At 44.6% G+C, this 123,883-nt stretch overlaps 1 protein-coding gene and 1 pseudogene across 2 annotated transcripts; one reads left to right on the forward strand and one right to left on the reverse strand.

The window, feature by feature from the left end:
- The first annotated feature begins 26,844 nt into the window (after positions 1 to 26,844).
- On the forward strand, positions 26,845 to 26,961 carry LOC122929885 (annotated as a pseudogene).
- Positions 26,962 to 46,099: 19,138 nt separating this feature from the next.
- Positions 46,100 to 119,321, reverse strand: CSNK1G1 (casein kinase 1 gamma 1). Of its 2 annotated transcripts, XM_044279533.1 has the most exons (13): positions 119,004 to 119,321; positions 97,477 to 97,867; positions 92,176 to 92,216; positions 87,632 to 87,701; positions 84,235 to 84,386; positions 80,660 to 80,894; positions 74,646 to 74,731; positions 71,866 to 71,950; positions 70,363 to 70,511; positions 64,092 to 64,199; positions 58,345 to 58,455; positions 54,863 to 54,969; positions 46,100 to 48,105 (listed from the first exon to the last, which is right to left on the reverse strand). In XM_044279533.1, the coding sequence occupies exons 2-13, from the start codon at positions 97,655 to 97,657 to the stop codon at positions 48,048 to 48,050; spliced, it is 1,383 nt and encodes a 460-aa protein (XP_044135468.1). In that variant the 5' UTR covers positions 97,658 to 97,867; positions 119,004 to 119,321; the 3' UTR covers positions 46,100 to 48,047. The 2 variants fall into 2 exon arrangements, with proteins under 2 accessions (XP_044135468.1, XP_044135467.1); XM_044279532.1 differs by lacking the exon at positions 58,345 to 58,455 and having other exon boundaries at positions 119,004 to 119,319.
- Between the last annotated feature and the right edge of the window lie 4,562 nt (positions 119,322 to 123,883).

Below are 123,883 nucleotides of genomic sequence, written 5' to 3' on the forward strand. Positions count from 1 at the left end.
GTACCTGCAGGGATGTCGTCAATTGATGCGACGCTGGCGCAGCTCCGGGCAGCAGCGGAGAGTAGGGCTCAGGAGTGGCTGCAGGCTTCAGTGGCAGGCCTGCTGCCAGGGTCGGGGGATCCGGTCTCTACGGATGCACCCATTAGCCGGCCGCGGAGTACCAGGCCTCCGGCGTGCATTAGTTCGGAGGAGACCCCGAGGGTCCGGCGCGGGGTTAGGAGCCCCTCCGGCACGCACCACAGGTAGGAGCACTGGTATCAGGCGGTCGCGTGCCAGGAGGAGTCCTGGGTGGGGGAGGCGCAATGTCACCTCACCTGATTCAGCCGGCGGGGATGCAGGAACAGGTTCAGAAGGTGGATCAGGATGGACTCATCTTGCCTGGTGGGACAGAGATGCCCAGGTTCCTTCCACGAGTCAGTGGGGTCAAGATGGTGGCCCTGTGCTTCCTTCGGTGATCGGGCGCCATGTGGCTGGTTTAGAGTCGTCTCCAGCTTGTGCAATGTTGGCCTCTAGTGACGGAGCTGCAGAAGTGCAGGCTCCTGAGTTTCATTCAGTGATCGGGCAGCGTGTAGCTGGCTCAGAGTCGGCTCCAGCTTGTACAATGGCGGCCTCTAGTGGCTGAGCTCAAGCAGCAACAGCAGCAAGTGGTGGCACAGGCTGTCCTGAAGACCGGATGACAGCCAGAGGAGAGATCAGCGCCGGTCAAATTCCGTTACCGCCTGTTCCGGCTGGTGGAATCACAGCGTCCACGCAGCCAGGTGAGATACACGGGGAATCCTCATTAGCAGTTGCTTGTCGCGAACTATCCTGACCGATGTTTGTCCTTCACTACCCCTCAGTAAGTCACACCGATCGATAGCACACCAATACCAGTCCTTTAAAGGACTTTTGTGGCTCTATTTGCTAGTGTCTGGTGTCCCTAACAGTCTGTCCCTGCTCCACACAGCAACTCCCTACACTGGCAAAAGACTGAAAATAAAATGGCGACCAGATCGGGTTTATTTATAAGGTAAGGGGGTATGTCCATGTGCTGAGATGTCTCAATTGGCTGTCCTCTACCACCTGATGGATGTGTCATGGGACAAAGTTCTTAACAATGTAAAAGAATATGGCACCAGCGGACATCGCCATATGTTCGCCCATTCGGCGAACCGCAAACGAGCAAAGTTTGCCGCAAAACGACCGCCGGAAGAACCACAAGGCCATCTCTACTGTATAACACCACTCATATGGTTACTGTATATAACACCACACATATGGCTAATGTATATAACACCTTTCATTTGGTTAGTGTATAACACAACTATGGTTACTGTATATAACACCGCTCATATGGTTACTGTATTTAAAACCACACATATGGTTACATTCTATAGCACCACTTATATGTTTACTGTATATCATAGCACTCATGTGGTCACTATATATAGCACCACTCACATGGTTACTGTATATAACACCGCTCATATGGTTACTGTATATAACACCACTCATATGGTTACTGTATATAACACCACTCATATGGTTACTGTATATAACACCACTCATATGGTTACTGTATAACACCTCTGATATGGTTTCTGTATATACCGGTAACACCACTTATATGGTTACTGTCTATACCACCACTCATATGGTTACTGTATATACCGGTAACACCACTTATATGGTTACTGTCTATAACACCGCTCATATGGTTACTGTATATAACACCGCTCATATGGTTACTGTATATAACACCACTCATATGGTTACTGTATATAACACCACTCATATGGTTACTGTATATAACACCACTCATATGGTTACTGTATAACACCTCTGATATGGTTTCTGTATATACCGGTAACACCACTTATATGGTTACTGTCTATACCACCACTCATATGGTTACTGTATAACACAGCTTCTATGGTTATTGCATATAACACCGCTCATATGTTTACTGTAAATAACACCACTCATATGGTTACTGTATATAACACCACTCCTATGGTTACTGTATATAACACCACTCATATGGTTACCATGCAGTAGATATATATATATATACACACACACACACACTCACCTAAAGAACTATTAGGAACACCTGTTCTATTTCTCATTAATGCGATTATCTAGTCTACCAATCACATGGCAGTTGCTTCAATGCATGTAGGGTTGTGGTCCTGGTCAAGACAATCTCCTGAACTCCAAACTGAATGTCAGAATGGGAAAGAAAGGTGGGCTACAACAGCAGAAGACCCCACCGGGTACCACTCATCTCCACTACAAATAGGAAAAAGAAGCTACAATTTGCACGAGCTCACCAAAATTGGACTGTTGAAGACTGGAAAAATGTTGCCTGGTCTGATGAGTCTCGATTTCTGTTGAGACATTCAAATGGTAGAGTCCGAATTTGGCGTAAACAGAATGAGAACATGTATCCAGCATGCCTTGTTACCACTGTGCAGGCTGCTGGTGGTGGTGTGATGGTGTGGGGGATGTTTTCTGGGCACACTTTAGGCCCCTTAATGCCAATTGGCCATTGTTTAAATACCACGGGCTACCTGAGCATTGTTTCTGACCATGTCCATCCCTTCATGACCACCATCTACCCATCCTCTGATGGCTACTTCCAGCAGGATAATGCACCATGTCACAAAGCTCGAATCATTTCAAATTGGTTTCTTGAACATGACAATGAGTTCACTAAAATGGCCCCCACAGTCACTAGATCTCAACCCAATAGAGCATCTTTGGGATGTGGTGGAACGGGAGCTTCGTGCCCTGGATGTGCATCCCTCAAATCTCCATCAACTGCAAGATGCTATCCTATCAATATGGGCCAACATTTCTAAAGAATGCTATCAGCACCTTGTTGAATCAATGCCACGTAGAATTATGGCAGTTCTGAAGGCAAAAGGGGGTCCAACACTGTATTAGTATGGTGTTCCTAATAATTCTTTAGGTGAGTGTATATATATATATATATATATATATATATATATACACACACACACTGTGTATTTATATACATGTGTGTGTGTGTGTGTATATCTGTATATTTGTGTATATGCTGTATATGTGTGTATTCCATAGGCCATTAAGCCCTTCTCTTACAATAGCTTTTTCAGATAGCATTACCTGTAATGTAAATTCTTCACTATGGAGAAGTATTACAATTCTGCAGTAACTTTTGAATATGCTACTTATGTATGTTCCATGTATTTTTTTCTCAATTTGACCATGGGGTTTATATTTTGCATTGCAAATACAATATCCCACATGTAGTATTTCCAATAGTTTTCAATATTTTATATAAATGTATGTAAAAGGTATGGAACTTTCCATTCCATTCCTCCCCTCTTGGTAGTAGTGGACTACTCCTACTTCCTGCCAGGAGGGGGAGCTCTAGGTGTTCTATGGAGAGTGAGTATGGCAAGCCTGGAGTGAAGGAGCACATCCATCTGCTCCAGCTCCAAGGGCCTTTGGGACTAGATATACAACTCGTCTGTTAGAACTACTACTCTAGGGAGACTGCATGGTCCCAGGCCACCAGATGATCTACGAGCTATAGCATACCAAGTAAGAAAAGTGATCAGGACTACATCTATACAGACTACACTGCAGGTGAGGGGATAACAAGTTAAGACACCTATCACCACAGTGCAGGACAGGCACACTCAAAAGCCTTCATATCATGGGTGGACACTTATAGCTACAAGAACCAGCTTATTGCTGTTAGCTAAGGGGAATCAGTAGAGAGAGAAGGACTTCTCTAGAGTGTTATTGTCCGCCATCTTGCCTGCCACCATACATCATCATCTGGGGATAGAGACATTGCACTTTGTACAGATGACAGCTGGATGTACTGTAACTCATCCTTTGCACTTAAGAAAAACTTTTGTTACTCTTCTAAGTCTGCCTGATCCTTTAACATCACCTTTTCACAGCACCGAACCCCAGGGAGTGATGGTCTAAGGGAGTACACCGTGACACCTCATCTCATCAGGGCCACTACCACTCACATCCTCTGCACTGGTTTCTCAAGGGCTCGCTGCTCAAAGAGTAAAATCCAAGGCTGATCTGAAGCAAAATGCTGTAACAAATAGGCCTTTTTCTCTCCAGAAATGTATTTTCTGAAATAGACATTTTGGCAGCAGAGAGGCTAGGTACACCCCTGATCGGGACAGAAGCGAATGGAACGCTTTCACCCTCAGAATCCTGATGTTTTGTATCTTTACATTTATACCAGTTTTCATCCTGCAATGTAAAGGGGCAATAAAAAGACAAGATTATATTATCATTCTCCTCCATTATCTTAAGGTCTTTTTACTAGGGACGACAGGGCAGCAGTTTTTTGCGAAATAGGCGTTCCTTCCTAACAATCTGCTGTTCGCTGTTGGAGGAGACCTCTGCAGCTATCTCCTCCATTGAATGGGGAGGTCCAGCACTGATACTTTAGTGCTGCCCTAACTGTTTTACAGGCTAGGACAGCGCTAAATCCCGCTCATTAGTGCCGGTGATGTCACCGGCAACACTGCTAGGCAGAAGCCTCCGCCTAGCAGTGTTAAAAATGTAAACATGGAGAGCCCGGGATGTCACCGCATCTCCCAAAAAAAAAAAAAAAAAAAAGCCTTTGCCTTGTGCGATTCAGTGCAGGGCAAAGGAGAGCTTTGGAGCATAAGATGCTCAGGTCAGAGAGGCTGCCTAGGTGAAAATGGAGATATGTCCGGGTTCAGCTCTGAATCCGGACAACCCCTTTAACCATATCTGTATTTTAATGTTATTTATGAAAAAAAGTTTAAATGTTATTTATGGAGTGGTGGACATGTTTTCTTGGCATAAATAAAAATTTGTATTGAACAGCTTCAGTGTTGGAGCTTGCCAGAGATCCCAGCTCTCCTTGCCAGTCTTCCCCCACCACTAATTAACATGTTTTGGTGGCAGGGAGACAGAGAGCCAGGAGGTCATTAAAGGGGTTATCCCATGACTACAGTAAAAAAAAAAAATATATATATATATATATATATATATATATATATATATATATATCAGACATCATATATGTCGGAGGTAATAATTCTATTAAGAATTATTAATTATGGTCATAAAAATAATTAACCATAAAAAATAAAATGTATTAAATTTGTCATAAATTCTTAAAATCATGACCTGGTGAATTGTAGACAACCTAATTAATACTATTCACATCTGAGTCCGACTATTTCCTCAGATAATAAGTTCTTTTGACGTGAGATGACGTTAATGATAAAATGTAGTTCTGCATTATACAATAATACACAGGTATTATAAAAATATGCAGGTTTATTGGTTCTAAGATTATAAACATATATAAGTGGATAAACACAATGATACATGCAAATGAATATATAGCGTTAATGTAAAGCTTTTCAAGCTTAGCAATACATGTGAGTGGAAATAACTTGTCACATTATAACCAAGCTATTATTAGGTTAGGATATCAAATAGGAACATAATTTATATATTACTCTGTTCAGAGAAAGCCTCATGATATCAGGATGGGCATGTCTAATCCTAGACATCAATATGGAATGCTAAATACATTCCACCCCCCTCTAACCAACTACACATCACATGACTTCAGGCATGGGCAAATCCATTCAAGGATATAACTTAGAAGAAATAACTGTATCCTTCCGCCCCATCCTGGACTATTTTCACACATATAACTTTGGTAAGACTATTAAGACAAATAACAGGGATCTAGGATCTTTCCTAGACCATATCTTAAATGGGAAGGACTTGAAACAAGTCTTTCCTGTGGGAATCCATCACTTAGCTTGGCGAAGAATGTTCTATCAATATATATCCAGAAAATGGACGGCACTCCTGTAGACTGAAATAGTGATTCCTTATTCAACCATCCGGTGCAACGTTTTGGCTCTACAATGAGCCTTTTTCAAGCAGAGATACAATGTGAGTAAAGACAAATTTATAAGTGAATCAATCAATGTGCAGGTAATAAAGCCACACCCCACATGGTGGGTGTATTCACAAAAAATGTCAATGACAGAATGACAAGTGATAATAAGAAAAATAATAAACACAGTGGAACTACAAGTGATAAGGCAAAGGACAAAAGTGTACACGTCCCATACTTGCATACTTCATATAAATATAAGGACAGACCCATCGATCGGACACAAAGGACTAATCGATGCGTGCGTCCAGTGCACATATAGCAAACAGGGGGCAGGGCTGGGAGACAATCGTATGGACATACCAGACACCAGCTAGAGGCATATTCCATGTAGCTGTTCAGCGTTGTGTACGCACCAGTACGCAGGCGCAGCGCTACACCAATCAGGGACCAGTAACAGGAGGATGTCCAGCGTCATCGGAACTTGCCAGTGCAAATGTAAAATATATCCAAAACTCCATACATATTCTAAAATCTATATACATTCGGAACAATTGTATCCGAATGTAGACATAAATAATTTGTCATGGAACTATTCATTGCGAATAAAGATAAACTAAATATTTTTCACATCAACAGTGTTCCTACATATTTGATCTGTACCACAAATCCATAAAGGTTATACCAATATTGAAATTGCTAAAAACTCCTTTGACATAACAAAAGTTTTTACTTATATAAAAATCTATAAATTTATTTAAAAAAAAGGGAATAAGAACAATATACCATGGATGACTCAAAATTACTGGATAAAATAATATTATAATTTTTAACATTTTTATTTCATATTTTACTTAGTTCCAATTCCTATACGGGACCCTCTATCCGGAATACGTGAGTGCCTTGAAGGCCCACTACCGAGGGGGAAGCCCGCCGAACTGAGTACCCGCTCAGCGGAGGTCACCCTCGGCAGGAGGCCCCCATCTGACCCTACAAAAAGCCAAATAGCTCGTACTCCGCATTCAGGCCTCCCGGAATCATGGTCTCCATTTCGAAAATTCTCTGTGTCTCCATCCTAGACATCTTGCTAATGTGATTACCTCCTCTCCAACTTCTGGGTACCTTGTCTATAGCAGCAAATTTTAAGCCGGATGGGGTACTGTTGTGGGCAAGTTTAAAATGTCTTGACAATGAATGGGTTTCTACCCCTTTTTTTTATATTTGCCCGCATCTAATAAATCCGATCAAATTAATCCATTTCTGTATAGATGGTTCTTTTGACCTGTCTTCCCTAACAGGTGGTGCTATTTTATTACCCAGGTTGGGTGCCTTTGTAAAAACGATTAAAGGTTTGGGGGGAATAATTGTCCCCACCACCTTATCCTTTTTAATTATATCCCAATGCTTGTATACAAAGTTTTTCACTTTCTTGTGGTCGCTGCTATATGGTAGGATCATTTTTAGCTGGTTTTCCTTTTTAACTTTTTCTTTATCCACTGTTTCCTTTTCTGCGAAAAATTCTGCTCTCTCCATATTCCTCACTTTAGTCAGAGCTGACTCTAAAATTTCTTCAGGGTATTCCTTATTTAAAAATTGTTGCTTCATTTTCGCTGCTTCCAGTTCAAATTGCTCCGCTGTTGTACAATTGCACTTCAACCTACGAAATTGGCCCTTAGGATTATTTAAAAGCCAACTTGGTAGGTGATAGCTGTTAAAAAAAAATATAACTATTGTGTGATGTTGGCTTTATGTATGTACAGGTCTTTATTATCCCGTTTTCAACATAAATTTTCAAATCTAAAAACTCCAAACTTTCACTACTATTGGTACCTGAAAATTTGAGGTTAAAACTGTTATCATTAATAGAATTTAAAAATACGTCGAGTTGCTCAGGTCCTGATCGCCAAATAAAAAACACATCATCAATGTATCTCTGCCAGAGCACCAGGTCTGTCCCCAGTTTGGGGGCCACGATCTGCTCCTCCCACTCGGCCATGAATAGATTAGCATAACTGGGGGCGAACCTGGTGCCCATGGCAGTACCCCGAGTCTGTAGGTAAAAGACACTGTTAAAATAAAAATAATTGTGCGTTAAAATAAAATCAATACCTTCAGTTAAAAATTCTATTTGTTGAAATGTCAGTCTATTTTCCTGTATTAATTGTTTTTTAACGGCTTCCTTTCCCTGTCCATGATCTATGACCGTATACAGGGATTGGACATCTAATGTGCCCATTATCCAGTGTTCCTCGAACTGTATGTTTTCTATTCTTTTTATGATTTGTGTTGTATCCTTTACATACAAAGGTATTTTTTTAACTTTAATTTGGAGTAAAGAATCAATGTACTGGGAACGGTTCGCCGTTAATGAGTCAATGCCTGAAACTATAGGGCGTCCTGGCGGATTATTTTTATCCTTGTGTATTTTGGGGATGCAATAAAAAACTGGTATCCTTGGGTATTTATTTAAAATAAAATCATATTCATCATCATTTAAAATTCCAGTGTCTTTCTTTTCCAGTTATGCTAATCTATTCATGGCCAAGTGGGAGGAGCAGATCATGGCCCCCAAACTGGGGACGGCCCTGGTGCTCTGTCAGAGATACATTGATGATGTGTTTTTTTATTTGGCGATCAGGACCCGAGCAACTCAACGTATTTTTAAATTCTATTAATGATAACAGTTTTAACCTCAAAATTTTCAGGTACCAATAGTAGTGAAAGTTTGAAGTTTTTAGATTTGAAAAATTATGTCGAAAACGGGATAATAAAGACCTGTACATGCATAAAGCCAACATCACGCAATAGCTATATATTTTATTTAACAGCTATCACCTACCAAGTTGGCTTTTAAATAATCCTCAGGGCCAATTTCGTAGGTTGAAGCGCAATTGTACAACAGCGGAGCAATTTGAACTGGAAGCAGCGAAAATGAAGCAACAATTTTTAAATAAGGAATACCCTGAAGAAATTTTAGAGTCAGCTCTGACTAAAGTGAGGAATATGGAGAGAGCAGAATTTTTCACAGAAAAGGAAACAGTGGATAAAGAAAAAGTTAAAAAGGAAAACCAGCTAAAAATGATCCTACCATATAGCAGCGACCACAAGAAAGTTAAAAACATTGTATACAAGCATTGGGATATAATTAAAAAGGATAAGGTGGTGGGGACAATTATTCCCCCCAAACCTTTAATCGTTTTTACAAAGGCACCCAACCTGGGTAATAAAATAGCACCACCTGTTAGGGAAGACAGGTCAAAAGAACCATCTATACAGAAATTGATTAATTTGATCGGATTTATTAGATGCGGGCAATGCTGTAATTGTAAAGTAACCTCTTTTATTAAACACACTAAGGAGGTTATTTCAACAATCAATGGGTTCAGACATAGTATAAAGGAACTACTAACCTGCCATTCAGAGAATGTGGTCTATATTATAGAGTGTCCGTGCAAATTGCAATATATAGGCAGGACTAAAAGAACCCTTAGAAAACGGGTTGCAGAACACGTAGCAAATATAAAAAAAGGGGTAGAAACCCATTCATTGTCAAGACATTTAAAAATTGCCCACAACAGTAACCCATCCGGCTTAAAATTTGCTGCTATAGACAAGGTACCCAGAAGTTGGAGAGGAGGTAATCACATTAGCAAGATGTCTAGGATGGAGACACAGAGAATTTTCGAAATGGAGACCATGATTCCGGGAGGCCTGAATGCGGAGTACGAGCTATTTGGCTTTTTGTAGGGTCAGATGGGGGCCTCCTGCCGAGGGTGACCTCCGCCGAGCGGGTACTCGGTTCGGCGGGCTTCCCCCTTGGCAGTGGGCCTTCAAGGCACTCACGCATTCCGGATAGAGGGTCCCGCATAGGAATTGAAACTAAAGTAAAATATGAAATACATTTTGTTTAAATTCGAATCCGATTTTATCCAGTAATTTTGAGTTATCCATAGTATATTGTTCTTATTCCCTTTTTATAAATTTATAGATTTTTATATAAGTAAAAACTTTTGTTATGTCAAAGGAGTTTTTAGCAATTTCAATATTGGTATAACCTTTATGGATTTGTGGTACAGATCAAATATGTAGGAACACTGTTGATGTGAAAAATATTTAGTTTATCTTTATTCGCAATGAATAGTTCCATGACAAATTATTTATGTCTACATTCGGATACAATTGTTCCGAATGTATATAGATTTTAGAATATGTATGGAGTTTTGGATATATTTTACATTTTTATATATACTATCTTCCAAACTGTTTGACCCTAGAATGTTTGTGTTAAATTCTTGAAACTTTTAGTCTAAGATATAACCGCCCCGAAAAGATCAAGACAGTAATTAGCATTAGAAAGCGCACATATATCGCAGCAATTTAAACTGCGGTTTATAAAGTAAGGATAAAATCCCAGATTAAATTAAAATTGTATGGACAGTCACAGAGTGGAGGAATCAGCAAAGAAGGAATTATTATGCTGGAGATTTGATATATGAGAAGGGGCAAAATGACACATATACGTGGAAAATAAAAAATTGAGAGTATTTCCGGGTTGATGACCCATGCCGGGTTTTAACTCTAGCCTCTTCACCATATAAAAGAGCTCTATGGGGGGGGGGGGGGGGTCTGATAACCACTGAAGAAGGGGATACTCCAACCCCGAAACGCGTCTGGTCAGACCCTCATCTCTCTAAAAGGTAGTGCACTACGTAAAGGACTAAGACCGGTGCCGAACATTTGCTAAAAGGTCCGCGTGGAAGGCATCATCACATCGGGTCCGAAGCCAAAGCGGCGGACTCACGTGCGCAGATCCACGACGCGGCAAACAAAATCCTGCTGGAGTGAAAAGGAAAATTCCATTGAACACTGCAGGACGGCCGGGGTCGCACCAAGCGGGTAAGACCGTTCCGACACTGAGGTCGGTGTGCCCAAGTCTATTATACAGTAACTGTTAGCGGGTCGTCGCTGTATATTAGTTTGTTTCTGCATCGAACATCATCACTGTGTGCGCCATCAAGGTGGTACAAAGTTGCCTATTAGCAATACGAACTTAGTTACATTGCTTTCTGTTTTGCTGCTGAAACAGTGCTGCTATTCCTATTCCTATTCCTAAAAGGACATTGTTTCCAATAATTGCGGTTGATAATTTCTGCTATTGGGATTGAGCTACCCAAGTCTATTTGAGCTGCTGCGCATCCAGCATTTGTAATAATACATTTGCTGCTATTTAGGATTACTAGTGATTTTAGTGCATTTAGAACGATTGCACCGTTATATTAATTTATTACTTATAAATTTACTCACATTGTATCTCTGCTTGAAAAAGGCTCATTCTAGAAACGTTGCACCGGATGGTTGAATAAAGGAATCACTATTTCAGTCTACAGGAGTGCCGTCCATTTTCTGGATACATTGGTGGGGTAGGAAGTCGATTCCCCAGGAACGTGCACCCATTTTTCCTGATTATAGCCAGTGCCGCCATTTTTTCATTATATATATAAATATATATATATATATATCTATATATATATATATATATAAACAATCATTTAATGCTTTGCTAGATTAGGAGTCTTGATTCTTCTGCAGGTAGAATGAAGTCTCACAATATCCTAAGACTACATCTCAATATGGAGATGATCGATTAATTAATGTATTTATTTATTCGCCAATCTAGATGGTATCATTTCACCCACACTATCAAATTAGTCTTAATAAAATAAAATATCATTTTCTGTGTCTCTTACCAAGTCCTAGTAGAAATCTCACTTCTCCTAGGAAAGCTGGGTGGTCCATCATAGCGCATCTCACCATGGCTTTCATCTTGATAGACCCCTCTAGAGAGCTCAACTTCCTCCTTTCTGTGTGTGTTTTCTCCCTGTGTATGGTTTATGATCACAAACTTATCAGTTAGACACACCTTCCTAGTTTGGAACTTTCCAATCATAGTCGGATGGGCGTGACCATTGATAAAAAATGTGACATCATAACGTTACCCAGAATGCACTTTTGCTACTGTTGCAATGTCACCTACTGATACCTAGGTGGCACTGCTGTATAAGCTATTTGCATCATAGTATAAAGGGTTAACTTATGTAAGTCTGAATAAAACGTATTCTATACATTTGACCTTAGAAGCTTTAATTCAAAGCTATAGGGATTAATTCTGACACTTTTAGCAATTAGAGACAGACCTCTAGGCGTCTCTGAATGTTTCTCACACTGTTTATTTATTTGTCATAAATAACTTGAATGGCCTTGTTTTCTTACAGAGATATCAGTACCTCCTGTCATACCAAAGATTTGAATAATTGTTACAAAACACACATCTTCACAGACACTCTTTTAGAGACGAATATTCTCCTAATGAGAAATATATATAATATACTGGATACATGTCTTCATAACATATAACAATATAATATAAAGTAATATATATACAGTACAGACCAAAAGTTTGGACACACCTTCTCATTCAAAGAGTTTTCTTTATTTTCATGACTATGAAAATTGGAGATTCACACTGAAGGCATCAAAACTATGAATTAACACATGTGGAATTATATACATAACAAAAAAGTGTGAAACAACTGAAAATGTCATATTCTAGGTTCTTCAAAGTAGCCACCTTTTGCTTTGATTACTGCTTTGCACACTCTTGGCATTCTCTTGATGAGCTTCAAGAGGTAGTCACCTGAAATGGTCTTCCAACATTCTTGAAGGAGTTCCCAGAGATGTTTTAGCACTTGTTGGCCCTTTTGCATTTACTCTGCGGTCCAGCTCACCCCAAACCATCTCGATTGGGTTCAGGTCCGGTGACTGTGGAGGCCAGGTCATCTGGCGCAGCACCCCATCACTCTCCTTCATGGTCAAATAGCCCTTACACAGCCTGGAGGTGTGTTTGGGGTCATTGTCCTGTTGAAAAATAAATGATGGTCCAACTAAACGCAAACCGGATACAATAGCATGCCGCTGCAAGATGCTGTGGTAGCCATGCTGGTTCAGTATGCCTTCAATTTTGAATAAATCCCCAACAGTGTCACCAGCAAAGCACCCCCACACCATCACACCTCCTCCTTCATGCTTCACGGTGGGAACCAGGCATGTAGAGTCCATCCGTTCACCTTTTCTGCGTCGCACAAAGACACGGTGGTTGGAACCAAAGATCTCAAATTTGGACTCATCAGACCAAAGCACATATTTCCACTGGTCTAATGTTCATTCCTTGTGTTCTTTAGCCCAAACAAGTCTCTTCTGCTTGTTGCCTGTCCTTAGCAGTGGTTTCCTAGCAGATATTCTACCATGAAGGCCTGATTCACACAGTCTCCTCTTAACAGTTGTTCTAGAGATGTGTCTGCTGCTAGAACTCTGTGTGGCATTGACCTGGTCTCTAATCTGAGCTGCTGTTAACCTGCGATTTCTGAGGCTGGTGACTCGGATGAATTTATCCTCTGCAGCAGAGGTGTTTCTTGGTCTTCCTTTCCTGGGGCGGTCCACATGTGAGCCAGTTTCTTTGTAGCGCTTGATGGTTTTTGTGACTGCACTTGGGGACACTTTCAAAGTTTTCCCAATTTTTCGGACTGACTAACCTTCATTTCTTAAAGTAATGATGGCCACTTGTTTTTCTTTACTTAGCTGCTTTTTCTTGCCATAATACAAATTCTAACAGTCTATTCAGTAGGACTATCAGCTGTGTATCCACCTGACTTCTCCACAACGCAACGGATGGTCCCAACCCCATTTATAGGCAAGAAATCCCACTTATTAAACCTGTGAAGTGAAAACTATTTCAGGTGACTACCTCTTGAAGCTCATCAAGAGAATGCCAAGAGTGTGCAAAGCAGTAATTAAAGCAAAAAGTGGCTACTTTGAAAAACCTAGAATATGACATTTTCAGTTGTTTCACACTTTTTTGCTATGTATATAATTCCAAATGAGTTAATTCATAGTTTTGATGCCTTCAGTGTGAATCTACCATTTTCATAGTCATGAAAATAAAGAAAACTCTTTGAATGAGGTGTGTCCAAACTTTTGGTCTGTACTGAGATTATATATATATATATATATATATATATATGTATATATATGTCCTACTGATTGTCTTATGCTAAGGTCTAAGGCTCATTAAATGTATAGGTAATTATAACCAGCTGCATAGAGCTCATCTTTATCTCCAGTCATAAATGTATAAGTAGACAAGGAGGATTCTTCTCAGACTGGTACATTCATGAGAAGAATAACACTACAAAATTGTAAATATAGTCGAGCATGGCTCTTAAAGGCAATGAACATCCATCTTGACTAGAATGAATTGGATATCAATGCATTTACCTATGAAAAGGCACAACATATAGTCCATGACAGTACCTAGCAAAGCTAGAACCAGCCCTGTACCTCTCATGGATCCAGAGATCTCCCCATTCATTGCTCTGCTAGATTTATATCAAGCTGGCAGCTCAAGGGGGCGTGTCTCAGCTCTCCCTATCACAGCTCAGGAGTCTGCTGATGGATAAAACTGAGCATGTGCGACCTTCTCAGTAAGCAAGTCAAAGAAATAAGAAAAAAACAAACAGAAGGTGGTGCTATACAGATACATTTTATTGACTAACTTAGTGACTATGCAAAATTTTTAAATATATGCAAATACAAAAGCGTTCAGATCCAGGTGGTGGTTCAAAAACTATAGAATATTTTTCATGGGACAACCCCTTTAGTATGAGGACTATTCTGCACTATAGGGCACCATAATGGGTGAATCTAAACAGCAAGTTTGGCAGGGATAGCTGTTGTGCGACCAAAGATCACAGTGTAGCAGGGCTCCCATAGGAATCAATGGAGTTGCAGTGCAGCTCGCACGTTTGCAGCGACAGCGAACTACGAATTGCAAAAAAATCCAACACTGCTGGATTTTTTGCGATTCGTATGTAAAGGTTGCAGCAAACGTGTGAGTCACACTGTAACCCCATTCATTCCTATGGGAGTCCTGCTAAACTGCAATCTTTGGTCGCGCCCAAAATCACCATGTAGACTGCGCTTGGTTCGGGAAACATGGTCCATGTGTCAGTCACATCTCCCAGACCAACCATGGCTCCCCTGAGCCAAACTGACTGCATCATTGTGTTTTATGATAGTCAGTTCCTATCTGATCATGGGTGTATTGTGCTGTACTCACATGACAGATTCCCTTAGCGTACCTGCACACCTTGTAGAATACGCTTTCCTTGTTGTGTACTGCCTTTGGCTGCGTTCACACCAGTGCTAATGATTTCCACTGTTCAGCTCCGTTATAGGAGCAGAATTAAAAGTAAAGCTGTGCCAGATCTATAATGTGGACCCTCCTTTTACCAGACAAAATAGTATGCCAATATTCTAATGGAGCTTCCACCTCTACATTTTGGTGGGGCAGCACTGTATTTTAGTCTCAGTCCTCATCTGACAAGTACACAAAATTCATTTTGGGGGTATATTGGCCTATTTCACTTCAGACTATATGTAACTTGTTCACCAAATATCTAGCAAGTGCAGTCATCTCAGGGACAGGACTCATCTCAGGTTCATTTTCATATGCATCAAATAGTTTTTTTTACACAATAAAAGCACATAGAGCTATGGGGACTGGGTATTTTGGATGTGCTAGTGGCCATCTAGCAACCCATGTCCTCAGCGCTATACCCAAAATCCCGGTGACAGGTTCCCTTTAAAGGGGGTTAGGTTATCCCATCTTAGACAAAGAGGGCATATCGCTAGGATATGCCCCCATTGCCTGATAGGTGCGGGTCCCACCTCTGGGACCCGCACCTACAAGCAGAAGGGAGCGGAGAAACTTGAGCGCACTGCGCAGCCGCCCTCCATTTATTTATATGGAGCCGCTGAAAATAACCTGCGCTAAAACTTTAAGGACCCAAAAGTCCTTCTAAGGACTATTGTGTATGGCAGCAATATCTATTTTTATCCTGTGCTAAATAGCGTACAATAGTTAAGCCGCTGCAGACAGCGACATTAGCTGCGCCACATCTCCAGTGTAAAGTGTGCGCATCCCCAAAAATATTTGTGACATACAGTGTACTTTTTCCATAGATGGTGTCCGCTGCGGACAGTGACAGTAGCTACGCCACATCTCGTGTGTAAAGTGTGCACATCCAAAAAATATCTGACATCCAGTGTACTTTTTCCATAGATGGTGTCAGCTGCGGAAAGGGACATTAGCTGCGCCACATCTCGTGTGTAAAGTGTGCGCATCCCAAAAAATATCTGACATACAGTGTACTTTTTCAATAGACTGTGTCCGCTGCGGACAGTGACATTAGCTGCGCCACATCTGCAATGTAACGTGTGCGCTTAAAAAAATGTATCTGTGACATACAGTGTACTTTTTCCGTAGACTGTCTGCTGCAGACAGTGACATTACCAACGCCACATCTGCAGTGTAACGTGTGCGCTTCTAAAATTTATCTGTGACATACAGTGTACTTTTTTGCGTAGATGCTGTGTACAGTGACATTACTGGTGGTTCCGCTCCTGTATAACAATTCCTCATCCCACATACCTGTGACGTTCCCTGTAATTTTTCATTAGCCGCTGGTGACAGCATTGACATTATCTGCGGGATATCTCCTGTGTGAGGTTTCCACATCCCAAATACCTTTTTAAATTTGTTTGTGCATACACTTCCAAATCCAACCCTACTGTACGTGTGACATACTTTCAATCATATATAACATTTAATATGAAGAAAGTGACGGGGCAGTGACCGTGATGCTGATGTTGCACACAGAGGCCATGGCCCTGGGCGCGTTGAAACTGCCTGCTGCCAGAGCACAAGAAAAACAATCATCCACGATACCTAGCTTCATGCAGTGGCGTAGGGATCGCCATAGCAATGGCTATGGGGCCCTACGCCACTGGGGCCCCACCGCCGACTGAGGATAAAAAAAATAAAAAAATAAATAAAATATAAATCAATCATGTGGGGAGTGGGCCGGGCCCAGGCGTGGCGCTGTGATAGGGGGCGGTCGGACTCTGAGCCGGAGGCAGAGAGGCAGTCTGGGCTGTGGTTCGCCAGAAGTGGAGGAGGCGGAAGCGGCATGTACAAGGAAGCTGCGAGGTGAGCTGCTGGAGTGTGGGTGGCTGGCTGGCTTGGCGGTGCGCGCAGTACGGTACGGCTTCACCGTGTCGGTCGGTTCAAGTGGCTGAGGTGAGGGCTGGCTGGGGAGTGGGACTGTCTGTCCCTGTTGCGATGTGTATCCGACCGAAGCGGCAGGCGGCAGCGTCAGTCAGTGAATGGAGTCAGACGTGGAGTACTGTAACTGGAGACTAGAGTGGACAAGTATTACAGACCCCTCAGATAGGATTAGGTGGCTGTGTCTTTGCCAAAATCCCACTAACCATTACCACAAATGCAGCTGCGCCTGCTAGGCTTGAGCAGATATATGTGTGAATGTGGAAGATGCTGAGATCCGGCTGCACCTCACAGTGAGGTACAGCCGGATCTCAGCATCTTCCCTAATCCATATTCACACATTTACCTGCTCAAGCCTGGCAGGCGCAGCTGCATTATTTAATAGTGTGGTGTGGTAATGGTTAGTGGCATTTTGGCGAAGACACAGCCACCTAGTCCTATCTCAGGGGTCTGTAACACAAGAAGGTGAAAGTACATATCGTGGGGTGTGTATGTGTATTACGCGCTGTAAAACGCTCAACAGGCAAAAACCAATGATTCCCTATGGGCATGGTTCTCACCTGAGCGTTTTATAGCACGTACGAACGCGCTGTAAAACGCCCTACGCCCCAAGAAGTACAGGAGCTTCTTTGGGGTGTATTGTCCCCGACAATGGGAGTTTGCTTGTTTCCTCGCGCGTATGTAAACGCACGATAAAAAAGCGCATACAGAGTACGCTCAGGTGTGACCCCACACTTAGATTCATACATTTCCTACACTGGCACAAATGCGTTGCCAGTGACCAACTGTCTGTGCTCAGTCCTACGCGCAACCATTGCAAGTGCAGGAGGAGCTGCGGATGTGGCGGCGAGGTTCGAGAGGTATGTGGGAGATCCGGATTTTTTTTTTTGCTATGGGGCCCAGTAATTTCTAGCTACGCCTCTGGCTTCATGTCCCAGTTTGCAGGGCGGCGCAGGACACCACTCTTGAAGTCAGACAAGTGCAACCAGGTGGTCGGTTGGATTGCAGCAGATAATGCTGCCAGTCGGTTAAGCACCACCCTGTCTTCCACCAAGTCCAGTCTCAGTAGCCAAGAGTCTGCTCAACCCAATCCTCACCCTGATCATCCTTCCTCCCACCATGGAGAGTTTGGGCAAACAATTGAACCCACACTCTGATATTCTGAGGAGCTCTTTTCAGCGCCATTCCTTGATTTGGCCCTCTCACCAAGCATGCTTGAAGAGGGACAGATCTTGTGTCCTGATTCCCAAACTCTTGAGCATCCACAATCACAAGAAGATGACGGTGGGGAACGGCGATTACTGTTTAATGAGGTGGATGACGATGAGACATAGTTACCAATAAGTCAATGGCAATTACTGTCTCAAGAGGTTGAGGAAGAGGGCGAGACACAGTTGTCAATCGCTAAGGTAGTGGTTAGGTCAACAAGTCAGGAGGATGAGCAGAGTGAGGAAGTGGAAGAGGAGGTGGTGGACGATGAAGTCATTGACCCAACCTGGGAAGGTGGCAAGCCGAGCGAGGACAGCAGTACAGAGGGGAAGGTATCTGCTGCATGGCAACAGGCTGGACGAGGCAGTGGGGTGGCAAAAGGGAAATGGCGGGCCACACCAAACAGGCCCGCAACTCTTCCCCGGAGCACACCCTTGCGGAAATCTCCCTTGCCAAAGGGTATGCTTTCCGCAGTCTGGTACTTTTTTGAGGAAAGTGCGGACGACAAAAGAATTGTAATTTGCAACCTGTGCCGTACAAAAATGAGCAGGGGCCTGAACACTAGCAACCTCACCACCACCAGCATGATCCGCCACATGGCATAAAAGCACCATAAGAGGTGTGCCGAACGCCTGGGTCCATAATCTGTGTCTGCGGGTCACACCACTGCCGCCTCTTCTCCTGTGTTTCGTGCTGGCCAATCCCCTGTCAAAAGGCGCAGGGCCAGATGCCTTCCGCCCTGCACCTGGACCTTCGCAAGCACCATCAGCTAGCACATCCACTGTCGCAGCGCAGCATACAGATGTCCATACCCCAGGCATTTGAACGCAAGCGCAAATACCCAGCCACCCACCCACCCACAGGCCATAGCACTAAATGGCCAGCTTTCCAAATTACTGGCCCTGGAAATCTTGCCATTTAGGCTTGTGGATAGAGTTGAGCGAACACCTGGATGTTCGGGTTCGAGAAGTTCGGCCGAACTTCCCGAAAATGTTCGGGTTCGGGATCCGAACCCGATCCGAACTTCGTCCCGAACCCGAACCCCATTGAAGTCAATGGGGACCCGAACTTTTCGGCACTAAAAAGGCTGTAAAACAGCCCAGGAAAGGGCTAGAGGGCTGCAAAAGGCAGCAACATGTAGGTAAATCCCCTGCAAACAAATGTGGATAGGGAAATGAATTAAAATAAAAATTAAATAAATAAAAATTAACCAAAATCAATTGGAGAGAGGTCCCATAGCAGAGAATCTGGCTTCCCGTCACCCACCACTGGAACAGTCCATTCTCAGATATTTAGGCCCCGGAACCCAGGCAGAGGAGAGAGGTCCCGTAACAGAGAATCTGGCTTCATGTCAGCAGAGAATTAGTCTGCATGTCATAGCAGAGAATGAGGCTTCACGTCAGCCACCACTGCAACAGTCCATTGGCATATATTTAGGCCCAGCACCCAGGCAGAGGAGAGAGGTCCCGTAACAGACAATCTGGCTTCATGTCAGCAGAGAATCAGTCTTCATGTCATAGCAGAGAATCAGGCTTCACGTCACCCACCACTGTAAGAGTCCATTTTCATAAATTTAGGCCCAGCACCCAGGCAGAGGAGAGAGGTCCCGTAACAGAGGATCTGGCTTCATGTCAGCAGAGAATTAGCCTGCATGTCATAGCAGAGAATGAGGCTTCACGTCAGCCACCACTGCAACAGTCCATTGGCATATATTTAGGCCCAGCACACAGGCAGAGGAGAGAGGTCCCGTAACAGACAATCTGGCTTCATGTCAGCAGAGAATCAGTCTGCATGTCATAGCAGAGAATGAGGCTTCACGTCACCCACCACTGCAACAGTCCATTGTCATAAATTTAGGCCCAGCACCCAGGCAGAGGAGAGAGGTCCCGTAACAGACAATCTGGCTTCATGTCAGCAGAGAATTAGTCTGCATGTCATAGCAGAGAATGAGGCTTCACGTCACCCACCACTGTAAGAGTCCATTTTCATAAGTTTAGGCCCAGCACCCAGGCAGAGGAGAGAGGTCCCGTAACAGAGGATCTGGCTTCATGTCAGCAGAGAATCAGTCTTCATGTCATAGCAGAGAATCAGGCTTCACGTCAGCCACCACTGTAAGAGTCCATTTTCATAAGTTTAGGCCCAGCACCCAGGCAGAGGAGAGAGGTCCCGTAACAGACAATCTGGCTTCATGTCAGCAGAGAATTAGTCTGCATGTCATAGCAGAGAATGAGGCTTCACGTCACCCACCACTGCAACAGTCCATTGGCATATATTTAGGCCCAGCACCCAGGCAGAGGAGAGAGGTCCCGTAACAGACAATCTGGCTTCATGTCAGCAGAGAATCAGTCTGCATGTCATAGCAGAGAATGAGGCTTCACGTCAGCCACCACTGCAACAGTCCATTGGCATATATTTAGGCCCAGCACACAGGCAGAGGAGAGAGGTCCCGTAACAGACAATCTGGCTTCATGTCAGCAGAGAATTAATCTGCATGTCATAGCAGAGAATGAGGCTTCACGTCAGCCACCACTGCAACAGTCCATTGGCATATATTTAGGCCCAGCACACAGGCAGAGGAGAGAGGTCCCGTAACAGACAATCTGGCTTCATGTCAGTAGAGAATCAGTCTGCATGTCATAGCAGAGAATCAGGCTTCACGTCACCCACCACTGCAACAGTCCATTTTCATAAGTTTAGGCCAAGCACCCAGGCAGAGGAGAGAGGTCCCGTAACAGACAATCTGGCTTCATGTCAGCAGAGAATTAGTCTGCATGTCATAGCAGAGAATGAGGCTTCACGTCACCCACCACTGCAACAGTCCATTGGCATATATTTAGGCCCAGCACCCAGGCAGAGGAGAGAGGTCCCGTAACAGACAATCTGGCTTCATGTCAGCAGAGAATCAGTCTGCATGTCATAGCAGAGAATGAGGCTTCACGTCAGCCACCACTGCAACAGTCCATTGGCATATATTTAGGCCCAGCACACAGGCAGAGGAGAGAGGTCCCGTAACAGACAATCTGGCTTCATGTCAGCAGAGAATTAATCTGCATGTCATAGCAGAGAATGAGGCTTCACGTCAGCCACCACTGCAACAGTCCATTGGCATATATTTAGGCCCAGCACACAGGCAGAGGAGAGAGGTCCCGTAACAGACAATCTGGCTTCATGTCAGTAGAGAATCAGTCTGCATGTCATAGCAGAGAATCAGGCTTCACGTCACCCACCACTGCAACAGTCCATTTTCATAAGTTTAGGCCAAGCACCCAGGCAGAGGAGAGAGGTCCCGTAACAGACAATCTGGCTTCATGTCAGCAGAGAATTAGTCTGCATGTCATAGCAGAGAATGAGGCTTCACGTCACCCACCACTGCAACAGTCCATTGGCATATATTTAGGCCCAGCACCCAGGCAGAGGAGAGAGGTCCCGTAACAGACAATCTGGCTTCATGTCAGCAGAGAATCAGTCTGCATGTCATAGCAGAGAATGAGGCTTCACGTCAGCCACCACTGCAACAGTCCATTGGCATATATTTAGGCCCAGCACACAGGCAGAGGAGAGAGGTCCCGTAACAGACAATCTGGCTTCATGTCAGTAGAGAATCAGTCTGCATGTCATAGCAGAGAATGAGGCTTCACGTCAGCCACCACTGCAACAGTCCATTGGCATATATTTAGGCCCAGCACACAGGCAGAGGAGAGAGGTCCCGTAACAGACAATCTGGCTTCATGTCAGCAGAGAATTAGTCTGCATGTCATAGCAGAGAATGAGGCTTCACGTCAGCCACCACTGCAACAGTCCATTGGCATATATTTAGGCCCAGCACACAGGCAGAGGAGAGAGGTCCCGTAACAGACAATCTGGCTTCATGTCAGCAGAGAATTAGTCTGCATGTCATAGCAGAGAATGAGGCTTCACGTCAGCCACCACTGCAACAGTCCATTGGCATATATTTAGGCCCAGCACACAGGCAGAGGAGAGAGGTCCCGTAACAGACAATCTGGCTTCATGTCAGTAGAGAATCAGTCTGCATGTCATAGCAGAGAATCAGGCTTCACGTCACCCACCACTGCAACAGTCCATTTTCATAAGTTTAGGCCAAGCACCCAGGCAGAGGAGAGAGGTCCCGTAACAGACAATCTAGCTTCATGTCAGCAGAGAATCAGTCTTCATATCATAGCAGAGAATCAGGCTTCACGTCACCCACCACTGTAAGAGTCCATTTTCATAAATTTAGGCCCAGCACCCAGGCAGAGGAGAGAGGTCCCGTAACAGAGGATCTGGCTTCATGTCAGCAGAGAATCATTCTGCATGTCATAGCAGAGAATCAGGCTTCACGTCACCCAACATTGGAACAGTCCATTGGCATATATTTAGGCCCCGGCACCCAGACAGAGGAGAGGTTCATTCAACTTTGGGTAGCCTCGCAATATAATGGTAAAATGAAAATAAAAATAGGATTGAATGAGGAAGTGCCCTGGAGTCCAATAATATATGGTTAAGGGGAGGTAGTTAATGTCTAATCTGGACAAGGGACGGACAGATCCTGTGGGATCCATGCCTGGTTCATTTTTATGAACGTCAGCTTGTCCACATTGGCTGTAGACAGGCGGCTGCGTTTGTCTGTAATGACGCCCCCTGCCGTGCTGAATACACGTTCAGACAAAACGCTGGCCGCCGGGCAGGCCAGCACCTCCAAGGCATAAAAGGCTAGCTCTGGCCACGTGGACAATTTAGAGACCCAGAAGTTGAATGGGGCCGAACCATCAGTCAGTACGTGGAGGGGTGTGCACATGTACTGTTCCACCATGTTAGTGAAATGTTGCCTCCTGCTAACACGTTGCGTATCAGGTGGTGGTGCAGTTAGCTGTGGCGTGTTGACAAAAGTTTTCCACATCTCTGCCATGCTAACCCTGCCCTCAGAGGAGCTGGCATTGACACAGCTGCCTTGGCGACCTCTTGCTCCTCCTCTGCCTTGGCCTTGGGCTTCCACTTGTTCCCCTGTGACATTTGGGAATGCTCTCAGTAGCGCGTCTACCAACGTGCGCTTGTACTCGCGCATCTTCCTATCACGCTCCAGTGCAGGAAGTAAGGTGGGCACATTGTCTTTGTAGCGTGGATCCAGCAGGGTGGCAACCCAGTAGTCCGCACAGGTTAAAATGTGGGCAACTCTGCTGTCGTTGCGCAGGCACTGCAGCATGTAGTCGCTCATGTGTGCCAGGCTGCCCAGGGGTAAGGACAAGCTGTCCTCTGTGGGAGGCGTATCGTCATCGTCCTGCCTTTCCCCCCAGCCACGCACCAGTGATGGACCCGAGCTGCGTTGGGTGCCACCCCGCTGTGACCATGCTTCATCCTCATCCTCCTCCACCTCCTCCTCCTCGTCCTCCAGTAGTGGGCCCTGGCTGGCCACATTTGTACCTGGCCTCTGCTGTTGCCAAAAACCTCCCTCTGAGTCACTTCGAAGAGACTGGCCTGAAAGTGCTAAAAATGACCCCTCTTCCTCCTCCTCCTCCTGGGCCACCTCCTCTTCCTGGTAAGCACCCGACTGTATAAGGAGGGTGATTAGGGACTGATGGTCCCCCTTCCCCTTTCCCCCTTTGGGCGTTAGGGAGCTGGCCACATTACATTAGTGCTTAAGAAGGTGGTTGTTTAGGGCCATGAAGGGTTAATGCACTGAGGAGCCTTCTTAGACAGGATGTGGGCGGTTCAGGGGATCCTGGAGATACATATACTCCCTCCAGATGCTGGCACTTCCTCTTGCCAGTGGAAGCAGATTGGTATGTACATACCCCTTTGCTCTGTCCACACCAAGAGTCCACAGGTGGTTCTGCCCTTTTGGCTGCTCCCTGGTGAGTTACATGAGGAGGGGAGGGTTAGCTGTGCTCTGTTAGAGCAGCCTGAGCTCTACCCTGCCATCCTCCTCCCCTGTGCCTGCATCTAGGGCTTTGTGGAGCTGCTGCTGCTGCGGTATGCATGCAGCTCCAGCGCTTCAGCGAAGGTCCGGCAGTCTGCTCGTCGTTCTTCCTAACCCCCCCCCCCCACCCCGACTCTTATCATCCCCCAGCTGCCCGGGTGTGCGCTGTGCGGCCCGTTTCTTATGACCCATCCTGGAGATGTCTGTGGCGCTGCGCTGTGGCTCCGCCCCCCCCTCCCAGCTTCTGTTCCATGGCGTTAGGGCTAAGCATGTCGGGCGGGATTGTCGGTCTCCCCGGTACTGTAGGGCAATATGGGTTCCTCACCCCTCCCCCTGCAGCTTTGGACAAGCTCCTTTAGCTCTCATGGCGCTAGCTAGGTCGCTTCGCCTAGCCCCGCCCCCTTCCCCTGCAGCGTTTACCGGGTCCCGTACCGGGCACCGCTGGGCAGGCGAGTTTTTATATGTGGTGCTTGTTGTAGCTCCCCCCAGTCTCCTGTCCAGTATTATTGATTAGCCCCTTGTGCTTGCCATGTCTGATTGTGGTGCACCTGTGCCTATGGGCTTCTGAGGGGTATTCCTACTGTCCCAGCTTTGCGAGCAGAGCCCCTTCCGTACAATGAGACTCTCCGGGTCTTATTTTTAGTCCATTATGGCGAATGCCCCACCCCCCCTTCCCCCCCTTCACGCAGGCGCAGGTGCGTTTTTTGCTTCCCTTAGGTTGCCAGGAGGCATGGTCGTAATGAATTCCGCATGCGCCAGTCCCGTCGCCGTTCCTGGGTTTCCGGGAGAAATGGGCGCTCCAGATCCTCAGGTGGCGCTTACCATCGTCTTTAGGACGGAATGTCAGGCGCATCGGAGGAGTCTGCTGGTTATACAATCACCGTACGAGGCTGTTGCCTGACCGTCACTCCAGGGCTCGGCCTGGTCGCTGCAGCCCGTACCCGCTTCTTTGGAGGTGCCGTCCCTCTCTGTGACTGGTGAGTACTGCGGGGAGGGTGTTTTTTGTGCAGATTTAGAATCACTGGTAGAGACGGTGTCCCTGCTTAATAGCAAAAAAAAACAAAAAAACAAAAAAAAAAACAGAGGCTTTAGGGTGGGTTTACGGAGCCTGTAGGTTACCCACACATATTTTCCTGGTGATTAGGCAATTTAGGTGCAGCCCTGAGCAACGGGTTATCATTAGCATATATGAGGTTTTCTCTGTTTACACGTTAAAAATAAATAAAAAGAACAATTAATAACCAAAATTAATATATTATAGGCATATATATATATATATATAAAAATAAAAATAAAAAATAAAAAATTTAAAATAAAACGTGGTTGAAAAGAATAAAATTATACTTATAATAAATAATTAAACACAGTAATTTTATAGGGGATGGGAGAAAAAAAATAAAAATAATTGGAATATATATATCACAATACATGTAAAAAATTAAGAAAAAAGATTAAAAAAAATAAAAAATAAATAAATAGATAAATAAATAAATGAAATGCAAAGTGATTGAAAAGAATGTGATTATACTAATAATAAATAATTCAACAAAATGATTTTATAGGTGATAAAAAAAAATATGGGAATTTATATATATATTACAATAAATGTTAAAAAATAAAAAAAATAAAAAATAAAAAAATAAAATAAAAAAATAAAGATAAATAAAAAATAAAATAAAACGTGATTGAAAAGAATGAAATGGTACTGATAATAAATAATTTAACAAAGCAATTTTATAGGTGATAAAAAAAAAATTACAATAATTATTGATATATATATATATAAAAAAAAAAAAAAAAAAAAAAAAATTCATATATAAATAAATACACAGGTTTGTTCTATATAGAAATTTATTACGTATGTTGATATCCTCCTGTGTGAGAAGCCTTGCTTCTATCCTGTGTCTTGTTTGTTGGCTGGCCTTTTGTGGATGTTTTTCGGGATAGATCAGTCCCGCCGGGTGTTTTCCCAATTTCCATTTCCGCGCGGAGTGTAGTAGTTTACTTCCCTGCAGTTCATAATTCTGCTTTTATGCAGCAGTCGAATTCGGTTTTTATGGATATTAAAAATAAATAAATAAATAAATAAATAAATATATGTATTTCTATCTAGATATATGTATGATGCACATTGGGAGTATGAGAGCGGTATATTTGGGTGATTTCCGGTGGAAAGTAGTTACTCCATGTTAAGTTCCTGCTTGTGTCAAGTTACTAGTTTAGGGGTAGTGTCATCGCCTCCTGATCAGTGGCCCTGGAGCTCACATCACCTTATCTACCGGGGAAGAGGTATAATAAAAAAAAAAAAACCCTATTTGGGCTTCCAAGAATGATATGACGTTCTTAGTTCATATTTCCGGGGGGAGGCGCGGTAGTAGTAATCCCTCTACATTCGCTCTATTCCTTGGGGTTTGTTGGACACATTTGGGTTTTCTTATTATGTTTGTACTGGTCAACCACTGAATGGTCCTCCTGGTAGGTCTTCACAGGTCAGCATGGTGGTTCTCCAAGCATCTTTCTACATGACTCGTTTCGCTGTACGGTTTGGTCTGGATATCCGAACGGTCTAAGTCATTGAGTTCAGGTCGATTCTGGCTACATGGGTCCGGATCCCACTCTGGGCAGCTGTGATAGAGATGCATCAGTTTCTTTGGGTTGGTTGACGTAAGGGAAGCTTAGCCCCCCCCCTTGACAAGGATGGACTAGGCTGCACAGCCCTCACAACACATGTATGCCACCTACCTTGTGGTATCTCTACCGAAATTTCATAGGCGATTCGGGGATAGTTTGGGGTGTATTAGATTTTTCGGCCCTGCAGTCCCCTTCGGCCTTTTGTTCGGGCTGATTGATAATTTCTCCAGGCTGCTTGTCTTTTCATTGTATATACGTGGCGTAGTCTGCAGCTGTAGGTCTGTGATTTAGCAGCTTGTTTTCCTGAGTGTTCTTGGGTTGGGAATGAATACATAAATGAATGACTGTACATAATGAATAATTACAACAAAAAAAAAAAAAAAAATTTTTTCGGTTGTTATTTCAGTAGGGGTAAGGAATATTAGTACTCTTGAGTTGGGGGTCCGTCATTCATGATGATTCGGTAAAATATTGGGCGGGTACCTCCCCTCCGCCTGGGTTGGTCTGGTAGGTAAGGTTCGTTGATATTCGTTTTAACTTCACTTATGGTGGGCTCTAATTTTTCATTAGGATAGTTTCCTCTTTGATTTTGTGGTGTTCCTTTATAAAAAAAAAAAAAAAAAAAAAAAATCTATATGTCCATATATCTATGTATTAATAATAATGGTATATGTATATAACAGTGTTTTATGAACGATATGTATTTCGGACCTAATTTTATGATCCTCTTTGTGGGTTGAGTTTTGGGCTAATTGTTTTTTCTTTCAGGTCCTGGGTTTTCAGCGTGTTGATGGTGACCTTTCATATATCTCCAGTGCAGCGAGGATCGCATGCCCGGGGAGCAATCCTTGTTTTCGGGAGGTGAAGTCTTTGGACAGGGTTCCAGGAATTCAGGTGGTCACAACTTCTTCCGGAAGTGGTTGATGTAGCTTTGCGCCCGGGGTGCAATTATGCGGCTGCCCCTTGGTTATCCTGGAGCTCAGGACCTTATGTGTCCTGACATTCTAGTTGGGGGCCAGCAATAAAAGTAAAAAAAAAAAAAAGGTTGGTGTCATTTCCTGAGTTGGTTGTTTTGGTCATACGGGGGAAGGGTTGGTTATACTATACGATGGTTTAGTACAATCCTGAAGTACATACAGGCCCCGCTGGAAGTTTTTTTTTGTGGACTTATCTCCACCTCTGCAGGCAGAGAGTTCCTTAGTTAGCTCACTGTTCTTACAGTTAAGAATCCTGCTCTATGTTTGTTTACAAACCTTCTTTCCTCCACATAAGAGGAGGTTTCATGGTTGGTCTTTGTCCTGGGAATATATGGATGGGGGAGTTGTCTTTGGATGGTTCTTTGTTATTATTGGCATAGTTATTAGTCCTCCCCTTTTCTAAAGTGTATAACCCTAATGTTGATCATCTTTCAGGGTCCTGTAGTTCCCCCATTCCAGTTATTACTTTAGTTGCCCTCCTCTGAACCCTCTCCAGCTCTGCTATGTCTGCCTTTGTTCACAAGGGCACAGAACTGTACACAGTCCTCCATGTGTGGGCTAAAGTGGTAGGACTATGTTATCATCACGGGCATCTAGGCCTCCCGTTTGTCATGCGACCCATTATCTTATTGGCTTTGGTTTGTTAAGGGGGAACTGTTGGCATCTTCCGCTTGGATGTTAGTTGGGGCAATTTCTTTTCAGCTGGTTGTAAGGGTTTCAACAGACTTGGCTCTGCTGGGTGGTGGTCGGAGCCCCGTTTGGAGAACGGGTCTCCTTCGTGGCGGCATTTGAGTTCAGCAGAGATATGGTGGTGGCAGATGGCGTACTTGCCCGCTGGGAGTCCAGCGGTTGGCATACCGCTCTGATGATTACGGTTTAACTTGCCCGCTGGGAGTCCGGCGTTTGGCATACCGCTCCGTTATTATGGTTTATTAAGGTTTGCCGCTTTAATAAAGAAGCTGTGGCCGATCACCACCCAGCAATAAAAGTGACACAGTTGTCAGTGTTTTTGTTATGGGTCATGGTTGGGTAAAGGGGCCAGGGGTGAGTAAATGGTGGTCCCCTTCCCCTTCTTCCCTAGATACCAGCAGTCTGGTAAGCACCCGACTGTATAAGGAGGGTGATTAGGGACTGATGGTCCCCCTTCCCCTTTCCCCCTTTGGGCGTTAGGGAGCTGGCCACATTACATTAGTGCTTAAGAAGGTGGTTGTTTAGGGCCATGAAGGGTTAATGCACTGAGGAGCCTTCTTAGACAGGATGTGGGCGGTTCAGGGGATCCTGGAGATACATATACTCCCTCCAGATGCTGGCACTTCCTCTTGCCAGTGGAAGCAGATTGGCCCTCCCTCCCTCCCTTTGTGGTGATCCTTGGGAGACAGATCAGGGTTCGGGGTTATGTTTGGCTATGGAGACTTAGTTATTCTGTTTTGTTTTTGTATTCTTCAGAATCCACGCTGGGAGTCCAGCATTTTGGACATCGCTCCGATGATTACGGCTTTGGAGAAAGACGAAATCAAGTTTATGAAGTCACAGCTGGCGGCATTTGAGTTCAGCAGAGATATGGTGGTGGCAGATGGCGTACTTGCCCGCTGGGAGTCCAGCGGTTGGCATACCGCTCTGATGATTACGGTTTAACTTGCCCGCTGGGAGTCCGGCGTTTGGCATACCGCTCCGTTATTATGGTTTATTAAGGTTTGCCGCTTTAATAAAGAAGCTGTGGCCGATCACCACCCAGCAATAAAAGTGACACAGTTGTCAGTGTTTTTGTTATGGGTCATGGTTGGGTAAAGGGGCCAGGGGTGAGTAAATGGTGGTCCCCTTCCCCTTCTTCCCTAGATACCAGCAGTCATCATCGCCCTAAGTGTTTTCTCAAGGAGACATAGAAGTGGTATTGTAACGCTGATAACGGCGTCATCGCCACTGGCCATGTTGGTGGAGTACTCGAAACAGCGCAACAGGGCACACAGGTCTCGCATGGAGGCCCAGTCATTGGTGGTGAAGTGGTGCTGTTCTGTAGTGCGACTGACCCGTGCGTGCTGCAGCTGAAACTCCACTATGGCCTGCTGCTGCTCGCACAGTCTGTCCAGCATGTGCAAGGTGGAGTTCCACCTGGTGGGCACGTCGCATATGAGGCGGTGAGCGGGAAGGCCGAAGTTACGCTGTAGCGCAGACAGGCGAGCAGCAGCAGGATGTGAACGCCGGAAGCGCGAACAGACAGCCCGCACTTTATGCAGCAGCTCTGACATGTCGGGGTAGTTGTGTATGAACTTCTGCACCACCAAATTCAGCACATGCGCCAAGCAAGGGATGTGCGTCAAATTGGCTAGTCCCAGAGCTGCAACGAGATTTCGCCCATTATCACACACCACCAGGCCGGGCTTGAGGCTCACCGGCAGCAACCACTCGTCGGTCTGTTGTTCTATACCCCGCCACAACTCCTGTGCGGTGTGGGGCCTGTCCCCCAAACATATGAGTTTCAGAATGGCCTGCTGACGTTTACCCCGGGCTGTGCTGAAGTTGGTGGTGAAGGTGTGTGGCTGACTGGATGAGCAGGTGGAAGAAGAGGAGGAGGAAGCCGAGAAGGAGGAGGTGGCAACAGGAGGCAAAGAATGTTGCCCTGCGATCCTTGGCGGCGGAAGGACGTGCGCCAAACAGCTCTCCGCCTGGGGCCCAGCTGCCACTACATTTACCCAGTGAGCAGTTAGGGAGATATAGCGTCCCTGGCCGTGCTTACTGGTCCACGTATCTGTGGTTAGGTGGACCTTGCTACAGATGGCGTTGCGCAGTGCACACTTGATTTTATCGGATACTTGGTTGTGCAGGGAAGGCACGGCTCTCTTGGAGAAGTAGTGCCGGCTGGGAACAACATACTGTGGGACAGCAAGCGACATGAGCTGTTTGAAGCTGTCTGTGTCCACCAGCCTAAATGACAGCATTTCATAGGCCAGTAGTTTAGAAATGCTGGCATTCAGGGCCAGGGATCGAGGGTGGCTAGGTGGGAATTTACGCTTTCTATCAAATGTTTGTGAGATGGAGAGCTGAACGCTGGCGTGTGACATGGTTGAGACGCTTGGTGACGGAGGTGGTGGTGGTGGTGTTGGTGGTACATCCCCTGTTTGCTGGGCGGCAGGTGCCAACGTTCCTCCAGAGGCGGAGGAAGAGGCCGAGGCGGCAGCAGCAGAATAGGCCGAGGCGGCAGCAGCAGAAGAGGTAGCAGGGGGAGCCTGAGTGACTTCCTTGCTTTTAAGGTGTTTACTCCACTGCAGTTCATGCTTTGCATGCAGGTGCCTGGTCATGCAGGTTGTGCTCAGGTTCAGAACGTTAATGCCTCGCTTCAGGCTCTGATGGCACAGCGTGCAAACCACTCGGGTCTTGTCGTCAGCACATTGTTTGAAGAAGTGCCATGCCAGGGAACTCCTTGAAGCTGCCTTTGGGGTGCTCGGTCCCAGATGGCGGCGGTCAGTAGCAGGCGGAGTCTCTTGGCGGCGGGTGTTCTGCTTTTGCCCACTGCTCCCTCTTTTGCTACGCTGTTGGCTCGGTCTCACCACTGCCTCTTCCTCCGAACTGTGAAAGTCAGTGGCACGACCTTCATTCCATGTGGGGTCTAGGACCTCATCGTCCCCTGCATCGTCTTCCACCCAGTCTTGATCCCTGACCTCCTGTTCAGTCTGCACACTGCAGAAAGACGCAGCAGTTGGCACCTGTGTTTCGTCATCATCAGAGACATGCTGAGGTGGTATTCCCATGTCCTCATCATCAGGAAACATAAGTGGTTGTGCGTCAGTGCATTCTATGTCTTTCACCGCTGGGGAAGGGCTAGGTGGATGCCCTTGGGAAACCCTGCCAGCAGAGTCTTCAAACAGCATAAGAGACTGCTGCATAACTTGAGGCTGAGACAGTTTCCCTGGTATGCATGGGGGTGATGTGACAGACTGATGGGGTTGGTTTTCAGGCGCCATCTGTGCGCTTTCTGCAGAAGACTGGGTGGGAGATAATGTGAACGTGCTGGATCCACTGTCGGCCACCCAATTGACTAATGCCTGTACCTGCTCAGGCCTTACCATCCTTAGAACGGCATTGGGCCCCACCATATATCGCTGTAAATTCTGGCGGCTACTGGGACCTGAGGTAGTTGGTACACTAGGACGTGTGGATGTGGCAGAACGGCCACGTCCTCTCCCAGCACCAGAGGGTCCACTAACATCACCACGACCATGTCCACGTCCACGTCCACGTCCGCGTCCCTTACTAGATGTTTTCCTCATTGTTATGGTTCACCACAACAACAAAAATATTATTTGGCCCAATGTATTGTATTCAAATTCAGCGGGATATAAATTTGAGGCCTAGTATTTAGGCGCTGGGTGACCGGTATGGATTTACTAACAGAATTGGACTTGGAAATGCACAGTAGCGTGTGTGTGAAGTTATTCTGAATGACCCTATGTGCACCTTGAATATTATATACCCTTTTAGGGATAGATTTCAAATAGCTCTGATATAGCAGGAACCACTAAATTATGAAATTGCTAAATTGGGAATTGTATTTCAACCCAGAACAAAAATGTGCTTTGACGGACACTAAATAACTTTCCCAGCCACAACAGGACAGCGGTAACGAGAGATTTAGCGGGATATAAATTTGAGGCCTAGTATTTAGGCGCTGGGTGACCGGTATGGATTTACTAACAGAATTAGACTTGGAAATGCACAGTAGCGTGTGTGTGAAGTTATTCTGAATGACCCTATGTGCACCTTGAATATTATATACCCTTTTAGGGATAGATTTCAAATAGCTCTGATATAGCAGAAACCACTAAATTATGAAATTGCTAAATTGGGAATTGTATTTCAACCCTGAACAAAAAATGTGCTTTGACGGACACTAAATAACTTGCCCAGCCACAACAGGACAGCGGTAACGACAGATTTAGCGGGATATAAATTTGAGGCCTAGTATTTAGGCGCTGGGTGACCGGTATGGATTTAGTGACAGAATTAGACTGGGATATGGCCAAAAAATAACCACACTATTGCTGGTTAAATGCACTTGGTGACGGGCGCAGCTTGCCCCTGATGTAGTATATGGCCAAAAAATGAACAGACTATTGCTGGTTAAATGCACTTGGTGACGGGCGCAGCTTGCCCCTGATTTAGTATATGGCCAAAAAATGAACAGACTATTGCTGGTTAAATGCACTTGGTGTCACAGCTTGACCAACCACACTACTGAGGGTTAAATGCACTTGGTGACGGGCGCAGCTTGCCCCTGATTTAGTATATGGCCAAAAAATGAACAGACTATTGCTGGTTAAATGCACTTGGTGTGATAGCTTGACCAACCACACTACTGAGGGTTAAATGCACTTGGTGACGGGCGCAGCTTGCCCCTGATGTAGTATATGGCCAAAAAATGAACAGACTATTGCTGGTTAAATGCACTTGGTGACGGGCGCAGCTTGCCCCTGATTTAGTATATGGCCAAAAAATGAACAGACTATTGCTGGTTAAATGCACTTGGTGTGATAGCTTGACCAACCACACTACTGAGGGTTAAATGCACTTGGTGACGGGCGCAGCTTGCCCCTGATGTAGTATATGGCCAAAAAATGAACAGACTATTGCTGGTTAAATGCACTTGGTGTCACAGCTTGACCAACCACACTACTGAGGGTTAAATGCACTTGGTGACGGGCGCAGCTTGCCCCTGATGTAGTATATGGCCAAAAAATGAACAGACTATTGCTGGTTAAATGCACTTGGTGTGATAGCTTCACCCTGATGTAGGCTTTAGCCAAAAAACAACCACACCATTGAGGGTTAAATGCACTTGGTGACAGGCGCAGCTTGCCCCTGATGTAGTATATGGCCAAAAAATAAACAGACTATTGCTGGTTAAATGCACTTGGTGTGACAGCTTCACCCTGATGTAGGCTTTAGCCAAAAAACAACCACACCATTGAGGGTTAAATGCACTTGGTCGCAGCTTGTGCTGGCGCACCACAAGACACAAAATGGCCGCCGATCACCCCAGAAAAATGTGACTGACAAACGGTCTGGGCAGCCTAAAAACAGTGAGCAATTGAGTATCAGCAGCTCAATGATCCACAGCTGCAGATCGATCAATTAATCAAGTACTTTGGAGGAGTTAATCTGCCTAATCTCGCCCTACTGTCGCAGCCGCAACCTCTCCCTACGCTAATCAGAGCAGAGTGACGGGCGGCGCTATGTGACTCCAGCTTAAATAGAGGCTGGGTCACATGGTGCTCTGGCCAATCACAGCCATGCCAATAGTAGGCATGGCTGAGATGGCCTCTTGGGGCAAGTAGTATGACGCTTGTTGATTGGCTGCTTTGCAGCCTTTCAAAAAGCGCCAAGAAAGCGACGAACACCGAACCCGAACTTTTACGAAAATGTCCGGGTTCGGGTCCGTGTCACGAACCCGAACTATACAGTTCGAGTTCGCTCATCCCTACTTGTGGACACTGAGGCCTTCCGCAGCCTTATGTTGGCGGCTGTCCCACTGTACTCTGTCCCCAGCTGCCACTATTTTTCAAGGTGTGCCGTGCCCGCCTTACACCAACATGTGTCCCGTAACATCACATGTGCCCTGACCAACGCAGTTACTGGGAAGGACCACTTAACCACAGACACATAGACAAGTGCATTCGGCCAAGGACACTACATTTACCTGACACACTGGGTGAATGTTGTGGAGGCCAGGAGCGAGTCGTACCCTGGGATGGCACAGGTGCTACCGACACCAAGGATTGCGGGCCCTACGTCGACCTACGTTAGTGGCTCCAACCCCCACTTCTCCTCCACTTCCACCTCCGAATTATCCGCGTGCAGCACCAGTCAGTCAGACGGTAGCAGTGTAGCACTGCAGTGGGGAAGCAGCAACAGGCTGTTCTGAAGCCGATTTGCTTAGGGGACAAACAGCACACCGCCGTAGAGCTGTAGCAGGGGATAAGAGACCAGACTGAGCTGTGGCTCTCGCCACTCAACCTAGAACCAGGAATGGTTGTGTCTGATAATGGCCGTAACTTGGTGGCGACTTTGGAGCTCGGCAAGCTCACACACATACTATGCCTAGCCCACGTCTTAAACTTAGTGGTTCAGCGGTTTCTCAAAACCTACCCCAATTTACCTGAGCTACTGGTGAAGGTGCACCGCATGTGCACATTTCCGCAAGTCATCGACAGCTTCAGCCAGTCTGTCAACGCTGCAGCAGCGCTTGAAATTGCCAGCTCACCGGCTGTTGTGCGACGTGAGCACGCGCTGTAACTCCACGTTCCACATGTTGGCCAGGCTTTGTGAGCAGCAGAGGGCAGTAGTTGAATACCAACTGCAACATGGTCGTCACCTTTCCAGTCAGCTTCCGCTATTCACAAGCGAGGAGTGGGCATCGATGTCTGACATCTTTGAGGTTTTAAGAAACTTTGTGAAATCAACACAGATGGTGAGCAGCGATAATGTCATTATCAGATTAACCATCTCACTTCTGTGTCTACTCAAACGCTCGCTGCTCACAATCAAGGACGACGCTTTGCATGTGGAAGAGGTGGAAATGGGGGAAGACCGTAAACAGGGTGATAGCCAGACCACCCTCAGTTCGTCTTCTCAGCGCAAATTGGACAATAAAGAGGAGCAGGAGACAGTTGCCTCCGCTAGAGCGGGTGGAACCCATGGAAGTTTAATTCCATCTGTTCAGCGTGGGTGGGCAGACAGAAGAGGAGGAAGAGGATGAGGAGATTGAGAGTGATCCTCCTGATGACAACAGAAAAGTATTGCCTGTTGGTACTCTGGCACACATGGCTGACTTCATGTTAGGCTGCCTTTCCCACGACCCGCGTGTTATACGCATTTTAGACAACACGGATTACTGGTTGTTCACCCTTCTCGACCCCCGCTATGAAGAGAACTCATCGCTCATTCCTCTGGTGGAGAGGACGAGCAAAACTGGAGCAATTTTTCAACAAGGATCTTCTGGTATTGCACTTACATTTCCATCTGACAACGCTGGCGGCAGAGTACGTAGTTCCTTGGCCAACCGAGGAGGGGAGACAAGGGGAACACACAGCAGTTCCAACAAAAGGCAGGACAACACTCTCCAAAGCCTGGGACAGTTTTTATGACACCCCGCCAGCACCCTCACTCTGATGCGCGGCCTAGTGTCACAAGGAGGGAAACATTTTGGAAGATGGTGAAGGAGGACATAGCAGACCGTGTCAGTGTCCTCAATGATCCCTCAGTGCCTTAAAACTACTGGATGTCCAAGCTGGAAACGTGGCACAAACTGGCGCTCTATGCCTTGGAGGTGCTGGCCTAGCCTGCCCTGTCACCAGCATTTTGTCTGAGCGGGTATTTAGTGCTGCTGGTGGCATTATAACAGATAAGCGTATCCGCCTGTCAACGGAAAATGCTGACAGGTTGACTCTTATAAAAATGAACAAGGCCTGGACCACTTCCACCACAAACAAGGGTATATGGTTGAATCTTCCTTTTCTCATCCTTCTCCTATCATATAAACATGCTTATTCGTCGCATATATGCCCCTCGCATATATTTTTTTAGAGGACCAGCTCACCAGCAGGCCTTCACCTACAACATTTTGCAGGGTCAGCTCACCTGAAGGCCCTCACATATAATTTTTTTTAGAGGGTTAGCACACCAGCAGGCCCTCGCATATAATGTTTTACAAGGTCAGCTCACTTGCAGGCCCTCACATATAATTTTTTAGAGGGTCAGCTCACCAGCAGGCCCTTACTATTTAAAGGGAACCTGTCATGTGGATATTTTATTATAATCTAACTAATTATATACAATCATTAACTACTAAAAAGTGCCTTAGATGTATTCACTTACTGGTGTGACAGATGGTTACCTCATAATATACACACAAAGATGCCACATGCTAATGAGCTGATTTACGTCCAGCGTGATGTCATTGAGTCCAGCGTATATTTAATTCAGAGCTATAGCCACTCCCCTGCCCACCTGCTGCTGATTCAAATGGAAAATAACAGTCAGTCAGTCATTCAGCAGCAGGTGGGCGGGGAGAGTCAGGAGCTCATAAATATTCAGGACTCATTATTATGAGCTGGAGCTTTTCAATACAAGATGTTGGCAGATTGACTGGGCAATTAAATAAAGTGACTTCTTTATGTTGCCCCTAGTTAGGACACCAAAAAACTGGTGACAGGTTCCCTTTAAGAGTCTGGTCAACACAATCCTCACCGCCGGGGGTCACGTAATTAGTCTCATTCGTTATTTATTTTATTTTTTTAATACTGTTTATTTCTCTCTTTTGTAACGATATAAAATAAAACAGCCCCCAAGCGTGAAACAATTACATGGAAAAGCACATACACTGATCTCTTAGACGTCCAGCAAATACATTGTTCGAATATAAAGTGCGACTATGGGCAAGACCTATTAATACAGTTGTGTAAATATATAATCCAATGCGCAATCTCCCCAGGTCATATAGACTGTACTGGAATCTAGTTACGACATTCACTCTCTCACTCATTCATTCATCTGAGCAATCCGTTGTCCCACTCAAATTTGTCCTGAAGCCGTACCCTGGCTAAGCACCCACACTCCCCAAATCTTATCGAAACAGTACGGCACACCTCTGGTCGATACGTCCGTTTAAACATCTGGAAATCCTAATTTATAAGTTGTGACCACTTTTCAATTGTCGGGCACTTAGGAGGTTTCCAATTCAACAGAATAGTTTTCCTACCATAAAACATCAATTACGGCAATTTCCTGCCGTATGTAGTGGGAATCGCCTCGGAAACCAGGCCCAACAAGCATAGGTTCGCATTTCCCCAGGAGACCCAATTTTGTGTTATTGAAACGACATAACCCACCCCAGTACGACTGCACAACAGGGCACAGCCATATCATAATGGTAAAAGGACCCTCTTAGTTCCCCGCAGCACGAGCATGAAGGATCAGGTATTTGACACATGTGGTACATGCACACTGGGGTATACTCTATGTATCCACTTGATCTGGATAAGTTGGTCACGGGCACTCATAACCGATGACCGCCATACGATCTTAACTACTCCAGATGAGACACCTCAAAATTAGGGATATCCTCAGTCCAGCGCTCAAACGAATGCTAGAGCAGAGAGTCCTGCATCTTCATAATCTCCTCATAAAAAGAGGAAATTGGTTTACATGGATGCTCTCAAAAGGTGTTTATTGCACCACAGGGGCATATATGAAGACCAAGTCTCCCATTAGGATCCTCAATATGTGTCTCCACAAACAGTGTCCATGCCGCAATTACATTAGTCATGGCTTCAGTGCAGTACAAGGTTCTAGGGGCTCCTTCCTCGTTATATACCATATTTGTCAAAGCCTCATATGAGCCCACTAGCACTGCTTCAAGAACCACCGCTGGGTTTTTGCATCCGCTCTGATCCACCAAGTCGCATACATCAGCTGAGTTGCGATATAATAAACATACATATCTGGCATTCGCAAACCCCCTTGTATATACAGAGCCTTTAGGGTTTTCCTAGCCAATCTAGGGGACTGATGTCTCCATATGAAGGGCGACAGTATTCTATCTAGGGAGTCGAAGTGTGACTTAGGGATTTTAACTGGAACTGTCCTGTAAATATAAAAAGGAGCTTCGGCAGCAGTACCATTTTGACAATATTTATTCTACCCACCAGGGTCAAAGGTAGGTTCTCCCACGCTTCTATTTTACGCATGATGAATTCCATTGTAGGCACCATGTTCAGTTGATAAAACTGCCTAGGGTCCCTATAAATTTTAATTCCCAAATACGGAAAACTTTCCACCACTCTCAAGAGCGACAATGGGGATATCTCTGAACTATCATCCACTAAGCACAAACTAGACTTAGCCCAGTTCACCCGAAGGCCCGACTATCTCCCATATCCATCTACAGTGTCCAGAAGTGCCTCCAGAGAAGGGCCGGCTTCTGCCAAGTACACGAACACATCATCTGCATATAGCGATAATTTTTCTTGTATTCCTGCTATCGTCCATCCCTCTATCAGTAAACTATTATTAATCAGTTGGGTAAGGGGTTCCATAATGAGGGCAAACAACAGTGGCGATAAGGGGCAGCCCTCTCTGGTGCCTCTATGTAGACTAAAAGGTCGGGACAGACAAACATTTACCCTTACTCGGGCCTTGGGGGCCTGGTACATCAACTCGACCCATCTGATAAAATACTGGGGGAAGCGCAAGCAGTGTAGCGTCTCCCAAATAAAATGCCACTCCACAGAATCGAAGGCTTTCTCATTATCGACAGAAGCCAACGCTCGCGACCCTGCATTGTCGTGTCTGACCTGTAAGTTAGTAAACAACCTCCTAAGGTTGATATTAGTTGTCTTGCCCGGCGTGAAGCCAGACTGGTCTGGGTCTATAACCGCTGAGGCATCTGGCCAAAATGTTTTGCTAAAATTTTGGTATCTGCGTTTAGAAGGGAAATCAGTCTATAGGAGCTGCACTGGTCCGGGGGCTTCCCCGATTAGTGAATTACCACGTTAGTCGCCTCCATAAAAGACGTGGCAGCCGATCGGCCTCAAAAGCATATTCAAAGCCGTCCAGACCAGGCGATTTCCCAACAGACATGCTCTCAATTGCCGCCTTAACCTCCCCCACATCCACAGGACCATCCAGATAACGCCCATCCACCCGGGATAGGAGGAGTAAGCGGAATGCTCTGTAAAAAACCTTGCATATCTACAGGTGAGGAGCTGTAAAGGACAGAGTAATACCGGGCAAATTGTTCACAGATCTCTCCCGGTCGAACTACCCGAGACCCATCTACACTGGTAATGTGAGGGACCACAGTTTGAGGCATTTCAGTTCTGGACAAAAACGCCAAAGCTTGCCCGTTCTTGTCCCCATCTGAGAACACCACCTGTCTTTGAAATAGCTTTTTGGTGCTATATTCTGTCAAGTGTAGGTTAAGTCTTCTTTGCGCCTTTTCCCACGCCATACGTTTATCCTCACTAGGAGCCTGGACATACGTTCTTTCTTTATCTACTAGGTCCAGTCTAGCTCTGGTCGTCCCTAAGTCTTTCCTATGTGAGGCTATCGCATGTATGAGCGTACCACGTAGAACCACCTTAAAGGCCTTCCACTCCACTATGGGGTCCGAGGAGCCCTCATTGTTCGCCCAGTAATCTTTTATGCCCTGCTAAGCCGGCCAGGCCACAGGTAAGACCTCCAACCATTTACAGTTGAGCTGGATCAATGGGGCAGATGATAAAGTTGCCACCCTCCCCATGATGTCGTCTAACACTTCTCTCTGGAAGGGAGGAGGAATGTACACACCCACTAGTATATAATCCATGCCACTCACCGCGGCATGTATGATAACAAAACGGCCAGACATATCAAGCTGAACCGAGTGCAATTAAAAAGGAAGAGATTTTGCCACGAGCACCGAGACGCCCCTCGCATGAGTACTATAAACAGCATGATACTTCGATCCCACCCACGGTCTCCTTAGCGCCAGCAGCCTTTGTCCCCTCAGATGTGTCTCCTGCAATATCACCACATCAGGGTTATAGCCCTTCAAGTAGTTAGTTAAAAGACAAGAGTCCTCTTGATTTTATCATTGAGCCCTCTGACATTCCAGGAGACAAACCGACAGGTAGCCATCATGGTGGGGAACTCACTACTGTAACCCAAGAGGACCCCAGATTGCCCAAACTATTCACACCCACTTTCATACCACAAGACATAAAAAACAAACATAGAACATACCAACCAGCCCATAACGTCAGACATAAATCCCCCTCCCTGCCCAGATTGCCCCAACATATCAGAGCTTGGTACCCCGAACTTAAGTTAGTTAACTTCCTTTGGAAATACGGGGGAGACCAACACTAAGTGTCCACAACCCCTTAATTAAACTAAATGGAACCCGGGGTGAACTAGGACATCAAAACCAACTGCAGCCCCTCCCTATAATTCGGCCATCCGTAAAAGCAAATAGGAGTTCTATCATCCTGGGAACCCGCATGCACTCAGCCCCTCCGATCGAGCCAGTCTAATGCTTCTTCTGGAGTGGAGAAGAACTTCACCGACTCTCCGTCCTGGACTCTGAAACAAGCTGGATACAGCATGGCAATGCACTTTAAAAAAATCAGCACTTGGAAAAGCAGCAAGCTATGGTCACAGTGGTTTGCGCTGAAAATAACATTGAAAGTTGATAGGGCAGACATCCGAATGGATCGTCGCCGTCATGGGGACGTGCGATCGGACCCAGGTTATCTAGAGTCACCATAGCGGCAGCAGGCCTATGCCCATAATGTTTTAGATTGTCAGATCAGCAGGCCCTTGCTCCAAATGTTTTTGAGGGTCACCAGCTGGCCATCAATCATAATTTTTCAAGGGTGTATGATGCCCTCCTTTATGTGTAACAAAGGGTGTATTGGAGTGCTGGTTCCTTATAATTTTTGGCAGCCCTTTCACTTAGCGCATAGGCTTTATAAGTGTAGGAGTCCCACAACCTGAACAATTGTACCACAATGGGAATGAGGCCCTCCTTTATGTGATATATAGGTTGCATCAGAGTACCTCTTCCTTGTAATTTTTGGCAGCACTTGCACTTTATATATAAAAGTAAATATACAGGAAAGAATGTTTTGAAACAATTTTTCCTCTTTGGCTTTGTGGGTATTATTGTCAGTCTGTAAAAGTGGCGTACTACTCGGACAACATTGTTCCCAGCAGAGACCTGGAAGTCAAAGATGCATCCAGACATCCAATTTCTGACCTTTTCCCATGAACCCTCCCCCTCTTGAGAGCAGGGGGTGCCTGGTTTAATGCTCAGGTTCTCCCATTGACTTCCATTGTGCTCTTCCATTGTAGAGCACCAGAGCAGCCTGATGTGTTCGGCCCGAGGCCTATGGTGCAGGAACACCACTAGTAATGCCCCTTTCACACGGGCGAGTTTTCCGCGCGGGTGCAATGCGAGAAGTGAACACATTGCACCGAGTCCGGACCCATTCATTTCTATGGGGCTATGCACATGAGCGATGATTTTCACGCATCACTTGTGCGTTGCGTGGAAATCGCAGCAAGCTTTATTTTGTGCGTTTTTCACGCAACGCAGGCCCCATAGAAGTGAATGGGGCTGCGTGAAAACTGCAAAAAAAGTGCGGATGCGGTGCGATTTTCACGCACGGTTGCTAGAAGACGAGCGGGATGGAGACCCGATCATTATTTTCCCATATAACATGATTATAAGGGAAAATAATAGCATTCTTAATGCAGAATGCATAGTACAATAGGGCTGGAGAGGTTTAAAAAAAAAAAATTTAAATAATTTAACTCGCCTTAATCCACTTGTTCGCGCAGCCACCATCTCTTCTGTCTTCATCTGTGAGGAAAAAGACCTTAGATGACGTCACTGCGATCACATGGTCCGTCACATGATCCATCACCATGGTAAAAGATCATGTGATAAACCTTGTGATGAGCGCAGTGACATCAAAAGGTCCTATTCCTCAAAGAAGAAGACAGAAGAGATGCCGGGTGCGCGAACAAGTGGATTAAGGAGAGTTAAAAAAAAAATTTTTAACCCCTCCAGCGCTATTGTACTATGCATTCTGTATTCAGAATGCTATTTTCCCTTATAACCATGTTATAAGGGGAAATAATACAATCTACACAACCTTGAGCCCAAACCTTAACATCTGTGAAGAAGTTCGGGTCTGAGTACCACATTCAGTTTTTTTAACACTTGCGTGCAAAACGCATTGCACCCGCGCGATAAAAAAACGGAACGCAATCGCAGTCAAAACTGACTGCAATTGGGTACCTAGTAGCACGGGTTTGCCGCAACGCATCCGGACCTTATCCCGACACGCTTGTGTGAAAGAGGCTCAATGAACCTTTTAAGTGGCAGGCTTATTAGGATCATAAGGACAACACCAGTTCACATGCTGATCACTGTTGCGGCACAGTTTGATATAGCAACCCTTAAAAAGGGATATTTTTATTTCATCTTTTGCGGCCCCATTGAAATGAATAGACGTGGACCAAAATTACAATCGTGTACACAAGGCCTAGGGCTTCCCCCCCCCCCCCCCCCTTTGCAAATTGTGAAATCCGAACTAACAATCGACATTGCACACTGCATGTCAATGTCTGCATGAGATACCAAATCTTATTCACTTCGCTGGTACTGTATTAGGCCACTTTCACACAGGTTAATTTTTTTAAAAATTTTTAAACCCATGGACATTTTACTTAGCATTCTGTATTAAAGAATGCTATTATTTTCCATTATAACCATGTTATAATGGAAAATAGTAAAATCTACAGAACACCGAACTTCAGTGAAGAAGTCTGGGTTCAGGTCTGGGTAACAACATTCAGTTTTTTATCACGCGTGTGCAAAACGCATTAAAAAAGCTTTAAACTCGCGCGGGGAAAAAAACTGAGCAACGCAATCGCAGACAAAACCGACTGAAATTGCGTGCACAACACACGCGGGTTTCGCACAAGGCACACCCCCCCCCCTCCCCCCCCCCCCAACCCATCCAGACCTCTTCTGCGACGCCCGTGTGAAAGGGGCCTTACTCTGGTTTTTCAGTGCGGAAAAACTGAACCTAATGTGCAATGTGTGCAGGTAGCCAAAGGCAGTTTCTTAGCATTTTTGGTCCCTTGCTGTTTTGTAGAATGCTTGTGATGCGACTTTCCCCATAGTCTTCTCTATAGGGAAAAAAGTTATGGTATAGACTGAGGATATACCATAAACATCTCATGTTGGGGTAACAGTCTGACCTCACCTCTGCTACCACTTCAGAGACAATTTGACATGTTCCAATACAACTGGAGTTATGAAATAAGGGTGTCAAAAAAAAAAAAAAAAAAAAAAAAAAAGTCTTAAAACATGCATTAACAAAATGGTTAGAGTGGCACTTCCATGTGAGGCATTTATAGTATGTCCAAAGGATATAACAAATATCTAAAGTTTGTCATTCCAGAGGAGGAGAACAGGGTGGAGAGATGGCAATGAATGTCCACATGTGATCAACTTATCAATTGTCATGTAATGCCCATAATCATTTAGTGTAACACTTTTCTTAGTATCCTTTTTGTCCTCACCAATACCCAAGCATGTATTTGTGCAGTAGCTTAAAAGAGGTTTTCCTAGAGTTTTTTTTTTAATGATGACCTATCCTAAAGGATGGGTCATCAGTATCTGATTGGTGGGGGGTCCGACACCAGTTTGAGAAGGCACAGGCGCTCACAGCAGTGCCGCAGCCTTCTAGCAGCTCACCAAGCACAGCACCGTTCATTTTATAGTACAATAGGCAATGTGACCGATGAATGTGTCATCACTGGCCTGTGTAAATATGAAGAAGGCTGAGGCATTAATGCTTGCACCGCTGCCTTCTCAAACAGCTAATCAGCGGGGTTGTTGCACCTCCACCTATCAGATACTGGTGACTGATCAAGAGGATAGTTCATCAGTAACAAAACACTCTCGGAAGACCCCTTTAAAAATTGGGAGCAGTAAAGAAAAGTACCGTATTTATCGGCGTATAACACGCACTTTTTCCCCCTGAAAATAGGGGGAAAATGATGTATGCGTGTTATACGCCGATATAATGTTAAGAAGCCATGTTTTTACGTACCGGAGGTATAACATTAAGACGGCGCAGCGCCTGCCGCAGCTCCCTCCTCATGCGCCGCCTGTCCCAGCTCCCTCTGCCATGCGGCGCCTGCCCCAGCTCCCTCTGCCATGCGGCGCCTGCCCCAGCTCACTCTGCCATGCGGCGCCTGCCCCAGCTCACTCTGCCATGCGGCGCCTGCCCCAGCTCACTCTGCCATGCGGCGCCTGCCCCAGCTCACTCTGCCATGCGGCGCCTGCCCCAGCTCACTCTGCCATGCGGCGCCTGCCCCAGCTCACTCTGCCATGCGGCGCCTGCCCCAGCTCACTCTGCCATGCGGCGCCTGCCCCAGCTCACTCTGCCATGCGGCGCCTGCCCCAGCTCACTCTGCCATGCGGCGCCTGCCCCAGCTCACTCTGCCATGCGGCGCCTGCCCCAGCTCACTCTGCCATGCGGCGCCTGCCCCAGCTCACTCTGCCATGCGGCGCCTGCCCCAGCTCACTCTGCCATGCGGCGCCTGCCCCAGCTCACTCTGCCATGCGGCGCCTGCCCCAGCTCACTCTGCCATGCGGCGCCTGCCCCAGCTCACTCTGCCATGCGGCGCCTGCCCCAGCTCACTCTGCCATGCGGCGCCTGCCCCAGCTCACTCTGCCATGCGGCGCCTGCCCCAGCTCACTCTGCCATGCGGCGCCTGCCCCAGCTCACTCTGCCATGCGGCGCCTGCCCCAGCTCACTCTGCCATGCGGCGCCTGCCCCAGCTCACTCTGCCATGCGGCGCCTGCCCCAGCTCACTCTGCCATGCGGCGCCTGCCCCAGCTCACTCTGCCATGCGGCGCCTGCCCCAGCTCACTCTGCCATGCGGCGCCTGCCCCAGCTCACTCTGCCATGCGGCGCCTGCCTGTTCATTCATAAAGTGAGATAAGCAGGCAGGCGGCGCATGAGGAGGGAGCTGGGGCAGGCGGCGCATGAGGAGGGAGCTGGGGCAGGCGGCGCATGAGGAGGGAGCTGGGGCAGGCGGCGCATGAGGAGGGAGCTGGGGCAGGCGGCGCATCAGGAGGGAGCTGAGACAGGCGGCACATGACCGAAGGAGATACAGCGCGTCTACAAGAGATCAGATTGAATGTTTAACAGTTGCGGGGCCCGGTGTATTAGAGTAGAGTCAGTGCACCGGGCCCCGCCATGAGTGTCCCCGCCTCCTCTCTCCACACTGATCCATCTGATGGGGGATCTGTAGATGACACTTATGGGGATCTGTGGATGACATAAGTGTAATCCACAGAGCCCCATAAGTGTCATCCTTTTACATTATTTACCTTATAAGTGGTAATAATATTAATTAAAAAAAAAGTTCTGAGCTACCCTTTTTTTCCTGAAATTTCCCTCTTAAAATGAAGGTGCGTGTTATACGCCGATAAATACGGTAATTTGACCAATGGGGAAACTAAATATGATTTTTTTTTCATTTGCAACATAATGAATTACCACATGCATTAAATATGTCTATAGACAAAATCATTTAGTATTTTTTAAAGTGGTCATTGTAGGTGTACTGCCAACCTAATTAGAGCAATGAAGAAAAAGAAAAAAAAAAAAAACTCCACACTGGCCAACCCATATCCCCCCCCCCCCCAGTTTAGTAACTTCACATATCTCAGCCCGAAACATTTAACAGACAAACATTTATTAAAGTTCTTAAAAGAAACACAAAAAACAGCTTAAAAAAATCCCCCTTTAGCTACAGTGCAATGCAATACTCTAAATTAAATATACCTTTAAAAATACAAAAAAGGAAGAAAAAAACCAAAAAAAACAATTGATCTGTACAATGAAGGGACATCGTTGATGATTCCTGAGGGGAAGGGATTGATCCATCCATGAAACGAAAGTAGGAATAACTTAAGTCCTTGTTTAACGCCAAAAACAAAAAAAAAATTAAAACATCTACACGAGGCATATCCTTGTGGCAATTGTTTTCAGTGTCTGGAAGCTTGAAATGAAGACTGATCTGAATCAAATCAAAGACACTGGATCAGAAGGGAAACCTTAGTTTTGTATACCACCAGGTATCCCGGCCTCATCAGTGCGCGAGAAATAATCACTTCCGGCATTCAAAGGCTGAACTATATAATGCTGGAGTAGCAATTCACAATCTTGAAACTGAAAAAGAATAGGATTCGTTACTGGTTCTTGGTGGAGACCATGGAAATGTGATGCAGAAATCAGAATGGCTTACTTCGGAATGACACCAGACTTGCGCACGGTTGGCTTACTGCAATATTATATATGGCCATTTTGAAGTCTGCTTACTCAATGCATGGATACAAAATTCTAGACTTCATGATTCCAGCAAAGAAAATTCTACAAAATAACATCTGGACTGACAAATAAAACCTTGTCCAAATATAAAAACCTAGAACCAGCCATGATAAAGATAAAATAGTTGTAAAAAAAAAAAAAAAAAAAAAAATCATTTCACAGTTTGTTTGTTTTTTGCAGCCAAACTCAGTGTATGCTATAACAGGGGAACATTGGTTACCCGCCACAGTAATTGAAAACACAAAGTATTGTTTTGTAGGAAAGGTATAGTCTAAAATACCATGCTAAAATGAAACCAAAGGATTCAGATGGTTCCTATTAAAAGTATAACATTGCAAGATGATCTACAGTAAGAATTCAAGCATAGAGAGGTATTCCCATAGTATTTAGTCCATTTATCAGTTCCGATCTGATTTTATTTTTTTATCCCCTGAAGCAGCAACTCTAAATACTTCTCCTCAGTTTAATCAGTTGTGGTCTGCTGTCTACATAAAGCTAAGCAGGGAAACAAGGCTTCATCATTCTAAAACCTGAGCCCAAGCCTCGCTCCGAGGTGAACGTGCAGCAGAGCGAGAGAATGTACACGTCTTATCAATATAAAAAAAAAGGAAAAAAAAAAAAAAAAGGTATATTTAGTTTAAAGCCAGTAGTGCAAGACAGACTCCGTGAGGCATTTACCCATGCAGGAAGCGGGCCATCTACTGTGGAATGCTTTAAATTGTCTATACTTTATTTCTCAGGAGATACAAAAAGGAAGATTAGAAGGGGAACAAAAAAAAAATTAATTTGGGACCAAAAGGTTGGGACCATTTTTTTTTTCTAAATAAAATGTAGTCAAGTTTCTATTCCCTCCAGTCTTAGATACTGGGATGAGGGACTTTTAGGGAGCTGTGAGATGCAACCCCCCTACCATGGCTATTAAGGGAGAAAATGGGTTAGTGGTGGTAAGGACATCTTTCATTCAAGCAACGAGGGAGTGCAGTAACCTATGTAGTTAATACAAATGGATTGGAAGAGTGGTCCCCGGCAGTCCCTGTTCTGAGCCATAGGTACGGCCCTTTGTCTTAGGGCTCTTGGCTCTGAGGGATCGGCATTATTGCACCTCAACTCAGGAACCACTTCTGGGGCGGCCTTCCTTTGCATCCAATGACATTCGGATTTCTGGTGTCCAATTTCCCCCTGAAGATTTACACCACGTGGAACCTACATCCTCACCCCCAATGCCCTAGAGTCATTGACACAGCGACACTGTAGACGCTAATCTGATAGTTTCCTCCCAAGTGGATTATGGAGTTCACTTATGGTGTCTCTGAGAGTGGTTCTTCCTTTTTCTTTTAAAAAAACAGCAGCACCTGCCACAAAAAAAAAAAGAAGAGAAAAGAGAGAGATAGGTCAGTAAATTAGGTTAACTGTCCTGGGCTAAAGATGTTTGCAGTTTCACTGCTGCTTCATGACTGCACTGCGGCAGTGTACAAAAACTACAAAATGCACAGAAAGGTTCTCTGCAAAGGGCCAGACAGCTTTGTAGGAGAAACGTCAGAACTGGACAGGTTTTTAGCAATCACATCACTGCAAAGGTGCTTGTCCCTTGATTTGACTTACAACTCTAAACCAAGAGGTAAGTGGAGGCTGAATATGCACCATGTGGGTGGTTACAGACACTTGAGGAATGACAAGGAGAAAGAAACACTGGTGTGTCGCATGCAGACAATATACAAGGTGATAAGGAGTGGACAACAACTTAGCCAGACAAAGTGGGAATTCGGGTGAAAATTTAGGACCCAAGTGGCTAGGTAAATACTAATAAGGAGAGGAGCAGTTTGCCATCCCTACTGCTACACATTCTTAAAAGATCTGCCTTGGGCCCTACTTGAAGGGGAGAAAATTGGGGAGAGGCGAGATGAAACAGTTTAGTTACTATACAGACTTCCACCCCTCTTCGCATTAAAATAACCCTGCAAAAGAGTGTATATGGAGAAATCGCTCTATGCCAATCCCATTAACCCTCAGACCCCCCTGCTGGGGGCCCACCTGCTGTGACACCCGCCTATCACAAAAACAAGTGTCCTGTGATTGAATGGAGCTGCAGGGGTGCATGTATGCTGCAGATTTATTCAAAGCTTATGGAACTGATGAATATTACCAAGTGCTGTACTGCTTTCTCCATCAGCCCCATAGATTTAGAATGGACTGACAGCGTAAATTCATGACCCCCACTCCATTCAGATGGGTGTCACAGGGCCACTGTTCTAGTGATCAGTCAGGCCCCTCCAGCACTTGGGCAATTATCACCTATCCAACTTTTAAATGTATGGCCGGCCTTAGACATGGGTGCATGTCAGTCGAGCTCTTGCTGAGAAAAACAAGGTTATCTGTGGACTGGCACCCTATAGCTTAGTCATAAGGAAATGTGTATTGCAGAAAGTATAAAGAATGATTTTCAATTTTAAACACACTGCAATATCAGACAAAGGAAAAAAAATATATATATTTAAATATTAAAGGGGTATTCCCACCTGGGCCACTCATGGCATATTGATAGGATAGGCACGGGCTCTCTCCTTTCACCGTTATAGGACTGAGCCGAGCCAAAGTTTAGGTATTTTCGCAAGTCTCAGTGGTAAAGGGAGGGGTGACTGTGCCTGCACAATGTACTCTCCATTCACTGTTATGGGTCTTCTGAAAAGAATTTTAATTTCCTATAGCAGTGAATGGATATTATGTTGCACATGGGCAATGTTCTCTATGTCCACTTTAGGGCCCCGTTCTTGAGATGGGAGAGAGACCCAGAGGTAGGACCTTCAAATATCTCACATTTATGGAATATCCTATGAGTATGCCATAAATGGCCCAGAGAGTACAGCCCCTTTTTAAGGGCTTGTAGGACATTTACAAAACCTGGTCTGCTTTCTTCCCTTTGACCTTTCTCTCTTGCTCAATGGCAAAGTTCAAATTTGAGCTAAATGTTGTTACCTCTAGTTTACATCTTGGGTTTTCCAAGATTTTGACCTTTTTACCTGGACCCCAGAACGTGTGGTACCTAATAAATAAAAAAAATAAAAAAACTTATGATTGCCTGCTCCCCACCGTTGCAGTCTAGTGCCTGGATTCCAATTGGCTATTTTTCTGTTCCCAGCCTGTTTTCTTCCAGGGCATGAATGGGGTCACAAGTAGTGCTGCAGCCAATGACTGATCTCAGTGGGGACTTGTCTCCAAGTTGCATGTGATCCAGCTGCTCATGTGCTGATTGGGGACACATCCCTGTAGAGGCCAGTGGCCAGACGTAAACAGGCCATGGACCGGAAGAAAGGTAAACGGAACCAGGGTTCTGGATTGGAGTGGTAGGAGAGTATGATTTATTAATTAACACAAGTTCTAGGTGCCAGTTAAGAAAAAATAAATAAATAAGGTAAAATCCTGGGATACCCTTTTAAAGAGGACCTGCCACCTGGGGTAAAATTTTCAATTTGCCCACCTTCCCTATCGGCATCGTTCCCTTCATTAATCTGGTATGTTTTTGTATTTTTTTTCTGTGGCCCCCACTCCCTCCTTCCTGTATTATCAGGTTGTTCACTCAATGCTCTGATGCTGTCCGCTCTGACTGGACTGCACAAGAATAATGATGATCACTCCCTCTTAAGCACTGAGTGACAAGGACCTCACCCGTTGGCAAAATATGGCCAGCTCTGCATTTCGGGAGTCAGAACTGTTAGTTCCTATAACTTGCAAAGGGGTGACAGATTAAAAAGGGAGCATCAACGACTGAGAAAGGCAGGCAGATGTAAAACGTTTTATGAGATAACAGATCCTCTTTAACCAACTGACATACGTTTATAATTAAGTTCTTAATCTGGAGAAGAGCTAATGCCATCTACTCAAAGATTATGATTTTTAGGTGCCACAAAAATGCCAGGTCCTGAAACACTACCACAATAGCTGCATATTATTTTTTCCACTGAACCTTGTTAAAACTCAAAACTAATGCCAAGTAAAAATTAAGCCACTACATTTTAGTATAGATTCTGATTGGGTATTACTTCACAACCATTAATCTTAGAAAAATAAAATTAAAATAAAAAAACAAATGAAGGCACCTTTTCAAATGGGGCATTTTGAATATTTTTATATCTACGGCTCTATGTTGTTTCGTTTAGAAAGAATATAGGGAAAAAAAAAAAAAAACGGTGAAGATGTACATTCCCTTAAATCAGTATTACCCAACCCATGCGTCTTCAGCTTCAGTGAAAATGCAATACCCATGATGCCCTGAACACCGTCTCAAGAGAATCTGCCTCCATGACTGTGGACTATTAACTGCAGTACAACATGGGTGGCACTGCCACCGTTCCTCCACTGCCCTCCTCGTGCTCAAAAGTATGAGCTTATTATGGCTGATATAGGTGATCCTCATTTTAATCAGCGATATTAGCTCCATAACAGATTTTACATAGACCTATACAGCTCTTTAGAGTAGATTGCTCAACACTGTACAATTGTCAATATTTTTCTCCAGACATTTTGCCTAAAGACATCGTACTGTTCCATTGGTTCTGTGATTGCCAACCTTTGGCACTCTAGCTGTGGTAAAACTACAACTCCCAAGATGCACACTTGTTTGGCTGTTCTTAGAACGCCACAGAAATGAATGGAGAGTCGTAGTTTTACCACAGCTGGAGTGCCAGAAGTTGGCCTTAACTGCTCTAGTAGGTCCCAAAGTATTTTGGGAAAAGGTGGTTTCAGGTGACCCATGATCCTTTCTGCAGTACCATCCCTGCTTGTCTGTCTAGATAAGTCCTAACTCAGTGGACTTCAAGCATAAAAACTAGTGCAGACAAAAGTACCAGTGCTGAGCAAGGCAACAATAGATGGTCTTCTTTTCTAACTTGTGCTTGCAAATGAAACATGACTAGAACTATGAGCGACATTGACTCCTTTAGGTCAAGCCCATTTCTTCCATCTAACCAACTGTAGTAAAGTTAAAGCAGCACTCCCTCAGCTATTATCTGACCTATTAGAATGCATGATGTAAACTGTAGTGAATGTAAACTTCTTACTAGAGATAGTATTTGTGAGTTATCCCCTCCCTTCTGATCCTCAGCCGTGTCATGTGACCAACCCTCTGATCGCCAACTGACACAGGACAGGAAGTCAGTTTCACTACTGATCCCAATGAGACTATCATGGAGGCTCTAATAGGAATACATAGAGAAACTGACTTCCTATCCACACATAAGAAGCTGTGTTATTTGGAATATCCGATTGCCGGTCACATGACACAGCTGAGAAGCAGAAGGGAGGGGATAACTCACAAATGCAGTCACTGGTAAGAAGATTACATTCACTACAGATTACATAATGTATCTTTTTTACATAATGCATCTTTTTAACAGGTCAGAGAATAAAATCTTTGTGGGAGTGCTACTTTAATACAATTCAATTACTTTTTAATGCAGTTATTATACTGGTGCAGACCTTTTCTGCTATATAGAATTGTGTGCAGATATTGCAGTGTATTATATTATTTTTAGATCACATAATGATTACAGCAAGACTCTTAAAAAAGACTGTACCCTTTCCTCCTTAACCTGTAAAGGAACTTTAAGGGTTTCTATAACCATGGGTTATGTAGTCTATTCTGTAAAGAATTAAAGTGGTTCACAAGCTAATCCCATGGGCCAACTCTTAATGGGGGGAGGGGGGTCCTCTCCATGGTGTGCACTCCTCAGAGAGAGACTCACCACAAGTTGAGCATTTTCACGCAGCTACAGTGTGTTAAAAGACAGAGAGAGAAAGAGAGAAATATTAATACACCCAAGATACACTAGGGAGAGGATGGGGGAATGCAGCCATGCAGACAACATGCCTTGCAGGTCAAAGGAATGAGGATATCACATTAAGATCAAGAGAGGCTATGACTGACATTTGTGGGAATTCTGACCATTCCAAGCAGAGAAGGTGGAGGGAAAGTGCCTCATTTGCACGGGCAGATAATTTGTTCATAATGTGTCGATCGGCACTGGTTTTCTTCCAGTCATCTGCATGTTGAGATTAACGATGATTCATACAAGCGTTCAGTCCCATAAAGGGTTTTTCAGGTCTTTTATACTAATGACCTATCCTCTGGATAGGTCTTTAGTATCTGATCAGTAAGGGGTCCAATGAGCACTGAGGCCTTCTCGCAGCTTACCAAGCACAGCGGCGTACAATGTATAGAAGCATAGCCCCATTCACGTCAATGAGGCTGAGCTGCTTCTAGGCTACGTAACCAATGAACACGTAGTCATTGGCCTAGGAAAAGCTAGCCACTGCCTTCTCAAGCAGTTTATTTATTGGGGGTCTCAGGTGTCGGACCCCCACCAATCAGATACTGATGATCTATCCTGAGGAAGGTTATCGGTATTAAAATCTCGGAAAACCTCTGTCGGCAGCACATCCCATTTACAAGAAGAGATGTGCCGCAAGCAATGATTCCTATGTCCACATACAAGATGTGGTCAGTGACAAACATTTGTTTGCTCAATTGATCATTGGACATGTTTGCACAGGGCAATGATGAGGATCGAATGCAAGTATGAACTATAATTCGACCGGTCATCATCCCATGTGAATGGGCCTTAAAAGGTGTTTTCCAAGTTAAGTAAAAGTGCGCCCACTGCCATGAATTGTGTTACAATAACCAAGTATACTCACCAGTTTAATCCTCTGCTGCCTTCTCCCATCCTCCCAGTCAAATACTGTATACCTGGCTGCAACAGTAATGAGGGGTACGCGGGCACCACTTCTGTCATGTAAACAAAGGCCAGCGGGGAGAAGTGGAGGTAGTAGCAGAGGATTACACTGGTCAGTATACTTTTCTTTTGTTATTTTATCACAACTCCTACAAGCAGGTACATTTTATAATTAACTTGGAAGACCTCTTTAGGGCTTAGCATCAAAGTCAATAGCATGACATTGATAAAATGATATTTAAAAGTAATTTGTAAATCCCTGACTTTAAAACTGAGCTTTATGCAAATGCCAGCAATATCTATGCGACATTCCCAGCAAGTCTCTTGACAAAAAGCACACAAGCATAAGTTTGCTCCTAATACTTTACTGCTGGCAGAACCAAAGCAAAATAAATAATAAAAAAAAGCTTTTAAGAGACACTTAGTTCAAAGTAAACCTGGAAACACTACATGCATTTAGTAAATCTGCATCTTAAATTGAAATCTGCTATATGTTATAAATTATGCATTTTCTAAAATCTAGATGCAAACAATAGCAGAGCTATAGATGTGGAATATTAAGTGGGGCAAACACAGGTATGTGGATGATAAATCTATACTTCCAGTAATCTGTGTGGTCACTATACTTGCCCAGTGCAATATACATCAATATAACGTTCATCTACAAGTAGTCCACAGAAACCAGCAGTCCAATTCTTAAAGCAACCCTCCAGTTCAAGAAAAAAAAAAATCTCATTAACTGGGGAACAAACAGAGCACTATACATTGTGCCCTCCTTTTCATCTTTTCAGCCACAGATCCACTAATACCTGGGCTCTTCTTCTGCCATCCAAGATGGCTGCAATGCTTCTCAGACAATCTGATGCACACTGTTCAGCCTAAGACACTTCCTGTTTGTCCAGCCCTACACTTGGATTGGTCAGTAATGCTCATGTGAGCAGGGCTAGCCAATCCAAGGGCAGCAGGAAGTGTCTTAGGCTACCAAATGTACAGCTTGCAACAGGCAGTCTGAGAAGTGGTAGGGCCATCTCGGATGGCAGAAGTAGTGCCTGGCAACTGGCAGATCTACAGCTAGAAGGAAAAAAGAAGGGATCCTGTTTTTTTTTACCGGAGAGTGGCTTTAACACTCCATGATCTTAAGGGAGAAAAGGTGACAGAATGTAGTGCCCGACAGGGGACAAGTGGTTATGCAATATGCTCTCTGAAGTCTGACCGCATGCAGAAGTGGCTGCAGTTTAGGCGTGATCTTTATTGTAGCGGCGATACTGACATGAAGGCACAATATGAAAGACAAGAAGGTAGATGAGGCACATGGGAAAGGATTAAAGGGGTACACGTGCTGGGGTAGGATTGTAGATGGGACTTAAGCATGGGCACATACTTAGCTTCTTCCACAACCTCCACCTCGGCCTGCGCTGTGATCGGTGCATTGGAGTGACCCCCTGTTTGGTCATCAGCATTCAGCTGCCCATTTGTTGAACTCATCACCTGTAGCAGAAATTTAATTTAGAAAAAAAAATAATACAAGAACAAAACATTAGCAGTAATAATAAAGTGGTATAAAAGTATAAGAACTGCACAAGATACACACATTAGATCTGACCTGTCAGCATCCTCCATTTATAGAGAAGTAACTTACAGCAGATAAGTCTGTGATGGAAAAGCCAGAATTACATCGATTCAATGGGATACTCTGCCTCTGTAAGTGACTAATGTACTTAAATCTTACAGGGAAAACGTCACCAGGTTACAGCTGCCCTCCCTGGGGGTGGGAAGCATAAAGTAGACACAGACACCCTGATTTCAGTGGTGTGTCACATGGTTGTCAATATGGTGTAGTTTATCAGGGTAAGGCTACATGCACACGACCGTATGCGTTTTGCGGTCCGCCCAAAAAAACGGATGACATCCATATGGCATTGTTTTTTTTGTTTTTTCGCAGAGCCATTGTAACAATGCCTAAAAACGGACAAGAATAGGACATGTTCTATTTTTTTGTGGGGCTACGGAACGGACATACTGATGTGGACCCATTAAAATAAATGGGTTCGCATCCTATCCGCAAACCCCCCCCCCCCCCCCAAAAAAAACGGAACGCACAAAATACGTTCGTGTGCATGTAGCCTAAGTGAGAGTCAAGTGTCGTGCACACCAGGAATCACCACAATGAAATACACAAGCTCAGGAGTCCTCTGTAGTCACGAGCTCCTGGCTGCCGCACCACTGCTTTCCTCTTATGCACAGTAATAGGGAGAAAGCTGTCAATCAGCAGCAGGAGCAGCCAGCAGCTCATACATCGAAGGCTCCCTAGCTCACACAGCACTTGAGCTGCATCTGGTAAACTGTGAAATTTTTAAAAATAGAGCATACAGATAAGTGGTATACCTATATTCTGTATAATTATAGTCTGTCAATACTTTATGCTGGCCTCAGGTAGGACATCCAAGCCTGGAGACAAAAGGGGTCATTTATCAAGCTGGTGTAAAGTAGAACTGGCTTAGTTGCCCATAGCAACCAATCAGATGCCACTTTTCATTTTGGACAGCTTCTTTGGAAGCAACTAAGCCAGTTTGATAAATGACCCCCAAAGTCCCTTTACAGACTGTTGGTGCCATGTTTGTTGGTTAAATAACCTTTTCTGGACAATCTGTTTAATCCCATGTTCAGACACTGCAGATTTCACCGTATGAAATACACTGCAAATATCTGCTGTAAATTTGTGTCCTAACACGTATGAAAATGTACTGCATGCCCTAAAACATGCTCCAAATTTTTCCTACACATTAACTAGCACATCTGGCCTTGAAGGGCTATATCCACCACATACAGTGATGGCTAGGATATGTCCTCGCTATTTCATTGGTGGAGATCTGACAGTCAGTATCCCCCCTGATCCCGAGATTAAAAGGCATATTCACACAAAGCAGTTGAAGTGCAGTTAAAATTGTATCAAATTCTCAATGTGGTGTCGGTGTTTGCAGCTTTTTTTTTTATTTATTTTTTATTTTACAGGTGAAACACGTTTATTTAACATGATTTACCAGTTAAAACAACGACAGATTGGGGGATGGGGGGGCAATAAAACAGAATTATGTTTTTATCCACAACTCAACTGCTACATGTGAACACAGACTAAAAAAGTGCAGCAGTGTTGGGTGCCCTTTACTTTTATAGTGCACTTGACTCCAAAATGTGGTCTTAACTGGGCGGCATATATAACAATTATTTGTGTTATGTATATCAGTATGTTAAGGGGTTGTTCATCTTTTCCCAAATGTGTAAATCTTCACCAAACATTAAGCCACACCTACTTTTTACTCTCCTTTTAGAGACTTTTTTATTATTAATATGTTTTTGTTGGGGGGGGGGGGGGGGCGCACACTCCTGGCTAGACCTGCCCGGTTCCCATCTGCTGGGTCACATCTTCTATGCCTGGCTGCCGTGCTTAGGTCCCCTTGCTGTCCACATCCACTTTTACACAGCTGCAGCTAAATTGGTCACACGATACAAGGGGGCCAGGTGACTGCTGCGGCCTGTCATTGGCTGCAGCAGCGCCAAAGAGGATGTGTGGGGCAACAAGGGAAGCAGGACCAAGTGGCAGTGAGCAGATAAGTTTGCCTCCCTTTGCAGGTCTGGCCAGAAGAAGGAGGGGGGGGGGGACACTTAATGTTTTTTGGTGAGGACTTAGGGTACTTTCACACTAGCGTTTTTCTTTTCCGGCGCTGAGTTCCGTCCTAGAGGCTCAAATCCGGAAAAGAACTGATCAGTTTTATCCTAATGCATTCTGAATGGAGAGTCAGTCCTTCAGGATGCATCAGGATGTCTTCTGTTCAGTCTTTTTGACTGATCAGGCTTTTCAGAAAAACGTAGCATGCAGTATTTTTACCTCCGGCCAAAAAGCCTGAACACTTTGACTGAACGCCTGATCAGGCTTTTTTCCCATTGACTTGCATTAACGCCGGATCCGGCCCCGTGTGTTCAGTCAAAACGGATCCGGCTTTTGCATGTTAAACCCGAAAAATGTGAAAAAAAAGTTAAAGTCCATAAATGGCGGATCCGTTTTTTCCAATGCATTTTTCCATTGTAATCGAAAGCCTGATCAGGATTCAAATGTAATCCGTTTTCACACGTTTTTCCGGATCCGGCGGGCAGTTCCGGTGTCGGAATTGAACGCCGGATTAAAACAACGCTAGTGTGAAAGTAGCCTTACACACATTTAGGAAAAGTGAGTTTTCTTAAAATGTTGCAAATGAGGAAAAAAAAAGTCACATCTTTGCTCCACAAAGATGCTTGTAAAAAGAAAAGCTGCTGTCATTTTAGCCAGTGTGTAATTTAAAGTGGTATTCTGGCGAAAATTTTGATTAAAAATGGGATCAGAGCGGGGTAAAATAAACCGTTGGTACTCACCTTACCGATCCTCCCAGCTGCTGTTCGGCCGATGCTCCCCTCCCAGCTTCTCTTCACTTCCTGTTCTCTGGCTTGATGCACCAGAAATGAATGCCCGCGCAGCCAAATTGCTGGCTGATGCGTGGGAAGTGGAGAGGAGCGGGGAGGGAAGCATTGGCCAAACAGCAGCAGTGGGGATCGGTAAGGTGAGTACTGACTATTATTTTACCCCATAACTAAAATTAGGATGCCAGAAAACCCCTTTAATAAAACAGAGATATAAGTTGTGACACATCAAATGGGGCAAAAGATACATCCATTTTCAACCTGGTCATGGGCTAAAATTCGGTCACTTATAAATGTAGCTCAATGTTCTCAAAAAGAACAAGTTAAAATTCCAAGAGGAGACATAAGACAAGATTTAGGTTTTAAAAATGACTGCATTCATGACATCAGTTGTTTATCACGCTCTAATACCTGCACAGATCCCCCATGCCGGTCTGATGCCAGGTGAGGTGCCAGGTAAGCGGGGTGAGCCTGTCGGCTGGCCTGTAACTCCCAAGCTCCTCGGCGGTCTGGCGCGCCCGTCTGCGCAGAGGCGTTAGGAAACATGCGATTGCGAGATGTGGAGGAGAGGGGTATTTGGGGAGGAGATCAGCCAGGCCAAAGCAATGGAAACAGATCACTGTGTTAGTGAAGGTGAGAAGAAAGCCAAGCTGTGGTCGCGTGCTGCAAGCAGAGCAAATTCTCAGCCCTCTCTGTACTGAAAAATGCAAGGGGTCTCAAGTATGGAAACTAGAGAAGACAACAGCAACCAGGTATATGCAGTTTGCCATTTCTCCTGCCAGAGAGGGGTGACAATGCAGTCCAAGCCAAATAAGTTAAAAAAAGCAACTAAATAGGGGGATGCATTTGTTTAACAAATCTCCAAGTCATCAGTCCAAAAGCAATTTTATTAATATATGAGAAGTCACCTGTCAACATCACAACAAATTATTTCCTTAAAGGGGTTATCCAACAGTATAAACACCCCTCACAATGCCCGGGCCCTACCTATGGAAGATACTTACCTTCGGATCCCTGCATGGCAGCCTCATGTCCCTGTCGTGTGGATCAAAACATACGGGACAGGAGGAGGAAGGGGGTACAGCCAATAGCAGGCTGTGACGGTGACCTGGTTCTCTAGCATCCCAGGTGATGTCCATAGCAACCAATCAGATTCATCCTTTCATTTTCCATAAGAGCTGATTGGTTGCTATGAGCAACTAAGCCAGTTCTACTTTACTCCAGTTTTGATAAATATTCCCCCTAGTGTTCCACAAGCTTCGGTATTCAGGTAATTACAGGGAGACATAAAAAGTTATTTGAGGTTATCAATTTGAAGCACGAAGAGGGATTATTCTCTTAATTTTATTAATATGACATTGCAAATGTATAATAAGTATGGTTTAAACATTGTCTAATCTTAGTAGGAGGCATATAGGAAATGCTATAATTTAATCATTTTGACCCTTGCACACTCCCATGGTCTCAGTCGCCAAACAAGACGGTGCCTTTTACTATATTGTACAAGCATGACCACTGCGCCAGGGTGGTCGTAACCATGGAAACGAGCAGTGCATAATGTGATGGAAAAATGAATCTAATCAGCACAGGAGACAATATGGACAATCACATAACATTAGTAAGTACCTTGTATTAACTATCTACATGATACCTGCCATTTGCTCAAGTGACAACCCCTTTAAGCACACAGGATTTAAAAAAAACAAAAAATGAATTTTCATTTGGCCAGGAGATTAAAATAAAAGTAGGCACAATAATGTAAGAACAAGTTGTATGTTACATCATCCATATTATACCATCACTAGAAATGTCACTCAGCTAGGACATTACTGTAAAGCATAAATTAGTAGTAAACGTGAATATACGCGAACAAACAAACCAGCATGAGGAGACTGAAGCTAAGCATGCAGCTCTTTCCTAATTGAAGTCTGTCAGCAGTTTTGACTATACTATCCTGCTGACAGCACTAGGTGGGAGAGCAGGAACAATATACCTTTGGTGGAGCCATTATCCTCATGAGTAGTGTGAATATGCCTTTTTATTCTGCCAGGTCCTGTTCCTGTAAGTCCCAGGAGGTGGAGTTTCACAGAGGTCTCTGTACTGAGCTACTTCATAGCCCCTCCCCTTTGCCAAGTCAAGTGACAGCAGCTGTAGTGGTCTCCTGGTTGGATGCTGTACCTGTCACTCAGAGCAGAGGGGAGGGGGCTGTGAAGCTGCTCAATGCAGAGAGCACTTTACCGCGAGTGAAACGCCACCTCCGGAGTACATTTAAGTTAATTAAGCCACTATAGTGGCGTAAAAAAGTCACAGATCATGGCACCGTATGTGCACCATGATTAGCAACTTTACAAGCTTCTTGCAACTTTTTTGAAGGGACAGGGCTTCACGAGGCCTGCAGTATTTACTATAACTTACGCCAGAAACTGGCATAAGTTACCACCGAAGTCTGCGCCAGCCTGTAGCTGGTGTAGACTTCAGTTTGTGGGGCATGTCACGGCAGAAATGCACTTAATTAGGCGCATCTCACACCAGTGCAGGAAGATCAAGATTGGCGTATAGGAAAGCCAGTCTTCATAAAATTTTTCCCCAAAAGGTATGTTTGTCCTGGTCACCCAGCCCTTACCTTGTGTCATCAGCTGTTAAGCATGGTCAAAACTGCTGACAGACTCCTGTTAATGATCGATAAGGGTTGAGTGTAATGAGATTCTCCAACAAAATATGTTTATAAAAATCTTGTTAACCCTTTCAATACGAGCCACTTTTCATCTTAAATCCCAGGCCGATTTTTTGCAAATCTGACATGCTTCACTTTATGTGGTAATAACTTTGGAAAGCTTATACTTATCCAAGCCATTCTGAGATTGTTTTCTCGTGACACATTGTATTTCATTATAGCAGTAAATTTGAGTCAATATATTTTACCTTTATTTATAAAATAATCCAAAATTTTGAAATTCACAATTTTCTAAATTAGAATTTCTGTACTTTTAAGACAGATAGTAATACCTAATAAAATAGTTAGCAATCAACATTCCTCAAATGTCTGCATTATGTTGGCATAATTTAGTAAATCTTATATTTTTAGGACGTACAAAGGATTCGAACTTTAGAAGCAATTTTTCAAATTTTAACCAAAATTTCCAAAACCATTTTTGTTTAAGCACCAATTTAGTTATAAAGCGATTTTAAGGGGCTCACGTAATGGAAACCACCCAATTTTAGAAACTACACCCCTAAAATTATTCAAAACTGATGTTACAAACTTTGTTAACCCTTGAGGTGTTCCACAAGAATTGAAGGAAAATGGAAGTGAAATTTAAAAAAAAAAATTGGGGAGATTTTTTTTAGGTTAATCATTTTTTTCTTGCAATACAGCAAGAGTTAACAGCAAAATTAACCTCAATAAGCATTACTCCGATTCTGCAGTTGTACGGAATTTGGAAACACTTGACTGTGAAAATAAAAAGTTTTATTTCTTCCAATAAAATGTTGCTTTAGCCCCAAATTTTTCATTTTCACAAGGGGTAACAGGAGAGAAAGCACCTCATTATTTCTTACCCATTTTCTCCTGAATATGGCAACACCCCATATGTGGTGGTAAACTGCTGTGGGGGCACATGGCAGGATTGGAGCGCCATATGGATATTGCAGCGCAGATTTCGATGAATTGGTTTACGGGTGCCATTGGTTTTCATTTTTTGAGTGAAAACTCGGGATGAGGTGACGTTTTTATTGGTACTATTTTGGGGTACATGAGACTTTTGATCGCTTGGTATTACACTTTTTTCAAAAAGTCCGTTTTGGCATAGGTGTTTTTTTTTTTTACAGCATTCACCTGAGGGACCATCTCATGTGATATTTTTATAGAGCAGGTTGTTACGGATGTGGCGATACCCAATGTGTCTTATTTTTTTCTACGCAGTGAAAGCTTTTTTGAACAGAATAAAATCTTGTTTTTGTGTTGCCAATTTCTAAGAGCCATATTTATTGGGCGATTGTCTTAGCGGAGGCTCTTTTCTTGCGGGATGAGATGACTGTTTGATTGGTACCATTTTGGGGTACATGAGACTTTTTGATCGCTTGGTATTTATACTTTTTGTGAGGCAAGGTGTCCAGAAAACAGCTTTTTTGGCACCGTTTTTATTTTTATTGGCGTTCACCTGATGGGGTGGATCATGTGATATTTTTATAGAGCTGGGCGATACCCAATATGTCTACTTTTATTTTTTTCCCTATTTTAAACATTTTTTTTTTTTTACTTTATTTTGGGAAAAGGATGCTTTTTTTTTTACTTGAAACTTTTTTCTTCACTTTATTTTTTTCTTCACTTTATTTTTTGTCCCACTCTGGGACTTCAACTTTTGGGGGTCCCCTGTACAATGCATTACAATACTTCTGCATGGGTGCTGACAGTTGGGTGCACCACCGATCTGATATTGATGACCTAATCCTCAGTTAACCAACTTAACACACATTTTGCTATAATAGAAATTAAATCTTAAATCTAAATGTGGGTTTGAAAAGATCCATGTAATTGCCGCCAAAATTGATGTGCGATACCTAAAACAGGACTAATCACGTGGTGCCCATACCGATTATGAACACTGCAACCTATGAAAAAAGCCTGGAAGTTTGGTAGGTTATATTGAGGGTTTTGAAAACGCCAAAAATACCCTTTGCTTCACTAAAGTCATTGCCTATTCTTAATTCAGTGTAACTATTTGGTCACTAGGTGGCACTATTGTCACACAAACTTCCATTTTTCTCCACCACATCCCTTTGCACATACAAAACCATTAAACTAAAATGGCTACTTCGAGCTTTTTTTTTTTTCTTCCTGGAGTTCATAAAGTGTCTGAAAAGGTTATCCATCCACAAATCTTTGAGCTCTGCATTAAAACCACTTTACTGGTTTACTTTTGTTTGACCTGCAAACATTTAGATTCTGATAAGGTCTGAAACCAGAAAAATAATTATGAGTCAACAGGCTCTGCTGCAAATGGGTAATCTCATCTACTGTGAACAGAGCTTAAATGGCTTCATACTGACAGGGTCCCAAGTTACATACACGGAGAATACCTAGTTTAAAGGGGTTTTCTCATCTCAGACAATGGGGGCATATCGTCAGGATATGCCCCCATGCCTTACAGGTGCGGGTCCCACGCTTGGACCCGCACCTATATCGAGAATGCAGCCGCCCTCTATTCATTTCTATGGGGCCGCCGAAAATAGCTGAGCGCTGGCTCGGCTATTGCCGTCTGCCCCATAGAAAGGAATGCGAGCATGGGCCGCGCATGTGCGGCGCACTCCCATTCACTTCTATGGGAGAGGCAGGTATTAGCGCTTGGTGGTGGACGGACCCCGGGAAATCTGGGGTCCTCCAGCCACAGCGCTTCCCGCTCCGTTCTCGATATAGGTGCAGGTCCCAGCAGTGGGTCCCACACCTATCAGACAATGGGGGCACATCCTAGCGATATGCCCCCATTGTCTAAGATGGGAATACCTCTTTAAATATGTGGAAAGAAATCAAAAGAAAAGTCAAAGGGTGGCTCCCCAAAGCTCCTCCCGACTCAGCTTGACAGGCAGGTTTCTTCCCTGTCTGAGTATAGGAACAGACCTGTCAATCAAGACAAGCAAGCAGGGAGGCTTCCAGATGACTTTTCTTCCAGTGCCTGGGGCTTTTTAAAATAGTGGCTTGTAACAAGACTGTTTTAGGCTGCCCGTGGGGAAAAGTGGTATAGAATTGGAAGCAAACTAATAAAAATCTGCTAGAATGCCCTTTTATCTACTGACACAAAGCCAGCATAACATAAACCAAGAAATATTAATACTTATGTTTCACACCTCTTCATTAAGCAAATTTATATTATATATCACCTTTGGACTGATGCTATTGGAGTTTAGGAAATATAGGAAGGAAAGATGCACTAAACAAAAAAGGGGCAGAATGGTTCTAGTGTTTAATAGAAAGAATACATAAAAGGAAAAATGCTAAACAAATGCAGTTTCCCCATTATGAAAATATAACATTATTTAAAAGGGTTAATGTGTGACAAAGCCGAAAATAACCATGGCCCTAGCTGCAAGCTGATCCTAAAGACAAAAAGGTATATGTGGCTAAAAAAACTAGTGCTTACTCTAAGTGTGAAGGAGCTCACCTGGTTTCTCAGGGGCTGGGTCTGTGACGGCCGCTCCCGATGGGCATGGCTGTCCCTGGTTATCGCAGAGGTTCCGGAATCTACGTGGACGGATCCCACTGGAGTAGGCTGCAGAGAGTTACAAGGATAATTATTAGAATGCATTAAAAGGGGTTATCCCATGACTAATGTACAAAATAAAAAATCTGACAAAATCTAGTACAACCTCTTTCTAACAAAGCTGGAACCAGCCCTGTACCTCACATGGGTCCAGAGATCTATCTGTTCATTGCTCTGCTAGATTTATATCAAGCTGAAAGCTCAAGAGGAGGGTCTTTTCTGCTACAGCTCAGGGGGCGTGTCCATTCTGCTGCAGCTCTCTCCCTATCACAGCTCAGGAGGCAGTTAATAGACGAAACTGAGCATGTGCGGCGATACCAGCGAGCAGGACAAAGAAATAAAGGGAGATACAAACAGCAGGTGGCGCTATACAGATACATTTTATTGAAGGTACTCAGTGGCTATCCTATTTATTTTATTCCATGTAATTCCAAAAGTCCAGGTGCTGGTTTGAAAGCTGCAGAATACTTTTTGTGCTACAACCCCTTTAAAAACAGAAAGTAAATGGAGGGAGTTATTCATGAAGTATAAAGGGGTTGTCCAGGGTGAGAAAAACATGGCTTCTTTATTCAAAAAACAGCACCGCACATCTCCATGGGTTGTGCTTGGTATTGCAGCTAAGCTCCACTGACGTGAGTAGGACTGCACTGTAACACCACACAAAACAGGACAGGTGTGGTGCCATTTTTAGAAGAAAATAACCATCTTTTTCTAGTCCTGGACAATCTCTTTAAATTTACTTAACTACATAGAAACTTTTTTTGCTCAGATTCATAAGGAATAAGAAAAAAAACGGCATTCTTCACCAGATGTTATATTAAGGAGGTATTGTCCCAAAGTTGCAGATCCCAATAATACAGTGACACACAGGCATGGATCTATACATCTTGGCATCATAAGATTTTCTGTGGCATAGTTGAAAAAGTAAGGCATTTCCATCTATTAAAGTCTACTACTTCACAACATCATTGAATCCAGCTTAGTTATGGTACCATAGTAGTCTACAAATCCTGACTCATTCCTGACAGGGGCTATGATATCACCCCTATGCTTTACACTGCAGCTATGCTTGTTCACACTTTATACTAAATTCAAATGCAAACCCAGTGTTAACACTACCCAATGACAAGCCCAGGAAAGTTCCACTATACGGTGTGTTTTTACCACGAAGACACAACAACCTAACTACAAGTAACACCATTCCTAATGAGTAAAAAAAATATATATATATATTAAAGTCATCGCTACACATATACTGCCAAGAAAATTAAGAGGAGCTCCTAGAGTTCCTCCTCGATGCCTCGGGGGCAGATTTACTACTCCTATAGATTGCGTAAGCTTAGGCAGGCTGTCTAGACCGGCTCCACATGGTTAAAGGGAGTCTTTCACCTAAAATGACCATTATACACCACAATCATCATGATATCCATTACATTCCCCATATTATAATCTTACCTTTCATATTGCTGTCCGTCGCCTATTCTCTCCTAAAAACGCTTTTATTCCATATGCTAATTAGGTTCTGAAGGTGCCCAGGGGCGGCGTTTATGCGGCCGGTGCCCAGGCTCCACGGCACTGTTCAAATCAAACCCCTCCCCTTTCACCCCTCTGGCCCGCCCTCGGTTCTTCAGATACCATCCTCCAGTCAATGACAAATCCGGCGCCTGCGCACTCCATTACCCACTAGGGCAGAGGCAGCAGAGCGTTTAATCCGCATGCGCCGGCCCGATCTAGCCGGCGGAAGTAAACTGCCAAAATATCGGGATGTACGGGCCGGCGCATGCGCATTAAACGCTCTGCTGCCTCTGCCCTAGTGGGTAATGGAGTGCGCAGGCGCCGGATTTGTCATTGACTGGAGGATGGTATCTGAAGAACCGAGGGCGGGCCAGAGGGGTGAAAGGGGAGGGGTTTGATTTGAACAGCGCCGTGGAGCCTGGGCACCGGCCGCATAAACGCCGCCCCTGGGCACCCTCAGAACCTAATTAGCATATGGAATAAAAGCGTTTTTAAGAGAGAGTAGGCGACGGACAGCAATATGAAAGGTAAGATTATAATATGGGGAATGTAATGGATATCATGATGTTTGTGGTGTATAATGGTCATTTTAGGTGAAAGACTCTCTTTAATGTTAAATCACAGCCGACAACATCTCCAGACAAAAACAAAACAGAAATACTATATCAGTACCTTTTTTTTTTTATAGGTTCTGGGTTTTAGACTGGGGCTACATGGTGACATCAGCCTCCATGGCACATCACAACATAATGAAAGTGAACGTGTGGCCTGCAAGTGTCCACAAACCACAAGGCAGCAGAAACCCAACAGGTGACACGGTAACTTGTGGGATGCAACCACATTCACTTTCATTATGTTGCAATGTGGTATTGAGATGGGAAGAGTTTTGGACATGTCACAAGCCGCAGCGTAGCCCTAGCCTTAAAGTAAATCTGTCACCAAGAAACTGTTCAACAAGGCACAATGATGAAGATGAACTTTGGAAAATATGACAAAAAACTGATGTCATGCTTTGCGCCACTTTTTTTTTTAAACTGTTTTACACACTTTTTGATGTCGTTACTCCTTTTCTGGCATGGGTTTATGGAAAGGGGTGGGTATGGTCTCATGGACAAGGGGCATAGATTAAAATGTCCCTCTGTGCACCAAAATTCTGGTGTCATTTGTGGAGCAACGCTACACCAATTTATAGGTGGTGAAAACTTGGTCTAGACCAGTGATGGCTAACCCCCGGCACTCCAGCAGTAGTGAAACTACAACTCCCAGCATGCTCCATTCATTTATATGAAATTCTGAGAAACAGCCAAGCAATTGTACATCTTGGGAGTTGTAGTTTTAACACAGATGGAGTGTCACAGGTTAGCCATTACAGGTCTAGAGTCTAAAGATGAACCAGATTTATCAGCCAGCATCAGCACCACTGAGAAATCTGGTGTAGTTTAAGACACTGTCTGGATTTATACTGCCTTACTTTTAGGACTCATTCACACGGCCATAGCAGTTTTTGAGGTCCACAAAACACAGATACCGGCCGTGTGTTTTGAGTTCCGCCTTTGGAGGAAGGAACATCCTGCCATCTTTAGAACTGTCATATCCTTAACTGTAAAACTTACAAGAATAGGACAGGCTTATTTTTCCCCATTGAAGTGAATGGGTCCACATCCGACCCGAAAAAACTGTGGATCGGTCGTGGACCAAAAATGCGTTTGTGTGCATAAGCCTTTAGCCAATGTTAGTGATCCGTTTCCCCGCTGTTTCCTCAGTTAGTGGCAAGAATACCAAAGTTCTGAAACTAGGACAAATCTTTGCCCTAAGGGTACTTTCACACTAGTGTTATTCTTTTCCGGTATTGAAATGCTAGCAAATTTTTCCAGCCAAAATCCAGGAACACTACCGCACTTGCCGGATCCGGCATTAATTTCCATTGAAATGCATTAATGCCGGATCCTGTACCAAGTAGGGGTGCACCGAAATGAAAATTCTGGTCCGAAACCGAAAATTCAGGATGCCCTTGACCGAAGACCGAAACTGCCTTTTTGCCCAAATACTTTTAAAATAAATTTTTTAAGTAAAAAAAAAAAAAGGAAAGTGAATTAAAATATAAAGTTAAAACAGATACATAGATATTATACACACAATGCCACCCAAAGTGGTTATTTAAAAAAAAATGTCACTCTCCCCCCCTCCCTCCCTTGTCACTCTCATTCCCCCCCCTCCCTCCCTTGTCACTCTCATTTCCCCCCCCTCCCTCCCTTGTCACTCTCATTCCCCCCCCTCCCTCCCTTGTCACTCTCATTCCCCCCCCCTCCCTCCCTTGTCACTCTCATTCCCCCCCCCCTCCCTCCCTTGTCACTCTCATTCCCCCCCCCCCTCCCTCCCTTGTCACTCTCATTCCCCCCCCCTCCCTCCTTGTCACTCTCATTCCCCCCCCCTCCCTCCCTTGTCACTCTCATTCCCCCCCCCTCCCTCCCTTGTCACTCTCATTCCCCCCCCTCCCTCCCTTGTCACTCTCATTTCCCCCCCCCCTCCCTTGTCACTCTCATTTCCCCCCCCCCCTCCCTCCCTTGTCACTCTCATTTCCCCCCCCCCTCCCTCCCTTGTCACTCTCATTTCCCCCCCCCCTCCCTCCCTTGTCACTCTCATTTCCCCCCCCCTCCCTCGTCACTCTCATTTCCCCCCCCTCCCTCCCTTGTCACTCATTTCCCCCCCCCTCCCTTGTCACTCTCATTTCCCCCCCCCTCCCTCCCTTGTCACTCATTTCCCCCCCCCCCTCCCTCGTCACTCTCATTTCCCCCCCCCCTCCCTCCCTTGTCACTCTCATTCTACCCTCCCCCTTGTCACTCATTTTACACCCCCCCCTTGTCACTCTCATTTTACACACCCCCTTGTCACTCATTTTACAACCCCCCCTCCCCCTCCCTTGTCACCTCTAGTGTAGCCTGTGTAGCGTGGCCGAGCTCTGTTCGGTCCGCGGTACAGGAGCATTTGTTTCTTGTACCCGGCCGGACTGAAAGGAAGTGCACACTAAGTGAGCACTTCCTGTCAGTCCGGCCGGGTACAGGAAACAAAAGCTCCTGTACCGCGGAACGAACAGAGCTCGGCCACGCTACACTAACAGCAGTAGCACAGAGCAGACACAGCAGGCTGCGCAGCACTGAGCCGGAGATTCTTTAGAGCGGCAAGCGTTTAGGAGGCACAGCATGAGGGGCACCGCCGGCCGCCCGAATTTATATAACCCATATTTTCTGCCGATATGTACCAATATCGGCCGAAATGGATTAGGCCCATTTTCGGCCGCCGGAATTTCGGTGCACCCCTAGTACCAAGTGTTCCGAAAATTACTGCATCGTTAAAGCCGGTTTTACGGTTTGCGCATGCGCAGTGCTTTCTAGATGGGGAAAAAATACCGGTTCAGTTATTCCGGATGATGCTGGAAAGACGGATCCAGTATTTCAATGCAAAAGTCCAACTGATCTGTATTTAAAAAAAAAAAAAAAAAAAAAAAAAAAGATATACGGTATATCAGTTTGCATATGGATTTCCTGGATTCGGCTGGCAGTTCCGGCAATCGAACTGCCTGCCGGATTCTTCCAACGCTAGTGTGGAAGTACCCCAAGTCTGTTGCAGGATTTAACACAAAAATCTATGCTTCAGAATAATTGTGGAACATTATAACCGATTTGTATTCTTAGTGCAAAATGCGACACTATTCATAAACTTGCCCAACAAGTAAATCTTGTAAGGCTAGGTCAGCTGTGTGCAATTCTACCTCTCACTTACCAATCCATAGCTTAATTCTGGAGAGAAAAAAATACCTTTAAAACCATAAGCAAACAAGCAGTTCAATGCACGAATTGCTCCTCCTGCTTCCTCCGCTAGCCCCTTCCTCTCCATCTTGGTTGACAAGGCAAGAGGATTATGAAAAAGCCTGGTTTAACTGTGAATTTCCAAGGCATACATTGCATTTAATGAGGACCCGTCGCCACATAATGCAGTGCAATCTGCAAGCAGCATGTCATAGAGCAGGAGGAGCTGAGCAGATCGATATATAGTTTTGCAGAAAAAAAACGTGACATTTATATCTGTGCTTTTTCTAACTTAAACCAGCTCTCAGTACATGGGGGAGGTGTTATCAATGATAGCATTCCCCTCCCAAAAAAAAAAAAAAATAAAAAATAAAAAAAATCTATTCTTCCCATATTTTTCACTTTATAAGATGCACTTTTTTCCCCCAAAAGTAGGGGTGATATCACAGTACGTCTTATAAAGCGAATACTAGTAAGCGCTTCCATTACGGAAGCGCTCACTAGTATGCAGTTAGTATGGGGAGCGAAGCACTGCAAGTGCTGCTGGTACTCAACGGGTAGTCTTCCCTGGGTCACACTGCACTGCCCTGACCACGTACAGCGCGAGGACGTAGTGCCCGCACTATGACATGAAAGTACAGCGCATGCCGGAGAAGACAAGGAAGCACGACTGCTGCAGAGACCACCGGACCTGGAGAGGAGCGGTAAGTGAATGTTTTTATTTCATCTCTGATCTGAGCACTGATATGGAAGTCTGATCAAGCTGCTCAGCTCCTCCAGCCAGAAGATAGCACTGCAGGTCCTCTTTAAAGACTAGTATAAAGACTAGAGAAATGAGAGCAGCTACTTACAATTGGCCTGCCAACCCAGTCGTAAACATAGTCATAGGTGTATCCTTTCCGTTCAAACAGTTCAGAGAACAGCGTCCGCAAATAATCATAATCTGGCTTCTCAAAGAAATCCAGCCTTCTTACATATCTTAAGTAAGTCGCCATCTCCTCTGAAAAAAATAAAAATAAAAAATTAAAACATGCAATTTATGGAATGGAACAGAACATTGTCAACGGAACCTGAATTTCCATGACCATGGTTATTGGGGCCAATGTCTCTATTACGCATGTTCACAAGGAAGAGTCAGGTAAAACTCATCCAGTGTCCAGGAGCCCAAGCCCGGGACTCTGTTCACATTATGTTATTATCAAGCTAGTTATTATTGGCAGTGCTCCCAATGTTTATACTTAACTCATAGGGGTCAATTACTATCCAGAAACACACCTGTAAAAGGTGTATTTCTGGTGCAGATTGGGGTGCGAAGGTTCTTTGTGCCGCAAACTGCAACTTTTCCCTGCTCAAGCCAGGTCCAAAAAAAGTGGGCGTGGTGTGAGCAGGGAAGGGGACAGGCCGCAGGCCCACCCAATTCAGCACTTTCTAATGTGTAGAAAATGGTCTAAAACGTAAGACAACAAGGAAGCTGTCTTTCACACTAGAGTTTTTGCTAGATCTAGCAGGGTTCAGCAAAAACGCTTCTGTTACTGATAATACAACCGTCTGCATGCGTTATGAACGGATCCGGTTGTATTCTCTTTAACATAGCCAAGACTGATCCGTCATGAACTCCATTAAAAGTCAATGGGTGACAGATCAGTTTTCTATTGTGTCAAAATTAAACAGCTCCGCCCCTATTGACTTGCATTGTGGGTCATGCCGGAAAGAAAACAGCAGCATGCTGCAGTTTGCCCTCAGGTAAGAACAGAACGTAATGCATTTTGGAGTTACGTTTTGTCCTCATTGACAATAAATAGGGACAAAATGGAAGAGTTTTTTTCTAGTATTGAGACCCTATGACGGATCTCAATACCGGAAAATAGAAACACTAGTGTGAAAGTAGCCTTACATTTAGACTTGGCGCAAGATACGTTGAAGTTATGTAGAGGCCAGCGCCTCTTCATAGCTTCCGCGGATCCAATGCCGGTCTTAATAAATGACCCCTATAGTTCCAACACATGCAATGTTTTTTTTGTACTGAGAAGCAGTACATATACGTAAACTGTTGTCATACATTTGCATATAGCGTCCTTTGAACACCATCAGCACATATATTAAAACCATTTGCCGGCATATACTCAAAAATTGGAATTAAAATATTAGATGTGAACGTAACTTTACATTGACATCTGAAAGTTTAATCTTAAAATGTGAAAAGTCGCACACCCAAAGTCACACAAGACACAAAATTTTTGTGGCCAAAAGTTTGAACCAGACACATACTCCGTCTTGCTGTCATTCTTTGCCTGCTCATATTACGTGAGAATGAGGCTTCACTCAGCAGACAGATTAGAGTCAAGCATTCTCACCTGGGAAATTCTCACAGAGGACTTCTACCGGAGTGTTACGTTTCGTGTCCCCAATCTTTTGGTAGCGCTCCTTCAGTGTATCTGCCTGCAGGTTTGGAACAGCAATGTACAAAGAATGAAGCAAATATGAACAAGTATTTTTATACACGCAGTAAGTTGTATCGCCCTCACACAAGGGACCATGAAAAAAAGAAAAATACATTCAATAAAAAATGGAGAAAAACAGAATACTAATAAAATATACTTACAAGTAAGCCTCAATTGAGACAGACAGACAATTGAAAAAACACACAGCAAACTAAAGGCCGATATGGGACAACCCCTATAAAGGGATATTAACATCAACAATTTATGTATCACATATTAACAGAGTATTTTTTTCCCCCCTTTACAAATATCACTATGGGGGAGATTTATCAAAACTAGTTTAAGAGAATCCTGACTTAGTTGCCCATAGCAACCAGATTCAAAATGAGCTCTGAAAAATTTAAGGCACAATCTGATTGGTTGCTATAGGCAACTATGCTAGTTTCCCTTTAGCACAGCAAACAGCCTCGCTTGACTCTCTTAGTCAGACCATCACTGCAACCAGAAATGAAAGAGGGATGGCTGACTCAATTACAACATCCCATGTAAAGCACCTTTATATTAGACTATCAGGAGAACGGAGCTGACCTACTGTCATCCTAATTCTATTAAGGCCTCATGCACACGACCGTTTTTCGGGTCCGCATCCGAGCCGCAGTTTTTGCGGCTCGGGTGCGGACCCATTCACTTCAATGGGGCTGCAAAAGATGCGGATGCACCGTTCCATGGCCTAGCAGAAAAAAATATAGCATGTCCTATTCTTGTCCATTTTGCGGACAAGAATAGGCATATCTACAATGGGCCGCCCGTTCCGTAAATTGCGGAAGGCACACGGGCGGCTTCCGTTTTTTGCAGGCCGCACGGCACGGGCGGTCGTGTGCATGTAGCCTAACAGATATCACATGCCCCTCACAGCCGCAGTAAACTGCCAAGAAACTATCCATACAGGAGCTGACTGCTGAAGTGAGACAATATTTTGAATTTAATTCTAAATGGTATAATACTGCCAAAATGAATATTGAGTGAAAAAAAATAAAAAATTATAATATTTCTGATGAAAACGTTCCATTAAATAACTATTCTTTGCAAAGTGCCGTCATCAGTGATCAGCTCCTAGAATGCTCCATTTACTTATACAAGAGTTAAAAGAACAGCCAAGCAAGTGTGCATGCTGGGAGCTGTAGTTCCACAGCAGCTGGAGTGTTGAACTACATTACGCAAAAAAAAAAAAAAAAAAAGCCAAAATATTCTGCTTTTCTGTCCCACAAACCAGATGACTGCAGTGAATCATTTTTTTAGGCTGCTATGCTACATTTCTAAGAAGACCGGGCACAAGTCCGCCTTTGACTCCATGAATAGAAACTGGAGCATTGCCATAAGCTGACATTTAGACATGTGGAACCTGCCACCATCATAATGTTATCATCCTATTGCACCTGTCCAGTGAGAACACGTTAGAGGTCATCAAGGACGGGAAGAAACGAAGAGCCGATTCTACATTCTCCAGACCAAACCATCGACCGTGATCCTGGAGTTACAATATAGGACCACAAATTTAAGCTATGCCCAAGTGTAGTGGATCCGCTGAAAATTTTCTGCCCAGACTTGAAGGGAGAAAAACCACAGCATATAAATTACAGCAGAAGCTATAAAAAAAATATATATAATAAAAAAAATAAAAAATAAAAATTAAACCGGGACATGAGATTTTACATCTGCAGCAAGTCAATACTTTCTTTGGATTTTACCCCCATTCAACAGAGTGAAAATGCAGCAAGATATGCATATAACCGATGGATTTTGCCGTGGATTTGCTGGGAAATTGATATTTTCCTGGTAGATATGGAGGTGTCCGTACAGCCAATGAAAACAAGTTCTTATCCAGATAGACAAAAGCTGGTCCTCTAGTGCCACCTACTGGATAGCTACCCTATTAGTCAATGTTAAGCCCTTTAAAGGGGTTGTCAAGGATAAGAAAAACATGGCTGCTTTCTTACTAATAGGGCACCACAACTATCCATAGAAGCTGAGCTCCACTGAAGTGAATGGAGCCGAGCTGCTAAACCGGGAACAACCTGCGGTGATTTTTTTTTTTTTGTTGTAAGAAAGTCACCATGATTTTCTTGTCCTGGACAACCCCTTTAGACTTTGGAACAATGACTTGCTATGTTCCCATCTCTGGTGAACATTTCCGGCAGGCTGTTCTGGCACCGCCTGCTGGTGGCGTTCATGGATCCGACACTGTCGGATTCAACAGATCCGGTGGTGATCTAGCCACTTTCAGGCATAATTGCCGGGTTTCGCCATACAATACCGCTGAATGTAGTGTTTTTTGTCCTGGCTGACAGCCAACAATTAGGTTGTGTCATCTCTAACGAAGATGTGAATACAGCCTTAGAAGGAAGAGAGAGAGAAAAAAAAAAGCAAGGATATTTCCCATTAAGTAAGGGCAGATCTCATTTCCTTTTTCCCCTTATGCAACCTGGAGGTCTCCACAAGGAAAAATGTAATTCTTACAGAACCCTTTAAGAGGGGGGGGGGGGGGAGGCACCCTAACAATCCAGACCTGGTGTAACCCGACGGTCACTTACACATAGCCAATGCCATGTTGTATTATGTCAAGAAAATACTTCTACCTACCTGACCGATCGCCAGCACATTTATACAGACATTTCCTGAGGATAACGCCTTACCTTTAGGCCTTGCCATGGAAGGCTCCCTCGTAAGAAATACATGAACATATGTCCCAGTGCCTCCAGGTCATCTCTTCGGCTTTGTTCTTAGTAGATAAAAGAAATGATTGTTACGTGTATATTTCACATATAGCTTATTATTCATGTAACGCACTATACGTAGAATAAAGCCGGGCTCCAGGACTCTATACCATCGTCTTCTTTTAGAACACAAGATCAATGACTCTACCTTACCATAAATTAGGGCATTCAATTGCAGAGTCTTTCCTTTCTACTAAGATGTGATACTTGAGAGCCTTGACCTGTCCTATAGGAATATTCTGTAGTGTCCCAGCTTATACCCATGAATACGGTATACAATAGAGACTCATCTATGGAAATGCAAATGTTTCCATTGAAGTAGTGGAGGTGAGAAGCAGAGCACTGTAATAGCACCGATATAATAACATTTTACACTGTAGTTGCCATAGAAATCATACCATTATGCAATGTTCCTGTCAAACAGCTAGCAACAGAGGATAATAAGAGGTTTGACAATGCAAACTCTATAGCCCACGGCCAATCACAGCCTACTGTAATCAATGGCATCAACCCCATTATTAATCAGCAGTCACTGGCCGGAAAACCAGACAGAACCTATAAACTTACACAGGACTGCAGTTAACCCAATAAGAACGCTCTGCCAGGAAGCTCAGATACATGGTGCTGTCATCACAGCTGAAAACTCCCTTAGTTTTCTCTGTGACATACGCCGATTACCAGTAATTTTCTGCCCCTCCACAGTTTCATATCTTTTTTCATGCAGAAGTATTAAAAGGGTTTTCCAGTTAATATTTATCACTCAGCCCCAGAATAAATGATACAGCTATTCTTTCTGGGGGTCCAAACACTGGGATCACAGGGTCCCTAAGTCCTGGGTGAATGACATGATGGTGTGCAAGTCTGACCACTACTCCAGTACCCGGAAGCCACACACAAGTGATGTTCACTCACACAAGGGCCTCCGATCTCATGACCCCTGGGAGTCTCAGCGGTCCGACCCGCAGCGATCATAGATTTATCATCTATCGGTCATAAATGAGTTTTCAGAACATTTGAGGGTACTTTAACACTTGCGGCAGAGGATTCCGGCAACCCGGACGCAAACTGATGCATTTGTGAGACTGATCCGGACCAGTCTCACAAAAGCATTGCAATAATGAATCCGTCTCTCCGGTGTTATCGGGAAAAACGGATCCGGTATTAATTTTTTATTTTTCATTTTTAAAGGTGTGTGCATGCGCAGACCGGAAAGCTGGATCCGGCACTAATACACGTCAATGTAAATTAATGCCGGCATTCCAGCTAGTGTTCAGCATTTTTGGCGGGAGAGAAAACTGCAGCATTCTGTTGTATTTTCTCAGTCCAAAAAACGTAAGAGGGACTGAACTGATGCATCCTGAATGGAATTCACTATTCAGAATGCATTAGGATAAAACTGAAGCGTTTTTTTCCAGTACTGAGTCCAGAGTACAGAACTCAACACCGGAAAACTTTAAAGGGGTTCTGCACTTTGTTTAAACTGATGATCTATCCTCTGGATAGATATCAGCTTCTGATTGGTGGGGGTCCGACACCCTGGACACCTGCCGATCAGCTGTTTGAGAAGGCAGCGGCGCTCCAGCAGCGCCACAGCCTTCTCACTGTTTACCGCTGGCCCAGTGACGTCATGACTAGTATCAAGTGGCCTGGGGGGGGGCTAAGCTCCATTCAAGTGAACAGAGCTCAGCCCCGCCGAGGCCACTTGATACTAGTCATGACGTCACTGGGCCAGCGGTAAACAGTGAGAATGCCGCGGCGCTGCAGGAGCGCCGCTGCCTTCTCAAACAGCTGATCGGCAGGGGTCCCGGGTGTCAGACCCCCACCGATCAGAAGCTGATGATCTATCCAGAGGATAGATCATCAGTTTAAATAAAGTGCAGAACCCCTTTAGCGCAAGTGTGAAAGTACCCTAAGAAAATATAAAGCATTAGTCACTATGTTATCCCCTCAATGTTACTGACCGGTATTGTAGGACAACCAAACCAAAGTTTCCATCTGATAAAAAAAAAAAAATCTCTCCTAATCATGTGATGATCACACATGCGTTCGATCGGTTAAGAGCTCTGACAGTCATAACATAACTCAGTCCTGCCCTTTATATTTATTGTAAATAAATTAAGGTTTCTATTAAATGACAGCAAGCAGAGATGTTGAAAACAGAATGTAATTAATACAAAAAGTATATTGGAAAATGATTTAAAGGGGTTTTTCGAGATGTGTTTAACTGATGTGATCATCACATGATTAGGATAAGTCCTTAGCATCTGATTGGTGGAGGTCCGACACCGAGGACCCCCACTGATCAGCTGTTTGAGAAGGCACAGGCTTTTCCTAGGTCCCTGGTGTCAGACCCCCACCTATCAGATACTGATGACATCCTTTTAACTTTTCATTATGCAAGGAATTAATGCTTATTTGTTGAACGCACAATACCCCCATGTGTATGAAACTGGGTGGTTTGAGGGCCAGACAAAACTACTTGATGTGGCCATACACCTCCAACAGCCGTCAGCAAACCTGCTGGCAGCTTATCTCCCCTAGACCTCATGCACTCAACCGTATGCATCATTCATGTCTTTTCTTCATCCATATATCCGTTCTGCAGAAAATAGAACAGGTCCTATAATTGGCTGTAAAATGCGGACAACAGACCCATGGTCAATGGGTCCAGATGCAACACTGAAGTAATCCGTATTGTTGCGGATCCGCATTTAGAACCGCAAAAAACATATGGCTTTCTTATTCCCAACCAAATAACTAATACACAGATGATTGGGCAGTCGTTTGAGGAGCCTTGGTCCAACGAGTACGGCCACCTTCCGCTACCGTAAAACACACAAACGTTTGCCAAACAGAACTGGTTATTTCCAAGACAATGCTTTAGCCAATTCTCTGCTAACAAACACTGTCCTACACGTGCTATACTGAAAACGTAGTTAGCTCTAAAACAAGTGGTGTTTATGGTTTTTTTTGGGACAACTACTACAATCATTTTGTCCAATCATAAAACCAGATAGTTAACGCTATGTTCACACTGGTGTTAGAAGAGCTGGCAGCCTGTTCTGATATAATTGGTGGCTGGAGGCCAGAAAAAAAAATAAAAAAATAAAAAAATAAAAAAAAATCGCTTCATGCAGGAAAGCAGCCGGATCACCGCAGGATCCCATTGTAGTCAATGGGGTCCGGCGGTGAACGGCAGTATCTGATACGGTGAAATCAGGTAGCTGGTTCCTCTGCAAGATCAGGCTAGCGGATCTCAGAACGCATGTGAACCTACTCTAATGCCTAAAGGAAGCTTTCAGCTCAATTGTGGTACAGACAATGCCCATAAGAGTAGTCGTCCAGCTAATGTCCACTGATGAATAATGTAGCAGGGTAGTGGATGTCCTTGTGCGAAGGGACCATTATCAAATCCAGCTATCGATCTTCTATGCAGCTTTCTACTCCAGCAGCACAACTACATACAGCTTATTTCTCTTCTCTGAAGCAATAAAAATAAGTGAACTAGCTTGAATTTACTGCAAACTTGTCAATTTGAAAATGCTGTAAAAATAAGTTAATAAAAAGAGGAGAAAGTCAACACATTAAAGTTGCCTCACCATTATAGGTCATCCACAACATGACAAATCTGCTGTTTACATGGTGCTGAAAATAAATCTAGTGAAGCATGACATTTTATTACATGGTATGGCAGCACCTGGTGTTCAAATTGTGTAGCATAGTGAATGTCCATCTACGGTTCACTGAAGAGCAGCAATAAGAATAGCTTTCTGCCCCGTCATCTCTGCAGAGAAGCTGCTGTGGGCAGAGTGACTGAGCATGTGTGACCAGCGGATGGACGTGCACACTGCTATACACTTTGAACTGCAGGTGGTGCCATACTATGTAAATGGCAAGTATAATGGTGGGACAGATTCAGTATAACCTGCTCATTGGGAGCTTAGGAGTCCAGTGGGTGGTCTTCAATGTATTAGTGTGCATACAAAGTCAGCTGTCAATCACAGGGTAATGCTGCCTACATGACTAAGCCCAGCATGCGCAGTGCTTTAAATGAAGAGATTACAGGTTAGGGCACATGCACACGACTGTATGTATTTTGCAGTCCGCAAAAAAAAAAAAAAAAAAAGGAAAAAAGAAAAGGATCCCCAAAAAACATACGGATGACATCAGTGAGCATTCTGTATTTTGTGGAACGGAATGGTTGGCCCGATAGAACAGTACTATTCTTGTACATAATGTGGACATTAGGACATGTTCTATTTTTCTACAGAGCGAACATATAGAAACGGAAGGCACACAGTAACTTCTGTTTTTTTTTTTTCAGTCATTAAAACTTCATTTATATGGGGTATTTCCAACACTACAACATTGGTGGTCTATCCTATGGAGAGTCTATTAATGGTGAACAGTGGAATCTGACCACAAGGAATCCTGACGATCAGAGGAGCATTCACTTGAATGGAGATAGAGTTGCATTACCAGGCACTGCCTAGCTGCTGGGCCTGTGTTAACAATGAATAGGACATGGCCTATGCTAAAGAATAATCCCTCAATATGTGCCCCAGAATCTCCCTTTAATGGAGGGAGAAATCCCTGTATTGAACCGTTTCACGATACAGTTTAAGAACCACTCACCTATCAAGTCATATGATAACCATAGAAGACAACGGAAACCACAACACACATCACCTGCCTTCCCAACCACAGTCCACACTATTTCAGTAAATATGGAGAGCACAGGTCTGAAAACTGGTTCCCAGAAATATATTAAAATACTCCGGCTTTCTCACCATAAAATAGTTATGATACTTTTTCTTAATATGCAAATTAGGCCTTTGGTGTAACGAGGGCATCACACTGCTCTTGTTGCACCCAAGCTCGACTCCTTTCTGTGGCCAGCCCATCCCTCAGTGCTTTGCCACTGCCTGTGCCTGTCAAAGCAGCGAGAAAGGGGCTTGACTACAGAAAGGGGTGGAGCTTGGGTGCACAAAGAGCAATGGCGATTCCCTCATTGCACTAAAAGCCTAATTTACATATTAAGAAACGTTATCATAACTTGGGAATCTATGATGCATGGTTGGACATATGAAGGAAAAAAATAAATATAATAATAATAATAATAATAATAATAATAATAATAATAATTTGCAAGGCTCATATCCTACCCTCAAATCAAGCAGCATAGGACCAGTGATATGTCTAATTAAAGAATTACAGCTGAAAAATAAAATCTTTCCCCGTTTTCATCGCCCTCGCCACTTTTCTAAAAGGGGGTGTGGCAAGGGCAGAGAAGAGGGCAAGGGGGTGTGGCAAGGGCAGAGAAAAACCTGAGTTTTCTGGTGTAAATGAATCCAGAAATCTATGGCAGCTCTTTGCTGTCGTAGATTTCTTCTTAGGCACACAGACTGCAGGAGTATGCACCTAATTTATGATTAGGCCGGGGCCTTCTCAAACAGCTGATCAGTGGGGGTCTTGGGTTGTCATACCCCCACCGATCAGATACTGATGACCTATCCAGGATAGATGATCAGTCCCCCTTTATTGAGGACCTGTCAGGTCCTGACAGGAGTTCAACAGGCTCCATACCTTTGCAGCTAAACGATCGCTGACACCAGTGGCGTTTTTTTTTTTACTTCCAGTTTCTCCTATTTCATAGCTATTGGTGCCATTCATTTTGGCAACCAACAGCACCAAACTTGTCATTGCATTGCTCCCTCAGCCACTGACCCTGGGTGCTGGGGACCACCAACCCGACGATTCACTGGTACTGTGTACCAAATTGAAAAAGCACCAACAGAGGTTGAGCACAAAAACATAAATTGTTGGTGGAGTCAGCAATCTTTAACGGTAAAGGTATGCATACACACATCAGTGAGGACATGACAGGTACTCTTTATTTTCTCCCCTTCATGAAAAACTACAAAAATGCTCACCTTTTCCTAAGTGGGTGTTTATGGACATGTATCTTGCTGTTCCAGTTAAACTCTTGTGTTCCCGATAAGGTATGTGCTTTTTGGTTTCTGGGTCTATATATTCCTTGGCCAGTCCAAAGTCAATAATGTGGATGACATGTTCTCGCTTATTCCCCTGGCGACCAATTAAGAAATTCTCTGGCTTAACGTCTCTGTAAATGAGGTTCTTAGAATGCACATATTCCATCCTTGAGATCTGAAGAAATGAAAAAGAAAATTAAACAAAACCCACACACAAACTATGACTGGTTAGAAGAAGAAAAAAAAAAAAAAGAATTGTCCTAACAAGTCTGCCACTTTCACAAGCTTAGAGGGGTATTCCCATCTGAGACAATGGAGGCATCTCTCGGATATGTGCAGGTCCCACAGCTGGGACCCGCACCTATATTGGGAACGAAGGTGGTGACTGGAGGACCCCCACTACCAAGCACTCTCCCCACAGAATTGAATGGGAGCACACTGCGCTTGCGTGGCCACCAGTCCTATTCATTTCTATGGGCGGAAATGGCTGAGCCAGTGCTTGGATATTTTTGGCAGCCCCATAGAAATGAATGCAGGGCAGCCACACGGTGCGCCCCTCAGGACTTTGCCAGCTGCTTTTACAAGATAGGTGCGGGTCCCAGCCGTGGGACCCACACCTGTCAGACAATGGAGGGCATATCCTAGCGATATGCCCCCATTGTCTGCGATGGGAATACCCCTTCAAAGGGTCACTATTCAAAACACTTGAGGTCATAGAAACCCATCTAAAGTTTAGATTAGTGGGGCCTGAGTGCTCTCGTCTCTGCAAAAAAAAATAAAAAATGAGGCTCCTTAAAATGCTATGGGCCTGTCTCAATGCCATCCTCTGCAGTGAAGTGAGAGCATGCTATGCGCACGTTCCTCTCCCCTTGTTCTAAAGTTCATGGGTGCATCGGCACTCAGAGCCCTAATGATCTAAACTTTTGGTAGGGCTCTATGACATCAAAATTTTATTTTATTTTTTTAAGTAAGTGACGCTAATCCGAATGAAAAAAACAAACAAAAAAACACCTGAGCCAACAAACCTGGCAGACCACAGAGACATGCCAAGCATATTGAGCTTTGTGGAAAAAAGCCAGCAGCTCAGCAGAACCTCCATCAACCCTGTTCCTACACCTTCCAATCAGTGTGGACCACGTCAGAGTGGCAAGTGTAGCACGAGTCTGTGACTGAGGGGATTGGTGCCAATGAATGGCGATAGGCAGACTTAACAGGATACTTGCTGATCCGATACGGACGGCCTGTCCTGGAATACCCCTTTAAATGCAGACACCACTTCACACTGAAGCCCTGGCCTGGGCACTTGAGAGAGCAGAATTTGCAGGACTTCATAGTCACACTACACCTTCGAGAAAAGCTCCACAAAGGGCATTTGTACTGCTCTCCCCAGCACCTAACTGGAGCTGTCAACTAAGATCAAAACTTCCATATGTCTTTTAAAGGTTGATGATGAAAAATATAAAATGAATGCTTAAATAATCTCTATATTTCTTAGGAGGTATGTACGGAATATTACTTTTCCCTTCTCCTTGCTGCCTCAGATATGACCAATTTCTAACAAATGAACAGACTGACTATCTATGAGCCTGCAACAGGAAACCTAGGGGGAGAAACTGAAACATCTCCTGTTTAGCCAACTGCCACCTTCTCATCACATTAGAAATTATAGGGGTAGTCCACTTTTTTATATTGATCAATAGGGAGCTTCGTACAGTATTAGAATGTATTGGCTCTGATTAGCCGAAGTTATTACTTCATGAAGTCTCACGAGACTTTGTGTAATCACTTCGGGAATTAATTTTTACTGTAAAAAAAACTGCTGCGATCTCTTCATACAGATGGCTTGGTGGGGTGATGGCAGCTGGGCCCCCTCCGATCAAATATTTATGACCTACCCTAAGGACAGGACATCAATATAACAAAAGTGGACAACCCCTTTAACAAGATCCTGTTTCTATTGCCAGATATTAGCAGCGATTTCAGACATTACAACAATTTGCATTAGTCATTGCAAACTAAGAAACTTGCATCAGAACTCTTGTTTCCCATTAAAGGGCTTCTGTCAGCCCACTAAACCGTTTTTTTTTTTGGTTTACTTATAATCCCTATAGTGCGATTTCTGCATACATAAGCTAAATAATCATTTCGGTCTAGTAGAATTTGTTAAAAACGTAATTTTAAAATATGCAAATTACCTTGCTACCAGCAAGTAGGGCGGCTACTTGCTGGTAGCAGCCACAACCTCCGATCCTAAAGACACCCCCTCCGCATGTTGATTGACAGGGCCAGTGAACGGGATCGTCCTCTGCTGGCCCTGTTCGAATTCAAAATATCGCACCTGCACCGTACCCGTGTTCAGATGACGTCACATCTACACCCGGCGCAGGCGCATTGAGGATGGAGCGGCCGAGCAGCCGCCTCTCAGTGCGCCTGCGCTGATTGAAGACAGGTTCGGCGCAGGCGCGATATTTTGAATTCAAACAGGGCCAGCAGAGAACGATCTCATTCCCTGTTAATCAACATGCGGAGGGGGAGTCTTTAGGATCGGAGGATGCGGCTGCTACCAGCAAGTAGCCGCCCTACTTGCTGGTAGCAAGGTAATTTGCATATTTTAAAATTACGTTTTTAACAAATTCTACTGGACCGAAATGATAATTTAGCTTATGTATGCAGAAATCGCACTATAGGGATTATAAGTAAACCAAAAAAAAATAAGGTTTAGTGGGCTGACAGAAGCCCTTTAATGGGTTTCTGTCAGCAGAAAAATGGTTATTAACCTGGCTGACATTAGTGACGTCCTAACGTCAGCCGAACATAACTATATTAGTGCCACCTCATTGCGTGCCGCCGTTATGGAGATTTTTTTACTTTTATAATATGCAAATGAGCCTCTAGATGGGGGGGGGGGGCGTTGCTCCTGCTCCTAGAAGCTCCGTTCTCTCACCTCTGGCCACGCCCTGCTACTCTTGAATTGACAGAGTCAGGCAGCGCTGGTCTCCTCTTGCCAGCCATGTCTGCTGTGGAAATCTCGCGCCTGCACCATCCAGTTCAGTATTCGGCGCAACCTTTCCACGGCAGACAGGGTCGCAAGAGGAGACCCGCGCTGCCTGGTCCTGTCACACAAGAGTAAAAGGGCGTGGCCAGAGGTGGAAGAACAAAGCCTCTAGGAGCAGGAGTAACGCCCCCTCATTTGCATATTATACAAGTTATTTTTTTTCTCAATAACGGCGGCATGCAGAGAGGTGGCACTAATATAGTCATGTTCGGCCGACCGACATTAGGACATCAATGTCAGACAGATTAATAACCAGTTTCCTGCTGACAGAAACCCTTAAAGGGCTTGAATTTTTTTATTTAAAAATGGAAAAATATTTAGAGAATACTACTTTAACGCAAAAGCATAAAACAGGAAAAGAAACTGGCAATCCATATGGAAAACAGCATGTAGTCTACAAGAACAAATGATTCTTCTGCAAAGCGGTTTTGGGCAGAGGTAATAGAAAAGGCCTGCTCACCAACTGAATAGCTATCATGAGCACAGTCTTCAAGGTAAAAGTCCTGTCACATAGGTCAAACAAGTCTTCTAAGCTCGGACCCAGAAGCTCCAGTACCATGGCATTGTACTTTCCACAAGGACCAAAGTAGAAAACCTGGGGAAGCCCATCAGCTGGAAAACAAGTAAACGTCAGCCACAGGAAGGAAAAACTAATTACCAGATATACATCCAGTTATTCAAGTATAAACTTACATCATTTTTTTATTCTAGTCAGCAGAATCTCATTTTAGCTGGTTTCACCCTGCACTGTCACCTCTCCCGACCTGTTTCAGTAACTACTTGCATTTTGCACATAAAAGTCCAGCTGGGTGTTACCAGTTGGAAGGGTCTCCTTGCACAGTTTGACACTGATTGGATAATGTCACACCCCCAACTAGTAACACCCAGCGGGACCTTCACAGTACTCTGCTAGTAATTCATTCATAACTTCTAGCAGGATTAAGAAATGAATGGCACAACATAAAGCCATAAGAATAGATGGTCCAGAATCCGGAGAGGTGGCGGGTCCTCTAATTGCCATCACCACAGAAACCATGAGGAATATGTTGGCGCTATATAAAGATTATTATTTGCAATAAATCTTTGTTGCACTCTGTAGGATTTGCTGTAAGTAGGGTTCCAACCTTGTTTTTAGCAATAAATACAACTATAGCATCAGGATTTGAATCTTGATAGTAGAGATTGTTATTTTACATACGGCAATGTTCAAGTGTGTGACGTTTCCTCACGCAGGCCTTCCTCAGATGCTATGCGGCAGTGATGAAGTACAACAAGAAAGGCGCAGTGCACACATAAATATGTGAAGTTTCTCCTAAATACATGTGACTTGACATATTTACCTTGTTCTACTTCATCACAGCGGCATAGTATCTGAGGAAGGCCTGCATGCCGAAACGTCACACACTTGAACATTGCCGTATGTAAAATAATCTCTACCATCAAGAATCAAATCCTGATGCTGCAGTTGTAAAGATTATCATCATCATCATCTCAACCAAAAGGCCTGTAGCAGATCTGACTATGACTTGATGTATGGACAGCGAGCGGAGCTGCAGGTTGAACACTAACACATAAATATCCAAAGTGTCTAGGTGCCTTAAGAATATCGATTAGTAAGTCAATGATAAAGGGGTTGTCCAGGTCAACAATAAAGGGATTGTCTACAAAAACATGGCTGATTTATTCCAAAAACAGCGCCGCACTTGTCCATGGGACGTGTCTGGTATTGCAGCGGAGCTCCATTGAAGACCTGTGGACAGGTGTGGTGCTGAAAGCAGACATCTTTTTCTAATCCTGGACATTAGTTGGCAACCAGTGTCACAACCACAGTACAAGCTAGAAAACTGGTTCAATTTACTAAAAAGGACATCTACACCATAATAAAAAAAAATGCAGAATACATGCCTAATCGTAACTATTTAAAGGATATAGAGGCAGTGTACACTACACTAGTACAGAAGGAAGAATTTGGACCACTGATTTACATGTACTAACTATGCTAGCGTACAGTATACACAGACAAAAGTACAGTACATAGCTATCAGAGAGAGATACCATCGTAAGGCCAGCATTTCCCAAAATTGTTTCTGAACAGCTGAGGAAACATAAGGAGTAAATAGCTATTGCACAGATTTCATCTCAAAATGTATTTCCCTCTTATGAGCTACTACAAAGAATAAGATATAGGTCTTCAGTGGATAAAAGGTCTACAGGGGATAGGTGATCAATATAAGATCGGCAGGGTCCAACTCCCAGAACCCCCCGCTGATCGGCTGTGTAAAGGGCTTCTGGTGCTCATTTCAAGTGAACAGGAAAAAGGTATACCGGTAAATGCACTGCACCGCCGCTATAATGTAAACCGCGTGCAGATAAACAATTTAGAGGACGCAGCGACACACAAGCGCCATAGCCTCTTTAAACAGCTGACCATTTGAGGTCCTGAGTGTGTTTTTTTTTTTATCCCCTTTAAACAGATTCCCTTTTTATTTTGTTTGTTTTTGGTGCGGTAATTTGAAAACCCCTTAAACTCAAAAATGGCTCACAGAGGATGCAGAGAGTGCCGCAAGTAACCACCAATTTCCAAATAAGGCTGGTTTCACACGAGCAAGTGTCACGCTCCGGACTTGCGGTGCAGCACCAGTCCTGAACTTCAAGCACTGCCGGGGTGTCATAGTATTATATTGATTTATGATGCTATGTAACCCTTAGAGGTCTGGAATGTATTGGAAAAAACTGACAAAATGCTGTAGAACTGTAAGGCTTACATTGCATCATAAATCAATATAATTCTAAGCGACCCTGGCAGTGATAGAAGTTCAGGACAGGGGCAGCATTGCGAGTCTGGAGAGTGAAGCTCGCTCCTGTGAAACCAGCCTAAAATTCTGAATAATTTAAAGGGTTTTTTGTCCAAACTATACTAAGGATTTAAGCTTGCATTGTACTAATTTTAAACTAAAAAAAAACTTTTTTTTTTAAATGGTCTTTATAAAAAATATTAAACCTTTTTCTGTACAGGGCAGAGATGCTGTAGTAGCAGGAGCTGAATTATCTCTATACTCCGTCAGCCAGCTGACCTTAAGGCTCCTTATCTCTGAAAATATAAACACTCATAGCTCAGTCCTTATCTTACTGGTAAGAAAGTGGCCTAAAGAGGACCTTTGATCGGTCCAAACATTGTGAACTAAGTATCATGACATACAGCGGAGCCCGGGGATCTCACTGCACTTACTATTATCCCTGGGCGCCGCTCCATTCTCCTGTTATGTCCTCTGGTATGTTCTCACAGCCTGGGAGAAAAAAAAAAAAAAAACCTCCCAGGCTGTGAGCTCTGCGCTGCAATTGGCCAGCGCTACAGCCTAGGAGGAGGAGACGCCCGAGGGACTCCGCCTACTATAACCTACTGAGCTAAGATACCGGGGGGCATAGCGGGAGAACGGAGCGGCGCCCTGGGATAATAGTAAGTGCAGTGAGATCCCTGGGTGCCGCTGTATATGTCAGGATATTGGCGGCACATTTAGGAGGTCCAGATTATTGGGAATGAGCGTTTGCAGGAACTGTCGGTCATGATGATCTGGCCGATTATTGGTGCGTGTAAATCCACCTTTAAATAAGTGTTTATGACCTCTTAGAAAATAAGAGAAGGTTTACTAGATGACCTGCACAAAGTGAAAGTAAAAAGTACGATTCACACAGCTAGAAAGTTAACCCTTTGCGATAGAACGCCTCAACATTTTTAATAAAGACCAATTAATTTTTTTTGTTTTTAGCCCAAAATGAGTAAACGCAATCATAAAAAATTGCCTCCGAAGGTGTACGTAGCCTTTAATTATTGATTTTTTTTATAATTTTTTTTTTACCTGTACTCCCTAGTTGCTTGTAAAACCGATATTCCAGATGAAGCTGAGGAGCACGAGATTTAATTGGTTCCTGGGGGAAGAAGAAAAATAAATAATTAAAAAACATGCTTTACAACCAACACGTTTTAGGACACATGAATCAGTGTGGTTAAACAATTTTCCACATAAGGACCAATTAGAAGTATAGCATCTATAGGCTAACCAACAAGGCAAATCATGCATGCAATAGCAGTGGTCTCCTCTAGCGAGCCAGTGATTGCAGGGAAGCAGCTCGACAATCGACTGCTCTATCTGCCCGTGTAATAGTGCCTTTAGAATAATATATAACTGCAGTAAAGTGATCTGTACAGACCAATAATCTATTATTAGGCTTGGTGGCGAGTGTGAAAACTGCAGGAATTTATGGATTGTGTTTAAATCTTGATATGGACATGGAAAATTTAAAATATCATACATTCTTTAGAAATTTGTTAAACATAAAAATGTGATTTAAACAATAGGTCATTTTTGAAGACATATTCCCTTTAGGTCCATCCGAGCTAGAACAGTGCATGCAGTCAATACACTCTGCACAGAGGCGGACCCCCAACTGCTGTGCAACTCATCAATAGTAAATGGGATTAGGAATCAAGATCAGGTAAACAAAAGCACAGAATTAGGCCTCATGCACACGGCCGTTGTGGGTAAGGCACGGACAGAAACACCACCAAGCACTCCGTAGTGCTTCCATGCCTCCTTTCTGCACCGCAGCTCCAGATTGCGGACACAGTCAAGTGAATGGGTCTGTGATTGTCACATGTTATCTATTCTTTCCTTGTACAAATGACCTCTGCACAGGTCATGTCTAGAAAACTCTCCCATAGAAGTCACTGAGGTCCCTTCCTGAAAGTTGTGCCATGGGGCTGCCATAAAGCAATTTTCTTAATGCTTTCTAAACGCTGTTAAGAACAGCTCAGGTAAGATGGCTGCCCCCATAATCACGTACAGAAAAAAAAAATATTATTATTACTACAATAAAATAGATAAAAATTTGTGACATTTTCTTTACAGTTGAGTAATTTGGTTTTAGACCAATAATCCCCCCCAAAAAAAAAAAAAAAAAAAGAGAAGAGGAGGAAGATACTTACTACGTGGGCATAGTATGCTCCTGGAAGAAGTGCACACTAGTGGCTAGCTTTTCATGTAACCATCTCTGCTTCAAAAGAGCCCTACAATCATGTAGTTCTCACATTGGCCACTAAGGCTACTTTCACACTTGCAGCAGAGTGATCCGGCAAGCAGTTCAGTCGCCGAAACTGCCTGCCGGATCCGGCAAAGCGTATGCCAACTGATGGCATTTTTAAGACTGATCAGCATCCCGATCAGTCTGAAAAATGCATTGCAATACCAGATCACAGTCTTTCTGGTGTCATCCGGAAAAACGGATCCAGCATTTATTTTTTTCATGCGCAGACCGGAAGGACGGATCCGGCAGTCCAGTATTTTGAACGCCGGATCAGGCACTAATACATTCCTATGGCATTCAGGCAAGTCTTCAGTTTTTTTGGCCGGAGATAAAACCATAGCATGCTGCGGTTTTCTCTTTTGCCTGATCAGTCAAAAAGACTGAACTGAAGACATCCTGATGTATCCTGAATGGATTGCTCCCCATTCAGAATGCATGGGGATAAAACTGATCAGTTCTTTTCCAGTATAGAGCCCCTAGGACAGAACTCTAATAGGCTGACACCTCCTTGCCTGTGGAGATCACTTCTCACTGAATACTTTTGATAAATTCTCTCCCAAAATGTTGTATGTGGAGGAGATTGGTTTAGCTCTCACGTGCGCCACAATGTAATTGCACATTTCTGGTGTGGTGTAAAATGTATGGAGCAGGCCTAGCTGCTGAGCCCGCTCTATATGCTAAAACGGGCCCGACTGTGTACAGCTGGGCATCTGACTGCAATGACTAAGATTGGAGATGGCTCTAATCCTGATCACTTAACCCTTCAGATGCAGTGGTCAATAGTGACCATGGCATCTGAGCAGTAAGAGGGAGGTGGCTACCTTTGTCCTCAGACTAGAGCTTCCACGTTGAAATCACAGGACTCCAATCAGTCTAATGGAAGCCTGGGGCCACAGCTAACTGCCTGTTTAGCCTTGCTTGCGGCAGAGCTTAATAGGAAGCCCGTAAAAGTCCCACAGACTTCAAAAAGGTATATTATTGCAGTCTATGGTATATGCAATCAGTGGATTACATGTTTATATTCTCTAAGAGAACTAAAAATTACAGATAATTTATGTTTTATAAAAAAAAAAAAAAACTTTTAAAAAAAATCTAAAATCATCCCCATTTCCGATACAAAAATATTTAAAATAAATAAATAATTTAAAGTAGTAAAACACAACTAAATAAATTTGGTATTGTTGTTAGACCTTATGTAGACATCCATATTTTGCATCTGTCTGATCCACATATTTTTTGGTGGAATACACATGGACCCATTCATTTCTATGGGTGCACAAAGAAAAAAAAATAAAAGAAAAAAAGGTCTGCATCCGTATGTCCATTCCACAAATAGATATCCTATTCTTGTCACAAGAATAATGCTTTCTATTGATGGGAGTGAGAAAAATGCAGATTGTACACGGATCTATTGTGGACTCAAGGTTTGCAGACTGCAATATGAACAGTTGTGTACATAAAGCCTAATTATACTGACCCACAGAATAAGGGAGCATTCACACGAACGTGTTTTTCTTCCGTGTCCGTTCCGCGTCCGTTCCGCAATTTTGACGGACAATGCACGGACCCATTCATTTCTATGGGTCCGTGAAAATTGCGGTATGCCTTTTATTCTCATCCGTGTGCTGTCCGTTCCGTGTGTCCGTTCCGTGTGTTTTAGAACATGTCCTATACTTGGCCGCAAATCGCGGTCCATGGCCCCATAGAAAGTCATTGGGTCCGTGAAAAACGGATAGCACACGGAAATGCATCCGTGTGTCATCCGTTTTTAACGGACCCTTGGACTGAAAACATTCTAGGAAACCCCATTTCATTACCCATCCGTTTTTTTTGCGGACCGTGAATAACGGATGACACACGGAAGCACCACGTCCGTATTATACGGACTTGCGGAACGGAAAAGGAAAGATAACTGAAGACATACGGAACACACGGATCCGTGATTTACGGACCGCAAAACCAACACGGTCGTGTGAATGCTCCCTAAGGTCATCATGTCATATTTTTAGCCAACACTGAGGCAAAAAGAAAACCCGAAAAACATTGGAGTTATTTTTTTTTCAAAGTTAACCCGACAAAGAACTGTTTTCCAATACAAAAAAAATTCAAATATATTTTTTTGCCTTTGCAGTTTGTCCTATATTTCCTTGTAACTATGTTACCATGTTGTATGCTTTTTATTTTTTTTAAACACAAATAAAAATGATCAATTAAAAGCATTTGATTTTGAAACTGATGGTTTTCAAATATAGCAATGGTACAAATCAAATGCAAGTACAAAGCAGAAAACACTGAACAGTGTCCCCCATCCCAATACATGCAAACAGCATCCTCACTATTCCCATGACTATCATCTCCCATCTCCTATTGTGTGCAGTCGAATGCCCCGACACTGGCTAGGGACGCCTACTACCACTGAAGACACTGAAACCCACTGTGTATCCAGCATCCACACCCTCACCAACACCAGAGATGGCAATCCTGGGCTCGTTAACCAGTATTCCCATTGCTTCCAACTGCCGGCAGTATTTAGTGATTCAGCTTAGGACATGCCCCAGTGACCCCACTAAGACAATAGTAATGCCGTCATGTACATTTTTAGGCTGTTTTTTTCACAAAAATATATTATGAAATTTTATAAACCTTAGGCATCACACCAGCCTGACCAGCGAGCACATGTGATTAGCTCAATAGAGCCCCTCTGGTGACAGGTTCCCTGTAAAACGGACAAAAATTATGAAAATTCTAAGGCTCCATTCACACATGCGCAATTCCGTTCCGTATTTTGCGGAACGAAATTGCAGACCCATTAATTTCTATGGGGCCACACAATGTGCAGGCCCCGATCCGGAAATGCGGACCTGTGCTTCATCAATCAGGAACGCACATTGCCGGTGTCCGTGTTTTGTGGATGCAGAAAACACACACGGATGTGTGAATGGACCCTAACACTCGGCTTCTTAGAAGCAAGTTCTAGTGAAGAGTTTTCCTTTAGGATTGGTCATCCCTCACTAGGAAGGTAAGAAAGTATGAAGGTGCTGCATGATAATGGAAGATGCCGTAAGATCAATGTAAGATTTGCTAACACAGGAGTAAACCTGGAGAAAAGTGATATTTATACGGTCTAATCTCTGGAAGAAGCCAGACACAAGGGTGCTGCCCACCTCACAGCATCTAAGTAACCTGTTAACCAGGAAGCCAGCCATAGTTTATACATGTGCTCCACAGCAGGAAAAGGAAGGAAGCAGGGGTTTAGGTCAGGAAACTGAAGACAAACGTAGTCCTGGCAAGAGCACAAACATGACTGCCATATACTCACCAGTTTAATTGCCACATATTCATTTGTGTAAAGATTCTTGCCTGAAGGAGAAGGAACAAAGAATTACACACTTGTAGGACTGTCACCCTGACAATCTTGCTACTTCCCACTCCTTTGACTCTTGCAGATTGTAATTTGCACAAGTACCAAGAAAAATGTTTCAATTTCAGAGAAGTATAAAAAGGAAGGAAATGGAGGGGGGGGAAAAAAATAAACACCACAACACACACCAAACAAATACAAATGTACACAATCTGCTATAATGACACAGAAAAATTAAGGGCTTCTTTGTTGAAGGTCACATGCAGTGGGAATAGAGATTTAGGTCTTTTCAATCTAAAAAGGAACCACTGTAATAAGTATTACCAATGATAGAACATATGTAATCCAGAATATGGCAAAGCTAATACCATTCACACCTATGTATGTAAATGTTTCAACCATTTAATAAATATATATATATACACACACACACACACACACATATACACACAGTACTGTGTGAGGGGATACAATAGTGTTATTTGCCGTCAAAACAGCATCAATTCTTCTAGGTACACTTGCACACAGTTTTTGAAGAACGGGGATGTTCCAGACATCTTGGAGAACTAATCGTAGATCTTCTGTGAACGTAGGCTTGCTTAAATCCTTCTGTCTCATCATGTAATCTCAGACAGACTCAATGAGGTTTACATCAGAGCTCTGTGGGGCCTAATCACTTCCAGGACTTGTTCTTCTTTACTCTGAAGATCGTTCTAGACACTGGCTGAATACATTTGGAGCCAGACACCTCCCTGATGACACTGCATGATTGATAGGTTTCTGTCTGAAATTCTCTACATTGAGGACATCATTAAGTAATCCACAACTCCATTTGCTGAAACACAGCCTCACATTTGCAAGGAACTTAGACCATGCTTGACTACTGCCTACAGATGCTCATTATTGTATCTCTCCAGCCCTTCAGCAAACTGCCTTTTATTACGGCCAAATTTCACATTTTGACTCATCAGTCAAGAGCACCTGCTGTCATTTTTCTGCACCCCAAGTCCTAAGTTTTCATGCACAGTTGGGTCACTTTACCTCCTTTCCAAGTCAAAGCTATGGCTTTCTGGCTGCAGTACTTCCATGAACACTACTCATGACCAGGCTTCTTCAAACAGAAGATGTGTGTATCTTGGTTTCACTGGTTTCCTTCAGTTCTGAGATTATGGGACTGCTGGGTATCTTCCAATTTAGAAGGAAAGTAAGTGAGATGCGTCTTCCATCTGCCGCACTAGGGGCTCTTTCACACTTGCGTTGTCCAGATCCGTCGTGTACTCCATTTGCCAGAATTACACGCCGGATCCGGAAAAACGCAAGTGAACTGAAAGCATTTGAAGACGGATCAGTCTTCAAAATGCGTTCAGTGTTACTATGGCAGCCAGGACGCTATTAAAGTCCTGGTTGCCATAGTAGTAGTAGGGAGTTGGGGAGCAGTATACTTACCGATCGTGCAGCTCACGGGGCGCTCCAGAATGATGTCAGAGCGCCCCGGGAGTCCATGCGATCACGTCATCCATGCGCATGGGGCGCCCTGACGTCACTCTGGAGCGCCCCGGGAGCCGCACGGACGGTAAGTATAGTGCTCCCACGCTCCCCACTACACTTTACCATTGCAAACAGGACTTTAGCGTCCCGGCAGCCACGGTAACCATTCAGAAAAAGCTAAACGTCGGATCCGGCAATGCGCCGAAACTAAGTTTAGCTTAAGGCCGGATCCGGATTAATGCCTTTCAATAGGCATCAATTCCGGATTCGGCCTTGCGGCAAGTGTTCAGGATTTTTGGCCGGAGCAAAAAGCGCAGCATGCTGCGGTATTTTCTCCAGCCAAAAAACGTTCCGGTCCTGAACTGAAGACATCCTGATGCATCCTGAACGGATTTCTCTCCATTCAGAATGCATTAGGATAAAACTGATCAGGAAAAGAACGCAAGTGTGAAAGAGCCCTAAGTTTCCTTGGCCAACCACAGACTACGGTTTTCAAACTTGCCTGTTTATACAGCACCTCTTGAAACCCCAGTCTGCTTTGAAATCAGACCTTGCTGATACAGTAGACCTACCTTATGTCTTGTTCAAGTGCTCAGTCTTGCTGTGTTGAGCAAAGCGAGCTTTGTATGTTACATCTGAAGTCGCTTTTTTCAAAACTCTGGGTAAATACTGTACAGAGATCCATCTCCGTACAGTATTAAAATGTATGGGCTCCAATGAGCTCTAGTTAGTCACGCGTAACTTCATTGAATAAGTTCGGTATTTGATTTTTAAAGTGTAACTCTGTTCGGATTCAAGTTTTGAAGTGGCTTTTGCCTTTAAAAAAATCAAATACTTAACTTATTCAACGCGCGACTTTGTGAATACATAACTTTGGCTCATCAAAGTTCATACATTTTAATAGTGTAAGGAGACGGATCTCCATACAGTATTTTTCACTTTATAATGTCTGTGCATCTTATGGAAGCGCTCACTAGTATGTATTAGGAGCGGGAAGCGAAGCGCCACAAAAGCAGGTAATATTTACCCTCCCTGGTCTGCGCCATGGCTCCTCTTCAGCTGTCCCGCTACCATCTTTCTGGCCTGCGCTGCACTGTCCTGACCCCGTACAGCGCCAGGACGAAGTGCGCGCACTATGACCTGATGCTGCACGCAGTCATGTGACAATGCAGCGCAGGCCGGGAAGATGGGAGCGCGACAGCTGAAGAGGAGCCGTGGAGCAGGACAGGTAAGATGATTTTTTTATTTTAGTCAGGTCTGGGGCTACTGATGGGCTAATCTCAGGTCTGGGGCTACTGATGGGCTAATCTCAGGTCTGGGGCTACTGATGGGCTAATCTCAGGTCTTGTAAGGCTCTAAGTGGGCTGATATGAGGTCTAATGAAAAATATTTTTTCTTATTTTTCTACTCTAAAATCTGGGGTGCGTCTTATAAAGTGAAAAATACGGTAATCCAAACTGTCTTCCACATCCTCACCTTTTTAGCAGAGTTTCTGTTTCAGTTAAAAACCTGTTTCAACCTTCATATGAAAATCTCCATCGCCAGTTTGGTATGATTTGTTAATTCCTGACTATAAGTAAACGCACACATTCAGGATTTATGTGCGGAGAATTGCACACTAACCATGCCGTTCTGACCTAGCCGTTTAGGATTTGTTGGAAGCAGTGGTCATGCAAGGGCACATCACATGGCGAACAGGCTCCGGACGGAAAAAACAGACCACCAATAGAGAAGAAGATCGATTGATCCGGCAATGAGCACAAGCAGCTCCCAGTTTTGTGGTGGTACCTTTATTACACATCCCTGTTTCTACCCAGAACATTTTGAGATGTTTATCAGAAGGAAATTTGATGTCAAGGTGCCAATTACATGTCCTAACTAGGGGTGCACCGAAATGAAAATTCTGGTCCGAAACCGAAAATTCAGGATGCCCTTGACCGAAAACCGAAACTGCCTTTTTGCCCAAATACTTTTAAAATACTTTTTTTTTTTATTATGATATTTATAATAGTGCCATCCACAGACCCCCCCACCTCATAACAGTGCCATCCACAGACCCCCACCCACCCCATAACAGTGCCATCCACAGACCCCCACCCACCCCATAACAGTGCCATCCACAGACCCCCCCCCCCCCCATTGCTGCTCCAGTACAGACTAGTTATAAAATGTGTACAATTAATAAGGATTCTATTCATGAGGCCCCCTCTGCAGTAGAACATTCAATATAGCCACATCCTACTCACAGGGCTGTTATCTTAATGCCGGCCGGGCAGACGAGCGGCAGCGTCACGACTGACGTCACATGCCTGCGCCGCCTCCTTCATTCAGAAAGTAGGCCGGGCACATGACATCAGTTGTGACGCTGCCGCTCGTCTGCCCGGCCGGCCAGCATTAAGATAACAGCCCTGTGAGTAGGATGTGGCTATATTGAATGTTCTACTGCAGAGGGGGCCTCATGAATAGAATCCTTATTAATTGTACACATTTTATAACTACTGGAGCTGGGGGCCGGAGAACAGTGAACGCACCGGCCCCCAGCTCCTCCTCCCAGCTGATACATCGCAGCCTGCGATGCTGGAGCATGGCAGGCTGCGATGTCAAAAGGTGGCGGAACGCCGTTCCGGTGCGTTCCGCCAGAAAAAAAGCCCTGTAATATAACCAACCATATTTTCTGCCGATATGTACCAATATCGGCCAAAATGGATTAGGCCCATTTTCGGCCGATATTTTCAGCCGCCGGAATTTCGGTGCACCCCTAGTCCTAACATTTACAGTCAGCCACAGTTGCCTTTATTTGTAGTGGTGTCTTGAATGAGGAACCTGGACTGCTATGGACAAGAACAGTTTCGTCGTAAGTCTCTGAAATATCATAAATATCATCCACAAAACTCAGCAATAACGCCACATATGAACCCACAAGTTCACATACGACAGATCTGCTGAGGTTTTCCCACTGCTGAATTGTAAGCACACAAAGTGGAGGGTGCACTGGGTCGTTACAGAAGCAGTGCACCAAGAGCTTTGGGCGACCCCCTGGTACTCCAAGTTGCTAATTTGCACATTAAAAAACCTACCAGGAAATATGCCTGGTTTAATATGGCTGATCATGCTAACAAATGCTCTTGATCCGCATCCGTTGCTCCTCTCCTCAAAAGAAAAAGAGATTTGGAGGGGGGGGGGGGGGGGGGGGGGGTGGAGTCCTTTGCGGACAAGAATAGGCAGTTATATTAAAGGCTGTCCGCGCAGTTCGGCAAATTGCGGAACGCACATGGATGCCATCCGTGTTTTGCGGACCGCAAAACACACAATGGTCGTGTGCATGAGGCCTTATACTTAGGATTTCTGCTGCAGATTTACCCCTTGAAAGGCAGAGGAATAAACTTGCTGCAAATCCACAGGAAAAAAAATAAGATAAAAAAAAAAACACATGAGGATTTTGCTATGATAGCACTATGGAAAATGCACTGACCGCGGCACGTGAAAGGGTTATTCTGCCGGCATCACCGCATACAGCGATGCCAGCAGATGCAGAAGCCGCATTCCCTCACGTACATGTACGTGAAAATGTGTGAAGGGGTTAAGCAGATTCTGCACTAAAATTACACACGTAAATGGGGTTACTAAAACCCCCCCATCACAAATACAGGTAAAAAAATAAAATAAAAAATAAAAGGAGGAGTAGAATTATAGCCATATAGTGAATGAGAATATTCACATAACAAGTATATCACATTTATGTTACAGATTGCAAAATATATATTATCTTACCTAACCGTAGTTCCCCAAAGTTTCCACAGCCAATCTTCTTTCCCACCCTAAAGTTGGGTCCCACCATAAGAACCCCTGAGGAGGTGGTCGAGCTGGACGGCCGGGAGCTATGACCAGTCCGTACTGGCAAAGCTTTAGTTGCTCGTGGTCGGTCATCTTTCTCCCTGTTGCTATGGTCCATGTTAATATACCATAAGAGCTATTCCTCCAAATCCCAGCTGATGCTAGGAGACTCCCAAACCACAGAGGCAGAAAACAGTGGGGGGGCCAAAAATGACCCAGCAGAGTACCCGCAGGGGCCAAAGAAGCTGATCACATCACCGCACAGACTTGCCAAGGTACCATCTCACATCCACTCAGCAACTTCATGGTGGAGGCTTCCCATAGTATCCTTTGAGAAAAGAAAAATGAGATGAAAGTCAGTAAACAGAGCACTTTGTCCTGTCAATTCCTTTTAAACAGGGAGCCTGGTTATACATAGAGAAAAAAGGGGAGCAAACCTCTCATTATATGACTATCAACAGCACTCATCTTATTAGACACCAGTGGTGCCTGATGGATCCCACTGGCTCATAATGGGTTCATAGAGTTTGTAATGGTGTCAGCCATTTTGAAGGGAAGAATAGAGTAGCATGTTGCACTACTTTGGAAATTACAGATTTTCCTAAATGAAATATGAACATTCTATAGGTAACAGTGCTTGCATTATATAAGAGAAATTATAATATATATAACAAATCCGTTGTTCTGTTTCCTTTTCTGTTCCATTTTTCCGTTCCGTTTTTCCATATGGCATATACAGTAATTACATAGAAAAAAATTGGGCTGGGCATAACATTTTCAATAGATGGTTCTGCAAAAAAACGGAACCGATACGGAAGACATACGGATGCATTTCCGTATGTGTTCAGTTTTTTTTTGCGGACCCATTGACTTAAATGGAGCAACGGAACGCGATTTGCAGGCAATAATAGGACATGCTCTATCTTTCAACGGAATGGAAAAACGGAAACGAAATGCATACGAGTACATTCCGTTTTTTTTTGAGGAACCATTTAAATGAATGGTTCCGTATACAGAACGTAAAAAACAGCCCGTGGGAAAAAAAATAATAATAAAAAAACGGCCTTAGCGATGTGGTCCTGCTCCTATAACAGACAGGGGTATGAATTGACTGTAAATATATTTTTAGGGCTCCCTTAAAAAGTGTGGATGTTGGGAATTAACCTAATTGTCTGGTAGCGTTCCGTGGAGCACTAGAGAAGAAGTCTTGAAGATGGGAGATCTGGTTTATGGAAGAGGCTAGTCATAGAGCCCGCTCACACAGCATAACGTAGAGCACAGGTAGAGAGGAGAGAGGACAAGCAGGGGTGCAGCACTGCGGAAAGCTTTGTGGGCGAGGGTGATAAGTTGCAATTGTATTCTATAAAGAACAGGTAACCAGTGCATGGACAGTCACCAGGTGGAGGCATCGGTACAGTGGTTGGACAGAAGAGGAGCCTGGCTGCTACATTCAGGACTGACTGGAGACGGGAGGGATCGGGGAGATAAAACAGATTAGCAGCGAGTTACAGTAATGATGAATCAGAGCTACAATAAATCATAATGGCATAATACACAGCATTCCCGAAAAAAGGTTGTACAGACTACAGATACTGATGACCCTTCGTCAGGATTGGGCATCAATATGATATGGTTGGGGGTCCAACACCCGGCACCACCACCAATCAGCAGTTTTGGACATCAGCAGCACCAGAAACATACAGTGTATGGGACAAAAGGAGAAGGCTTCCTATACAAGTAGTTTCTGGCACCACTCTCACATTAACAGGAGCTAAGCTGCAGTACCTCACCACAGCCACTGCACACTGTATGGCGCTGTCTGCCTCCAGACGATCTGTTAGGCTGGGTTCACATCACGGTTTTTCTCCATCAGACTAATGCCATACAGTGGCATCCGTTCACCATACAGTTCCATCGTCAAAAAAATATAAATAAATATGTGTGTATATATTTATATATTTTTTTTTTTTACTGGACTGTGCAAGATACAAGAACATGGAGCGCTGTGTTTTTTTAATCCCCCCCCCCCCCTCAACATATACATCAAACGGAGGCTTAAAACGTGATCCCACCCCAGCATATGGGTCATCAATATCCAAGTAACTGAAAACCCCTCACGTAAGCCAAGTACAAAACAAGTGAAATCTGCAATAATTTATAGCCACTTTTCAACAAGCAAATAGCACAAACACAGATTCAGAAACAGACATTTTGTGGCTTTCAATCCCAAAAGGTTAAAAGAAGAAGCGGCTTTCGCTTTCATACATCTCCGCCTCTCCCTTTGTGCGGCTATAAATAAGGCATGTGCCTTACCCCTGCTGCTGCTGGCCGGCTGCGCACATCAAAGCACTTATTAACCTGGGTGGTGCTTTCCCAGAGCTATCTGCTTCCTTGATCTGCTTCTCAACCCTGCACCTACATTCACTGCTGACCCGACAAAACCTGCACAAGATGCCAGCCAGGAACACACAGTGCAGGGGGAAGACAGATTTACCCTCTCATGTCACTACAGAGCGGCCTGCAAGACAGGCTTTGGTAATAATGGAAGCTACGACTCGAGCGTGAGCAGAGAGAAATAAAAAGTATATATGTGGCAGTTCAAAATGCAGAGAATTCTGGTGAGCCTGCGATGGGCTTGTGCTGATACACAGCAGCCAATCTGAACAGGCAGAGTGGAGCGGACTGAACCAATGATGAGGTGGGGGGGTCTCAGACTACTGTAGCTACACTGAATCAGATCACCCATCTGGCCTAATAGAGACAAGTTAAAAAGCAGCATAACCAATGATAATAAACAGCAGGTAAAGCATCACCGACAGGTACTGCCTTACTTATAACTAAGCTCATGAATGGACAGTTACTTTAAAACCAATCGCATTCTTTCAACCCACAAATAGGGCGTCAATAGATTTAGGCTAGGTCTACACGGCGACAGTAAGTCGCACGACAGATAGGACACAACTACACTGCAACATTTGTTGCGCAATATTTTTTTATAATGTTAGTCTATGGCAGGGATGGCCAACATGAGGCTCTCCAGCTGTTGCAAAACTACAACTCCCAGCATGCCCAAACTGACTACAGCTAGCAGCCTACAGCAGGGCATGGTGGGAGTTGTAGTTTTGCAACAGCTGGAGAGCCGCAGGTTGGCCATACCTGGTCTATGGTGTCGCACTGCGACATGCTGCGACGCAACGGTCTAAGAAAAATTCATTTTGAATGTTTTTTTTTGCGACTGTCGCAGTCGTAGCATGTCACATGTCGCAGTACGACTCCATAGACTACCATTTAAAAAATGTCGCTGTGTAGACCTAGCCATAGGCCTCCTTTTCAAAAAATGTGGGTAAATGAATCGTAACCTCACTGCCATTAAGGTCACAGGCAAAAGGCTAAAATTACATTTGTTCTAGCAACCAATCATGTTCCAGCTCCTTTGAAAAATCAAAGGTGGAATCTGATTGGTCGCTATGGGCAACTAAACCAGTTCTACTTTACACCAGTTTGATAAATGAGCCAGTTACTAAATATCACGTCTAAGGCCTCATGCATACGACCATGTGTGTTTCGTGGTCCACAAACCATGGATCCCGCTGTATGCATGGGTTTTTTGTTCCTGAAGGAATGTCCTATAGGACATGTTCTATCCTTTTTGGAGGCCATACGGTCTTGTGCATAGGGCCTAAATCACATTTCTGTGTTTAAATACTGGCTATGTCATAACACAAAACTGGCTGGCAAGGTGGCACTAAATTATGGCACAAGTGGGAAGTAAATATGATGCTGTTTTGGAGTAACAAGAGAATAGGAAAAGAGAATACATTGGGGGGATTTAACAAACCAAATGTGACTAAATTCTGGTTAAAGCTCTTGACCTTTAGGCCTCATGCACACGACCGTGACTTTTTTGTGGTCCGCAAACCAGGCGCCAGCAATATAAATGCCTATTCTTGTCTGCAAAGGGCGGACAACAATAGGACAGGTTATATTTTTTTTTTGCGGGGCCGCGGAACGGAGCCACGGATGCGGACAGCACACGGAGTGCGCATCTTTTGCGGCCCCATTGAAGTGAATGGGTCCGCATCAGAGCTGTCAAAACGGCGGCTCAGATGCGGACCCAAACAACGGTCACGTGCATGAGGCCTTAATCAAAGATCGGCGGTTTTATACCAGCTTATACTGGTCTTAGATTCTGCCTGCACTGCCCAAGGATGTGCCCAATTTATGTAGAGGTGCAGGCATCATCATACATGAAGCGCATCCTCAACTGTCCGTGCACCTGGATTAAATAATAATAATAATAATAATAATAATAATAATAATAATAAATAAATAAATAAAAAAAACACACACAACACACACGTCAACCCGACTACAGTGGTTTTCAATCTTCTTTTATGCCTGTAGCGAGGCTACTTTCACACTCGCGTTTTGGCTTTCCGTTTGTGAGATCCGTTCAGGGCTCTCACAAGCGGTCCAAAACTGATCAGTTTTGCTCTAGTGCATTCTGAATGGAAAAGGATCCGCTCAGAATGCATCAGTTTGCCTCCGTCTCCATTCTACTTTGGAGGCGGACACCATAACTGCTTGCAGCGTTTTGCTGTCTGTTGAAACTGAGCCAAACGGATGCGTCCTGGCACACAATGTAAGTCAACGGGAACGGATCCGTTTTCACTAACACAATCTGGCTAAATAGAAAACGGATCCGTCCTCCATTGACTTTCAATGGTGTTCAAGACGGATCTATCTTAGCTATGTTAAAGATAATACAAACAAATCCATTCTGAACAGATGCAGACAGTTGGAGCCATTCAGATAATCTGTCTGTGCAGATCCATGACGGATCCACACCAAACGCGTGTGAAAGTAGCCTTAGTAAATTTGTTGCCCCGCCACGGCACTCCCAAGTGGGGAGGACAGCATAAAAAAAATCTGCATGCCGTCTGTATCGCTAAATTTAAAGGAGAAGTTTAACACAAGGTTCAGAAGCGGAACTACACTTCAATATGAAGCCAAACAATAAGCAATGTCTCAGGAATATGCTCCAGAGATGACCACACTGATGTATGAGCCAGGACACAGAATTTTCCAGAAACGTACACAAAAACCCACAACAGGCTAACACAGGACGCTCGACCAAGAGCTTATTCACACACGTCCGTAAATCAGGACGTGGGCAGCACACGTATCCATTGATTTTAATATGTTAATTCACATATCCTTGTATTTTCTGGACATCTATCAACTGAAGTCTATGGTTCCATGAAGACCACCGATGGATGAACGAAGGCCCCCAGGTTCTGTCAAGGGGTTTTATAGACCATTTGTAGGAATCACTTTTCAGCCTAGCAGTGCACGAAAAATATGGATGACACATGGAGGGCAAAAAACGGATGTATGGATCACACATGGACTATTCATGGCTGAAACACCAACCATCTTTTTACGGATTCAACAACACAGCAAGAGGTCAAACTACAAGAAATAAGACATGAAATTGTACAAAATGTTCATTTTTAAAAGGGAAATGTTAACCAGTTCTGTAACGTATCAGGGCAGGGTATATACAAGTCATAGCCTGGGATTAAACATCAAGGCGAGACGATTGCAGCAAACATACCCTTCCTCCAGTATAAAGGCGCTCATCCAGGGATCAGCCCATATATTATTGAACAGCCTAGAAGGACAGATGAGTGATTACTGCATTAAGGAGGCTGGACATCGCCACGCAGACACACACTTCTCCACTACACCCGTCAGTATTAGGACTCATGCCCACGACCGTTGTGGTCCGCATCTGAGCCGCAGTTCTTGCGGCTCTGGTGCGGACAGCACTCCGTGTGCTGTCCGCACCAGTTGCTCCGTTCCGTGGTCTGCAAAAAAATATAACATGTCTTATTCTTGTCCGTTTTGTGGACAATAGGCATTTCTACAATGGGCCGCCTGTTCCATTTCACAAATTCGGAAGGCACACGGGCGGCTTCCGAGTTTTGCGGACCACAAAAAAAAACTGAACGGTCGTGTGCATGAGGCCTTAGACAAAAGGTTGCAGACAAATTCAATAATAAAAAAATAAAATAAAAAAAAAGTGATCAATAAAAAAAATCCTATGGGGTAAAGGGGGCACTCACTCACTGGTGGCAGAGTACAGTAGCCTGCAGTTTCCTTATCTCCTGTGTGGGGGGCAGCGGTGAAGGCCATATTGCTGTAATCTTGAGCTAGAGCCTCCTGCACACAACTGTATTTTCGGTCCACATTTTCTCAGGATCGCATGTGGACCTATTAATTTCTATGGGACCGCAAATAATGTGGACAGCACACAATGTCATCAGTGCACCATTTGTGTCCATTCCGCAAATCATACTGTAGAACCTGTCCTATTCTTTGGCGCACTGCAGACTAGAACAGGCACTTCTATAAAGATTTTGCGGCATTCACACGGCTGGTATCCGTATTTTGCGGACCACAAAGACCATACAGTTGCAGGCATTCGGCCTAAAGTAAAGGGACTTGTCTGTCGACCTCATAACCGCAAAGACTACAAACTTAGTTCAACAACTTGATTATAAAAATGTGCTATCACTGGGTTGCTTTAAACCCTTTAATGCAGAACACCGTGCATGTTCTGTGGGGGATGCATTGCCAGAATGCATTCCGCCATACCTGCACGGCGGGATGATTGGGCAGGCACTGGAGCGGTGCACGCCCGATTACTGCAGGGGTCTGGCAGTCCCTGGTAGCCGGGTCCCTGCTGTATCCGCTGGCATCACTGTAAACAGCGATGCCGGCGGATTAACCCTTTACATGCCGTCGTCCGCGCTGACCGCGCCATAGAAGTGGTTTGCGGCGAGTAAAGCAGCGCATTGAGTCCCCGCGTTGCTGTGGCGGGGACTCGATACGTGACAAGGCAGCCCGATGCCGTACAGAGGCTGCCCAATGCCCTGCACGGCATCAGGACCTGCCTTCTAAGGGTGCAAAGGAGACCCAGCCTCAGGCTAGGTCTCCTATGCAACCTGTTTGTGCATTACACACAGTAGTACACGAACAGGCAATGCAGTACAATACAGATGTATTGTAATGCATTGCAGAGGGGATCAGACCCCCAAAAGTTAAAGTCCCAGAGTGGGACAGAAAAAGTAAAAAAAGAAAAAGAAAAAAAAAAAAAAGAAAAACCCGCACATTTTTGTCACCAACACCAAGCGATCAAAAAGGCGTATGCCCCCCAAAAATAGTACCTAACCATCACCTCATCCCGCAAAAAATGAGAGTCTACATAGGACAATCGCCCAAAAAAAATAAGAAAAAACTATGGCTCTCAGTCTATGGAGACACTAAAACATGATTTTTTTTTTTTTGTTTCAAAAAGGCTTTACTGTTGTAGAAGTGAAACAAAACAAAAAAACAAGTATACATATTAGATTTTGCCACATCCGTAAAAACCTGCTCTATAAAAATACATGACGTAACCCCTCAGATGAACACTGTATAATATAAGTGTAAAAATGCCATTTTGTCACCTTACATCACAAAAAGTAAAATAGAAAGCAATCAAAAAGGCATACGCACTCCAAAATTGTACAAATCAAACAGTCATCTCATGCTGATAAAAAATGAGCCCCTACATAAGACATTCGCCCAAAAAATATAAAAAAACAAAAACAAACACTTATGACTTTCAGAATATGGAGACCCTAAATTCCTTTTTTTTTTTTTAATGCTTTATTATGTAAAACTGAAACAAACAAAAGAAAAGTTGTCATATTTGGTATTGTCACGTCCGTAACAACCTGCTCTATAAAAATAGCTCATGATCTAACCTGTCAGATGAACAGCTATTTTCTTGTTACCTTGCTTCACAAAAAGTGTAATAAAGAGCAACCAAAAATCATCTGTACCCTAAAATAGTACCAATAAGACTGCCAGCTTATCCCGTAGTTTACAAAATGGGGTCACTTTTTTTGTAGTTTCTACTCATGGGGTGCATCGGGGGGGGGGGGTCTCCAAATGTGACATGGCAAGTTAAAATTATCCCAGTGAAATCTGCCCCCCAAAAACCATATGATGTTCCTTTCCTTCTGCGCCCTGCCGTGTGGCCATACAGCAGTTTTTACCACATATGGGGTGTTTCTGTAAACTACAGAATCAAGGCAATAAATAGAGTTTTGTCTGGCTGTTAACCTTTGCTTTCGTAGCGAAAAAAAAAAAAAGATTAAAATGGAGAATCTGCCCAAAAAGTTAATTCTGAAATTTTATCTCTATTTTCCATGAATTCCTGTGGAACACTTAAAGGGTTAACAAAGTTTGTAAAATCAGTTTTGAATACCTTGAGGGGTGAAGTTTCTAAAATCTGGTAGTTTTTGGGTGGTTTCTATTATGTAAGCCTCACAAAGTGACTTCAGACCTGAACTGGTCCTTAAAAAGTGGGTTTTGGAAATTTTCGGAAAAATTTCAAGATTTGCTTCTAAACCTTCTAACGTCCCCAAAAAATAAAATGGCATTCACAAAATGATCCAAACATGAAGTAGACACATGGGGAATGTAAAGTAATAATTTTAGGAGACACTATCCGTTTTAAAAGCAGAGAAATTGAAATTAGGAAAGTTGCTAATTTTTACACATTTTTGTTAAATTTGGCATTTTTTTTATAAATAAAAATGAAATATTTTGATTCAAATTTACCAGTGTCATAAAGTACAATATGTGACAAGAAAACAATCTCAGAATGACCTGGATAAGTAAAAGAGTTTTAAAGTTATCACCAAATAAGGGTACTTTCACACTTGCGTTGCTTGATTCCGGCAGGCAGTTCCGTTGCCTGAACTGACTGCCTGATCAGGCAAACTGTATGCAAACGGATGTCTTTTTTTCTGACTGATCAGGCATTTTTCAGACTGATCAGGATCCTGATCAGTCAGAAAAATGCCTGATCAGTCAGAAAAATGCATTGCAATACCGGATCCGTTTTTCCGGTGTCATCAGGCAAAACGGATCAGTTTTTTTTTTTTTTTTTCATTTTTAAAGGTCTGCGCATGCGCAGACCGGAAGGACGGATCCGGCATTCCGGTATTTTGAATGCCGGATCCGGCACTAATACATTCCTATGGAAAAAAATGCCGGATCCGGCATTCAGGCAAGTCTTCTGTTTTTTTCGCCGGAGATAAAACCGTAGCATGCTACGGTTTTCTCTTTTGCCTGATCAGTCAAAACGACTGAACTGAAGACATCCTGATGCAAACTGAACGGATTACTCTCCATTCAGAATGCATGGGGATATGCCTGATCAGTTATTTTCCGGTATAGAGCCCCTGTGACTGAACTCTATGCCGGAAAAGAAAAACGCAAGTGTGAAAGTACCCTAAAGTGACATGTCAAATTTTCAAAAATCAGTCTGGTCCTTAAAGGGGTTATCCCATCTTAGACAATGGGGGCATATCGCAAGGATATGCCCCCATTGTCTGATAGGTGCGTGTCCCACCGCTGGGACCCGCACCTATAAGGAGAACGGAGCAGAGAAAGTGGAGGAGGGCGCACTGCACATGCGCAGCCGCCCTCCGTTCATTTCTAAGGAGCCGCCAAAAATAGCCGAGCGCTGGCTCGGCTATTTCCGTCAGCCCCATAGAAATGAATGGGAGCGTTGGCCGCGCATGTGCGGTGCGCTCCCATTCACTTCAATGGGAGAGGCGGGGAGCTGTGCGTGGTGGTGGTCGGACCCTGGGAAACCCGGGGTCCTCCAGCCACAACTCTCCCCGGCTCCGTTCTCGTTGTAGGTGCGGGTCCTGCACCTATCAGACAATGGGGGCATATCCTTGCGATATGCCCCCATTGTCTAAGATAGGATAACCCCTTTAAGGTGAAAAAATTTGCGGTCCTTAAGGGGATAAATCCCAGGACAATTAGCTTTTGGCCTTACATTGTTTGAAAATTTGTATATATATATATTTATTAATTTTTTTTTTTTTTTTTTTTTTTTCAATCAATATTGGGAGAGAGCTTAGAAAAAAAAAAAAACTAAAAACACCAAATGTCCAAAGCCTTGTCAGCAGTACTTGTATACACCACATTGGCCAGTGCTTTGAGGATGTGCAGGCTGCCTGTATCCATTTCCATCCACCCAGGTCATGTGACAGAAAACCGATGATGTCACTTTGTTGACAAACACTAGTGCTTTGTGTTAGGCTACTTTCATACTCGCGTTTGGTGCGGATCCGTCATGGACGGAATCGTATAGATAATACAACCGGCTGCATCAGTTCAGAATTGATCAGTTTGTATTATCTTTAACATAGCCAAGACGGATCCGTCTTGAACACCATTGAAAGTCAAAGGAGGATGGATCCGTTTTCTATTGTGTCAGTGAAAACGGATTCGTCCCCATTGACTTATATTGTGTGTCGGGACGGATCCCTTTGGCTCAGTTTCGTCAGACGGACAACAAATCCCTACAAGCAGTGTTTTGGTGTCCATCTCCAAAGCGGAATGGAGACTGAACGGAGGCAAACTGTTGCATTCTGAGCGGATCCTTTTCCATTCGGAATGCATTAGGGCAAAACTGAACCGCTTACGGATCTCACAAACGGAAAGCCAAAACGCGAGTGTGAAAGTAGCCTAAGCAGTGTACAGCAAACCAGCAGGATGCAGAACACAGGTACATGTGGGGGGGTCCACAACACTGGAAGACAAGCGATATTACCTCCCCATGTTCATCACTGCATAGAGGAAATCAAGGCAAGGCCTCCACGAGTGGGTGTCAAGCAATTATCTTCCCCACACGAATTCAGGCGAGGAGGAACATTGTGACGAGAGCAGAAATCTCAGCAGGAGCTCTCCGCCTGGAACAAAGCACCCCCACCCTGCAGAAAGCAAAGCGGAGGAGAAAAGGCCGCGTGTGTGTGCAAGGCACAATCAATACAGGCACTTTTAACTCGCTAGCCCCTGGCCAGCCCGCATTAATATTACATGACAGCTGACTAACCGGTTCACAGCCGGCAACATTACTGACATTTCTCCACGGCGAAAAGCGTTGCTTTTATACCCAAACTATTTGCAGAAGTGACATCATGCTTGGTTTCCGCTGACTGAAGATGACTAGACAAATGAGTAATTTCCCCAATCAATGCTCCAAACTTTTGCCAGTTTTGCTTTGTCTGTGCTGCCGTAACAGCAGCCAACTTAACCAAACGCCGCACGTTGCCTGCTGTCGCCTCCTTACACATAACACTTCTGTAGAGAGGTGACACCCCCTCCTACCGGAATACAAATGCGCTTGTGATGAGTCCGGTTACCTTATTAACTTTAACCACATTCCACTTTGCCGCCCATGTATTATGGCAGGTTCAGAAGACGGATTTTGGCCGCAGATTTGACGCTGAAAACTGGACCGAATATGCGCTGAAATTGCCCCCCACAGTTTTCAATAAGAGGCAGCACCACAGTTCACTTGGCCGAGGATTTTTGCCACTCTATTTTCAAGACCACACACACGGACCCCTCACAAAAGGCACAGCGGGCGTATGCTCGCGGGTCAGCGTGATAACCCACAGCAGATTTCATCACGGATCCGCTATAGGTTTAGCTCCATTGTGAGGGTACAGTGCCAAGAACGAGGTGCCTGTACATTTTAGGCAGGGAAGCACAGCCTCCTAATGGAAACAATGACAGGTGGCTTCAGCAAATTTACACTAAAACCTGCACTCAAAATCTGACATCTGAACATAACCCACACGCTGCAAATTTTGTTGCAGAATTTTCCGCGACTGAAAATCAGTTCTCTTCACCTGAACGGGGTAAGCAGAAACCCGTGTGCTCGCTGCCCCATACACATGAATGGAACCGATTTTCAGAAGCGGATAATTCTGCAAACAGGAATGCATGGAGCCTGTCTGGCAGTGTGGGGAAGCCAAGAGGCTCAATACTATGTATAACCTCCAAATTCAAGGCTCCGCCGGGCGCAAAATACCAAATGCAGTGTGTGGATCCAGCCTCCCTCATCATTCGGGTGCACAGAGCTACAGGACTCCATACATAGAGTGTTTTCAGTGGGGCAATGTCTATGGGGACCTCACAACTCTCCCCCAACATTAGGCTACTTTCACACTGGCATTTTAAGGATCTCACAAGCGGCCCAAAACGGATCCGTTTAGCCCCAATACATTCTGAATGGATAAGGATCCGTTCAGAATCCATCAGTTTGCCTCCGATCAGCCTCCATTTCGCTCTGGAGGCGGACACCAAAATGTTGCTTGCGGCGTTTTGATGTCCACCTGACAATGCAGAGCCAAACGGATCTGTCCTGACTTACAATGCAAGTCAATGGGGATGGATCCGTTTTTACTGACACAATATGGTGCAACTGAAAACGGATCCGCCTCCCTTTCAGTGTAAGTCAAAACGGATCCGTTTGCATTATCATGAACAAATCATGGTAATGCAAACGGATCCGTTCTGAATGGATACAAGCGTTTGCATTGATCGATGCGGATCCGTCTGTGCAGATACAAGACGGATCCGCACCTAACGCAGGTGTGAAAGTAGCCTTAGCAGTTCTCCTCTCCCCCCACTGTTCGTACGTATATGGGGGAGACCGAGGGTGTATGGGCACCTCAAGATATGTAGAATCTGCCCTCATGTTAGCATTAAAGGGTTGTCTCGCTCCAGCAAATGGCATTCATCATGTAGAGAAAGTTAATACAAGGCACTTACTAATGTATTGTGATTGTCCATATTGCTTCCTTGGCCGGCTAGATTTATTTTCCCATCACATTATACACTGCTCGTTTCCACGGTTACAGACCACCCTGCAATCCATCAGTGGTGGTCATGCTTGCATACTATGGGAAAAAGCACTAGATTGTGCACCCACCCACAGCCCCATCCACCAGAGAGGCAGACGCTTTTTCTACAGTGTAACCATGGAAACGAGCAGTGAATAATGTAATAGAAAAATTAATCCAACCAGCAAAGGAGGCAATATGGACAATCACAGTACATTAGGAAGTGCCTCTCTACATGATAAATGCCACTTGCTGAAGGGACACAACCCCTTTAAGCATAGGTTATGACCTGCATATCATTTCAAGGCCACACACTGGGGAAGATTTATCTAAACTGGTGCAAAGGAAAATTGGCTTAGTTGCCCCTAGCAACCAGATTCCACCTTTGATTTGTCAGAGCTCCTTCGGAAAATGAAAATGTGTTTTCTGACTGGTTGCTAGGGGTAACCAAGCCAGTTTTCCTTCACACCAGTTTAGATGGTTCTCCCCCACTGGCATCAGTTTAATGTAAATAACAACAGAAGGAGGAAGCACATACTGGTTATCACATCTGAATTTACTTCTGTTAATTGTCAGCATGTTCAAGCTGTAAATGGGAATATTTTCAGAGACGCCACAAAAGACAACCAACAGGAAAGCACTTTCTACTTTTTTTTATTTTATTAAAAAGAGCAACAGTAAATGGCGTAAAATAACACGGTCACTCGGCCCTTTTCTCACGTTACTTCCAGCGTCACTTCAGTCCTGAAGTCATCTTCCTGACTGCAGCGGAGATATCCCATGAGCACCAGGTCATCGTGCAGCCAATCAGGACATGACTACTGAGGCCAGTGACTGGATGCAGTGGTGACGTGGTGTGTACAGGATGTCACCTTCAGAACGCCGGCGGGGAGGACCACAGCTCAGCGCTGGAGGTGGCAGGGGAGAAAAGTAGTATGATTGATTATGCTATTTTAGAACAGTTACTGTGGCGGCAGAGTTTTTGGACAAACCAATGTCACTACGGGCTCATGCACACAAACTTTTTTTCCCAGCATCCGATCTGCATTTTTTTGGGTCGGATGCAGACCCATTCACTTCAACGGGGCCACAAAAGATGCGGACAGTACTCGTGTCCAATCCGTGGCCCCACAAAAATATAGAACATTCCCTCTTAATCATATTCTGGACCGGCACAGGACTGCTCCATTATGGGCTGGACGTTCTGTTTCGCAAAATGCAGAACGCACACGGCCAGTATCTGTGTTCTGCAGACTAAGGGTATGACCACGGAGCGTGGTTGTTTTGTGGTCATGCTGCACCATTTAGTGGGTATGTAATGTGCGCGGCATCTTCAATACAAACCCATTGAACAGTGCGGTCTCAGTTTAATTAGAGGCAGATTTGGGCCATACGAAGGCTGCGTTACTTGATTGTGCCACATGGTCATACCCTATGGGTGCCTTCACACGTGGCAGAAAATTCCGCAACCAAAAATCCGTTCCATTCACCTTGATGGGGCTTGCAGAACTCCGTGTGCTACTGCCCCATTCAAATGAATAGAACTGATTTTCAGGAAGGCACCCTGACTCTCAAAGTAATGTCATAAACTGATTACACGGCCGCATGAATGGGTCCGCAGTTGTTACGCAATTTTGCGGAACGTGTGCGGACCCATTCATTTCAATGGGCCACAAAAGATGCGGACAGCACACCGTGTGCTGTCCGCATCCGTAGTTCCGTGGCCCCTCAAATAAAAAAAATATAGAGCATGTCATATTCTTGTCCGCAATCAAGGACAAGATTAAGCATTTTCTACATAGCACCGGCCCTGAGCGTTTTGCAAAATGCGGAATGCACATAGCCGGTATCCGTGTTTTGCAGACCGCAACCTACATACATTCGTCTGAATGTAGATGCAAATACCCAGTGCACTGAGTCAGTGAAAGTAGGGTTATAATCTGAGATTACCAGACGCTCATAGTGCCTGCCCTAAGACGAAAGAATCTAAGATAAGACGCAGCACTCCTGACAGGTATGAAGCAACCAACTGAGAGTACATTACCATACTGCTGCCAACAGATACTAAGCACATGGTGCCCACGGAGCACCTGTTCCATTCTCAGAATGCCAGCCCAGCGGCATAAGAGTGCCTAAAATAAAACTAGGCAGAAGAACGGCGTGGAGGTGTACAACATTCCCCACCACTTCCCGGTGTTCAACCCTGTGCCCATGACACCTGTTTCCTACACAGAAGCATGTGCAAACATTACACGGATACATAACCATTTGCCTACAGTCCAGTTAGGCAATATGAAGTCTTTATAGTTTCTGTGTATCCACGAGTCAACGTCACGCCAGTTTTTTAACCACTTCTGAAGAGGTCCTGAGCCAAGCAGGACAACCACCATTTTTGGCAAGGCAGCATGGTTCAATCCAGTTTCGATCAGCGACATGCAATATCATAACAGTGCATGCCCCCTCCCAGCAGATATCTGGGCGTGCTCTGCAAATACCCAGAAGCATTAGTGCATGACTTTCCTCCAAATTATGATGCCACCATGTACAAACAATGAGACGATTCCACCAAGGTAGTAATCTGTGCAGGAAGCAGTCAGGTGATGAGGCGATACTACCTACCTTACTTCCCGGAATAAGTCACATCCCATAAAGTAGCATTAAAGGGGTGGTCCAGCCCTATCCACAGAACTCCACAAATCACTACAGGGCTCGAGTCCCAACTTCTACCTCACTACAGAACCGCAGTGAGGAGGACTTTGGATGGAGCACCAATCCAGCACGCGTCCTGCTGCTTCATTTAACATTTATGGGGCAGATAGGGACAGGCGTCCCCCGTACATTACACAGAGTCATGAAGAGACCTGTACAGATGGCGGATTTACCATCACTCATTAGTGCAGAAAATCTGACAAAGTAGATTGAGAAATCTCAACCACATGCTGCGCAAAAAAAAATAGCTGTGTAAATTGAGCCACGTTGCGGATTTCAAATCTGCAGAGTCTCAATTTAGGATGCAGATCATCTCCACAGATTTCGCTCTTTGAATCTGGTGGTACTATATCTCCATATGGAGAGCGCCTTATTCGGCAGCAGGAGGATTAAAGGCCGAACATGCTCCTCTGGAATTCTGGGAAGAAGGTATGCCTAGGCCTCTCACCCAGTACTCTCTGCTCTGATGAGGGACAATCACCCCAAAACAGCTGTCTGCAGATGGGGTGCTGGCTTATTTAATATGTGAGTCATGTATCAAGGCCTGTTTAAACAGTCAAAACTTCACTTATAGGATAGCTGCCTTACATCTGGTGGCAGAGGCAGCGCTTAACAGCCCTTTGAATCTGAAAGGGGTGAAAGCCACAGCAAAAAAATAAACAAACTCATGTAATCCATGTCGCTTTTACCACAGAGCCGCGACGGACTTCTCTGCTGAACTTTCTTTCCCACGTGGACGTACCCCATCAGTGCAGGACCGGAGCCAGGTTACCAATCTGCCCACTAGAATTCATATTGCTGTACCTATACAGCAGTGACGCTAAGGCTGCTTTCACACTAGCGTTCGCTGGTCCGCTCGTGAGCTCCGTTTGAAGGAGCTCACGAGCGGACCCGAACGCAGCCGTCCAGCCCTGATGCAGTCTGAATGGAGGCGGATCCGCTCAGACTGCATCAGTCTGGCGGCGTTTAGCCTCCGCTCCGCTCGCCTCCGCACGGACAGGCGGACAGCTGAACGCTGCTTGCAGCGTTCGGGTGTCCGCCTGGCCGTGCGGATCCGTCCAGACTTTCAATGTAAGTCAATGGGGACGGATCCGTTTGAAGATGCCACAATGTGGCTCAATCTTCAAGCGGATCCGTCCCCCATTGACTTTACATTGAAAGTCTGGACGGATCCGTACTAGGCTATTTTCACACTTAGCTGTTCTATGCTAAAAATAATGCAGACGGATCCGTTCTGAACGGAGCCTCCGTCTGCATTATTATGAGCGGATCCGTTCAGAACGGATCCGCCCGAACGCTAGTGTGAAAGTAGCCTAACCTAATATTTTCAGATAATAGAGCAGAAAAAAAAATTATATATCATATTTGTGGCATACAAACATCTGAGGCAATTACTGCTGCCAAACATAATGAGGCAGTAATTTCCTACAAGCTCCTACCAGACCTGAGGTTTCCACTCTGGATTTTCCACTGTTTAAAGACGACGACATACAAGTCCTGATAGACCAAAGCATAAAAACAACATGTCATCTTAGATGTAATGGGTTAATGGGGTTATTTGACATGAAGCACATGGGTGTGGGCACAGACAGGAGGAAGCAGAAAGGCCCCCTTTGTGAGTCACCTTCTCTTGTTCTAAAATGAACTACAATCTTAACTCATGCAAGACTGCTGACGTCTGACATTGACACTGTTCTCACACCTACAGCACGGAGCGGCGCGCTGGCAACTCCTCACCACACATCGGGCAGCAGCTTCACACAAACTACATGACCCAAATCATTTCTTCATTCTCGTTCAAGTCAACTGAAATAGTCAAAAGAAATACATCCGTGTAAAACAGGCCTGGGCTGAATTTCCACCCTCTCCAGTATGCTTGTCAACACATTCTAATGGTGTCGGTCCCATTTCCAATGTGGAGAAATTAGGCTTTTTTTTTTATTGTATGCCAATTAGCCCTAGGAGCAACAAGGGCGGTACCATTGCATCTTGGGGAACTCAAAGCTCCGCTTCTTTTCATTCCTGGCCACGCCCCCAACATTTTGATGGGGTCACAGGCAGTGAAGATGTTCTCATACCTGGTCCGGAAGTCTCGCCATTGCTAGCTCGCTTCACTGTTTTGCGCAGACGTAGTACAGAAACCATCAGCCAGCAATGGCTGTAACGAGCAATCGCGAGATGGGAGACTTCAGGGCCAGGCATGAGTAGGACTTCACTGCCTAGCCCTGCCAGCAAAGTGGTGGGGGCGTGAAGGAAATGAAGCGGAACTCCAAGTGCAATGGCACCCTCTTTGCACCAAGAGGCTAATTAGAATAAAATAAGAAGCCTACTTTTTCCACATTGGGACCAACAATAGAAATGCGACCAACACCGTTAGAACGTATTGAAAAGCATGCATCTGGTATGCAAGATGGTTTCACATAGTGACGGATTCCCTTTAAACGGGTCTTCCCACAACATTGATTGATGGCATTTCCCGGCAGATGGATCACCATGACTCTCAGAATGAAGGGGGTCGCAGAATTAGCTAAGTGCCGCAGTCGCTCCACCACAGCAATTAGAGATGAGAGAATTTCATGTTATGGTAAAAGGTGAATTGCGTTATGGATTCTGTTACTACAGACCATAGCGCAATTCTATGACGGAATGCCTTTAGAAGCATTCCTTAATTCATTCCATCATAATAGTCCTCTCCTGCATAACGGAAACGGGACAGATCCGTTATGCAGCCCATAAACTTATATTATGACGGAGTGAATAACGGAATGCCTCTAAAGACATTCCATTATGCATTTCATCGTAGAACTGCGTTATGGTCCGTGGTAACGGAATCCATGACGCAATTCACCTTTTATCACCAAACAAAGGGTGAATGAATTTCAAAATATGAAATTCGCTCATCTCTAACAGCAATGTTTTCATCCACCAAAAGTACAGGCAACTGCAACCCAGTCCTGCACAATTGACAGAGATGTCAGGCACCCACCCATCAGAATACACAAGCAATGCCCCATAACATTAATTGACAGGAAATCAATTTAATTTAATTTACAGTGATCAGAGAAAAGGGTAGCGCCATTTTCATGTGGACACAACCCCAAGGACGTCTGTGTTATGGCTGTGATGTGAAAGCGGCCTAGAAGGCACACATACCCTACTACAAATCTGCATTTTATGGACCTATAATATGGTGCTTACAGATGGTGCATAAAAATAAAAAAGACTGCATAGATCTTGAAGATCTTAAGGATATTGAAAGTATATAGTGTATTGTGAAAAGCCTTACAGTTTTCCATTATAAAGAATACCATTTGTTTGCAAAAACTGGAGTATCAAGAAGAAAACAAGGTTAAAAGTGGTCATGATCTAAACCACTACATTACAGAACACCGAGGTAATAAATACTAGAGGACCGCAAATTGCATTCCCCAATGCACGGGCACCATCCCTGTGGCTGCCGCAGACGGATGCAGACCCATTCATTCTATTTTTTTGCGGTGCGGAATGGGTCCACATCTGTGAGGCAGTGCACAAATGGCTGGTGCCTGTATAGTGCAGACCTGCTGTTTGCGGGCCGCAATATAGGCCTGGCTGGCACGTGTTTGTGTGCATGAGCCCTTAGGGTTGATCATGGTGACTAAAATGAGCCATTTCTCTCTGTAATCCGCATTATTAACGCAGGAAAAAATTCAAATTTTTGTTATATGTAAATGAGGTGCTCAGAGCAACGAGGGGCTGGCCTAGCCACTTGGAGCAAGGCTTCTCTTCTTGTTGCCACTGCTCCAATGCCTGGCCCTGAATATCACACATGAGCTGGTGGCAGTACTGTGTATGTGCAGTGGGGACGACCGCAAGAGATCACTGCGCCAGCACATATACGAGATTTCAAGACCAGGCATCGGAGTGGTGAGGGGGCTGGGCCTGTCCATGTAAAGGAGGAGAAGGAGTGGTGCTCTGGCCATATAACTGAACACTGCAGAGAAAAGGGCTCATTGTAGTCATGATGAGCCCTGCCAGACAGTATGCCTGGCTTCGTAGGGTTGATCATGGTACCAGATTTTCTTTAAATGGTTATGGTTAGAAAATAATATCCCCAAGACACAGAAGGACGACATTCTGACTATACTACTTCTGGCAGACACATTAACTGGATGACAGCGGGGGTCCATGAACCCGATGCTTTATGCCTAGTCCAAAGTATGAGCTCCTATCACGTCCTTTCAAGATCACTGTGTAAGCATACTGCAGCTCAAGACAGCTTAGAATCACATCTGAACTAGCCCTTAGGGCTAATCCAGGCAAGCCGTTCCCTGCACCGATAGGTTTAGTACGAGCAAACACATTAAAGCGACCCACTGGTTCAGAAAACAAATGTCATATCAACTGGGAAATGAGCAGAACACTTACCCCGTGCTCTACATTTCATCCTAGGAGCTGCAGATCCATTCATTTTTGGGCTCCTCCTCTTCCATCCAAGATGGTCACACTGCTTCTCAGACTATATGGTGCATTGGTATCCCAAGACACTTCCTACCTGTCCATCCCTGGTCTTCGAATGACCAGCAGCGTTCATGTAAGCAGGGCTGGCCAACGCAAGGGCCGCATGTAGCCCTGAGAAGCTCTCCGGCCATCTTGGATGGAAGAAGAGCAGTCCAGGAATTGGCAGATCTGTAGCTAAAAAGATGAAAAGGAAGGCACCAGGTAAGTCTCCCGCTTGTTCCCCAGGTAATATGTAATTGTTTTTTCTTAAACTGGAGGTTTAGTGTAATAGAAAAAAAAAAAAAAAAAAAGTCCATACACAAGATAAGACTGGCAGAAGGCGGGCCAAGACAAGGGACTAGTTCTGTAGAGGCAGAAGGCGGGCCGAGACAAGGGACTAGTCGGTCTGACCACACATACAGATCAACTACACAGCCAGAATGCAAACTGAAAGACTACACTCCATGAAAGCATAGCCTGCTCCACACAATCCCGTGGCAATAACCGGATGTCATGTACATGGTGCACAGAGTGGTCTGAAGGTCCTTAGTGCCAATAGATAGATGACCGCACTGCTGATGTCACCCATTCTATGAAACAGCCCAGGGTCATGACACATGGGGGGGGGGTGATTTATCAAAACTGATGTAAAGTGGAACTGGCTTAGTTGCCCATAGCAACCATTCAGATTCCACCTTTCATTTTGCAAAGGAGCTCTGAAAAATGAACAGTGGAATCTGAGCAACTTAGGCTACTTTCACACTAGAACCGCAGGGTTTAGCAACAACGATTCCATTACTGATAATACAACCGTCTGCATCCATTCAGAAGGGATCCGGTTGTATTATCTTTAACATAGCCAAGACGGATCCGTCACGAATTCCACTGAAAGTTAATGGAGGACGGATCCGTTTGCGATTGTGGCAGAGAAAATGGATCCCCATTGACTTGCATTGTGGGTCATGACGGAACCGTCTTGCTCCGCATCCCAAAACGGAAAGAAAACCGCAGCATGCTGCGGTTTGCTCTCCAGTATGCGAACGCAACATATTTTGGAGTATTCCATTCAATTATGTTTTGTCCCCGTTGACAATGAATGGGGACAAAACAGAAGAGTTGTTTTACGGTATTGAGACCCTATGACGGATCTCAATACCGGAAAATATTGACGCTAGTGTGAAAGTAGCCTACGCCAGTTTGCCTTTACACAGGTTTTGATAAACCTCCCATATAGCCAGTCATCCTGACCCATAAAGAGATGCTGCCAAGCCCCAATGCAAACCCTGTACCAGGGCCCCCACCTACAACCTGCCTTTGTAGTGCTGGACAAACTGCTACCTCTGCACCCCCCAAATCCACACCCCGGTCCGGTGCCCAGAAACGGTCCACCCCTGCAATGTACGCCAGCCCTGTGCTAGGACAGCACTAGGGGGCTCAGACATGAGAGCAGGGTGAGGGCCTGGGCCCGAGGAAGACAATGGCGCAGAAAAGCAGGCTCAGGGTGGTCACCTTGTGTCCTGCGGGTGTCGCTGGGATGGGCAGGCTTACAGGGACAATGGCTCCGCTTGCCACCTACGTCCAGACGGCTGCAGGCTCCTGTGCAGATCTCATAGGGGAGGACCGGCGCTCGGCCCGCACTTCCTGGGTCTGTCAGCTTCCAGCATACAGGGCGGTGGCGGATGCCCGGGCTACAACATCCTACAGCAGCCAACGGTCCAACAAACCATTCACGCTCCCAGCAGTCCCACACTAGACAGGTGCCTAAAAAAAAAAAAAAAAAGCCCAAACTCCGTTGTTTCCGGTTAGTCGCTCCGCCCCGGTATCCCGGTATTCTTTCCTCACACACAACGGGGCCGAACCGGAAACTCCCCTAACAGCTCCGCCTACCTTCACCGCACAACAAGGAAAGGGGCGTGAACCGCATGGGGAAGACGGCGTGACGTCATATGGTGCGCTCAGGATAACACCGCTAGGGGGCGTCTAGGGTTCCAGCGTATTACGCATGCAGTGTAAAGTTAAGACTTACAGGTGACTTTCCATATTTGCAGCCCATGACAGACGTCAATAGCTGCCATCAGAGCTTTAGATGCTAGCTTTGTGTTAGCCGCTAAATGGGTTGCCAGTACTAAAGATGGCAGGACAGCCGCATTGCGTATTTCCGTTGGAACCTAGGTGATTTCCTTGCCATAGCGACCGCTTCTAGTTGCTATGCGGAAACAAATGGTTGCTTTAGAAGTATAGTGCCACCTAGTGTTCGTGATAGACAAGTACAAGAAAGTGACATCTTTTGCTCACTTCTGCTTATTACATCCAATCAACCACATTTATAAAATCATGACTGTTATGGCAATTTATTTCTACAGTGATTCAAGTTGTATTCAGTGGAACCATGTGTTTTCTTCAGCAGTAATATTTAAATGTTGTCTTTGATTGCAAATACCACTCTGACCCACAGGGGGCGGACTGATTAATTAAAGTGGCCCTGGAAAAAAACAAAAAGTGGCCCCATGTTGTAGGGAAATTCAACACAGGTAGACGGGCCCAGCAATACCGTAGTGTTAAACAAAATATAGTCCAAGCACAACGAAATGCCACAACGCTGCACCAAATGCTACCCCAGCAGAACCAGTTACCACAGTGCAGCACAATATACTGCCCCAGCAGAACCAAATACCACAGTGCAGCACAATATACTGCCCCAGCAGAACCAGATAACACAGCGCAGCACAATATACTGCCCCAGCAGAACCAGTTACCACAGTGCAGCACAATATACTGCCCCAGCAGAACCAAATACCACAGTGCAGCACAATATACTGCCCCAGCAGAACCAGATAACACAGCGCAGCACAATATACTGCCCCAGCAGAACCAGATAACACAGCGCAGCACAATATACTGCCCCAGCAGAACCAAATACCACAGTGCAGCACAATATACTGCCCCAGCAGAACCAAATACCATAGTGCAGCACAGAATACTGCCCCAGCAGAACCAAATACCACAGTGCAGCACAATATACTGCCCCAGCAGAACCAGATAACACAGTACAGCACAATATACTGCCCCAGCAGAACCAGTTACCACAGTGCAGCACAATATACTGCCCCAGCAGAACCAGATAACACAGCGCAGCACAATATACTGCCCCAGCAGAACCAGATAACACAGTACAGCACAATATACTGCACCAGCAGAACTAGATAACACAGTGCAGCACAATATACTGCCCCAGCAGAACCAGATAACACAGTGCAGCACAATATACTGCCCCAGCAGAACCAAATACCATAGTGCAGCACAGAATACTGCCCCAGCAGAACCAAATACCACAGTGCAGCACAATATACTGCCCCAGCAGAACCAAATACCACAGTACAGCACAATATACTGCCCCAGCAGAACCAGATAACACAGTGCAGCACAATATACTGCCCCAGCAGAACCAGTTACCACAGTGCAGCACAATATACTGCCCCAGCAGAACCAGATAACACAGCGCAGCACAATATACTGCCCCAGCAGAACCAGATAACACAGTACAGCACAATATACTGCCCCAGCAGAACTAGATAACACAGTGCAGCACAATATACTGCCCCAGCAGAACCAGATAACACAGTGCAGCACAATATACTGCCCCAGCAGAACCAAATACCATAGTGCAGCACAGAATACTGCCCCAGCAGAACCAAATACCACAGTGCAGCACAATATACTGCCCCAGCAGAACCAAATACCACAGTACAGCACAATATACTGCCCCAGCAGAACCAGATAACACAGTGCAGCACAATATACTGCCCCAGCAGAACCAGTTACCACAGTGCAGCACAATATACTGCCCCAGCAGAACCAGATAACACAGCGCAGCACAATATACTGCCCCAGCAGAACCAGATAACACAGTACAGCACAATATACTGCCCCAGCAGAACTAGATAACACAGTGCAGCACAATATACTGCCCCAGCAGAACCAGATAACACAGTGCAGCACAATATACTGCCCCAGCAGAACCAAATACCATAGTGCAGCACAGAATACTGCCCCAGCAGAACCAAATACCACAGTGCAGCACAATATACTGCCCCAGCAGAACCAAATACCACAGTACAGCACAATATACTGCCCCAGCAGAACCAAATACCACAGTGCAGCACAATATAATGCCCCAGCAGAACCAAATACCACAGTGCAGCACAATATACTGCCCCAGCAGAACCAAATACCACAGTGCAGCACAATATACTGCCCCAGCAGAACCAGATAACACAGCGCAGCACAATATACTGCCCCAGCAGAACCAGATAACACAGTGCAGCACAATATACTGCCCCAGCAGAACCAAATACCACAGTGCAGCACAATATACTGCCCCAGCAGAACCAAATACCACAGTGCAGCACAATATACTGCCCCAGCAGAACCAGATAACACAGTCAGCACAATATACTGCCCCAGCAGAACCAGATACCACAGTGCAGCACAATATACTGCCCCAGCAGAACCAAATACCACAGTGCAGCACAATATACTGCCCCAGCAGAACCAATACCACAGTGCAGCACAATATACTGCCCCAGCAGAACCAAATACCACAGTGCAGCACAATATACTGCCCCAGCAGAACCAAATACCACAGTGCAGCACAATATACTGCCCCAGCAGAACCAAATACCACAGTGCAGCACAATATACTGCCCCAGCAGAACCAAATACCACAGTGCAGCACAATATACTGCCCCAGCAGAACCAATACCACAGTGCAGCACAATATACTGCCCCAGCAGAACCAAGATACCACAGTGCAGCACAATATACTGCCCCAGCAGAACCAATACCACAGTGCAGCACAATATACTGCCCCAGCAGAACCAAATACCACAGTGCAGCACAATATACTGCCCCAGCAGAACCAAATACACAGTGCAGCACAATATTCTGCCCCAGCAGAACCAGATAACACAGTGCAGCACAATATACTGCCCCAGCAGAACCAAATACCACAGTACAGCACAATACTACTGCCCCAGCAGAACCAAATACCACAGTGCAGCACAATATACGCCCCAGCAGAACAAATACCACAGTGCAGCACAATATACTGCCCCAGCAGAACCAAATACCACAGTGCAGCACAATATACTGCCCCAGCATAACCAGTACCACAGTGCAGCACAATATACTGCCCCAGCAGAACCAAATACCACAGTGCAGCACAATATACTGCCCCAGCAGAACCAAATACCACAGTGCAGCACAATATACTGCCCCAGCAGAACCAAATACCACAGTGCAGCACAATATACTGCCCCAGCAGAACCAAATACCACAGTGCAGCACAATATACTGCCCCAGCAGAACCAAATACCACAGTGCAGCAAAATATACTGCCCCAGCAGAACCAAATACCACAGTGCAGCACAATATACTGCCCCAGCAGAACCAATACCACAGTGCAGCACAATATACTGCCCCAGCAGAACCAGATAACACAGTACAGCACAATATACTGCCCCAGCAGAACCAAATACCACAGTGCAGCACAATATACTGCCCCAGCAGAACCAGATACCACAGTGCAGCAAAATATACTGCCCCAGCAGAACCAATACCACAGTGCAGCACAATATACTGCCCCAGCAGAACCAGATAACACAGTGCAGCACAATATACTGCCCCAGCAGAACCAGATAACACAGTACAGCACAATATACTGCCCCAGCAGAACCAAATACCACAGTGCAGCACAATATACTGCCCCAGCAGAACCAGATAACACAGTGCAGCACAATATACTGCCCCAGCAGAACCAAATACCACAGTACAGCACAATATACTGCCCCAGCAGAACCAAATACCACAGTGCAGCACAATATACTGCCCCAGCAGAACCAAATACCACAGTGCAGCACAATATACTGCCCCAGCAGAACCAAATACCACAGTGCAGCACAATATACTGCCCCAGCAGAACCAAATACCACAGTGCAGCACAATATACTGCCCCAGCAGAACCAAATACCACAGTGCAGCACAATATACTGCCCCAGCAGAACCAGATAACACAGTGCAGCACAATATACTGCCCCAGCAGAACCAAATACCACAGTGCAGCACAATATACTGCCCCAGCAGAACCAGATAACACAGTACAGCACAATATACTGCCCCAGCAGAACCAAATACCACAGTGCAGCACAATATACTGCCCCAGCAGAACCAGATAACACAGTACAGCACAATATACTGCCCCAGCAGAACCAAATACCACAGTGCAGCACAATATACTGCCCCAGCAGAACCAGATAACACAGTGCAGCACAATATACTGCCCCAGCAGAACCAAGATAACACAGTGCAGCACAATATACTGCCCCAGCAGA

Source organism: Bufo gargarizans, chromosome 2, assembly GCF_014858855.1.
Source record: "Bufo gargarizans isolate SCDJY-AF-19 chromosome 2, ASM1485885v1, whole genome shotgun sequence".
In the NCBI taxonomy this organism is placed as follows: domain Eukaryota; kingdom Metazoa; phylum Chordata; class Amphibia; order Anura; family Bufonidae; genus Bufo; species Bufo gargarizans.

What these genes read in the sequence shown, in the direction of transcription:
- CSNK1G1 (XM_044279533.1), bottom strand. Translation starts at nt 97,657, where the DNA reads ATGGACCATAGCAACAGGGAGAAAGATGACCGACCACGAGCAACTAAA. An exon ending in CTTTGGGGAACTACGGTTAG is followed by an intron (nt 92,217 to 97,476) that starts GTAAGATAATAT and finishes CTTCTCCTTCAG; the next exon opens with GCAAGAATCTTTACACAAAT. An exon ending in CAAGCAACTAGGGAGTACAG is followed by an intron (nt 84,387 to 87,631) that starts GTAAAAAAAAAA and finishes CTTGTTTTCCAG; the next exon opens with CTGATGGGCTTCCCCAGGTT.